Source organism: Salvia hispanica, chromosome 1 (genome assembly GCF_029641045.1).
Source record: "Salvia hispanica isolate PSC_SH4W2 chromosome 1, Shi_PSC_v1, whole genome shotgun sequence".
NCBI classification, from domain to species: Eukaryota; Viridiplantae; Streptophyta; class Magnoliopsida; order Lamiales; family Lamiaceae; genus Salvia; species Salvia hispanica.
Window position 1 is genome coordinate 16,754,493 of NC_142692.1, and position 144,179 is coordinate 16,898,671.

General features: G+C 37.1%; 6 protein-coding genes, 3 long non-coding RNA genes, 1 other non-coding gene and 1 pseudogene across 11 annotated transcripts; 4 read left to right on the top strand and 7 right to left on the bottom strand.

Annotated features, from left to right (window-relative positions):
• Positions 1–5,833: 5,833 nt before the first annotated feature.
• LOC125224352 (uncharacterized) lies at positions 5,834–6,504 on the bottom strand. The gene has a single exon (XM_048127737.2). The coding sequence runs from the start codon at positions 6,376–6,378 to the stop codon at positions 5,947–5,949; it is 432 nt and encodes a 143-aa protein (XP_047983694.1). The 5' UTR covers positions 6,379–6,504; the 3' UTR covers positions 5,834–5,946.
• A 10,109-nt stretch (positions 6,505–16,613) lies between these two features.
• On the top strand, positions 16,614–26,980 carry LOC148933342 (protein FAR1-RELATED SEQUENCE 5-like; annotated as a pseudogene).
• Positions 26,981–33,247: 6,267 nt separating this feature from the next.
• On the top strand, positions 33,248–36,813 carry LOC125221833 (calmodulin-like). Its single transcript, XM_048124113.2, has 3 exons — positions 33,248–33,413; positions 34,085–34,454; positions 36,545–36,813. The coding sequence occupies exons 1-3, from the start codon at positions 33,338–33,340 to the stop codon at positions 36,663–36,665; spliced, it is 567 nt and encodes a 188-aa protein (XP_047980070.1). The 5' UTR covers positions 33,248–33,337; the 3' UTR covers positions 36,666–36,813.
• A 2,630-nt stretch (positions 36,814–39,443) lies between these two features.
• LOC125218440 (COP9 signalosome complex subunit 2) lies at positions 39,444–44,063 on the bottom strand. Its single transcript, XM_048120109.2, has 12 exons — positions 43,908–44,063; positions 43,733–43,825; positions 43,409–43,487; positions 42,383–42,623; positions 42,209–42,283; positions 41,752–41,886; positions 41,462–41,649; positions 40,670–40,738; positions 40,452–40,542; positions 40,250–40,384; positions 39,843–39,955; positions 39,444–39,744 (listed from the first exon to the last, which is right to left on the bottom strand). The coding sequence occupies exons 1-12, from the start codon at positions 43,915–43,917 to the stop codon at positions 39,654–39,656; spliced, it is 1,320 nt and encodes a 439-aa protein (XP_047976066.1). The 5' UTR covers positions 43,918–44,063; the 3' UTR covers positions 39,444–39,653.
• Positions 44,064–52,457: 8,394 nt separating this feature from the next.
• On the top strand, positions 52,458–56,996 carry LOC125218954 (GDP-mannose transporter GONST1-like). 2 transcript variants are annotated; one of them, XM_048120775.2, is made up of 10 exons: positions 52,458–52,736; positions 53,347–53,484; positions 54,111–54,339; positions 54,471–54,610; positions 55,283–55,412; positions 55,570–55,668; positions 55,748–55,902; positions 55,984–56,100; positions 56,229–56,326; positions 56,722–56,996. In XM_048120775.2, exons 2-10 carry the CDS (start codon positions 53,387–53,389, stop codon positions 56,763–56,765), a joined length of 1,110 nt encoding a protein of 369 aa, XP_047976732.1. In that variant the 5' UTR covers positions 52,458–52,736; positions 53,347–53,386; the 3' UTR covers positions 56,766–56,996. The 2 variants fall into 2 exon arrangements, with proteins under 2 accessions (XP_047976732.1, XP_047976731.1); XM_048120774.2 differs by having other exon boundaries at positions 52,459–52,736; positions 53,306–53,484.
• Positions 56,997–58,554: 1,558 nt separating this feature from the next.
• Positions 58,555–59,826, bottom strand: LOC125218622 (uncharacterized). Its single transcript, XR_007175989.2, has 4 exons — positions 59,711–59,826; positions 59,193–59,245; positions 58,985–59,100; positions 58,555–58,736 (listed from the first exon to the last, which is right to left on the bottom strand). It is a non-coding gene; the product is annotated as an uncharacterized LOC125218622 (long non-coding RNA).
• Positions 59,827–62,237: 2,411 nt separating this feature from the next.
• On the bottom strand, positions 62,238–65,747 carry LOC125218606 (uncharacterized). Its single transcript, XM_048120303.2, has 10 exons — positions 65,371–65,747; positions 65,106–65,189; positions 64,773–64,903; positions 64,567–64,664; positions 63,801–63,889; positions 63,648–63,729; positions 63,214–63,368; positions 63,054–63,124; positions 62,789–62,903; positions 62,238–62,649 (listed from the first exon to the last, which is right to left on the bottom strand). The coding sequence occupies exons 1-10, from the start codon at positions 65,569–65,571 to the stop codon at positions 62,482–62,484; spliced, it is 1,194 nt and encodes a 397-aa protein (XP_047976260.1). The 5' UTR covers positions 65,572–65,747; the 3' UTR covers positions 62,238–62,481.
• A 6,170-nt stretch (positions 65,748–71,917) lies between these two features.
• On the bottom strand, positions 71,918–74,674 carry LOC125218743 (calcium-dependent protein kinase 34-like). Its single transcript, XM_048120480.2, has 5 exons — positions 73,697–74,674; positions 73,245–73,397; positions 72,634–73,045; positions 72,454–72,553; positions 71,918–72,235 (listed from the first exon to the last, which is right to left on the bottom strand). The coding sequence occupies exons 1-5, from the start codon at positions 74,562–74,564 to the stop codon at positions 72,125–72,127; spliced, it is 1,644 nt and encodes a 547-aa protein (XP_047976437.1). The 5' UTR covers positions 74,565–74,674; the 3' UTR covers positions 71,918–72,124.
• A 3,742-nt stretch (positions 74,675–78,416) lies between these two features.
• LOC148933343 (small nucleolar RNA R71) lies at positions 78,417–78,523 on the bottom strand. The gene has a single exon (XR_016134810.1). It is a non-coding gene; the product is annotated as a small nucleolar RNA R71 (small nucleolar RNA).
• An 8,222-nt stretch (positions 78,524–86,745) lies between these two features.
• LOC125219701 (uncharacterized) lies at positions 86,746–88,675 on the bottom strand. The gene is made up of 3 exons (XR_016134557.1): positions 88,547–88,675; positions 88,396–88,461; positions 86,746–87,256 (listed from the first exon to the last, which is right to left on the bottom strand). It is a non-coding gene; the product is annotated as an uncharacterized LOC125219701 (long non-coding RNA).
• On the top strand, positions 88,493–89,204 carry LOC148933344 (uncharacterized). The gene is made up of 2 exons (XR_016134556.1): positions 88,493–88,632; positions 88,895–89,204. It is a non-coding gene; the product is annotated as an uncharacterized LOC148933344 (long non-coding RNA).
• The last annotated feature ends 54,975 nt before the right edge of the window (positions 89,205–144,179 follow it).

Genomic DNA, 144,179 nt, shown 5'->3' on the forward strand with positions numbered 1-144,179 from the left:
TATATGAAAGAATATATTTTTATCTGTTTTGGGTGGAGGGAAGGTTGTATAATACTAGTCAATCCTTGTCTCTCAACCTCACTCTAACTTAAGGTTGGTTTTTATCTTAAAAAATTAAATTAAATAGTTAAATAAGTCTTAGAAGATTGTAATCGAAAGATAAGAGATTGAAAGCGTAAACATGTTTCTTGTGTATTGTTTAGGTTTACTGTGTGTCTTTGTATACAGAGAGCTATACATGTAACTAGGAAAATATCACCTAATCTAGGACTGAATCAATTACAAATAATTTTCTTTGACAATAATTGATTCTAGACAATTTTCCTCTGATTGTGTAGTTGTTTCCATATTCAAAAACTCCCCACAAGCTGAGCAACAGTATCTCCAATCTTCAACTTGCCCAATATCTATTTTTTTTTCTCTTCCAATATCTATTTGAAGACTCCAAGATTCACGGTCTTGATCATAAGTCAGCAAGCTGCTTCTCGGATCAAACAAATGGAAATCCTATAATCCCTATTATTACGAGTACTCTATTTTATCGGATCAAACAAATGGAAATCCTATAATCCCTATTATTACGAGTACTCTATTTTATAGGTGAAGTGAAATCAACGAAACTTGGATTTTGTCATTCAATTAAAAAAAATCCAAATGGAGCAAATTTGCAGTTAGTTGTTTGTTCATGTTTTCCCTCTTACTTGTATACATTAAGCCATCCACAACCCTGACCCGGATTCAGGCCCCAAGTCCCCTCCATGTCATCATTCCTCTATATTTAAGTCCTAGGCCACAATTATTAAATTGCGCTATTCACAACTCCAACCTATTTTACTCGTAAAATAGAATACGTTGAACAATTAAAATCTGGAAAATTCATTGTTCAGTCGAAAAAAAGAAAATTACAAATCCTAGAAAATAAAAATAGAAGTCATAAAAATTTTAAAAAAAATTAAAAAACTTCTTCTTCTTCTTCATTTGTGTGCGAAGGTAGGCGATCATCTCATGGTGCAACTCGAGCTCGAACTTCGACATTGTCGAGGTATCCCTCGATGTCAACTCCGTCAGCTGGCCCATCAGCAAGGTAATACTTATATCCGACATAGAGTCGGATATCTTATTCAGAGTAGGATTGGGCAGCGGCGGCAGCATAGTGGGGTAGCTCATAGCAGTTGCCTTCCCCTTCGCTTTCCCCTTTGCCGCCTTTGTGCCCATCGAACGGCTTTGAATACCAGGGGATGATAAGAAGACGTCGTCGTCTGTCACGTTGAGGTCGATTGGCGGATCTCCTTCGCTCGAAGAGTAGTGTCCGGCGGCGGAAACTTTGGTTCTCTTCGGCGCCCCACTTGCGCGGGTTCTGCCCCACTGGTGTACTGCGGGCTCTTCTAGACAAGCTTCCAAACGTCGAAGTACTTGAAGTGCTTCTTCCCGTTAGAGTAAAATTCCTCCTTGGCCTTCGCCACGAGGTCCATCTCGTTGTTTCCACTCGGCCACATCCGGACTACATTAGTCCACTTTCCATTCCACTTGTTCATCTCCTTCTGGATCCAATCCCAATGCTTGCGTAGCTTCACGTAGCTACGCTCGAACGACCCTCTAGGTCGACCAGCGTTGTACTTTTGGGCAATTCGCTCCCAGAACACTTTGCCGCTCTGCTGGTTGCCATGATAGGATCCCAGGAGACGTCGACGGAGTTCTTGGCCAACCACAATGTCTTCTGCGTACTATACTTCTTTGGCCCCTCATCATCCGCCACCGCAGCCTTGCCCTTGCCCCTCCCTTCAGCGGGTTCCATATCACTGATATCGTACTCATCAGTGCTAACTGGCGATGGTATTTCCAGAGGGAGTATGATATATGTAGAACTTTTTTACAATAACAAATTTTAATGTATTAGAATCAAACTAAATAGATAAATCGAAACGAACAACGCTAAATGTGTGTCAAACGAGAGTGGTGTTCACACAAGGTACTCTCTCCATTCCATAGTAATAGAGTCATTTTGCCATTTTGGTAATAGAGTTCCATAGTAATAGAGTCATTTCCATTTTTAGTAAAAGTCAACACATTTTTCCACACCTACTTTACTCTCTCTTATTTTATTCTGTCTTCATCTCTCTATCTTTTTCATTTTCCACTTTATTCTTTCTTTACTTTTCGAACTCAGAACTCAGCTGTGGAGGATGTGTAACTGAACCACTGGACTATAGAGGCTTTTTGTTGAGATCATTTCAATAAATAGTAATTAGTATTCTATTTTGAGGGTACAGTTGTACTCCCTTATTCTAAGGTGGATATACCACTGCCTTCAATGGTACATAACTACATACTGATATATACTGATTTTCGACTCCCATATAGCTGCATGCTATATTAATTTTTATCTGAGATGATACACATTTACGTAGCTGTCAGAAAATGAATGACAATATAAAAATGTTAAAAGGCTTCTAGAACTTTATTGATCTAAAGTTAAATCGAAATAGAAAATAGAGTGAACTACAAAAATAGTCCCTGGACTATGCGTTTATCTCGCCAATGAACCCTGGATTTTAAAAACATCCCCAGACAATCCTGGACTAAGCGTTTATCTCGAAAATGGTCCTTTTCACTGTTTCGTGACAAAAATACCCTTTTAGGGGGTTTTGGAGAGTTTGAGCAATTTGGTCTTTTTGCATTTTAAATCTGACATTATTTCAGTTATGTACTAAATCTGATATTATTTCAAAATTGTCATTCTTCTTCCCTTTTGTCATCCTTCACTTTGTTTCTTTATTTCAATATTATATTTAATTTTATAAAATTAAATTTTAAATTTCGATTTTTAAATATCAATAATTATTTTTAATTATTAAAATTACTATTAAATAATAAATTAATAGTTTTAATCAATATTTGATAGTGTCTAATATTTAATCAATAAGGTACGGCGACGCCTTAGTTTTAATCAATACTCCTATTTAATAGTTTTAATCATAAATAGATCATATAACACGATTTAGTCAACTTCATAATATTTTTAGTCAAATTCTCCTATATATTAGATGCATATTTATTTCGGAATAAATCGTGTTATATGATCTATTTATGATTAAAACTATTAAATATTGATTAAATCTAAGGTGCCGTCGTACCTTATTGATTAACTATTAGACACTATCAAATATTGATTAAAACTATTAATTTGTTATTTAATAGTAATTTTAATAATTAAAAAAATTTATTGATATTTAAAAAATGAAATTTAAAATTATAAATCTAATATTGAAATAAAGAAACAAAGTGAAGGATGGCAAAAGGGAAGAAGAATGATAATTTTGAAATAATATCAGATTTAGTACATAACTAAAATAATATCAGATTTAAAATGTAAAAAGACCAAATTGTCCAAACCCTCTAAAACCCCCTAAAAGGGTATTTTCGTCACGAAACAGTGAAAAAGGACCATTTTCGAGATAAACGCTTAGTCCAGGGTTGTCTGGGGATATTTTTAAAGTCCAGGGTTTATTGGCGAGATAAACGCATAGTCCAGGGACTATTTTTGTAGTTCACTCTAGAAAATAAAATAAATTAATTAAAACTGTCAACCAGAACACGAACACGACCTGCCACCTTCAAACCCGAACATGATTCGCACCCAACACGAACTAGCTAACGACATGATATAACATGGGTTGACATGGCATGATAACGACCAGAACTTGATATAATACGATTAAACTTGGTTTTCAAAACTTAACTAACACGATAAAAATCCTTGTTACTCTCTTCGTCCCTAAAAGTATGAACATTTAATTTGACATAGATTTTAATGCATAATTCGAAAAGAAGAGCGAGATAGATAGAAAGAGTTTTTTAAAGTATTGTTAGTGGAAAATGGGTTTCACCTCATTAGAGGAGAAAGAGTTTCCAAAATTAGAATGTCGATATTTTTATGGACGGACTAAAAAGGAAAGAGTTCATAATTTTTAGGAACGGAGGAAGTACTAAATTTAAACTTGATTTTAAAAAAATTAAAACAATTAAAGTAAAGCAAAACATTTTTTAAAATAATAAAATAAAGAAAATAATACTCCCTCCTAGAGATGCCACGGTTCCAGAACCGACGGTTACGGTTTTGGAAATTGTCGAACCGGAAACAAACTGCGAGGGTGTTTTGCGGTTATGGACCAGGTTCCAAAACCACGAGTTTCATATGGTTTTTTGCGGTTCCGACTTGGTTTCACGGTTTGCCATCAGTTTTTCACAGTTCCGGTTTGGAACCGCCCAAAATCGATGGTTTCCAGAATTTTGGAACCTGAACAGGCCCACGGTTCTAAAAGTGACGGTTCGATTTCTTTAAATCTCACGGTTTCGCGGTTAACCATCCGAACCGTAAACCTTGGTCATCTCTACTCCATCCTTCCCACTCTAAGTGACATTTTTACTTTTTGGGATGTTCACTCTTTCTACTTTTTCCCTCACTTTTACTTTATTCTCTCCACTTTACTTAAAAAACAACATTACATAAAATCTTGTGCCACATTAGAAATGCTCCACTTAGAGTGGGACGGAGAGAGTAATTATTTATTAATGGGTTATGCGTATCTAACCCCCATTCTACCAGAACCCAATCCGAAATGATTGGACGGGTCAACCTGATAAGAACACGAATACAATAAGGGTTGACCAAATCCCATTAATTTTGTACGAATTCATGTCGAATTATTGTATCGTGTTAAAAATTGTCAATCCCAGATAAAATGCACTGAACTTGAGATTTTATTGTCTAAAGTTAAATACTCCTTCTGTTCCCTCATAGTTGAATCATTTTTCCATTTCGAGAAGTTCATTCATAGTTGAGTCATTTCCACATATAGTAACTTTTTTTCTCTTTCCTACTTTACTCTCTACTTTATTCATTTTCTACTTTATTCTTTCTACTTTTTACTTTCTCTTACTTTTTTAATCTATTTATAACACATTCAACATCTCATTCTTAAACTCTATACCGAAAAGTTTTTCTTAGTTATGAGGGAACGGAGGGAGTACTTCTTCTTACACCCTTCTCTAAATAGAAGATAAGAAGATAAGGAGAAAAGAAAATTGACATTTGACAGGGATGAAGGTTTATAAGTGTTAATTGTTCCACCAAGAATTCACTTATCCATTTCATAATAATGCGTTAGCAAATATTTCCTCCATCTTATAAGAATATGCATACTTCTTTTTTAATCCGTTGTACTCGTTCCATTTTTGAATAAAAGTCGTGTTTTGTCATTTTTGTCCGTCCCTGAATAAGAGTCATATTTCACATTCCAACAACTTATTCAACTCACTTTTCTTTATATTTCTTAAAACCTGAAGCTTAACCAAGTAAGACTCTTATTTCGGGACTGAGGGAGTACTTTCTAATTAAAAAAAAAAAATTCTCTCTACTGCGATATGATTAATTCTCTACTAACAATACTTTAATTAATTTTTTATTTCTATCTCTTTTTTACTTTACCAAATTAAAACTTATACTCCTTCCGTCTCATTAAATATGACTTACTTTCTTTTTTGGTTTGTCTCAATCAAGATGACACATTACTAAAAATAGAGACACTTTTCTTTCTACTTTATAATTATACCCTCTCTTACTTTACTCTCGCCACTTCACACACAAAATATAATTGCATAAATTCTTGTGGCGCCTAAGGAAGAGGTCATCTTTCGAGATGGAGTGAGTACATAGTAAAAATGTATATACTCCATATGTTTGATGGAGGGAGTACATCGTTAGAGTGGGATGAAAGAGTAACTCGGAATTAGTCAGAAAATAAATAACCAAAAACAAAACGAAAATGTTAGATGAGAGTGAGGTAGAGATGTTTATTGATTTGAAATCGGAATAGATACATAAACACTACAGCTCACAGAATGTTTTCCCCGAGGAAAAAAAAAGAAAAAGAAAAAAAAAGGTAATCACCGTGTGCAGGTAATTTCAGAGCAAATCCACGCTGCGTCGCGGGGAACCAATTGGCCCTGCGCCACCACAATTGATTTGTAGATCTCAACAATCATTTTCCTATCGTACTCCTTGCTCCGCTGCATTCCGAATCCGCTCACTCCGTCGCCGGAGAATCCGCTCCCGATCATCCTCGTGCTCGCGATCTTCATCATCATTCCCATGTACGCATCCCGCAGCCCCAGCAGCAGCTTCTTAGGCGAGAATCGCAGCTTCAGCTTCAGCCGCGGCGGCGTCAGCTTAATCCTCCACGGCCTCCGCCTCGGAGCCGCACCGCCGCCGCCTAGCTCGACGACTCGCGGCTTGGCCTTGGCGTCGAGCCGCTCATAGCCCTTGCGGCGCCAGTAGCCTTTGATTCCTTTGTAGACGGTGGCGGAAACGCCTTCCATTTTGTGTGATTGGAGGCTCTCAGGAGAAGCTAGCTAGATTTAAATGGAAATCATGTTGGGGTAGAAATAGAGGGTGGTGAATTAATTGATTAAAGGGAAGGGAATTAGGTTGGAGAGTGGTGAGTAGTAAATGCAGGTTATTCAATTTGGTTGGGATGGGAAACACAATATAACTACTACGGACTACCTGCTGACCTGCATCCATCCGTATTAATGTCACACGCATATATTAATACCTCTACTATCCTTTTAATTAAATGTTATGTCTCGTGAATTATAGTACTCTCGTTCACACTTTGATCCAAAATATGAATTTTAAAAAATATAAAAAAATGTTGATTAAAGTTAATAGAATGTCAGTTCAACTTTTAAATTATAATAATATATGTAATTAAAAGAAAATTAGTGAATGTAATTCCAAAAATAAAAAAAATCATTTGAGACAATGCATAACAGATGAACTAAATTAGAAAATTGAAATACACAACGAAAGACGAAGAAAGTATTAAATACTATCATTATATTGTAAGAAATTATTCAAACCAAAACTCATTTTTATATCAAAACTAATGCCAAATTAGTCAAAAGATTAGAATGATCAACCGTCTATCTTTTTGTAGTTATGGAATACCGATGATGTTGTATATTCATTTAAATGATGTCCTTGATGCATTGTCGTGATGTTGTCATTTTCTTTTTATAATAAAAATTGCATATCACTTTTAACGACAGTTGACAATTCTTAAAAAAAATTAAAAAATTTAGATTTTTATCTCTTGATTTAAATTTTTTTTTACCAAACATATATATACTCCCTTCGTCCACTGTTAGAGGTCTCATTTCTTAGCAATACGTGTTTTAAGAAATGTTAAGAAAAATACGTGGAAAAAAATTAGTGAAATATGAGTCTCACTTGCATATATTAACTATAAATAAATTGAGAGTGCAATGAGTTAGTGGAATTTGAGATCTTATTATCATTTATAGTAAAAATGAATCGAAACTCTCCTTGACGAGATGACTAGAATGAATTAAACGAACTTCTATTTGCATATGTTCTAATAGTACGTCTTCAATAATTTGATTTTTCGCAAACAACGGATTCTATATCAAGAATACAATTGGAAATGTTTTATTATTAGTTATGAATATCTTGTATTGATTCACTTGTATTGATGTGAATGTAATGACTACTTAATCAATAAAATAATTTAGAAGTAAATCTTTAAATATAAATTATTCAAGCATAGTTTAAGTTAATTTTTTTTATAGATAATACTCCTCCGCCTCTAAAAAGTATGAACTATTTTCTTATTAATATATATCTAATATGAATTTTTTAACTTAAAAATAATTAAACAACACAATATCTCTATATATCATTTTATTTACAACTTATATCATTACACTACACTACTAACACTATTTAATTTTACTTTATTAATTATAGAATAAAACTTAGCAAACTGAATGTAGTGCTTCTTAGAGATGGAGGAAGCTAATAGTTTAAAATTAACTTTTCAAACAATTGAAACTCGAGAACAATATAAAAATATTATTTCAATTGTTTTAACATAACGGAGAAGATAATATAAATCAAAAAAATTAATTATTTAACAAATACAAAAGAAAAAAATAGTAAAGTGCATCATAAGAATCGACCTAAACTATGGACCACCGATGTTTTACCTCAAAAAATCTCAAGTATATACTTTATTCGTCCAACCAAATATTATTCACTTTCTTTTTAGCTTCACTTAAAATAAACTATTATTAAAAATAAAAGATTGAAGTCGAAATTTGGTCCTTTACATTTGCTCTAAAACAATTTTAAGTCCTTTACATTAAGTTTGTTATCTTTTGGTCCCAAAAAATATGTTTTGGTTCAAAGTAAACCTTTTCCGTTAAACTTAACCATCAAATATGATTCAACCAAATTAGTGACTTAATTATGAATCTTACTAGTCAGATTAATCTGATTAATTTAATATTAAAATTTATAAATATTTTTTTACCTATAATAAAAATAAACTTAAAATTTATAAAATATTTTATAAAAATAAAATTAGACTTTAGAAAATATTTTACCTATAATAAAAATTAAATTTGATAATATTTTATATATTTTATTTTTATTATTGATAAAAGAATAGATTATGAATTTTAATAATATTCAATTTTTGAATATTTATACATTTTAATACAATTTTATTTTTATTATAGGTAAAAAAAATAGTGTATAATAATTTTAATATTTTTTTATTATATGTAGTAAAATATTTTATGAATATTAATATAGTTTGATATAGGTCAAAAATATTTTTAAATTTTATTATTGAATTAGTTAGGCTAATCGATTAATTAGATTTATAATTAAGTCAATAATTTGGTCAAATCACGTTTGACCATTAAATTTAACTGAAAATGTTAACTTTGGACCAAAATATTTTGTTGGGGCCAAAAGGTAACAAACTTAGTGTAAAAGACCAGAAAGTTTTTTTGAGCAAATGTAAAGGACCAAATTTGGACTTTAGTCAAAATAAAACAATATTTGAAGATATGTCATACTCCTCCTCCAATGTGGATTATACTATTAATTAACCCGTCCTATTTGTTCAGAAATTATATTCTTACTTATGATGTACTCCCCCGTCTCAATTAATACGAAATATTTGGTTTTCGGCACGTGATTTTATGTAGTGTTGTTTTGTGAGTTAATGAAGAGAAAGTAAAGTAAGAGAAAGGAAAAAGTAGAGATGATATTGTTTCTATTTTAGGAAACATTTCATTTTTAACAGGACAACCAAAAAAGAAAATATTTCATTTTTAATGGGACAAATATTAATGTATAATTTTTATTATATTTTAATATGTAAATTAATGATGAAAGTGTATAATTTTTATTGTGGATGAGTATATGCTAAGTAGATTATTTGGACTATATATTGTATTTGACTTTCCAAAGCATTGGATTACTACACATGATTTTCTTGGAGTGCACACGTTTATACTCTTATGATGTACTCCACAGTCCTCCATCCCAATAAGTATGAAATATTTGGTTTTTGGCACAGTTGTTTTGTGAGTTAATAAAGAGAGAGTAAAGTAAGAGAGAAAAAAAAAATAGATATGGTACTATTTCTATTTTAGGAAACATTTTATTTATAATGGACAGCGCGAGTATTAATGTATAAATTTTTATTATATTTTAATATGTAAATTAATGATGAAAGTGTATAATTTTAATTATGGAAGAGTATATGCCAAGTAGATTATTTGGACTATATACTGTATTTGACTATACAAAACAATGGATTATTACACATGATTTTCATGCAGTGCATACGTTTTTTTAGTTCATGTGTGCATATACTGTGGAGTATCAATTGATGAGGGGTGTGATTATTTACTAACTTTCTTAAATTGTTAACTCTGTTAATTCACCAACACAGTGTATTAAAAATGTCAACATGATGATATTAAAATGTCAACACATAATATCAACACAATATATTCATCGTGTTGAAATTTTTAGTACACTGTGTTGACGAGTTAGCAAAGTTAGCATAAAAGTTAGCAATATAACACACCCCCAATTAATGATATAAGCGACATTAAATCTTATGTGCAACTGCATTTGGTAGCTTCATTGTATATAAAGCTATTTGGTGATACCAAATATTCTTAACTTTTAAATCTAATGGTTTCGCGGTTCAGAATCGATGGTTCCTACACAGTTTCGGTTCCATTTTTTCCGAACCGTAACCGGCTCGCATCCTTCAAACTCACGGTTCTGATTCTACATTCTTCTCACGGTTTTGGCACCGAACCGTAATCGGCAGTTCCGGTTCAAGGAACCTTGGGCATCTCTATTTGAGTCTTTTCGAATATAATTTCACTTGGTATAATACATATATTTGTGGCTTCTTTCTACTGGCATGCAATAAATTCGTGTGGAGTAAGGTTGGTTAGGTGAGAGTCAACAAGAATATGTCGGGGTCCTTGTTGTGCTAACTGAGGCTGATATTCAACTAGTAACTCATTTTGACATGTTCGAATAGCAGATGCAAACATATCCCTCATACGTGCTTTGCAAAGTCAAATGTCCATAAATAAATCCATTACCCAAATAAATAGTGCGCTTCCATAACAAAGTAATCTTATTCTCATTAATATTGATTACGATACAATCACAAATTTTGTTAACAAACTCATTGTATGCAACCAAGTTATCCAACAAACGGTATGCATTTGCCATAGGTGGATCATAAGAAAACCTAATTCCACCCGTCATTTCAAATAAATACGTGACATTATTGCTATAAGATGCCCATTCGCACAATTTAATTTTCACTCCTCTTCAATTATCTCTGTCTCTCACTCACACAAAACATATCATCCAATTTTCATTTTCTGTAGGCGAGAATGGCAACAGTCGGAGCATTTCGCGAGAGCGAGGGATCAACTAACAGCCTTGAAATCGATGCTCTTGCTCGTTTCGCCATCGACGATCACAACAAGAAGCAGGTATTTTTTTTCTCTCTCATCGCTCCTCTTTTGTTTTTTGGAGTGATTTTGATTGCATTTCTATTCCATTTCTCTATTTTACGGACTGTTAATCATCTCACACCAACATCTACTACTACTACTACTACTACTACCTCGCTCATTCTTCCCTAATTTTGAGAAATTCACACATCTAGGCTGTCTATCATGATTTGACATTTGTACCCTTAAAATAAGGGTGTCTTTGAATTCTCTCTCCTCTGTCCTACTTCTTGCACCGCCTGCCTCTTCTGATGATTCTCCTTGACCAATTCGGCATTTTCACTCCTTTCTGCTCAATCTGCATCTACTTGGTAAGCTAGCGACTCAGCAGCTGCCTGCACACCTAAACTCAAATTTTGCACGTTATCTCCCTAAGAGCATATAAATTTACCCAATAACCAATGCTCGAAACAAGCCATATCACATCCTAATAGAAAAAATACATACAAAATATGTATCAAATCTTGCAGTACGTACATATATTTATCTCAATATTTGAACAATTTAAAATACACCATATACAAAACCCTAAAATTAAGTAATGTTAACAACACATCAAATATACCTTAGTGTTTTGGAAGATTAGTCAAGATTTCCCTTGTTTTTTGCCAAAATAGGTAAAATTTGGAGGTATTTCTCGAAATGAGACTGTCTACCTTAAATGCGGTACGCATTTTAAGTATGCGTGTTTGGTTACACTTTCAAAGAATGTGTAACACCTTTTTTTTTAGAAGTAAAAAAATGTGTCTCATCTAGGGACATAATTTTACATACACGCCTATTTTGAGAATTTTTCCCACCGATAGGATGCCCCTGTTCACTGGAAGGAGACGCTTGCAACGCGTCTCCCCCGTACTCATCTCACCAAGACGAAACTCACTCGTAATGGCTCGCCCATTGTGGATGTTTTATTATATTGCATTGGAGGCTCAAACTTATAGAGTTAATAATTATGCACGAAGGTAGAAGATAGGCTTCATGGAGAAGAATAGTGTGTAGAAAAGTAGTCCATGTTTGGCAATGGCAGGGTCTTTTTGTGTTAGTACTGTAATGACAAACAACACCTTATTGTAATCATACTAATTGTTTTCATTTATATTGGATTCATGTGATTTACTAAAGTTCGTTGCAATAGGGATTTTAGACTAACTATTTGGAGTTACATGCATGTAGTGTCTGACCAACTCCCTACATGCAATTACCTTATTTTTTGTCCAAGAGGAAACTTAGAATAGTCGTGGGATTGGTTATAGTAACCTTTGAAGTTAATAATTGGATATTAATTAGTAAATTAAAGTAGTGAAATTTATTCTGGAATCCCTTTTTTGTCTAATTAAACTCATGTGTATTTTTGTTTTATTTTAAAATTTAGTTGTTTCTGTATTATTTTCTAAAAATCAAATTGAAGCCCCCATTTCTCCGAATAGTAAATGACACTCACTTATACTGATATAGCAGGTTTTCGGTGTTGTGTTAATGCAAAGGTGTATCCAACTGATCAGGATGAAAATTCCAACCTAGCTGAGTCGTTGGCATGATGATCGGAACCTGGTATCAATAAAATTCCTCAACCCACTTCTACTGGCTAGTATAGTGGAGATAAGGGTCGAATTCCACAGAGATGGATACGTTAGGATAATCGTGGTGATAATCTGGAAGCTTTTGGTTAGCTACCACGCTTGGGGTTGAGACTCTACCTAGACTGGAATTAAATGTGGTACTCTACTGACTGGTGGGTGTGAAAGTGATAGAAATGTAGTTGTGTATTGATACGCTCGGATTTTGCACTATTTTAAGGACATTATTTGGTCCATTATTTGCATATTTTGTCTATTTTGGTATGTTGACGTGTTTTGTGAAAAACGTGCATAATTGAGCCGAAAAAGGGAGCCAAAACACAAAGTCTGGAAATCTGGAGTCAGATGGCGACCGGCGCCCGCTGCGCATGTGTGCGGCGACCGCCGGCGCCCGGCGGGTAGATCAATGCAGCGGTCCGCCTCGGAAAAATATGCTTGGAAGAGAAGTTTCGTCCGGCGACCGCCGGAATTCGTGCGGCGGTCCGCCGCCGAGGGAACAGACTCTCTGGAGTCCAACGCGGTGACCGCCGGCCAAGGTGGGCGGCCCGCCAGAGAAAGGCGGCGACTCCGAGAAGCCCTAGATTTGCGCCCAGATTTACCATATTTTGGAGATCTTTTCCTTCTACAACAAGGATTGACTTTTCCCTATAAATAAGACCTCAAGCTTCATCAAAAGAGAGAGCTTCTACTTGCAAAATAATTCATAGAGATCAAGAGCTAGAGTACTTCACTTGTGCAAGGAGTTGGAGAAGGATTTCAAGAACATCAAGAACGACAAGGATTCAACATACGGGTTTTATTTGCTTTAGTTTTGTGTTCAAATTATCTTCCATTCAATCTATGTGTTTAGCTTATTCAATTATGTGTAACTAAACTCATAGGATTCTAGGGATGTGTTAGTAACGACTTTGGTTATACAAATTCATTTTTCTATTTAATATCTGTTTTGTTTGTACTTTGTTTCTTCCCTAAGTGGTTCTTATGCTGCATGATTGAGTGACACAATCTTGTATGATTTAATATAACTTGCGTCATAACTGTGACAGAGTTCTAGCGAGTTAGATTCACTTAGTAGACACTACAGTTAGTTTCCCTTAAAACGGCACTGTTAATTGAGAGTGGGGACTTTTCAAGGGTCTTTTGGAGTTACGTGTTAGGATTGACAACCCTAACTTTGTAATCAACGTTTGTATCGCATGAGCATAAGCTAGGTGACTCATCCTTTCAAAGTATAAACTGTGCTAGGGTATTGTAGTTGGAATTTGTATAACCATAATTGTGAACGTACATCCCTGGGATTCCCTTATCTCTATCGTCTATCTCCGTGTTTTATTTGCTCTTAGTTGTTTTATTGTTTTTATTGTTTCTAGTTTTCAAAAGGTTTCCAAAACCTACTTGCTTTTCCAGATAGTAATTGAGTCTTAGTAGAGGATAGACACTTTGTTTTTGCCTTCCCCGTGTTCGATATCCGGTACTATCCTTTAGCTATACTATATATACTCTGTATACTTGCAGGTTTATTTAGTGCTAATAAAAAATGAATCAAGTTTTTGGCGCCGTTGCCGGAGAAGACAATTCACTTTGGAGTGATATCTTCAAACGGATAATTTTGCTACTTTGGAATTTAATTGTGTTCAGTTTTTATTTTTAGTTCTTTAATTTGTTTTTGTTTTAGATTTTTGCAGGTTTTGTATGCGAACGCGCTCTGGGAAGGACAACCTAGAACCGCTCGATTTAGAACTTGAAAGAACTCGTAGGAAAATAAGAAGTGAAAAAGGATCAGGAACAATGGGTGACCGAACAGACATCGAAAAGCTACAAGAAATGGTGAAGTTGCCGATGGATGAGAGAGATGCAGAAAGGGCAGCCCGCGAGGCTTTGGAGAAGAAGAATCAGGAAATACAACCCGTGATGAACATGTTCAATCATGGGAATATGATTACCTTTCCCGAAGGACCTCGTATTGACGCTAACAATTTTGAGTTACGCATGCCCCTTATTCAAAGGGTCGAGCAAACTCCTTTTGCAGGTAGGTCTACAGAGGATACCAATCGCCATCTCTCCAAATTTGTGGAGATCTCAAACACTCTCAAGTTAAACGGTGTCGATGATGATTCCATAAGGGTAAGACTCTTCCCCTTTTCATTAACTGATTCTGCTAAAGAGTGGTTTGAATGCATGCCCAGAGAAAAGGTCTCCACATGGAAGGACATTGTAGCTGCCTTCCTCGACAAGTACTATCCGCCGGGCACAATCTTGAAGCTCAAAAGCGAAATCTTCCAGTTCATCCAAAGCCATGACGAGCCTCTCTACGAGGCGTTTGCTCGTTTCATAGCTCTTCTCCGAAAGTTCCCTAACCATGATTTCACCGTGGACCATCAGGTAGGAATTCTCTATAATTGGTTTAACGAGAAGATTTGTGCTATGCTTGATTCAGGTGCAAATGGAGGATTCTTAAGGAAGTCAGGTGAGGAAGCCATGACGGTAATAGAGGAATTCGCCACCAACAGCAGAGGGTGGTCGAAAGAAAGGCATAACGTGAAGAGGATGGCTGCAATTGAAGAGGCCAAGGAAAGTTCTTTTGCGAAGGAGTTGGCCGAGCTTAGAGTTAGGGTGGACCAAATGGATACATCAAGGAAGGAGGACCCGATTCCACCGACCTCCATCATAGCGGTCTCTAAACCCGTAGTTGCTCCCTATGCCCATTTTCAAGACTCGGGTCGCTGATCCGCCCAATTAGTGGGCCACTTCAAGTCGAGCTAACGACTAAAAACAAAAGCGCTTGTTGGGAGGCAACCCAATCTCTTTAATTTTGCTCTTTTCTTTGTTTTCGTTCTTTTTAAAAAAAAAATAATAATAATTAATGCGTGGCGGTCGCCGCACTTAACTCGGCGGTCGCCGCACGTGTTTTCACATGTGCAGGATAGGTTGGGCTTAGGACAGGCTTAGGGCGGGCCGGAGGAACCGCTGAACGGGCCACGGCGGCCCGCCAGGAATCGCTATTTTAAACGCCCCGTGCGGCGGTCCGCCGCGCGCAGTCCAGAGATGGGAATGCAGTTTTAAAAAGTAAGTTTTCCATTCTTTTTCTCATTCCTTCTCAAATTCCTTCCTTGCACACTACCTCTACCTTTATAAATCACCAATTTCACACACCCACACTATCATTCTTTCAATTCTCTCCAAGTTTAGAGTTCTTCTTCCCCAATTATCAATCAACATAAGGTATGAATCATAGCTAAATTTCTGAGGTTTTTTTTTTACTTCTTTCATTGATTTAAGCATGTTTTGGATGAATTATTCGGTGAAAACTCTTATTTTACGATGGGGGATGATTGTGTATACTTATTTGTGGATTTCCATGGTGATATTGTGTTTTGGTGATAGTTTAAAGCTTGGTGAATAGTGATTCCTTCTTGTTTATACTTGTTCATATGTTGCAATCATTTTCATAGCATTGTGAGGCTATTATTATTTCCATGAATTGCAATACTTGAGTATCCTATAGAGATTGTTGATATGTATTGATTTATTGTTGATACGTCTCTACATGGGGGATGAATTCACGTTGGGGGATGGATTTGTGTTTCCTAGCTTGGATGTTTATGTTATACATGTTTCCATGCTACCATCTAGGAAGTTTTGAACACCTAAGCTTGCACTTATATGTTGATTCTTTGGTATTGCTTTTAAGAGTGCAAGTTTGGGGGAACTTTTGATTTTTCATTGTTGGTATACTTTGTAAGTGTTGTACTTTTCGTTTGTAGGAAAATGGGATCAAAGGGAAAGCTCGAGAATGCGAAGAACTATGGCATTAGCCTTGCCTCGGACGAGCATAAGGCTATGTGGAAGAAGTTGTCGGTGCAAGAGACGGCGCCCTCGAGATACCCCCATGATTACCCTCTCCAAACTTTGGGGATCGCGAAGGACTTTTGGGCGTTGTGTGACGATGGTGACGGGAACGGCCTTCGATACATGTTCGAGAGGAAGTGACCGTCTTTTAGGAAGTATACTCTTGAGTTCCTAAGCTCGTTGAAGGTCACCAAGGACCGCCGACAAAACATCCCACTTAGCATCGATTTCCGCCTAGGCAACCTATGGCACTCGCTCACCATGGAGGATCTTTGCAGAATCTTCCATTGCTTCGACCCCAACCCCGAGACCGATAATGATTATGACTTTGATGAGGTTTGGGGTGCGATGACGAATGAGCACGAGCACGCCGAGGGCTACGCCAAGTCTTCTTCAATCCGCAACCCGGTGTTGAGGTACCTCCACCGAGCTATGACCCAATTTATGTTTGCTAGGGTCGATGGGGGAAGTGTCTCCCAAACAGAGTTGAATGTGATATGGTGCCTCCTCAACAAGAAGAGATTCGACTATGGAACCCTTTTTACAATCTATGTGGACCGTATCACGAAGAAGGATGACGGCGTTATTTGTTGTGGGGGTTTGATCACGGCGATCGACGAGCACTTGGAGGTTTCTTTTGTCGGTTTGACGGAAGATGGCGGTGAGCGCTTTATCACCTATGAGGTGCTCTTCTCAGTGGGGTTATTGAAGACCGACTATTGGGGTCAAGGATTTTTCCTACAAATGGCGGGGGATCACTTCCCGTTCCTATCCCGCAGTTGACGAAGGTCGATGTATGGGCTAACCAAGTCAATTGGAAGCTCAACACCCCGGCGCACCGAAGAGCCTTTGAGGCTAACCCCATCAACAGGGAGTTTAGGAAGAAGAACATCCCGACTCGCATACCCATCTTTGAGGCCGATGAGGACTCCGCCTTCGATGCTATCGATCACTACACCGAAGAAGGGGAGCACTCGCACACCCAAGAGAGTCAAGTGCCGCCGCCACCGCTGCCCCAAAGCCGCCAAGAAGAAGAAGAAGATGAGGAAGTAGAGGGACATCGCCGCCGGACTAGAGTAAACCGCCGCCGCGGAAGGCCGAACCCCGATGAGGAGTTTCAAGCAAACACCTCCGCCCAACTAGGAGATATCTACTCCTACATGCAAAACGTGTCCAACACTTGGGACACCCGGTGGGCGGAGCAACAAAGGGAGAACGCCTACAACCGCCAAGGATGGACGGCTCAAGGCGATTGGCGCACGGTGGAGCAACAAAGGCTTGAAGACGTGCATCGCCGTCGTGAGATTGAAGAGCTCCATCGAATGGCCACCGAGGCTCGACAAGAGCGCCAAACAATGAGTGACGACATCGCCTATCTTATTGATGCATTCGACGACCTCAACGCCCGTTTCCCTCCTCCTCCTCAAGATTGAAGAAGTAAAGCTCAATGACTTTAAATGAACATTTGTACCATGTTTTTGGACACTTTGAGATAATTTATTTTTATATGTTTGATAATTTTTGCTTTAATTTTAAGTATTTTTTGTTTTAGTTTAATTTTTGTGTGTTGAAAATTTTTCGCAGGTTCTGACCTCTTCGTGGCGACCGCCGCCTGCTCGCTGGAACAATCTGTTGTTGCGCGGCGACCGCTGGACATGTCGCGGCGGGCCGCCGCCTGGGCGCAATTTCCAGTGTGATTTTTTGAAATTTTTCGAATTTTCGCCCAGTCAAGCCTCGACGCGAAATTTTTCAAGGTACTTTTTTTCAGTAGTTTACTCACGTCCCTACGAACTCTACAAACTTATTTTACACTTTGTTGTAAATAAGTTTGGGGGGTTGAAGTGGTGGACCGTGAGTTTAGGTTTTTATTTTAGGGTTTTCTTTTTGTTTTAAAGTTTTTGCTTTTGTTTTTCAAAACCCCATAGGAGAATTTTGTGTAATAAAAAATGTTTTCTTGAATCCATGTCGTGAACTGAATATGAAGAACTTAGAAACACGCTTGCTTAGGGACACACTTTAGACTGAGTTGCCAATGATAATACATTCCATCTATGTTTAAGTGTGGCTTATCGTCTTGATTTGATGGTTTGGTGAAAAGGTGCATAATTAGTGAATTGCTTGTTCGCCTTGAATCATGCTTTATACCTTGTGAGGATTTGAGCCTAATTTCTTTCTTATGTGATTTATTTGCATTCATGTATATGTTTCTAGAACTTGCTTCTAGTCTTGCCTAAGTCTACATAGTGTTTAAGTTGATTTAGGAGGATGATTGACCATCTTTTCTAGCCTACTTTTATCCAAAAGTTTTGACCTTCTCAAAAATTTAAATAATTTTTCCAATTGGAGCCAATTTTGAGCCTTTAAGCCTTTTCTTTGGAAGCCAACGTAATGGGGACAATTCCTTGGGTTAGTTAGTTTTTACTATCTTATTTTGTAAAGGAATTGGATAGATAAGGTGAAAGTATAAAAAGTAGTGTGCTTAATGCAAAGAAAGTAAAAGTTGTGAAATTGAGAAAAATTCCAAATATGTGCTTGATTTTAGAAAAGAAAGGAAAGGATGTGTAAGAAAGAAAAAGAAAAGAAAAAAGAAAAAGAAAAAAATGTGAAAGGTTGTGAAAATAAAAGAAAATAAAAGGTTTGGAAAGTGGGTTGAAGGAGAAATTCAATAAGTTAAAAGTGTCTTGGGCCTACATTACAACCAAAGATAAAGACCTTTCGGACTTTTGATGCTTAATCACAACTAGTAGAGGAGAGATTAGACTTTGAGCAAGCCTATGGTAAACTTTGCATGATACATGATTTGAGTGCTTATATACACATTACCTTCATATACTTATACAGTGAGAGAACACTTCCCATCTTTGGAAGTTTGCCACATGTGAGGGCTTGAATTCAAGGTGTTCCACAAGTTAGTAATGAAAGTGCACTAATAAGCTTTGCTGGATTTGATTGCGTTAATACATGCTTAATCTATTCTTTCATCTATTGAGGAAATTATGACGTCTAGTCCTTATGCAATCCATGCGCCTATTCTTGTGTCTTTATTGTTTTGTTCGAGGATAAACAAAAATATAAGTTTGGGGGAGTTGATACGCTCGAATTTTGCACTATTTTAAGGCCATTATTTGATCCGTTTTTTATGTCAAAGTCACTCTACACGTCCATTATTTGCATATTTTGTCTATTTTGGTATTTTGACGTGTTTTGTGAGAAACGTGCATAATTGAGCCGAAAAAGGGAGCCAAAACGCAAAGTCTGGAAATCTGGAGTCAGACGGCGACCGGCTACCGCCGTGGATGTGTGCAGCGACCGCCGGCGCCCGGCGGGCAGATCAATGCAGCGGTCCGCCTCGGAAAAATACGCTTGGAAGAGAAGTCTCGTCCGGTGACCGCCGGAATTCGTGCGGCGGTCCGCCGCTGAGGGAACAGACTTTCTGGAGTCCAACGCGGCGACCGCCGGCCAAGGTGCGGCGGCCCGCCGGAGAAAGGCGGCGAATCCGAGAAGCCCTAGATTTGCGCCCAGATTTACCATATTTTGGAGATCTTTTCTTTCTACAACAAGGATTGGCTTCTCCCTATAAATAAGATCTCAAACTTCACCAAATGAGAGAGCTTCTACTTGCAAAATAATTCATAGAGATCAAGAGCTAGAGTACTTCTCTTTGTGCAAGGAGTTGGAGAAGGATTTCAAGAACATCAAGAACGACAAGGATTCAACATACGGGTTTTATTTTCTTTAGTTTTGTGTTCAAATTATCTTTCCTTCAATCTATGTGTTTAGCTTATTCAATTATGTGTAACTAAACTCATAGGATTCTAGGGATGTGTTAGTAACGACTTTGGTTATACAAATTCCTTTTTCTATTTAATATCTGTTTTGTTTTTACTTTGTTTCTTCCCTAAGTGGTTCTTATGCTGCATGATTGAGTGACACAATCTTGTATGATTTAATATAACTTGTTTCATAACTGTGACAGAGTTCTAGCGAGTTAGATTCACTTAGTATACACTACGGTTAGCTTTCCTTAAAACGGCACTGTTAATTGAGAGTGAGGACTTTTCAAGGGTCTTAGGAGCTTTTTGGAGTTACGCGTTAGGATTGACAACTCTAACTTTGTAATCAACGTTTGTATCGCATGAGCATAAGCTAGGTGACTCGTCCTTTCAAAGTATAAACTGTGCTAGGGTATTGTAGTTGGAATTTGTATAACCATAACTGTGAACGCACATCCCTGAGATTCCCTTATCTCTATCGTCTATCTCCGTGTTGTTGGGGTTAGGAGCCCCTTGCACAGCGGAAGACTTGTACAAAACATATAAATCAGATAAGGATCTATTTGACCGATTATGCGATTAATCAATTCACATGTTAAACAGATAATTGCATGCTAGAACGCAAATAATTCATGCTCAAAGAGAGTAAATCCTAAAACATGAATTCTACGGTTTAGAGTTACCAATTTGATTCTCCAAAGAATCGTCGATTGCTCGCGCCTTCTCCACGTGATGATCTTCAATACTAGACCACGGATCTTCTCTCTGGTTCCCGAACTATATCTCGATATCAGGGTGGGCTGATCTTATCAAAATACTAGGACTCGAATAAAGAAGATAGAAGAAATCCTTCTCCAATTAGGAGAGAAATTCGAACTCCTCTAGTATAGAGGGGACGAAATTTTTGCTATCAAAAATTATAATTTCTGTCTCCTTTATTCTCCTATTTATATTAAGTTCCTTTTGGGCCCAGACAGAGATCTATGGAAGGTTTTGGATGTGGACTCCCCCAATTAGCTTTTTACTAATTAAATTGAACCCACAATTTAATACAAGCTTATATTGGAATATCACGAGCAACCACTACAGAAGTAATATTGAACTCTCCCCATCCAAATCTGAAATTAAAAGTAATCCGAGTTTCCACTTTGTTTATTATTTATTTCCCGCGCTTAAGATATGAATGTCCATTAATTAATTAATGTCTGCTATGGACTTAATTAATTAATATCTTATTAATTCCAAGAGTGGACTTAGCAAGAAACATTTATTTATTATTCATAGAGCGATAAAACTCCAACTGGCCAGTTTTCCGAATAATAAAAGCTTGTTCGAGCTCCTCTTGAGGACATTATCAAACGAGACTCACCTCGTGCACGATTCAACATAATAGCAATCCTAGCACCGCTAGATATTAATCACCACTACCTAATATATCAGGATTATTAGGTTGCGAAAAACCCGCACCATTTGATAAGTCAAAGTAGTGCATAATCAATACCATATGCTCAATGCTAACATATGTAGATTAAGAAATAGTATTTTATCAAGACCTAGTCTTTCAGTATATAGCATAAAGACACGTCTTGCTGTTAGATCCGATCAGTGCTATACCACACTAATGTCATCTTATTTCAGTAAGGCTTAGAAATATGCGGACTGACATTGCAACCTTTCACGATAGGTAGTCTAAGCCTATCTAGGTTGTGAAATTCTTCTTTTTCTTTTGCAAAGCACTGCATAGATCTGACCGTGTTACCTTAAAGTGGACGACGCCCATAACCGGTCTACCAAGCAAAAGACTTAGACTTTGTTTACTTCTTATGCATTTAAATGTTTGTAAAACATCTTATAAATGCACAAGCAAACACAATGTAATAATAATAGTGATTCTATTCGTGCGAGACTGCTCGAATAATACTGAATCGGGTTAAAAGTGGATTGTAGAGTTTTACATATACAAGCAAGATTCTATTCGCGCGAAACTTGCTCGAAACATGCTTTTCAGTATACCAAACCTAACACGTGTTTTATATGCTCTTAGTTGTTTTATGCTTTTTATTGTTTCTAGTTTTCAAAAGTTTTCCAAAACCTACTTACTTTTCCAGATAGTAATTGAGTCTTAGTAGAGGATAGACACTTTGTGTTTGTCTTCCCCGTGTTCGATATCTGGTACTAACCTTTAGCTATACTATATATACTCTGTATACTTGCAGGTTTATTTAGAGCTAATAAAAAGTGCATCATGTATGTGAGAATTGGGCACAAGGTGTTTTGGAGACATGTGGAAAGTAAAACGGTTACTATAGGCAATATAGAATAACAGAGAATATGTGGTGGTTGAGTGGCTACTCTGACAGGTCTGGAGGGTACCAACTTTAAAGTAAAGGAGAAAAGCAAAAATAACTAAAAAGTAAAAGTGGTTCTAGAAAAAGTGGATTGTGATGTTTTCTTCTTCAACAAGTATGCATAAAATTTAAATGAACACAAACTCCATGGATGAACTCAGATTTACAGCTTTAAACATAAGATCCATAAATTAAAAGCTTAAACTCAAAGATTAACAGCTAATAAACCCATATTACTCCTACTGACTAACATGCAAGGTGGCGACAGTAACGTAAAATGAAAAACTCATGCACAAAACCTTAAACCGAAACAAAGAAACTCGAAATTCCAGTTAACAAACCCAGATTTAGCCTACTCAAATGAAAACATGTTTAAACTCTTAGAAAATAAACGCGATAACTAGATCTAAGCTACCTAGGCAGAATGAAACAAATTCAAACCAAAAGAGATGCATAAAACAAACTTCATTACTAAAAGCGTTTGGATCTCAACAAAATACTTCAAAAGATAACAAAGAGTTAAGTTATGCAACAAATCCAACGAAAGAAAGCAAGTAAAGATTTAAACTAAGAAAGCGATTAAAGATTGTGTTGCCACTCCGGGCGATGAAACTGCTACTACTACGAGATAAACTGGCTGGAACGATGGATGGTGATTCTTCGGTGGACGTCTAAAACTTCAGGTGACCATGGTTGTGGTCAGGAATGAGAAGATGTGGACAATGCTAAGGAAAATGATCTTTTCCGAGAGAGAACTCTAGCTAAGTGTAGTGGCCGAACTCCTTCTCTCTCTCCAAGTGGCTCCTTTTATAGGAGGCTTGCCCTTACTTTTAGGGTAGACTTCCTTCGCGAAATGACTCATTTGCCCTTGTTTGTGGTTGATCATCCAAGCAATCCTTCTTCTCCATCTCGAGCCTTCGTTCTGCATGCATTCTGGTCAGTATTGCACCCTTCTAGCGCTCTTTTCACCTGAGTTGTCCAAACCTTCTCCTATTGATTGGGACCCTTTTCCTACACACTTAGGCAACTTTTCTTGTGGATAATACATGTAAATCACGACATACTGACCAGTAACCAAGGCTTAGAATACGACTTATCATATACTAATAGATAGTTTGTATTGTATTCTCTGTGATTCGATACCATGTGCTTACTTTTGGCTATGCTATCCAAATCTGCCACCAAATAAAAAATGTGGATACGCTTCTTTCAATAAATCTTCTATCAATTGTCAAATATTTCTTTTTCCTCCTTTTTCTTTTTACGTACAATAGAAACAACATAATCTCTTCATCTTCTTTCTACTATGCTTGTGGGTTGTGGAGAAAATTAATCATTCTTCTCTGTTATCTATTATTTTACACGTATTAATTTTTTTTTCATGAATGTATTTCTTTTAATTCATCTAATATTTGTTATTCCTATTTCTTTTTATGAACTGATGATATCTAAATATTTGTTATTCCTAAGGCACCTTAACCCACTAATACTATTTGATTAGCATATGGAAGTAAGGATCTATCTCACATAGATGAGGCGTTTGTGAGGGTTTGTTTGCATGACACGACTTGGGTTGCTTGGCTGCTGCCACGCTTTCTAGGGGGTGGGTCAAGTTTTAACTACTAAACTTTGGAAAATAAACTAAACTTAGCAACTTAACTAAACTACTTGATAAACTAGACTGACATTACTATAAATAGACAAACGGAATAAACGGGGATTGTCAGTCCCCTGCAAAAAGCACTGAAAGTAAAAACTTTCTAACAACTTCATCTTCTTTAACAAATCAACATAGAAAATAGAACATGAAATAGATTCGGAAAGTTAAAGAAGACGAAATAGCAGAAAACACATAAAACTTAAATCTACTCCTAAGATCTGAGTTACAACTACGTAAAAACAAGAACTACGACATTTTCATGCCGGAAACGAGACAGAAACTCCTAGATCTAAACATACGAAGATGACTCAAACATAAAACATCAAATCTAAACGGAACAAAATAGAACAAAACAAATCTAAGCTAAAACTCAAGCGTAAAACACGAAAGCGAAAACAGATCTAAAGCATAAAACATAAAATAGAACAGAAAGCTGGAAAACGAAAACAGAACTTCAAATTTAACTAAAACAAAACATTAAAGAGACGATTACATCAGGAGAAAATAGGAAATGAACTAGGAAAACGGTAAATTGTTTCATCACCCCTTCTCGAGGTGGAATAACAAGAACATAAACTAAAATTGTGCGAGAAACAAACACCAAAACGAGAACTACCAGCTAATAGAATAGGACCAAGTGCGTGTGTGCAGAAATCAAGAACAATGAAGCGAAATGAGCTTTGGTTTCAGCTCTGGAAGAGAGCAGAGTCCCTAACCTACTCTAAGAAGACTGTTGAGAACCCCCCCCCCCCCCCTAAACTACAATGTAGAAAATAAAATGGGGGAACTCATCTCTCTTCGTGTGTTGGACTCCTTTATATAGGGAGGCATAGGCTCTCATCCCTAGGGTACCACCTCCCCGAAATGACAACACTGCCCTTCACACACTTAGGCGGGGTCTCCTGCTTTCTTTCCGATGCAGAACCCTGGCTGGCTCCGGTAAAATATTGACTTGATCAGCTTATTGCCGCCTTTTTCTCCTCCTTTCCTTGACTCTTGCCTTCGCCTTTCTGATTTGTGCGATCTCCAGTTTCTGGCGAATTTCACACACACCTGGCTCAAAAAGAGTCGTTAGTTCACAGATTTAGGTGCAGTTTTACTATGGAACACATGCATGATATGAGCTTCATCAGTGGTGCTACTACATAATTTTCCAACAATTTTTTCACCAATTATATGAGCTTAGATTCTGATTTCAATCCCAGAATCGATATGGAATTTGATAGCTTAGATGATGCTTTGATGTTTTGGCTTCAATATGGAGGAACAGTTGGATTCGGATTTCAGAAATATTACTTTAATAATGCAAAAGAACTGGTTAAATAACATCATATTAATATGTTTGGTGTAGAGAAGGTTTGCATAAAGAGGACAAAAGGGTTCTTTGACGCTCAATCCTCGACTTGAGACTCGAACAAATTGCCAAGTAAGGTTGGGGTGACCTATGTGAAGGGTATATATAAAGCAAATGAGTTTAAGGAAACGCATAATCATCTCCTCCACCTTCCTGAAACAGTACATATGTTATCTTCTTAATACCAGATTCAAGCACGTGAGATTGATTTAACATATGATGTTGGGCTCAATTAGAAATCATCTTTTGATTTGATGACTAGACAAGCTGGAAGAAGAGATGTAATTGGTTACACTATCTTAGACGCTAAGAATTATCTTCGATCTAAGAGACAAAGAGGCATGGTGTATGGAGAAGTCGGTTGTCTATTGAGATACTTTCAAGACCAATTATAAAAATCCATCATTTTACCTTGCGAACCAAATGGATATGAAAGAGCATATAACTAATGTTTTTTGGGCAGATGCAAGAATATTCATTGATTATGAGTACATAGGTGATGTTGTGTCTTTGAATACGACATACTGTATAATTCGTGATAGTAGACCACTTGTCGTGTTCTCGGGTTTCAATCGTCATAGAAGAGGTGTCATTTTTGGCGCAACACTTTTGTATGATGAAACAACGGCATAATTCAAATGGTTGGTTAAAACTTTTTTAGAGGCACACGAACACAAAAGGCCTCTCATTGTCTTCAGTGACCAAGATCAAGCTATGGCAAAAGACTTGCATGAGGTAATGCCGAAGACATTTCACGGGTTTGCACATGGCATTTAATGCAAAATGGAATCAAACATCTGGGAAACCTTATAAAGGAAGGATCGTGTTCTTGATAGATTTCAAGAGGTGTATGTACGGCTTTGAGGAGGAAACCATGTTTGAGGAGGCTCAGAGCAACTTCTTGACACAGTTTAATCTTCAAGATAATAAATGGTTGAAGCATATGTATAGTGTGAAGGAAAAATGGACACGATGCTACATAAAAGCTTTCACACTTGGTATAAGAAGCACACAACTTAGTGAGAGTGTCAATTCTAGTATCAAGAATCGAACGATATCCAATTTTATAAGAATTTTGAGCGAGTTGTCAACGGTACAGTCTAAAGTGTGATTTTGAGGCACATGAAAAGTTACTCAGATTGAGGTTGGAGAGCTCTCATATGTTAAGACAACTTTCTAAGATCTATACTCCATCAGTTTTTAATCTATTCCAAAATGAGTTTATCTTGTTTGTAGCTGCATACATCAACCATAAAGATCAATCGGGATCATCATTTGAGTATGTTATTGGAATAATTGATCATGATAGGGAATAGGGGGTAACATATTATCCCAATACAAAGTTGATTCATTGTAGTTGTCGAAGGTTTGAGATAGTTGGATTAATATGTTGTCATTCTGTGAAAGTGTTTGATGTGTTAGATGTGAAGTTGCTTCCTGAGAATTATATTCTTATAGGCGGACAAGAGAAACTAGAACTATGCAGTCCATGACATATTGGTAATGGAGTTGAAGAAGATTCTAAATTACAAAGTACTGAGCGGTATTAGAGACAATGTAAAATTCTTATAAGGTTGACTAATGGAAATGAAACAATGTCGGATCTATATAAAAGCCAATGGAAATGCGTTCAACAAAAAAAGACAATTTGAATACCTCTTCAACGGTCTCTTCAGTAATGGCATCGGAAGGATTCAAGAAAAAAAATGGTGCAAAAGGTCCGAAACGATTAAAGAGTTGGGTAGAACTTCAGCCAAAATGAAGAAAAACAAACCATAAAGTACATGTATATATACAAATTATACTGTTATGTATTTGGAAAATAATTATATTCAATATACATTTTTACTTTAATTGTAGGTTGTTGGAGCATGAGGTACATTGCGTGTTTCTTGTTCGGCAGTTCCAGCACCTCGTGCGTGCCCTGAAAGGACTACAGATCATTTGACTTTCACTGAATTGTTATTGGTATAACTATTTATAGTATGAAGTTTTGGTGCAATTGATGCGCTTGGATTTTGCGCTGTTTTAAGGCCATTATTTGGTCCGTTTTGAGTGTCAAAATTGCATATTTTATCTACTCCCTCCGTCCCAGAAAGATTGTCCCAGTTTATTTTTTGCACTCATTTTGCAAAAATAATAATAAATAGTTAAAGTAGAGAAAAAGTAAAGTAAAAGAGAGAATAATGTAGAGAATAGTCTTACCTACATTATTCTTTCACTTATTTTACTCTCTTTCAACTTTACCTATTTATTATTACTTTTATAAAACGAGTGTAAAAAATGAACTGGGACAATCATTCTGGGACGGAGGGAGTATTTTTTTCGCAGCGATCGCTCCAGGAGATCCAGTAGCTACGAGATGATTGCCAATGACCGCTGAAACAAAGTGCAGCGACCGCTGATCAAGAGACAGAAGCTACAGAACATTACACAGCGACTGCTGGCCAAGGTGCTTTCTCTCCAAGATTTACCATACTGTGCTGAATATTTACCATAATTATGGTACACAAAAATTGGGCTATAAATACCCCCTCACTTCATCATTAAGGATCTTCTTTTTGCTGCATAATTCCAGAGAGAGTTCTACATTGTTCATCAAGTGCAAGGGTTTGAAGAAGGATTCAAGAGAAGATCAAGGCTACAAAGATTCAACTTTTGGGTTTTATTACTTTAGTTCTTATGTTTTTATTGTTTCCCTAAAAACTACTCCCTCTGTCCCATTCAAGATGACCACATTTCCTTTTTTGTTTGTCTCAATCAAGATGGTCACTTTCCAATTTTGGAAATAACCTCCTCTCAACTCATTAAAATATTCAGCTACCTTTTTTATCTCTACTTTATTCCACCTAACAACACTTACCAAAATCTCGTGCCACTCAAGAATGTGACCATCTTGAGTGGGACAGAGGGAGTATGTCTTTAGATTATTCAATCATGTGTATCTAAATTCAACCATTGTGCCACATGGACAATACTTGTGTGACTCGTTCTAGTGAAGTATGAACTGTACTAGGGTGTTGTAGTTGGAATTTGTATAATCATAACTGTGAAAGCACATATCTCATTTGCATTTTCTCTGTGTTTTATCTGCAATCGTTGTTTACTTTTATTTTTACAAGTTTTTATTTTCAAAAACCCAAAATCTCTTGTTTTTCCAAATACTAGAAGAAGTTTAGTAGAAGATAGACAATTTCTGTGTGTTTTCCTGTGTTTGATATCCGGTACTAACATTTAGCTATACTATATATATCCTGTATACTTGTAGGATTATTTAGTGCTAATAAAAAGTGCATCAGCAATTAGTTGTGATTTATCTTTTTCTGTTTTTTTTGTGTAGGCACCATTAGATCAAACATTATATGCTCCCGATGGAACATATTTTAATGGATCAACATGCTCAACTCTGACATGGTCTTATTTTTTGTTCTATATACATTGTTTTCTCCTTCTTTGAAATGTATTTTCATCTTAGTATGCACCACTTTTGTTGATTTAACTCTTAACACTAATAACTCAAGATTTAATAATTTATGTGTGTTGATTTACATGTCTTGCAGCACTATACAGAAGCTCTGAAGGCACATCTAGTGCTAATTATCAATATCGAGATGGACATCGAGATTATTGAGATGCCATGAATGCCTTGCAACACTCTTGCAACACTTTGATTGTAGTTTCAATATAATAATACCTCATGCCTTTTTGAACAAGTATTTTCAGATTAGTCGTGTTTTAAAGCTAGTATTTTTGGATTTTTTTATCTAATTAGTTTTGCTAATGGTTTTGGAGAGCTGAGATATTCCCATAAAGTATTTTTGGATTGTTTTTATCTAATTATATTTGCTAATATTTGGATTGTTTTTATCTAATTATATTTGCTAATATTTTTATCTAATTATTTTTAGTTTGAAGAGGTATTCCTTTTATCCTTGCCATAACCAGGGCGGAGGGAGGGTGGGGCCAAGGAGGCCCATGTGCCCCCCTCCCCTCCCCCCCTAATTTTTAAAAAAACCTAGAGGTATTTTAGTAATTTCACATTAATTATAATTATAATATATAAAATTAAAGATAGATTTCAACAAAATTATACTCTATAAATCGTTTCCTCTTAATTAGTTTTCTCCTTCTGTTGCAGTTCTACTCCTTCTGCCGCGTAATCTAAAATCTAGCTAAAACTAGGTATATTTTAAAACTCAAATATAATTCAATGGATTTTTCTATATATGTTGTTTTTTTTGTTTGGCTGCCATATTTATGTAAATTGAGACCTAAATAATCACATTCAAGCTCTAAATTGGTACACATAAAATTCAAATGTGGAGAAAGAAGATAGCTTATGTAATTCAATGGCTACGGAGGTTCTGTGTTGGAATTCTTTAACCCGTTTCTTAATTTGATGTGTATGTATTAATAGTTTTACACTATTTGATTTGTGACAACAATATTTTAGATTTGAGCATATTGTATATTTTGTTTACTCTTTATTCTTTTAGTTGTGAAGCATAAGATGAATTTTATCTTTTTTGTGTATGATTTATATTTTGTAAACTTAATCAATGTTGACTATTTTTGTAGGTATATGGATCGTTATTTTAAGAAACTTTCTTCTTTTGATTCTTCATCAGTTGAATGGTTGCTTGATTCCTTATATGAAAATGATTGCATTTAACTTTTACATTTTGAACCTTATAATTTAATTTATGTAATTTATTTAAGTTTAAATTTGAACCCCCATGATGAGATTTCTGGCTCCACCACTGGCCATAACCATCGTTGTTGTTAGAGGATAAAAATTGAACTACTACTAACTATATCAACAAATATGATCTACAATGCATAATATGTCAAAGCTATTTATGCTCATAAAAAACTTATTAAAAAACTAAACTAGTGCTACGTATAACGTCAGCCATGCATAAGCTGTCAAAACTATTTTATACTCATCAAACACATTAGATACAAATTAAGCAAGATCAAAATTGGGATTTTGAATAAAGCACCAAGTTTTCAATTTCCCAACTCAATTCCAAACAAATATGTTCTCTCTTAGTTATTTCATTGAATAATTGTAGGTGTCTTTAACAAAAATTTTGGAAATGATTATTTTGATACCTTCGGTCATCCTTGTTTCTGTTTGATTCCTCCAATCATCCTTGTCTATGTCCATAAAGAGATAGAAGAAAGAAAGCGTATCCACGTTTTAAATTTGGTGGCATATTTGAATGGATTTGGAGACTAAATAAAACGCATCTTTTAATAGGAGGGGACGATGTCGTTTTTTACCACAACAGGCCCTGCTGTGTTTCAATCACAGTAGGGTTCTGCTCCCGCTGCAATTAGTTTAGTATTGATAAATTATGTTTTAATAACATATATAAGAGCAAATGTTGGAGAAGGTACTAAAACTTTTACATCTTGAGACCTTTCGCAAGGCAGAATTGAGAAATTTAAATCTAGACACAATACCAAATCATACAACCGTTTTTTTAGGGAACGGCTCAATCGACACACATAAAATTTGAGAAAACGAACGAAAAGGTCAATCAATTTTCAATAAAAGGTGTTTATACAATATGGATGAAATTGGTTTGTTTCATAGGTTAGGAGGTGATCATTCATTTACAACAAAACAACTTGGAAGGTAAAAACATGATAAGGAAATTGCTTACAGTTTTTGGATTATTGTGAAGCCACAATATTTTAAGAATATCAATATGATTATATGAACAGCCTGAATTGGATCATAAATATACATTAATTCTTTTCTTGTTACCATTACTGATAGTCTGATATAGATATGGTCAAATGCATCTTCGCATAAATTACACAATCTAATTTACGCTAAAGAAACAAAGGAGGCATAATTTAATTATTGTTCTTCAAGGCTTTAATTTTTAATACAGTATCTCACCCCTGCTATGTTAGGTTGTGATTTTTTAACCTAATTGAAAATTGAGATGCAATCTCAGCCACTCATCCATAATATTTATGAAATGTCAACCGCATGTAGTTTATGTTAATTAGGGGTATTATCGTCAATAGCCTGCAAATCAAATGTCAATAGCCTGCTCATCAAATGTCAACAACTTTATTTAATAAATACTTTTTTTAAATTTTTTTTAAATTTTTTTTTTAATTTTTTTAAACTTTTTTTAAAAAAAATTAAATTTTTTTGTCAACTACACATCAAATGTCAACAAATTTATTCAATAAATACTTTTTGACATGAATTATACATGTATTTGACATTATATTATGTAGTTGACATAAATTGTGTATGTAATTGACATGGATTGACATTATATGTGTGTAGTTGACATGAATTGTGTATGTAGTTGACATGGATTGTACACATAGTTGGTGTGTAGTTGACATGAATTGTATATTTAGTTGACATTATATGTATGTAGTTGACATGGATTGTACACATAGTTGACATGAATTGTATATGTAGTTGACATTATATGTGTGTAGTTGACATGAATTGTACATGTAGTTGAAACTTTAAAAAAAAAAAAAAAAAATTACAAAATTTTTAAAAAATTATTTTTTAAAAAAAATAAAAATAAAATAATTAATTAATTAAAATTAAAAATTTTAAAAAAAAATTATTGAATAAAATGTACCATGATATTACCATTCCTCCCTTTCATAATTAATTAATCTAAAAATATTTTTCATGTGGTAAAATCTGGACCACTCATTTAATAAAAATAAGTGGCTGATATTGCATCTCATTTCTCAATTAGCATAAAAAATCTCAATTGATCACAACCCTGATAATAATTGCATTAAATATAGAAAAGAATTTAATTAATTAAAATTTATATATATTCCAACTGTTTTATAAAAATAGTCTTCTTTTTTCATTTGAGTCCATCCTACAACAATAGTCTCTTTCTATTTTTGGCAAGTTTTTTCTTTCTTATAAGGTAGACCCAACTCATGTCACTCCCAAAGGCTTTATTTTTACGGGACAAAGGGAGTATTGATTAAAGTTTGTTAGATATTTAATTCAAGCTAAATATTTAGAAAAAATTATATTCCCTCTGTTTCAGAAGAATGTATAGTATTTTCTTTTTAGTCTGTCTATAAGAATATGTACGTTCAGTTTTAGAAACACTTCATCTCTATTAAGGTGAGACTCATTCTCCTCTAACAATACCTTAATTATTTTTTCTTTATATTTCTCTCTTACTTTATTAATTGTGCATTAAAACATGTACTCCGTCCGTCCCACTGAAGATGACCTACTTTCCTTTTTAGTTTGTCCTATTCAAGATGACTCATTACTTAAAATGGAAACCCATTTATCTCTACTTTATTCTCACTCTCTTACTTTACTCTCTGATCTAACACACAAAATAAAACCGCATAAAATCTCGTGCCGTCCAAGGAAGGGGTCATCTTCCTTGGAACGGAGGGAGTACATAATTGCGTATTCTCGTAGAATAAAGGGAGTAGTAGTTATGGATTTAATTTGTAAATGCATTATTGTATGATGAAAAAACAAATATTTTAATTAGATTATTTTAATTCAGCATCTAAACTGCAAATAACCAGGCTATAACAGCAAAATAAAGATTAGGAGAGCATCGAATATATGGAGTAGTAAAAGAAGAAAAGCATATATTCTACAATAACAAAAGCAAGAAAAGAATTTACTTTGCTGTCCAAAGAAAAATAAAAAATAAAAAATAAAAAAATTTCCTCTTCCTTTGCCGATATTATATAATAGCCCCACACTCTCCCTTCATTTTCTTCGTTGACGCTCTCTCTCTCTTCACCGATTCGACACTGATTTCTTAGTATCGCCTGACGCCAAAAAGCTTCGTGAGGATTAAGTGATGGCGGTTCAGCTCACCGACGAACAGATCTCCGAATTCAAGGAAGCCTTCTCTCTATTTGATAAGGATGGCGACGGTCAGTCATCTAAATTCATTTGCATCTCGATCTCCTATTTCCCTATTTTTCTGTGTTTTCATGTTCGATCTGTTTCCGCCTAGATCTGTTTACTTGTTTAATGCTGTTGATTCCTCGCCCTAATTTTGAATTTGTTTGCCGTTATCTGAATTGATTTTGAGCGAGAATTATAGATCGCAGTATTTTCTAATTCTAGGGCGTCGGAATGGAGGTTTACGCTCTATTGTTGCCGTTGTTGGTAGAATTTCGTGGTTGTAATTTTTGGAAATGGATTTTCGATGAGCTTAGGGTTTTCTCTCCCTCTCTCCTTTTTCGTTGAGAGATTTATAGATTATGAATGATGACCTTATCCACTGCTTTTTTGGTGTAAAAATCTATCAAATCTAATCGTGTTCTGCACTGATTAGAGTTGTATAGATTATTCAAGCCATTTATAGTACGAAAATTTGGTTGAATTTTCACATTCGATCGCTCGTTTCCTTCATGTCATTGTGATATAATCTGTCTTATGCTTTGGGTTGAACACTTTAGCTTACAAATAATGCCTTGTGATATACGCAGCATAATTATACTTGGATTCTATTATACATTTATTCGACTAAGTTGATTGGGTATTGCACTTTTGTGGCTTGCTAATTTCTTACATTTTTTCTGGAAAAATTGATTGATAGGTTGCATCACCACGAAGGAGTTGGGAACTGTGATGCGTTCTTTGGGGCAGAACCCGACTGAGGCTGAGCTCCAGGATATGATTAATGAGGTTGATGCTGATGGTAATGGGACTATTGACTTCCCTGAGTTCCTCAACCTGATGGCTCGCAAGATGAAGGACACTGATTCTGAGGAGGAACTCAAGGAAGCTTTTAGGGTCTTCGACAAGGACCAGAATGGATTCATATCTGCAGCTGAGCTCCGCCATGTGATGACAAATCTCGGGGAGAAGTTAACCGACGAGGAAGTTGATGAGATGATCCGTGAGGCTGATGTGGATGGCGATGGCCAGATCAACTACGAGGAGTTCGTCAAGGTCATGATGGCCAAGTGAGAAACTGACCAACTCCCCAAGTTATTTTTTTTTTAAGTATTTAAGATTGACAAAAAATGAAACAGGAGTTTGATAAGACTCCTGTTTCTGCTAGATGTGCTTTTGACATTATTAGCTTCGTTGTTTGGGTGCTTACCTGTTTTTCCTGTATGCATTGTTTCAAAGTGCTGTTCTTTAGTATATGCTTGTTTTTTGTGCCCCTTATTTTAGTGCTTTTGGTTAGTCTTTGCAACTATTTTCCTTCAGTATTTTGTGTCTAGAACATTTGGAGAACTTTGTGCTTTTATATTTTTTCATCAGTGAAGAATTTGTTCATATTCCAATTTCTTGACTTTGTTTTTTTTGTTTACACTTCCATTGAACACTTTGATTAGAACCCAATCCTAGAGTTAACATCATACAACCTGATTGAGACATTGTCGAATAGGTTAAAACCCCTATGTTCGTGATTGCTCTAAAGAAATTGAGATAGATTGCAAATTCTTTTGCTTCATCTTTCTCTTGTTGCTCCAGTGAAAGAACATAGACAACATAGTGCCCAAATCTTAATCTGTGTGATAGCTTCACCATAGGTAGGTTAATAATGTCTTCTCTACTGCCCCTGTAAATGACATGGGTGGACCAAAGGCATGGTTCATGGCAGACTGCTTCCAAACTGGATGTGATAAGTATCCTTACCTTATGGAGTAACAGAAGTGTTGACAATTCAAAAGAAGGTCCTGGTGAGACGAGCTGAAGCATTGAATTGATAAGGCACTCGCCATCTATTCTTTTGTTCAAATCATGTCTAAATGGAAATGACCAATTATAGGTCGTTGCATCCTGCATCTCCTTGGAGCATCGGTTAGTATGCAGTATCATATACATTCGATTAGCAGTTAGCTAAAATCTCACACCCACTCTATATCTCTTGATAATGCCAAATGCCGAAGAATTTCAAACCTACCTTGTTTTCTTTAAACCTCGATTAAATTTGGTTTTGGAACACTTTTTTTGTGCCAAGTGAGAAGATTCTGAGTTGGGTTGATGATTCCCACCTTTTGTGGTGGTGGTAGACTGGTAGTAGTATTCGCTCTCCCCCATTGCCATGACCTTGATTCATGAAACGAGTTATACTCTTTCTGTCCCGTTCAAGGTAACTCGTTTTCATTTTGGACGTACGACTACATGTTTCTTAAAATGAAAATATTATTATCTTTACCTTTTGCTCCTTTTATGGATCGCTGTCTAGCTTTCTAGAGAAGCCAAGGCTTTATCTTTACATCTTACCTCCCATGTCTTTGCCACTTCACTTTAATATCGAACAAACATGGTACTATAACCTTTTTTTTTTTTGAAGGAAACATGGTATAACTTGTTCACAATAAATTGGGATTCCGAATTTTGACAGCCGAAACTTAAATAGCATCTTGAAGCATAATCAAATATACAATCAATTTTCTTTTTCTTTTTTTCTTTTAATTCAAAGTTAATACACCATTTTTCCCCCCACCCCAGACCAAAAGATTCTTCACTCGCAAACGTTCTAGAAGCTATTCGAACAGCCTGTATTTTAAATTCCTATTTGTGCATAAACTTTTCTTTGAGATTTTAAAAGAAATTTTTGAATTAATAAACTATATCTCGCGAAATTTGTTATGTTACTTTATTCTTTATATCTCTACCCCTCTCAAATTCGTTTGAGTGGATTCTTCAATTCAAGAAATGTAATTATCAAATCTAATCCCACTTCTAAAGATACTCTTGGATAATCAAGTTCAGTTTGTAATTTTCAGATTACGAATCTCATATAAAGGAGGTGCTTAAAAATTATTCTTACACCACAAAAGAGAGAAGAGAAACTAAAGAAATAAATTCCCACTATATGATTACTTAATTATTTTTTTCATATTCCTTCCTCGCAATCTTGTATGTGTGCGACTTTCAGATGCATCATTTTTATTGGTAATTGGTAATGACTAATGCCAACTAAAGCAAAACTTATCTCTTATACCAAATAAAAATATTTTTGCAAATGTTTACGTTCCATTACTTGTATATATAAGTATATTTTTGGTGTGGAATTGTAAATGAGTGAAAAATGCAGAAAGAGGCAACAAAGGATTAAATCAAGCAAGAGAGGTATGGAGAAAGAGTATGGCAATGGGAATTCTATCAAAAACGGCGGACGCAAAAGAGGCAAACTTCGTGAATGTATGATTCTCTAAATTAAGTGAATGTTGAGAATCATGATGATGAAAGAGGTTGGAGTTTTATTGAATAATAATAATGTTGCTTTCTCTTGTAAAATATGAACTATACCACTACCACCTTGTATCTTACTACTACTAATGTTGTATTTGCCTCTATTTATTAGTTGTTGATGTCTTGTTGATCTTAGAATTTATCGTTAATAGTATAGTGAATAGTGTGCTAATTTCATACGAATTAAAATATATGCTTTCAAATAAGTAGTATATAAATATCCAATTGTTTTAGTACAATAGTTGTTTAGATTATCTAGACATTTTAGGCGCCCACCTCAACATTAATTTGGAGGTAATTGATAAGCGTATCAATCATAATTCTTGCATTTGAAAGTACTTATAATTTTTCATTAGGTAATTGTCTAATTGATACACTTTAAGTTTTAGCATTTTTCCATTTTATAGTCTCAACTTTTGACTTAGTTCTGCTTAGTTGAACTTTCAATTTTTTCATTTTATTGTCTTAAACTCTGATATAAATTTTTTGTATAACCCGAACTTTCAAAAGAAAAATCAGTTTATAACCTCATCTTTGAAAAACTTCCAATCATAGCCTGTAAAATTGCTGACTTTGGATTAATTAAAAGAGAAATTGGTCAGAAACGTCAACTTTCACAAAAATCTAGTATTTTCCTCGATCTTTAAAAGTGGTCACAAAAATCACCAATTTTTCGAATTGTGTGGATTTCACACACTAAAGTTTTTGGTATAAATTTTGCCTATGCAGAATACCAAAAAACTCATGTATAATAATCAGAGGTACATTCTATTTTATGGGGAAAACGAAATTAATGATATTATTGATACTCTAGAATTAGTATCGACATTTCATGTAGGAAAAATTTATTCAGAAACTTTAGTGTGGGAAAACATCATTCATGTCAACGTTTATGGTCATAACTTGATTTTTTTTATTGTATAACCTGAACTTTTAATTTTTTTCCAATTCTTAACCTTATCTTAAGAAAATTTCAATCATAGCCTATAAAACGGTTGAAGGTGTGGCATGGATGGTAATTAAAATGAGAAAGTTTTTTATTTTCCACCTTAATAGTAACATCCATCGGATAAAAGTGGGAGAAATATTCTTCTATAACGGAGAAATATTCTTCTATAATTATCTAGGTATTTGACGAAGAGTGAATTACAAAAATAATCCATGAACAATATAGGATGCATATTTGTTGTAATTTGTGAAAATAAATTGCACCCGATATATTTGGACAAAACTTTTAATTCATTTGAGATATTTTTCACATTTTCCCACTTTTTCTTTCTCATTTACCCTTTTTAGCCTTAAGGACACTGCTCCTTGTGATCCATTAAAATAAAATGTTTTTCTTTTTGGATTGTCTCATTAAAAATGAAACATTTTCAAAATTGGAAACAATATCATATTTTTTCATCCCTCTTACTTTATTTTATCTTCATTAACACACAAAACAATATATAAAATTTCATATCGAAAAGTAAATGTTTCCTTCTAACAGGACGGAGGGGGTATTAAATTTTTCTTTTTAGCTATCACTGGCTTATCAATGCAGCAGCTGCATGTTTGTCGATTTTTTGCAAATTTTATTTTATCCAACACGCTAATAATTTGCAGAGATAATGTAAGTGTTTGGTGATTGTATGCTTTAATTTTTTAATTTTTCTTCTTTCTATTTTCTCTCTCTCTCTTCATAGGTGGTAACTTTCATCTCCCTCTCTTATTTCATTTTACAAATTTGAACTTAGACATTTTCTATAATTTTGATCTTCATTTTAGTCGGTTGCTTCATTTTTTTTATATAGAAGGCACAATAGATTGTAAAGGTAATGAATTCAATATTGTACATCAGCCATTGAAAGAAGGCACAACCACGAACCTTCCCTTTTCTTTCACAAAAAAATACAACCTGTCACATACTGAAGTCTGAAGAAATATAAGGAATGGATCTCTTCTGTATTTAAAGAAATAGGAATGGTTCCCTTCTGTACTTATATACTATGACATCACAATTTCATTTCAAACATAATAGAGTTAGTCAAATTTTTGCAAAACTAAAATTCTAACAGCAGCCTTCCAAACAAAAATAACTATAGCAAAAGATGAATAAGTCTGCATCTTGTCGCCAAAAAGAAACAGTCAGTAGTGCATTTGAGGCTTGAAGAATGCCAATAGTGCATTTGAAGCTGGAAAAGGCAAAATAGGGAAGAAAAGGACCACAAATGAATTAAAATTTTATCAAGATGTTACAAGTACAATGTATATTTACAAAATATTGTAAATATGCATTCTACATTATCCAGAGACCATATTTGCAGCTCAATGTTTCAAGAATGAGAGTTGTATGATTTTTCACCCCCTAGAATTTTTGTTCAGTTTGAAAAGAAAAGAAGAGGGGAAGAGGAACTATCAATTTAATAACTGTGTTTGAAGATGAAGAGATGGGATTAAGCACAGTAATTGCCAAAATACAAAAATGTTCTTGAGTCAACAAAAAATGAAAGGGTAAATATGTTTTAAAAAGTTCAAAACTCCTTCCAACTACTCCATGTTACATCAAATTTCAGAGACGTGTAGGCATATTTTGAAAGAATGGGGGCCGCTTTTGATATTATGGCAAAGTTTAATGACCAAAAATGTAGTTCACTCTAATAACTACAGCATAAATCTGACAACAATCTCAATTCAAGTTTTGACTAAAATGAATTCAACTCCACTATGCAATCAATATAAGTAAAAATGAATCATCATTCAAAGAGAAAAAGAGGCAAATCACTTTTCTGATGGGATCAATGAGTGACCAAAATCAATTTCCAAAATAGCAGAGTTGAATAATGAGGATGTACTCTTCTAACATGCTTACTGATACAAATACTTTTACAGCAGCAGATCCCAAAATCAGAGACTTTAAAACTTGATCCACACCATAACTTCTCTACTTTTTTTTTTTTGTGGGGATCTCAACATACTCTGTTTCCAACAGTTTGATATAGTGATTTTAGCTGTGTGTTCCATTTGTCTATTGCAGTGTACTTCTTCATTCCTTTTGATCTGCGTCATAACATCACTCTCGATTATATACATGCTTGAAGTATAGATAATTAAACAGGTTAGTATTATTGAGGTTAAGGTCAAATTCAAAGCTCAACCTGTCACCACGCTCCAATAGCCGATTCACTTGATCAATATGCCCAGTAATCCGATTATCCAAAATAAGCGATACCAACAACTCTTCAACGTCCTTCTCTGGGACGTTAAGCTCCTGTGTGTTGCACGTTTTATTAATTTAAAAGGTATTTAATGAGAAGAACAAAAAAATGAACATTTGCCTGATAAATGCATGCTGAAGCCTATATATAAGAATCAACTTTACATGATATGTCTTCCTGCTCTCTGAAATATTATAACAATTGGATTTACTGTCTGTACTTTACCCTATTCTTTTAAACTCTTTCCAGGATGTGAAAACAAACCAAACCAAACCAAAATGATAGAGAGAGAGAGACTGGCAGAGGGATAAAGAGTTTCCTTGGCCGGCTATGAGATTTGTCTTTACCTTTGATATGAAGGGGATCCGAATCCTTGTGTAAGGCTTGATGAGTTTGAGCAGCACTTGTGTTCTCACATTCTTTAAGAGATCTTCAATGTAATTGCGAATAAAAGGATCATCCATAATTGTCCTCCTGTTACTCTGCGGTGTTTCCAACAAATCATTAAGCAATCTATGTGCGTAAGCTTACAAAGGGTCAAAAACATACCTTCAAAATTTTTTCAAACTCCAAAATCTCATTCCTTTGGTATGCTGCGATTAGGTTTGTCATTGCTAGAATCTCAGGGTCATTTTTGTATCTGCAAAGCAAAAGAGGCAAGTAGGCAACTAAGTTCAGATTCCAAATATACACTTGAGCTTAACAATTTTCTAGTACACAACACTTGAACAAAAAAATGAGATGCTAAAATTCATCGAATAACTTACGGCTTTGCCTCTTGACCATCAAAGGGATTGACTTCTGATTCCATCAGCATATTTGCTAGAACCAAGTACCTGAGATGTAACAACCACTTAATTGAATTCAATGAGCAGATTTACTGCATGAAAAAAGTCGATAAAATTATTTAAGGTCCAAACATTCATCCATATAATCTGGTAGGACTTATTCAGCAATAAGATAACTTGTGCATAATTATCGAGACATCCCAGCCCAACCAGTCTAAATCATGCAAAATCATATAGTTCACAATTATTTACGTTTGAATTGGCATAGATGACAGTTACTGAAATAGCTCATCAGTCATTCTAATAACAATCTGGGAGAGAGCTTCTTCCTCAGAACGTTCTCCAGCCTTTTGTGATTACTATATGAAGGCACATATAAATAACTTCAAAATACAAAATCTTGGATGTCAATTGGATAGGCAATCATTAGACTCAAAATGCATAGAAAATAAGTATAATTTTTTTAAGACAATACAACCACACACAACACAAACAACCTATGTCTCAAAATATGTGGTAATAATATATAGACACACAGACACAAGTCTACCCAAATATTTGAACAGGAATGCATTATATTATTCTAGATATGCAAAAGAGGCAAATAAAACTCAATTTTAGCATCACTCAGCAATATAGACTAAGTATATTCGCTTAATAACATGCAGATAGTGTTCTTAGATTAGCATGAATACGGTTAAAGAAAAAAAATAGTAGTATCATCCCTTCATCCCAAAAAGTAGCAAATGAAATAATTAAGATAATGCATACTTTAGGCATTGGATGCGCCTCTGGTTCCCAGCTTCATCATAGTTCTTGAAAGCTTCAAAGAAATCAGTGGCTGCATCCGGCCATTGTCGCTCTGCCATGTGCATTTTTCCACCACATTCTCGAATAATACCCATGATTCTTGGATGAGGGATTGCAGATTTGACAGATAGCGCCTTTTGATATAATTCCTGGAATAAATTCAAAGCAATGGTTAAACTAGAGGGAGAATATAATATGTAATATCATCCGCAGATCTCTTTTACTCCAAAAGTAAAGGTATGTTACTGTACCTTCAGTTTTTTATTGTTTTTAGTTTCAGTGTACATTTGGATTTCAATTGCATACACTTCCAACAATTGTGTGCCCTTCTTTTGATCATCAGTACCATCTTCTTTTTGACAAGATTTATGAAGTTCCTTCAAAATCTGAGAAAAGAATTCTTAATCAGTTTAAATAAAAACATACTCCCTCCGTCCCAAGGTATTAGACCAACTTTCCTTTTTGGGATGTCCCAACATATTAGACTCATTTCCTTTTTTAGCAAAAAGCATCTATCTTATTTTATTCTCCACCTACATTTTTCTCTCTTCTCTCCCCTACTTTTTCCCTCTCTCATACTTTACTCTCTCCACTTTAACTATTTAAATATCACTTCCTTAAATCATGTGCCCCAAAGAAGTGAGTCTAATACTCCGGGACGGAGGGAGTACTGAATAAAATGTATTAGTTTGCGAACTTCAGAAATACCTTACTCATCCGCCCATATTCACCTATATCAAACCATATTTTACACAACTTTAGATTCGTCTTGAACCATAACCGCTGTACCAAGAAAATAAATAACATGAGAATTATCCACAAAAGAAAAAAATGAATTAATTAAATAACTAAAACTTAAATTAAACAAATACAGCACTTAACCTCGTTCTTTGCCTCTTCAAGGGCCTTCAGGGTCGTTTGGTAAAACTCTTGCAGCAGATTGAAGTTCTGACCAGCAGATCCAGAGATAAAATCCATGATATTATTTATGCATTTTTCACTGTAATTTCGAGTGACGGCAGACTTGATGTAAGTTAACATATCCCTGTAGGCATCCATCATTTCCTTGTACCTCCCGAGCTTGTAGTAAAGTTTAACAGTTTGTTTTAAAGCTTTGAATCCCCTGAGCATAAACAAGAAACGAACAATCAAAAAAGGCAGTGATTTATTCAAGATGCAGAGTGTTAAAAACAACAGGGATCTCCTCTACCCAACCAAATAGCATGTACAAGTTACAACATATTATATTGAATAATATAACATCACTTCAGGTAAAGAACTTCAAACCTTTCAAATTGAGAAAGTTATATGGTTAAATATTTTTAAAACCCATAGACCAACAGATCTCCACTCAAGTTGAAAGAACTTAAGAACCTATTGCTGATAGAATTTCCTTCAACTAACAATGCTTGTCATCAGAAAAACATAAAAGAACAAACGAGTAGGTATGGCCTAACAAAGCACGCAAATACGTCCTCTCAATTTTTAGTTGGAAAGATGAAAGACACAGTTGTCTTCTCACCCATGATAAGCAAAAGACATTTATTCAGATGACTTGCATCGAGCTGATCCACAAAGATCAGCACGAGCCATCAAAACAGAAGCTGAATCACGAGTAGAAGATAATACCCGATTATCCATATTGCCCACTTCTACTCCAATAATGAGTCAAACAAAATTCAACTGAAGAAATCAACAGATTAAGGAGAGAGAAAAAGATGTCAATACACTCCACGAAGACCTTTCACATACGTATCCATATCGTAAAACTTGAAAACCTTTAACCAAAGTTACAATAAAGCAATGGGAATGAGAAGAAAACACTAGTTCCCATTATCAGCTTATTCAATCATTGACAAAACAGAAGACACTAAAAGCACACTATAGCTGCAACAACTGATCAATTACCATTCGGCTTTCTCTGGCTCCATACGCACCACTTCTGCAAAACCTTGAAGCGCCCCTTCAGGGTCTGTTTCGACTAACCCTATACGGAAACGAAACATTTACACATAACACAACTGGTAGCAGCGGCTTATAAAAACTAACGAATTTTACTCAGAAATGGCGATTCAAGTCCATAACCTAGTCAATCAAAACCCCCCAAATTTTACTCGGAAATGGCGATTCAAGTCCTTAACCTAGTCAATCAAAAACCCCCAAATTCCCAAATTCAAGTAATGTAGAGTAAGCAGATACAAAAGAGGGTTAATTTGAGAAACCTAATTGTACCTTTAGAGTTGTAATACTGATTTTCAATATCAACGTCCTGTTCCTCGGGCTCCTCGTCGGAGTATTCGAAGCCGTAATCCTCCATATCAGCATCTGCAACCACATTATTATACGATCAAAAACAGAAGGCATTAGTGAATGAAGAAACGATAAAAACCTAGAATCGTGGCATTACCGGAACCCATCGCGATTTAGTATCGCTTTCAACTGAAGATTTGGTGTAGAGAAGGAGAGAGCGAAAGAGGGAGATTTTAGTTTGATATGAGTAGAGAGTATAGACTGTAATTGGGTGATCCTTTACGCTGTAATTGGGATTCTAGTAGTAAGATTCACAGCATACATAACTAATTTTATATTCAAATATATTTATGCCATTTATAGATCTATAAATATTATACTATATTTATATTAAAAATATTAGTTAAATTAATTTAAAATTGAAAACATATAAAAGAATGTCTTCTTCTCAGGTTCTCTTGCTTACCTTTTTTTATTTTTTTTTATTTTTATCTATGTCTCTCTCATCATAATCCCTCAATTCCATCATTAGCTTATAAGCTTGTCTTTTACCATTGCCTAGTAAGTATTTTGCAATTTCATTAAGTTTCATTCAATTTTACCCCAAACACCATCTCAAGACAACACGCATACAAAAAAATTGTTCCACGAAACATCCATTAGTACAATGATGATGCCATGGAAATGCATTTGCACAATTGCCATTGTACGTGAAGGAAGTTGTCTTTGGTTGCAGATAGGGGTAGGCCATGGTTGGATAAGAAAAATAATCATGTGGGATTGATAGCGTTCTTGTGAACAAGGTTAGACACATAGTGTTCTAGGTATTCTTATAAAGACATTAGAGCATTAATCCAGTTTGTTTCAACTTTTTATTCTTGTTGCTTACGATAACAAGTCTTGGGCAATATATATCGAGCTTGGATTCACATCATTTTGTATCAAGGACAATAAGTTTTTGACCTTGTAAGTGATTGATTCAACTTTTCTTTTTTTCGTTTTTTGTCATCTATTTGATTCATGATCAGAAGAGGCGATTTGACTTATTTTATTTGACTTATTTATTTTGTTGTTGAATACATACTTGAATAAGTTTGTGGACAATGCCACCTCGTCACAAGTTACACAACACATCTTTCTCTACTCAAACACCATCTACGAATGTTATCTTGTATTCAAGCTAGACTGGAATCCTCGTGGACTCAAATCAGCAAATGCATTTGTGAGATTCACGAATGATGGAGTCTATGGTGATGGTGACGAGAGGACAACTATTCTCGATCACTTTAGGCCGAATAATTGATGTGAATCAAATTGTATATTTTTATTCCTATAGCTTTACATGATTTATATGGTTTGATGCTTGCAAAAGTATGTTTCATGATGTAGGAAGAGAAATGGATGGTAAAACAGGATATTGAATGAAGCTAGAATTGATAACAATGTCATTGAAAAAAAGGTCGTGCAAAATAACCAATTTGACAGACTGCCCAGTCTGCGTAGCGAGTCCAGAATGTGCTCAAAATAAGGCACCCGGCCAGGTGAATTTCATGCCTAATAATGCACCCGGCCGGGTGACATGTCCAAAAAGCCCAAATTCCAGCAAGCCTTCAAAATTAGCCACCCGGCATAATTCACCTGGTCGGGTACGAAGACGCAATAACGACCAAATTCAGTTTTCAAAATAGTTTGGAGGCAGTTTTGGGAGGATTATTCAGACATTCCAGATGAGAAAAGAGTGAGGAAAAGAGAAGGACGAAATTCCGGGCAACATTCCGACCATCCATCTCCAAATCCCTGTACGAGAGCATGCTTCCTATGGTTTTTATTGCAATATTCACCATGTGTTTATGCTAACTTTCAATGTTGCTCCAAGTTGTAATTTAGGCTTGTATGGATGTTTCTACACCATTGAATTCTTATGTTTTGATACCAAGAATGTGCTTGATGCTTATACACTATGTTTTTGGCTAACGATGTAGTGTTGTTCTTTCCTTCGTTGTTGTCTTTTTAACATAGTTTGGGAGTGCTTGATTGTTGGTATGCTATTGAATTAGAATTGTTCAGAGGATGATTTGACAGTGGATTAAGTAGGTGATTATAGTAGATGTTTATTTCCCCCGCGCTTCCGCATGATTTTATAGACATTGAAAATTGGTTCATAGGTTATGTGTGAACTACTCATCGTGTACATGTTCAGTGTATGTGATTAGGTTGACGTTTTAATCCCTTCATAAGTTTCGTTGTTAGAGGTGTAGAACAATACAAGTCTATTGAGCAACTTGGAGTGACATAATTTCTCGTTTGAAAAGTCTTTCTTTAGTTAACTTGTAGCTTTATTTTGTCAACAACTTTCAAAATCAAAAATCAAATCTTTACATGTTTTTGTAAGTGTAAACAATCTTTCACCTCCCTGTTGACACTTGAAATACTACTAGGATACTGTAATATTGCAGTGTTGTAGTATTATTATAGTTAATTAGTTAAAGTTGATATATTGTGTAAACCGGATAAGATATTTTAAAATACGCATCAGGTTTTGGCCCCGTCGCCGGGGGAAGGCAATAGGTTGTTTATTACTCCCTCCGTTCCGCGGTAGTAGAGGCGTTTCTTTTCGGCATGAGATTTTAGAAAAATTGTGTTAAGTGAGTTAAATAAAGGAAGAATAAAGTAAAAAGTCAAAAAGGTAGAGAGATGAAGAAAGAATAAATTAAGAGAGAGTAAAGTAAGAAATGTGTTGACTTTTGCTATAAAAGGAAATGAGTCAACTACTATGGAGCGTACCGAAATGGCAAAATGACTCAACTACCGCGGAACGGATGGAGTACTTAATTGTTTTATTTAGTTTGATCTTTCTTTTTATTTTGTTTTAGATGCATACTTCGTGTTTTTGGGGGTGATAGCCATCTACCACGTTCGGACTTGAAGACGAAGGAGTGTATATTTTAGGTGATATTTTTCTAACTCTTAGTTTAGTAATTAGGTAGTTTAGTTTACACTCAAGCACACACGTTTATAGGACTTAGCTCGAAGTTGTCGAGAGATCTCGCTTTCGGTACTAGTGTAATATATATTGTGTTTGTGCTTGGTTTCTTTTCTGTTGTGCAGGTTTTGTAATCTTTAAAAAAAAGAAGAGAGAATTGTGAATGCACACTAGATCAAGGGGTACACCACCGTTTAATCAGCTCACATATTAGAGAAGAGTACCGAGAGGTCTGGAAGTAGAGAACTATCCGGGTTAACAGAGTCCAATCAGAGAGAACCCCATTTTTAGTTCAAGTTCAGAAGTGAGATAGAATCAGAAGCAAAATCGATGATTGGGAATGAGTACAATGATGTCCCTTCATATGTGGGAAGGTTTGGAGATATCCTTAGATCGGGATTTGAACACCCAAGGGAATTTGCTTATGCGAATGACAATGTCAACATTCCGCCACATTATATTAATTTGGGAAATGGAGAAAATCTCTTTCACGGTCGTGATGATGAAGATCCAATGAGCCATTTGAATGCTTTCTATGAGTTGACAAACTCTCACAGACCTCCAAATTTGGAGCATCATCAGATCAAGAGAGCTTTATTCCATTCTAATTGAGAGAAAAAGCAAGGGAATGGCATGACTCACTACCGGGCTACAACATTGCAACATTTGAAGAGTTAAAATCGAAGTTCCTCTTGAAGTACAATTTTCCAATGAAGATTGGAAAGTTGAGAGAGTAAATCATTTCTTCAAACAGGCAAAAATATGATGAGTCATTTGCCGAAGCTTGGAAGAGATTATAGAATTGTTAAGGAAATGCCCAAATCATGGACTAGCTCCGAGGAATGATCTTTTAAAATTCTACAGGGGACACAATCATGAAAGAACATGCTTGGTTACTGCAGGTTCAAGTGGGAACTTGGACGATTTGACCCATGATGAAGTGAGAGCGCTATTTCAGAGATTGGCAACCAATTAGAGGAATCGGCATAATCCAAAAAAGGTAGCCGCAGGAGATACATTTGGTGCTACGAAGAATTCGGAAAGAGTGTCAGCTAGAGGCTCAAATGGCTTATTTTAGTACTCAAATATCTTCAATGACAAAAGTTGTCAAATCCTTGCAATTGACTCCTCAACCCTGAAAACTGCCCTTTTTGCACAATCACGATTCACAAGTAAAAGAAAAAAACTACAGAGCACTCAACCTGATGAAGCTGAACAACAACCTGCTCAGGTCAGACAACTACTACCGATCGTTGGATGTGAACGAGAGACGAAAAGAGCGTTCAAGACCTTAACCCATAGTACTAAGTAACTTAGTAAAGGGAAGTAAGGGTTGAATCCCTTAGAGATGGAAGCGGTTGGAGTTGAGAATGAGACATTTGAAAGGGGTCAGTTGCGGCCACGCTTTAATTTTAGGGTTAAGACTAAACTAGGGCGAACTGATCAACTGAATGGAAACATCTTCTAAACTAAGGACTCGACTGGATCAACTAAGCTAAAAAGGAAAGGAATCAAAGGTACGTGGGACCACTGACACGTCCGTGCACATACTCAGAAAAGGTGACAACGATGAAAAGGTGACAGAGACGATGGTTTTAACTAACTACCTTCTACGTCTACTCTAAGCAACTGAACGGAAAACAAAGTGTAAATCAAAACAGAACATCAGCATAAAACACGAAACATAGCAGAAATAAGTAGATCCATGAAAATTGCACGTAAACGAAAGCAGATCTAAGCTAAGGAAAGTAAATCATGCAAATGGGCGAACGAAAATGTAAATCTACCTACGGGAAAGAAGTAAAAGAGCAGATCCAAAGCGAATAAAAGTGATCAATACTGAAAACACTAGATCTAACTACGGGAAAGTGGTTTTAACTAACTACCTTCTACGTCTACTCTAAGCAACTGAACGGAAAACAAAGTGTAAATCAAAACAGAGCATCAACATAAAACACGAAACATAGCAGAAATAAGTAGATCCATGAAAATTGCACGTAAACGAAAGCAGATCTAAGCTAAGGAAAGTAAATCATGCAAATGGGCGAACGAAAATGTAAATCTACCTACGGGAAAGAAGTAAAAGAGCAGATCCAAAGCGAATAAAAGTGATCAACACTGAAAACACTAGATCTAACTAAGCTTAAACCAAAAAATCCATTTCATTCAAAGATCTCCGATGAATACAAAGGAAACAGAATTTTCGCGCAAATGAAACAACGATAAGAAAGAAACTAAGTAGCGACTAAGAGGAAAACATGTTTAAACTACAGAACTACGGAAGCGATGAAAGATAACAAAAAGTGAATTGTTCAAAATCCTCGAAAACTACACAAAGGCTGAGCTAGGTTGATTTCTACGCGGATCTGGCCTCGTCTCCCTTGATGAGGAAGAAGAGATGAGAGCTTGATGGTGGAATGGTGACTCATCGGCAGCTGACTACTTCTACTCCATAACTAGACTAAACTTGAGTGATTGAAGAAGGTGAGTGATAAGCGGTGCAGAATCCATGCAACCTTTCTATATTTATAGAGCGCATGTTGGGCCCAAATTCCTAGGGCAAGCCCATTCTGTCTTTGACAATTCTGCTCCTTCTAGAAAGGCCTTTGCTCTTTCTTTCTCCTATGACTCAGCACTTCAGATGCATGACTCCACTGGATCAGTTCAGCAATTCAATGGATTAACTTTTTTTTTTCTTCAAAAAATTAACTCCTGTACGAAGGAGTAAATTACAAATAAACTCCTAAGAAAGGAGAAAATTACAACTGATGTCGAGAGGGCTCGAACTCGGCACCTCATACATTGATGTCTAAGCTCCTTGCCGCTAGGACAAAGGCTCTGGACAATTCAACGGATTAACTTGGCTCTTTTTTTCATGCTATTTTCGCTCCTTTCTTGAGTTGATCCAGTTGATCCTGCACTCTTTAGTTCTTCGTTTCTGGCTTCTGCACACTCAAATTTGCCATTCTTTTTGCACATTATTAACCATGTTAGTGTAATAAACCCAATAAAAACATGCATGTATCGAGCCCGATCAAACCCCAAGCTGATTTTGTAATAAAGTGTGGAGTATGCCAAGGAAGACATCATACAGATTAATGTCCAAGTTTGCAAGGAGCACCACCTTCTCCAGCAAACTGCGGTTCATTCTCTCCACCACTCCATTCTAATCATTTGTCTGTTCTCAAGCACTTTAGCATGGTGCCCCTTTTCAACTTCATTTCTAGGCACCATTCTCTGCATTTTATAAAAGATTCAGACTTTTCTTTGAAAATGAAAACCTAAACCTTTATGGAAAAATCGTCTATGATAGACAGCAAATACTTTCCACCTCCCATAGTTGGTGGCTTTGCAGGCCCCCATAGATTACAATGGGCATAGTCCAAAACTGCCTTAGAGGTGTGCTTTCCAATTTTGAATGGTAGTTTCTTACTCTTTCCTAAGACACAATGCTCACATTTCTCAAGCTTCTGGGATACATCAGCAACTAAAATTACTCTCTTAACTAGTTCTCTAAAACCAGCTTCTCCAATATGGCCTAGCCTCTTGGGTCAGAATCTTTGACTGATCCATCATGCACCTTCAATCTGATGTCTCCAATACCCTCAACACTGCAGGTCTGATTATTGCCCAACATCACTGATCCTTGAGAAGCTACAAGATTCTCAAACCGACTATTGTTTGAGCAGATATGAAAAGAGCATCCTGAATCCATGATCCAAGATCTCTCGATTCTCTTTTTAGTCACATTCATGACTTGAGCATTCTAGACCTCCTCTGCAACATCAACTTGGCTTTGAGTCCATCCTTCCTCATCTTGCTTTCTTTTACACGAATACCAATCCTTCTTGAGGTGCTTGGGCTTCTTGCAATAGTGGAAGCTTCTAGTCTCTTTGGCTTCACCCCCCTTTAGCTTCTAATCCTGATACTTCTAACTACTATTTGGATTGATTTTTTTTTCTTCCCTTTGAATTTTCCAACGTTCAGAATTTGACTGTTGGATTCTTGACTCGAAGAATTCTTTCTCAAGTCCTTAGATCTCAAAGCACACTGCATCTCTTCAAGTGTAATGGTAGTTTCCCTACCATAGAGCATCGCATCTCGCATGTATCATAGGTTTTTGGCAACACACTGAGTAATATAATTGTTTTATCCTCATCTTCAAGTTTCACATCAATGTTCTCTAAGTCATCTAATGCCTTATTGAAATCAGTTAATTGTTAACTTATACTCCTATCTTCATAAAACTTGTAGGAATACAACCTTTGTTTCATGAACAAAAGGTTTTCTAGAGACTTAGTCATGTAGAGGGATTCGAGCTTTAGCCAAGTACCTGTTGCAGTTGTTTCTCTGGCTACATCGCGCAACACAATATAAGCCGGACAGAGAATGATCAAGCTATGCGCCTTCTATGCAATCTCTTATTTCTTGAGGATCGTTTTCTCGTCCTCTTCCTCCGCCTTTCCTTTCAGATCATTGCCCTTTATCGCATCACCCAAGCCTTGTTGGATAAGTATAGCGCATATCTTTATGCACCATAATCCGAAGTCATTCTTCCCCAAGAACTTCTCCGTCAATCCTTGTCATAGATATCTTCAAGAATAAATCCAATAGCCGCTCGATCAAGCTGCAAACACCTCCGCTCCGATTCCCACAGACGGCGCCACTAGGTAGTGATAAAATGCAAACTTATATATTGTACAAATTCAAAACTCCTCAACACAGATCGATAGCAAGAGCACCGCCGTGCCGAAGAGCACGCCTACGTGGCGCCTCCTGATTAGCTCGTTTTTATTTCGTTAAATATGTACATTTTAAAATAAATTCATAAAAGATCAAAAATAATTCGAAAGAAATAAAGAAAATATTTTCAGATTCCAAAAAATATAGCCGTTTTTTACAGTTTTTTTTCAATTTAATTTTTTTTATTCCTAAAAATATCTATAAATACCCACATTCATAATCCTTTTATGAATTAAACAATGTAACTTTTAATTTTTAGGATTTTAATTATGTTATTTTTAAATTTTTACTAGTAATTTGTAATAGTATTCCGGATATTTTTAATGCATTTTAATATTGTGAAAATGTTTTTAATAATTGAAGTATTTAAAATGAATAATAAAAGGGTGGGACCATTGAGCAAGCTCTTGCAGAAGAGCATGGATGTGAGTATTGTGCTCTTGAGGAAGAGCAGATAATTAAAAATGAATAAAGATGATCCGGGCCCACATCCAAGAGCATGGATGTGGATGCTCTCAATCCATACGATACATCATGAGCTAAAAACAAAACTTCAATCCTCTCATTCTTTATTCCTGTTTCTTTTACTTAATTCTCTAATTATACTTTTTTTTTTCTTTTATTTCTCTTTATATATGTCTCTCATGGGTAGTGATAAAATGCAAATTTATATATTATACAAACTCAAAGCTCCTCAACATAGCTTCAACACAGTTTCAATACAATATCAATACAGTGTAAAATTTCAAGATTTTAATGTCAACACAGTATCAACACAATATCAACACAACATCAATCATTGGCTACCATTGAAATTCTGTTGACATTTTTCTATTGATGCTTTTTATGATCCGTTGACATTTTTCAATGATCAAGATCATAGTTTTGAGTTTGTACAATATTAAAAGTTTTCATTTGATCACGTCCCCATACACTAATCTCAATACTCTCAATATTATATCATTTTCTTCGAATTATCCATTACTTCAGTAGGATGTGGAAGCTCACTTCACTCGTTATTGAAACTCCATAAATAGTCAACACTGGTGTGAATCTGATTTCCATCAATCCCGATTCCCCTAATTTAAGAAGAGGTTATTTAAATTCTTGAGAAGTACGTAGTCTCATTTTTAAATACAGTTTGACTGCACTCAACTTCAAATTCACATAAAGCTTTCGATCTTTTCCCCACCGGAAGATTCCAAATGCTGATTCACACCACTGGCTCTGCTGTGTGTTTAAGTTGTAAACGAATCCTAGGTATCTCCTTCTCTCGCTCTGCTCTGTCTACCTTCTTTCTTAGGTCAGATGGGATTGTTCCATTTGATGTTACTTATTTTGTAGATTTGTAGATTGAGAATCCGTCATTTTTTAATTTTGGGTTAATAAAAATGTGATCTTTGTATGAGATTACATTTATTTCTAGTAATTTTACCCCTTTTGTTCAAATCTTGCTGATTGACTCTGTATTTCTAGGGTCTGTGATTTTGGATTAGTTAATAAGTTGAAGATTGGGTTTTATTATAATCTGAATTGATGCTAAATTGGGACATCTTGTATGTATATATTGGTTGGAATCTGATTAGAAATTGTAGCATATACCAATCTGTATGCAATCCAAAAATGGCAATATGATAAATAGCTTAAGTTGGTTAGGGTGTTGTTAAATACAAATGATTGAGCATTCTTTATTGTGTGATCAAACTGAGATACTTTGCTTTCCAGCTGTTTAAAGTGGAGCAGTGTGCAAGATTCTGTGTGAATGAATTGGGCACTATTTGAGTGGTTATAATTTATGCTGTTCTTGCAACTCTGCATTGATCTTATAGGAAATTCCTTTGGTGTTATATTGTTCGACGACTATCTGCAGCTGATCTCGTATCGAGCATTGGATTTGCCTGATCCTCTTTATGGAATCTCCATGCGAAGAAAGAGGCATTGCAAGTCACCATTTGAATGGCTCTATGGATCAGGTGTCGAGTCCAATTAGTAGAGCAATAGCCAGCAGGTATGCAGCTTTATGTTGAAACTTGATATGATTCCCTGTGAAGGATCCTGTATAAACCACAAGAGATCTTGTTTTGAAGTAACGGTAAACAGAGGTGCTTGTATGGGTTTGTGATTGGATAATGTTTTGACGATACTTTCCTACATGTTCGAAACAAGTTTCCGGCATGCGTTAGCCTACTTTCTTAAAACTCAACCTATATAAAGGGGATCTATTGAACTGGTAAAGATAAAGAAAGTCCGTAGGAATTCGAGTTGGCCCCAAATCGCTCTTCACCAAAAGGATGTCTTTTTCTTTCCCAAGCTAGGAATATGACTGCGACTAATATGTTCATGAATGAACTCTCGAATGAGTTCTTCTTCACCGCGCTTCATAGCTCTCATAACATTCATTATTGATCTTTGTCGTGATTAGAATATGTTTCTTTTGTCATTTGATTAACCATTCTAGCATTCTTCTTTGCTGTTTAAGACATAGTTACACGGAACTTGTCATAATTTGGAAACGACACTTATTTCAACTTTCACAATATATTGACTATTGTAATTTACTTCTCAAATGAAGTTGCTATGATTGAAATGACTCCCACGACCATACTTGTTGAAATCTATGCTCCTTTTCACCAGATCTACTTTAGGGGTGAAGATAAACAATGATGAGATTGACGTGGAGAATGGGAGGTTCGAAAAGGACAGAGAACGAGGATTTCAAAGTAGAAGAAGGCCGGCATTACACAACCAAGCGTTGCTATCTGGCATCTCCTACTGCCTTTCCTCGTGCGGAATGATACTGGTTAACAAGTATGTCCTCTCCAGTTATGACTTTAATGCCGGAATATCTTTGATGCTCTACCAGGTTACCTTCCATATAAGCTTCTCCCGTCGTAAATTTTTCCATCCACAATTTTCTTACTAGACTCTACTTACGTTCTGTTGATTCAAATCATTCCCACGTTCGCTGATATATATGTTTGTTCGTGCTTGCAGAATTTTGTAGCAGTAGTTGTTGTCTCAGGTTTAAGTATCTTTGGCATAATCAAAACGGAACCGCTCACGTGGAGATTGATCAAGGTCTGGTTGCCCGTCAATGTTATATTTGTTGGGATGCTTGTTACGAGTATGTTTAGGTACAAATCTTTCATCTTGTTATCTCAGTTTTCACATTAGTTTTTACGGTTAATTGTCTGTAAATACACAAGCTATGGCCAGATTCAAGTTTTAAACTAACACAGAACTCTTGGTTGAATATACATGTTATAAGTTTCGGAATTTGGTAGGTCTCCAATTTTTGCACGCCAATAACTTAATTTCTCAGAGTCCGTTGGGAAATGCCATGTTACCGTTGGAAAGCTCTGGATGGTAGCTTTCTAATGGTACTCATAGTATTGGGTTTTGGTCATGGTCGAGGAAGAACATGAAAGTTTCTCTAATGAAACTAAATTGTTTCTTCTTTTTTTTTTTTGACGAACTTTGAAGTCTTGTACCACATGCCAATAGAAAACTATCATTGAGTGCTTTCCAATGGTACTTTAGGGTTTTTCATCGGACTCCAAAGAATCGAGTTATTCGCCAGTGATGTTTGGGTTCAGGTCAAATTTGAAAACTGAAATATGGTCATAGTTTATGTATCTTGCACTCGGACTGTTGAGGGATCTTCTTGATTAAACTCACGTCTAAATTGCTTGATTAAACTGCTTAGCTTTTTGTTCATTTATGCCACACATTAAGATATAATGTTGAGCAATAATTGCTTTCTTCATCAAACTATTTGGTGACTTGATTTCCATGCCTGATTGCAGTCTAAAATACATAAATGTGGCTATGGTTACGGTTCTGAAGAATGTGACGAACGTGATGACTGCTGTTGGAGAAATGTATCTATTTAACAAGCACCACGATAACAGAGTATGGGCAGCCCTTTTCTTAATGGTATGTTGTAGAAAAAATAGGAGCATATTTTTAAAGTCGAGTAATTTGAATCCTACTGATGGGAAGTAAATATTCGAGCTCTCAAAGTAGTTGCTACACTACATTTGAGTGTGTATGCTATCAAGTAAAGGTAATGTTGTTTGGTCCTGTTATGTAGATAATCTCAGCAATATCGGGAGGATTCACTGATCTGTCGTTTGATGCGACTGGATACACGTGGCAGTTGATCAATTGTTTGTTGACAGCTTCTTACTCCGTAAGTGATCTTGTCTAGTGTTGTTGAAGCGAGTTATGGAGTATTAGATTTAAAGTAGTGAATTGTTGTTTTGGTGAAGTTGACATTGCGTAAGGTGATGGATACAGCGAAGCAAGTGACTAAATCGGGAGAGCTGAATGAATTCTCGATGGTGATGCTAAACAATAGCCTGTCATTGCCTCTAGGAGTTATGCTTGTTTGTGGCTTCAAGGAGGTGGATTATCTTGTAGAAACGTAAGTAGTTAATAGTACGTGAGTACGGTAATGGGGTACGCATAGATTGATAAATAAAATATGTTTGGGTGTGTACGACAGGCCATTGTTGAGATCGGGTTGGTTCTGGGTTGTGATGACGTTTAGCGGATTGTTGGGTCTAGCCATCAGCTTCACCTCGATGTGGTTTCTCCATCAAACGGGAGCTACGACATACAGGTATGTTATTTATGAAAGGTTGTTGCTTATTATTATGGACTGTTGGAATTTTTCGATTAATAAATGAACAGAAGTTTTTAAAGACCGTGTCACGGTGGACTAAGTATTATCGGTTGTTTTGGTTTCAGCTTGGTGGGGTCCCTAAACAAGATACCGCTCTCCGTTGCCGGAATTCTCCTATTCAAAGTGCCTACCAGCTTGGAAAATTCTGCTAGCATTCTCTTTGGTAACTTGTTTACAACTTGAACACTTATTATGTACACATAGGATGTAATCAAATGTAAACTCTATATATTGTACAAACTCCAAACTATAATCTGGACCTTTAGACTTCAAAATTTGATGACAACAGATGGCAGCAGAAAATGTCAACACAACATCATCATTGTCAATCGATTGACGTTGTGCTGACCTATTATGTAGACGTTATTTGTTATCTATTGACATCAAATCTTGAAATCTAACGATCCAGATCATAGTTTGAAATTTGTACAATAAATAGAGTATGTATTTTATCACTACCATGGAATACTACAGTATACTTATCTCGTCTTATATTCTCTCTCTCTCTCTCATAGGTTTGTTATTTATCTTGTCTTATATTCTCTCTCTCTCTCATAGGTTTGTTGGCAGGAGTGCTTTTTGCAAGAGCCAAAATGCGTTGAATATCTCAACCACTTTTATTCTACTTTTATTTTGTTTAATATGTGGCCACCACCCTTACCTTTTCTCCCATAATCAAATACATTTCATAATGAACCCTTAAAGGTGATTTGTGTAATGGAACGACAGGAATATAGTAGTCATTACTCCTATGTACTTCCTTCATTAGTGAAATGTTGTCTACTTTTGTCATTTTATTCTGTTAGTGGAATATTGTTTATTTTGCTTTTTTATTTTATTTTTGATAAATGGAGTCTATTTTCTACTAATTCATTACACTCACATTCTATTTTAAAATTAATAGATAATTGTGGAACTCACATTCCACAAACTTTTTTCACTCACTTTTCTTCATATTTCTTAAAATTCATGACGAGTCAAACATGGACAACATTTTGCAGATGGAGAGAGTAAAAATGTAGGTATAATACATGAAGGATATAGTTTCTCTCTTTATATGTTCATTATTGTAATTGTGATTTATATGTTTCTGTTATACACTTTGTGGTCTGTTCGTTCTTTATTTCAATTCCAATAATTACATGATAACAATATCTTTATGTACTTCCAAACACTATAATCAAACCACCAACACATCACACAAGTTTTTAAGAGGTCGGATCCTTTTGTTTATGATGATAATTTCAAGTGACCATGGTGAAAATGGATGCATTATGCTACCATATGAGAAGAATATTTTCACCCATTATTTTTTTTTCAAACAAGGAACAATATTTTTTTTTGATATGTTTTGAACTAGTCATTAGTCATATAAATTCGCTGAATCAAAACTAATATTTTATATGGCACTAGTATCACACATGTCCAGATCAGTATATTTTTAATATATTAATATTCAATTTTAAATTAAATAAACAAAATTAGAATGAATATTAACAATAAATAATATGAGTAACAATTTTAGTTATATGAGAATAAAAAATCTATACAAATCAACATTGAAGCATAATAAATTTGAAACAAATCACAGAGTCTTATTCTAATGCTTATAGCACCCTAATCCAAAATCAAGACTAAATCTCCACCCTTGGATTTTAAAATGAGTGGATGAGATTAAACCTCGTAAATCTCAATAAATAGTAGATAAAATATCAACAAAAGGGTAATATCGTCATTATGTTATCATATGATAATTTTCGTGGGTGTTTTTTTATATCAACATTGTGTATTACAAATATCAACAATATGACATTAGAATATCAATACAAGGACAAGAAAATATCAACACATTTTTATTGAGATTGGACATGCATAATATTGAGATTTTGCCTACAATATATTGAGATTTTTTGTTGCATTTGTTGATTAAAGCTGTTATCAACATGTACGAAAATTGAAATATAATTTATCAAATTTCATCACCCGAACATCGTCGGAACATATGCAATTGAGATCTCGTTGGAATCCTTATTAAATTATCTTTAATTTGATATATTTTTTGCGAAAAAATAATTTAAATTGAGAGAGTTACGTAAATTTAAAGATTTGAGATGATTTTGAGAAGAGAGAAAGTAGTTAGTTATAATTACTATATATAAGATTTGACATTAATACCCTTTTAATTTAATTAATAATTATTTAATTTTAAAATATATTACACTTGGCATTATATTAATCACAAGATCTTCTAATCTAATGGTTGAAAATTGATCTCAATTTGGGATTGGTAATTAGTTAGCAATTGATTACATCCCTCAAATCACATACTATAATGTTTAAACATTAAATCATGGAGTAGAAAGATAAAAATCTATCATAATAAAGAATTAAACAAAATGGATAATTTCTCATTATTTTTAAAACTTCTTTATACTACATTAACTTTAAAACTAAAACCAATCTCATCACTATAAACTAAAACCTTCAATTCTTCACAATTCGTCACTCTTCAACAGAACTCATAGGTAAAATAACTCGTTTGTCATCTTTAAAGCCGTCCGCCTCACCTAAAACTACAATAAAATAAGGAACAAAATCAATTTGCAATACACAAAATCAATAATCAATAGCAAAGCATAAGATGAGACCCATGAAAGTACACAATCGAACAATTCACACCACATGCATTTGATGAAAGGACCAAAATATTTTTATTTAGAATTCTAATGATCAAATGTTTAAACCAAATACACGTGACATAGTAAAACTCCCCCACTCACTCCACTTAATCACACGTTTAATGATAAGAATGTGTGTGAACCTGATGGGGTCAAATAGGAGCAGGAAAAATGCAGCAACAGGTCCAAGATGAGATTTTCGTGTTGATGTGTTCTCTCGAAACTAATCCACGAAAGTTTCCAAGAAAAACATCATAACCTTCATATGAGCGGGAAAGAAAATCAATATCACAAATTATACTTGCTATATATGTTCAAGAACTGAGTTTAGCTTTTGGATATTGTACAAACCTTGATCAAAGGCTGCAAAAGCAGGAGAACCGACGACACCATTTGCCACCCAACTATAAAAATTAAATACTACTGTTAGAATATAGGTAAAATACAGCAAAATCATTTGGAGGAATAAAAATAACAACACGATTAAAATTCACAATGCATTACCAGCACACCCGATAACAATAAACCAAGTCAAGGAACGCTACTTAAAATACCTCCTATTCGTAAATTTCACATTAAACACACACACAAACACATATGTATAATTACAATAAACAATGTAAATATAGCATATGACTAAGGCCAAACCAAGTCAACAATTACTACTTAAAACTCCATTAATTCACTAATATTTCTTAAATTTCAAGCTTAATTCATTAATGGCGAACCAACTCAAATATTACTCCTTAAACTCCTTTAATTCATTAAGCTTCCTTCAATTCCATACTAAATATCTCATCTCAATCCCACAATAAACTCACACAAGAGACAACACACACGCATATATGTGAGCAACTGCACAGGCGCACCTAATTTTTACACTTCCTTCCCCAACATCCTGAGCTCTCAATCTCCAAATATCTCCAGCCATATACTCCATATCCGTCGCCGATTGAACTGCAAAAACATGAATTACTGATTTAAGTCATCATTTGCAGTCTTCTCTAACACTTTGCTACGCATAGGATCGTAAAAAATATGAGAAGACATCTATGACATCCACCACTCCACTAATCTAAAACTACTCCACTAATCTAAAACTGCTCCCATGATTCCGTGAGGTACCAATATATTATAAAATATTGAGATAATGTTCCACGTTTAATTTTTTTTTCATTAATATTATAAAAATTTCATAATGACAATCTTGTGAATATTCTCAAAACTCCTCTTTTATATATTGTATAGATTTCTAAAGATTTAAAACTTATTTCGGAAGCCATTATCTCTCCATTATATATATTAGATAGTTATCTTGCCCAAAAGTTTCGGCAGTATTTCTTCACAATCACAGCAGCTTTTTTCTAAACAATAAATTGAATATAGCTGACTCTATTTTTAATAAATCTATCTCTTGCAGCAAAAGGTGATGCGGTCACCCTGACCGCCCTCACACCCCGGCCCAATAGTTTGTGAGGGGGTTCAATCAGGGTACACAGCGGCCCGTTAGAGAGGAGGCCTTCAACCCACTGTCCTGACAGGAGCCCATCTCCCAAGGCCTCACACTTGTGCCTGAGAGATGGAAGCTCCCTCACGCTGGGATTCGAACCCAGCTCCTTGCAGCAATATCTGCTCCCCCGGAACCACGACTGCGCTAATCTCTAACTCTAGTTTTGATAGATCTATGTTTTGACTTTAAAATAAATTTCTGTAATATGTTTCAGATATAGTAACCAAACTTTTTTAAGAATTTATGATATATCCCTTCATAACATAGCTTAATGGCATTTTTGAAAATAATCCCAAAACTATCTCTTTACATTAGTATAGATATGGATTTATTTTATTTTACTTATACTTTATGCTTCTTAGTGCACTCATGATGGTCGTCCCTTATCCGTCCCGTTCCTTAGGATATTATTCTACATCCCCATGATGCCATTGGCGGGTTTATCAACGTTGTTGAAACCATCTGTTCAAAAAAATGCCATGGCGGTCGCCGTAGCTCAGAGATTTCCTCGGCGCTCTGATCTGCGTTATTGTGGCGGATTACGCCAATTTTTTTTATGTTCTTACTATTTTCAGTTTATAAATATCCTATTTTCAGCCCATTTTATCACCCTTTCACTCCAATCTATTCTATCTCATTTATCTCTCAAAAAAGCAAAAAATGAATCCAGGTGGTCCCCCAACAAATCCCGAAGGATATCCGACGGTTCCTTCTTCGGTGATCCCCTAATGTTGCCCGGTGGCAGACCCATGACTCTGGGTCTCCAAGTCGCATTCTACAACTTTTCTCAAGCCCAGGGTATTGACCCTAACTATGGCGACGAAGTGTATCCATTAATACCCGAGATTAGGGTAGTACCTCGGGAACACACGGCTCAACCATTGACCCAAACTTCAACACCAACAAGTATGAGCATTTCGATATCAAGCCTCCAAACTCCCCTTCGGAGCAGGCTCCTGCTCCCTAGGTGCGCACAAATGGGAAGGGGAAGGGCATAGCGCCGAAGACGTCTCAGCCTCCCACTCGCAAGAACGACACCCCTGAGGAGTTGATGGCCCTGGCTAGGAACTAGGTCTACATCTCCGAGGACCCGATCTTTGCGAACAGATACTTGAAGCCGTCATGGGCAAAAGAGCGCAGGGCATACCGCCTCAGAAAGCACTAGAACCAAGAAACTTATATTATTTTTGATTTTTTGCCAACTTTTTTTTGTTAAAATAGAAATGCAACGGTCAAATCAACGGCCAATTAGAAGGCGCCACATAGGCGGGGGCACACGTACCGCCAGAACGGGTTCATCCCCGCCTATAGGGGCGGCCGATGGGATGTGCCGGGAGGAAGCATCCACATCAATGACCCAATGACAACAAGTCCCGATGGGACATGCCAACACTACATCAAGCCTACCGTTGTGTATGCTCTTAAGACTCATAACGATTATATTTAAAAGAAATTTACGTTACTATTTACGTATGCACCAATATAAGATCGGATTTGCAGTAAAAAAGTTACCATGAAACAACCAAGAATTCTTAAAACTATATGATCTACTTTCTCTATCCGCGAATAGGAGTCTCGTTTTTCCATTTTGAATCCTCCGCGAATAAGAGTCCCGATTCATAATTACCATAAATGATAAAAAAGACCCACATTCCATCAACTCATTTCATTTACATATCATTTAAAACTACTACATACAAGTGAGACCATATTCCATTAACTATATTCCACCCACTTTTTTTAACATTTCTTAAAACTCGTGCTGAAAAATATTGGGAGTATCATTTAAATCTTGGAATGTGGAAGAAAACATAATTTGATCATATAAATAAAGCTATAAATAATGAATAACTTATAAATTGCATTTTCGAAAGCTATTAAACGTATTTTCTAATGTGTAAAAATAGAATAATAAATATATTCGGAACACAACAAAAAATACTAAAGGGCCCTCGAGTATCAACTTCATGTGTGTTCTCAAATAAAAAAAATACAAAAATCTACTCTGCAATAATCTAATACGACGACTTTCAACCAAAAACTAAAAAGATGATGCAACTCAATGTATTACTGACAAAAGAATATTAGCATGTTTGTGGTTTCCTAACTTTGTCTTAGCACGACTAGCATTCATTGGTGGGATATAGACTGACTAGCAAGTTGAACCCAAGCGAATTCCTCTTTGTAACTCGCACCTCCTTCACATGAGGCCTCACATGTGTAAACGGCGATGGTGGCCCAGTCGATAGAATCTCTGTCGTCTTCAACATGGAAGAAGTAGAGTATCTGGGGTAGAACCTACAAGAGACCAACAAAAGAAGCATCAGTTTAGGAATCAAATGTGGTTGTTGACGAAAGCCAGTACAGCGACGACATGATCTTAAAGAAAACCAACTCATTTCACTTTGGATGAAATGTGAATTGTAGAAGCAATAACCTGAAATTCAAAAGCACGTGTGCCGCCACAATGGTTGCACCTAGGAATATCGGCTCTTGACGGCCGGCCACTAGAAACGGGCCATAATGGCTTTGCTTGAGAGGAGCTAGAGTATCTGCTCATCAAAGAAACAGATGTGAAGTTAAGAAAACAACAGATGATCTAGAAACTCGTTTCAAAGATTTCGCTAGACATAGTAAAATGCAATGTCTATGAAAATGGAGATTGGAGACACAGTTCGTTATATTTAATTCCAACTGATCACCTTAAGACTTGTTCGGGAGCTGAAGATATTCTCTCTTGGAAAGATGCCCAACTACTGTTGTCATCAGATGCCTAAGCAATAATTAAGAAAATCAGATTTTAACTATTTATTTGAGTATTAAGGCCAGAAATAAGAGATTACAGAGATGAGAAAAAATCACCTGGAAATTATTCATAAGATTTCCATCAGAACCCTCTGTCCGGCTTCTAGAAACCAATGCATTACCAGATCCATTTTCACTGGATATTGGCTCATCAAATTCAGACTCATCCTCACATGTGATCTCATACTCGGGCCACAGGAAATTGCTTGCAGCTGTTTGGCAATAAAAATCATGATCCTTGGATACAGAAGCAAATAGTTAAGAAACTTCCACAATCCAACAATGTTTCCCTCCAGTACCCAGGACACACTCCCCCTTCGACATGGAAGATACGTACTAACCATATGCTATTGTCATCAGCATATATGACTGGAATATGCATTTGAAGTTCAGAGCAAATAGAGGAATCTTATCTTCTTGAAAATAAGCATATGAGCATGGGTCAATAAAAGCAACGTGCTATAATCATTTTTGTTGTCTAGAACTATTACCTAATTCAGACTCCATGCCAGACGGCTGCAACTGTTGGCATAGGACTCTATGACTTGAGCTACTGGATCGCCAGTGAGCAGCCTGCAAGTATTCCATTTGTTAGCTGAAGCTCAAAACCATATTTCATGCCTTGCTTAAGCTAAGTTAAGTACCTGGTGATTCCCAGAACAATAGCGCACTCTTCTACAGCTACTACAAACTTTGTCTCCTTTCCATGACTGACACCAATCACATAGCATTGCTGTGACATTCTATCAATCATCAGTGTACATGCAAATTAATATGTTACATAAAATCATAACATGCAGCCCCCTACAGCAACAACGATAGAGACCACTTCAGGAGATAAGATACAATTACGAGTACCTTAGTTGAAACATTCTGGGAAACAAACTGAAGGAACAAGGATAATGAAACATATCGTCACTCCTGCCTAGCCTCTAGACACAATTGACTAAACAGTACTTAGACATTTACTAACGTCCTTTTATCTAAATAGCTGCCATTTCCCAATCTCAGCCCGTGAAAGGTCCAATAAAAATGACTGAGAAACTAAACTAACACAAACAATATCTAAACCAATGAAAACAGATTAAGAAATAAATAAGCAGGCCCCTCCCAACTTGCAGGAGTATATCATACAGGCTTATACACAAATCTCAGTACTATAGCACTTCTCAACTTCTCTCATTCGTAGGTGCAAATGCCATATTGTGTTCTGCACAATTCCCACCGCATTAATATAAATTTCTTCCTATCCAAAGCTTTGCACCCCAAAATTTATAATATAGGTTTGGGGGGAAGAGAATGACCATTAAAGTTATCGTCATTGCAGTAGTTGAGTACTGTGACAAGAATTTTCAACCAAACCAACAACCTGTAAATAGGACATGTACATAAAAATTACCAAAATATTACCTCCAGCTGTCAATGGCTGCTGGCTCCCATCTTCAGCAGGCGCCTCACTAGAATAGAAGGGGTTCACCCGTGGCAATTGGCACCGAAAAACCTTGATACTGTTTAAGCCATTTTGTTATCAGACACATAACATAGCAAGCAATTGATCATTTCAACTTCATATGTGTTGTAACAATTTTAGGGATAACGAATGAGAAAACAGTTACCTTCTGGACTGGACTTCTGGAGATCGCCTCCACTGCTCATGCTGATCACGAAGAAGGCAGGGCATTGACGAACACATGAAAACGAACAATGTTCGGTGAAAAGTTGATTCCTCAGGCAAAGGCGCGTAAACCTACTCAAAACAAAATAATGAGAAACAGAAATTAGACAAGTTACAATTTGTAAACTATATACTCCCTCCGTCCACGAAATAAAGTCTTGTTTCTTCCATTTTTTTTCCGTCCATCAAAATTAATCTCTATCCTTTCATGATAAATTTCACTCTATAATGAGGTGAGTCAAATTTCCAGTAACAATCTACTTCATTACTACACCTGAAGCAGAAACTGCAAAGGCTCATGGCAAAAATCACAAAGACTGGATCTTCCCGAAGGCAAATTAATGGGATCCAACCATGCCTAAATCACAAAAAGTATCATAATCAGATTTCGTTATATTCATAATAATCCTTGAAACAATGATAAAATTAATGAATATAACATTTCACATCACCAGGAAACAAACACATGAGAGCACAAGTGCTACAGCTCGAAATCAAAATCTGAAAGTGAAATCACAAAATTTAACAAATTAAATTACCGGTGAACCACCAGCTTTACTCGGGAAGTATTGGCGGCGCGATGACCAAGGATTTCTAGGCTCCTCCGCAAATCCTAAAGTCATAGGAATCTGGTCCTCTTCATCGTCGTCAATTTCATCACTGTCTGCATCCTCTACGACGTTGCCCTCATCCACCTCACTGAGAGATGATATCTGCAAAGATTCGAAATCAGTGTCCATCTCTGTCGAAATACTTCGCAACTTTCAGTTTGACGAACTTCAATCGGATTTGGGAACAAATTCGACAGTTAATCGCCGGCGAGAGGCTAGGGTTTTAGTCTCATGCTTAGGCCAAAAAAATCGGTCCCACAAAATGTGAGAACGAACTTTTTTCATGTGACATTTTTGTGGGACAAATAAAAAAGGAAAGTATGATATCTTTTGTGGAACGGAGGAAGTAATACACTTTCGTCGTAGCGATATCAGTGTGTCACGCTGACTCGAATAGTCTGACAAATTTATAGGATTAGGATTGAAAATTTTAATTCGATTAATCTGCATCCGATAAACCGTAACCCATTTAAGGCCAGATCCAAAAACCTGATAAGCTGGCCCGAATAAAGAATTTTCGATTTTTTATATTTTTTCTCTTCTTTTTAATGATTATTTCATTTCTAATATTTATTAATTGACTAAATTACCTCCATAAATTTTAACACAATTTATAAAAAACCATCCAACCCTCCACCTCCATCTCCAAACTGCACGCCTCTTTCTAGTTTCCACAAACCTGCCTCAACTTGTTCTCTTCTCCATGGCAGAGTCTCTGATACTAGAATATCTCCACAAATATCTCCCATATCTCTATTATTATATTATCATATATTTTCCATATATTTGCAATCTTGTTCACTAAGTTAGGTTATTAGTAGGATTATTATATATAGGAGCTATTGTTATCTTTTGGATTCAATCAAGAAATACAATTACCTTTATCTTATTTTTATCGCTTATTTCAATTCGGTATTGATCTTGGTTTGATCGACGGGCAAAGCTCCCGCGTCTACATCGTCTACCTTTTATCCATCCGACGATCGCCTCCGCCACGCCGGAATCTTGTTAAGAGAAATCATCTCTTAACAATTGGTGCTTCCATTTTCGAACTCACCCTCCAACCATGAATTCCAACGAGGAAATCGTGTCTTCCCTATGTGACAGGATAATGGCCGTCTGCAACAGAATAAACAAGAGATTGGACGAGAATGACCAATTTCATTCGTCGTATGATGGACATCCAAATCTGGCGCTGCCCTACGTCACGTCGCAGTGTCCTCAGACTGGACATCAGCCTTGGCAGACCGGATATGATGCAACCGACCACTGCGTTGGTGAACGGCGATTGTTGCCGCCGCCCGAACCAGACCCGCCTTATGCCCTTCCGGCATTCGCCAACCACGCCGATCACCCCATGGATTGGCAGCAGCTCCAGGTTAGGGACCTCCGGCCGCCCGATGTTGCACCGCACTACGACATGACTCGTCGATTCAGCCACCACCAGGATCGACACCAGCCGCAGCCGACGCTGTTATATCAGCAACGCCACCCACCAGGAGTGAACACGGGATTTCATCCGTCGCACGCTCAACCTCCTGGTCATCTGGAACGGCAGCAGCTGTATTACGACCAGAATTTTGCAACCTCGGACTCTGGTCAGCCGCAACCTGAACTACCGTCTCTTCCTTACCAGTCAGAGAGATATCCACCGCACGAACAACCTTGGTTCGCAACGGCCCTTGGTTCACATACATATCCAAACTTGGATCCCCTCACGCTGCACCAAAGCCCTACCACTGGTTACACCAACAACGCCGTGACAGATTCATACACGCTATCGGAATGTTCGACCTTGCCCCCGATTGGATACAAACTTGATGGTCAGCGGCGAACATCTCAGTTTTATTATGATTGGCAGCCGGTTTCTCGACCCTCGGGACCACCCATTCCTGATCCGGTACCGCATCCACCGCCGGCGATGCTGCCCGTTGCTGCCCCACCTCTTGCCGATGATTCCCGACAGCCCTTGTGTCTCCATGTCACGAGCGCAATGAGAACGATAATGGTGGAGGAAGAGCACTGGGATGAACCAACAAGAGTGCCTTCAATGAACTCTGTTTTTGAGACGGAAGCAAAGGAAGTCGTAGATTGTGATGTTGCTACTTTTGATATAGGAGATGTATCGAATCCAACCATTTGCTTGCCAAGTGATACTCATGGAATTGGGGAAAGTAGAGATGGATGTCGTGAAGACCAACAAGTTTCATCAATTGAGGAAATGTTTTCGCCGTGCAGCCCCATTCTATGTGGGGAGGAAACGTCTATGTTAGACGATGAGGAGGAAAAAGGATTTTTGGTGTATTCGAGGTCCTCTCGAGTGAAAGGGGAGGAGTGCAGTTATAATGAGAAGGTTGATCAGATTGAGTCGTTGTGTGCTCCTTGTTTCAACATTGTGACATTGAACGAGTTAGTTACGCATTCACCTCCTATAGGGGGATTTTCGAAGGATGATCATCTAGACGAGAAGGAGCTCATCTCGGAGAAGATTTTCTTCGGATACTCTGACGTTGAAGGGAGGAAGATGTTGTTACTTGAGCAAGATAGAGATAACGATGGACAAGTTACCTTAAATGATCTCGAAATCGCTATCGCAATAAAAAACATGCGTACAAGGCCTGCAGAGAAGTTCTTGAAGCATAGATCTACAAAGAAGTTCTTGAAGGGTACTAGGAGTTATCACGAATTGTTATCTGTGATCGCATTTGATCCGGGAGGGAAAACCTCATGGCTTCGATTATCATTGCCTCTCGTCGTGGCTTGGTCTCAATATTTTAGTGATGAGAAAGTTGTTGGAGTGATTGTTGCTTCACCACATAAGGAAGTTAGGGAGGCGAAATCAATGGTTAATTTGAGTGAGTTGTTTGCTACTTTTGCTAATGATGTGATTTGCATAGTGGCTTTGGGAAGGAATTATGGTGAAGGCCAGGAGTTCAAGACGGTTACGAAAGAATTAGATAAAGAATTAGATGTTTTGTTGGGCAGTTTTGATGAGGGGAAGTGTGTGCCTTGGCTTTGCTGGATTAAGTTTGTGAATGGGATAAGTGGGAAAATTAGGAGAGTTGCTAGAAAAATTAAAGAGTTTTTGGAGTTTGTGGTAAGAGAGCATGTTGGTGAGAGAAACGAAGGAGAGAAGGATTACGTGGATGTTTGGCTTGAGGTGCCGAGGAATGAGAGATGTGGCTTTGTGCTTGATGATATATCTATTAAAGCTCTCATTATGGACATGTTTGCGACACTAATTGAGTGGATGTTGTCCGAGCTCATACGACACAAGAAAGCTAAGAATGAGTTATTTTTCATGGTGGATGTTTTTACACTTCATCAGCTTTGTGCAAGTCGGGAACACTATACATTTGATCCAGGTGGAGATAACTTGCCAAAGCTTCGACTTTCAACATTCTTCGTTGCTTCGTGGTTCCCACCTTGAGGACAAGGGTGGATTTTAACCGTGGGGGAGTTGATACGAGAATATCTCCACAAATATCTCCCATATCTCTATTATTATATTATCATATATTTTCCATATATTTGCAATCTTGTTCACTAAGTTAGGTTATTAGTAGGATTATTATATATAGGAGCTATTGTTATCTTTTGGATTCAATCAAGAAATACAATTACCTTTATCTTATTTTTATCGCTTATTTCAATTCGGTATTGATCTTGGTTTGATCGACGGGCAAAGCTCCCGCGACAACCTCGTCTACCTTTTATCCATCAGACGATCGCCTCCGCCACGCCGGAATCTTGTTAAGAGAAATCATCTCTTAACAGTCTCTGTGACGGACCAAAAATACATAGATATACAAACTTTTGAGAGATCAAATCGACAAAGCTTCCGCCTTTGAGAGATCTAATTTCTTCTCCTCAATCTCGCTCTAGCCAGTCTCCAGAAACTCAACCAAACTCAACTGCCACCGTTAAATCCGTCCCGATCCTCAGAAATTCTAGCCGATCTTCGGCCAAATTGAGAGCAGATTCCTCTCCAGCCTGATTGAGATGAATTTCATCTCTGGCCTCTCGGAGAATCAGTAAGATCAGCAACGGTAAAGGTACAAGTCCAAATCAAAGAAATGGGCTTTATACAAGAATTTCAAGGGAATTGTATCCAATTCTTTGAAGGGTTTCTCTAAAGAATTGATGAGTAATCACAATCAGGAATGTCACGATCATCAAAATATAGAGCCACAAAATCACATTCAATCAAGTAGTAGTAATAGTGGTAACAACAACACGATCACGACCCACGATTTGAGCACAGATATGAGCTTGATTTTGATGAAAACGAAGATGCTGGGGATGAGAGCGGAGGAGGGCGGAAGAAGGTTTGGAGAAAAGCTGATCTTTTTATAAATTGCGTCTAAAATTTATGGAGGGTAATTTAGTCAATAAATAAATGTTAGGAATGAAATAATCAATAAAAAGAAGAGAAAGTGCATAAAAATTCAAAAATCCCTTATTCCGAAAAATTTGCATGCCTCGGACTCATATTTCGAAAGGTCAACGAAATTAATCCCTCATTTCGAAAGGTCAGCGAAATTAATCCCTTATTCTGAAACTTCTCATATATTAACACTTAAATTAATCTCACTAATATGACATATCTTTTGTTTGGAAATGTACCAAAATATTGTAACATTATTAGGACTTCCTATATGGATTATTATGGAGTATCAATATATGTATCCATATATTTACACATATATTTTCGGGATAGTGATAAAATGCAAACATATATATTGTACAAACTCAAAACTTCTCAACACAGTGTAAAGTATGAAAGCATTAAACAATCTATGATATAACCCAAAGATATGGCTTTAGTCTTCTCTTCATTCTCTTGTTCCAAGAATTATATTTACTCTGTTCAATTTTGTTCTATAATGCTTCAAGTTGCATGGCACATCTTATCGATTTATTGGCATGTGGGGGAATCGAAAGAGGATCCATATATTAGATTCGGATTGAAGACACTATAGTTAATATCTCAAAAGAGGTAAACCCAAGAGTGAAAGCATTATAAGGGTCTAATTGTGCATTTAGGATCTATTAACTAAGATTGACAACCTTAATGATAGTATTCCACTTTGTTCGGTCAACTGCAGCAATTAGGTAACTTGCCTTAGTAACCCTGGCGTTGTTGTATGGATATCATAATTGTATATTGAATAAACTGAAGTAGTGAATCTTATCCCTATAATTCCCTTTGTCTCCTCTGTTTTTTCAAGTCAATTCATTCTATGCTTTAATTCACTTTGCTATTTATTTGCTTTTGTTTATTTAATTGTGTTTTCCAAACTAAACTCCGTTGTTCTAAATAGAATTTGAAACTGAGTACTTGATAGTCAATCTGTGTAACTTTTTCCCGTGTTCGATATGCTGTACTAACCTTGAGTTATACTAGAAATACTATGTATATTTGCAGAAGTTTTAGTACTAATAAAAAGTGCATTAAGTTTTTAACGCCATTGCCTGAGAATACTTTTACGTTTAGATTGATATCTTAGAAAAGTCTAGAATACTAGCAGATGGATTTTTACTGGTTTTAAATTTTTGTTTTCAATTTTCTACTAGCAGTGCATGTAAACGCGCTCTGGAAGGATATCTTAGAGCGATTAGACTTAAGATTGCAAGAACCTATAGGAAACTCAAGTGTGAAAGGATGGGAGATCATGAGTGCATCACAAGGTTGCAACAGTGGATACGCTCGTGGTAGAACTGGCAGAATAAAAGGCCGAAGGAGTAAGATTCGGTGAATGAAATTCAGGTGTTCTCAAGTAGCCTCAGCGGGATTTTTTTCACTTTATCAACGTAGAGTAATTTTTCACTTTATCAACGTAAAGTAAGAGAAAGATTAAATAGTTAAACTGGAAAAACGGGATGGATGGTGATACAGACCTAACAGGAGAACTCATCCCAAAAGACTAGCCTGCCACATTAGTTGCTCTCACAACTGATGTGGGAATTGAGTCCGTAACATTCGACCCTCCTTTAGGGCCAACGTCCTCGTTGGTCACGGCTGGTTCTTTGCCAGACCACCACTCCGACAGAAGAACTCATCCCAAAAGACTAGCCTGTTAGAAGAGAGAGTTCATTTAGCCTATATATCCCACATCAGTTGCTCTCACAACCGATGTGGGAATTGAGTCCGTAACATTCTCAAACTATTGTGTGGAATATTTGTATACTACAAAAAACACGAGCATTAGCGAGTAAAATTACCGAGCAGTGAAAGTACTCTGTAATTTACGAGCACATTGTGAGTGCAAACCCAGTCATTAACCTTTAGCTATTTTAGTTCTTTTTATGTGTTCAATGTGTGTTAAGCGACTTAGAATTAAAATGAAAACTACAAACCATTTTCGACTACAATAGATTAATTTATCACTTTATTCTTTAGTTGTTGAATGAATGAACACGTAGTGTAGCATTGAGGTAGAGAATGAGCTTAGTGTTTTGCGAATTAACTCAGTTACTAAGAGGAATAGAAGAGCAAGACTGGGCCCTTTTCTTTTTCCTCTCTTAGACATCATTATACATGTTATGTTTAGAAAAATGCTACAATACAAATCTAAATATATTTGTACATAAAGCCTATCATATTAGTATCACTTCCCTCCATCAACGACAATATATTTGCATATTCAGTTTAGAAAATACACAAAAAAATACTCATAAATTACTCTTGGGGGCCCTCAGTAAAAACACCACTTCTTCTTTTCTTTATAGCCTTATCTGGATTACCTTTCTTCATCATAGCTACAAATTCTTCGTAGTTCACCCGACCATCCTGCACAGTTTTTAAACATGTAATCCATCACTAATTTCATTATTTCTATTACAAAATACTAGTTTATTACTCCCTCCGTTCCAGTCTAAGTGACACATTTCTTTATCGCACGTGTGTTGTAAAAATGGTAATAAATAGTTAATAGTATCATTTTCTCAAAACACGTGTGAAAAGAAAACGTGTCACTTAGGCTGAGACAAAGGGAGTATTATTCTTACATTATCAGCATCAACTTCGGAGACGATTTCATTGATGTCCTTGTTAGCAGCCATGCCATATTCTTTGAGAGCGTGCTCTAGTTCTTCAACGGTAATGTAGCTGATGGTACATATAGTTTGAAAAGAAATGAGCAAGTTATAGCCATGAAAAGAGGTGTGCATGAGTGAAATGAAAATTACCCGCTGTTGTCTTTGTCGAAGAACTGAAAGGCGGTGTAAAGATGTTCTTCTCTATCCACTCTATTCATGTGCATTGTTGCTGTAATGAATTCTTCATAGTCTATGGTGCCATTTCCATCGGCATCGGCAGCTTCCAACAGTTGTTGGACTTCACTTTCGGTGAGCTTTGTTCCGGAATTCGACAATCCTTGCTTCAGCTCTTCTAGGGTTATCGTTCCGCTGTTATCCGTATCCATCCCCTTGAACATTTGTTTCAGCCCCATGATTTCTTCTTCCGACAAGCACCCCGCGACCACTCGCAACGCTACCTTCTTGAACTTATTCATAGCTCTGAATTGTTTCAACCTGCTGAGGACCCCGTTGTCTAGTGGAGTATCTGGTGCTTCTCCTTCCTCCTTAATCCAAGGATGATCTGCAATGCAATTCACAAACAAGATTATATGCAAACTCTATTATAAAAACTCCAAACTCCTCAATAGTGTCAACACAATGTCAACAAATAGTAAAGTTTCAAGATTTTGGCACATATCATGGTTTGAAATTTGTATGATATTTAGAATTTGCATTTGATTACATCCCCAAGAATATATATACTATATAGATATACTTACTGAGCACTTGGGCTGCTGTGAGCCTTTGGGTGGGGTCTGAAGCCAACATCTTACTCACTAGGTCCTTTGCCCCATTCGAAATGGTCGGCCATGGGTCCGCTGAGAAATCTACGTGTCCCTCTAGAATCGCGTTGAATATCTCCGCCTCCGATTCTACACCCAAAATTCATCACCACCTTGCCTTTATTAGATTGTATTTCTCTTGAAGTTGGAAGCAGTAAATAATTATTGTCTAATTCTAACTAGTTTGAGGATTTTTTAGAATGATAAAAAAATAAATCCATGCAGACTTGTCCAAATCAGACGATTTAAACTAATGTTAACTTACATAGAATTCAATACCACCTTGCCTCTATTAGATTGTATTTATTTCTCTTGAAGTTGGAAATATTGTTTAATGGGAATGATGCATAATTAGTCAAGACATAAAATATTAAAGTAATGTGACGTACCTGCCCAAAAAGGAGGAACCCCAGAAAGAAGAATGTAAAGCATGACACCAATACTCCAAACATCAGCTTCTGCTCCGTAGCTTCTTTTCAATACCTCAGGAGCTATGTAATACGCGCTTCCGACTACATCTTTGAATTCCTCTCCCGGTTTATAAAACACGGAGAGGCCGAAATCCGTAGCCTTGAGTGGCGAATCTTCGTCCTTATTCAACATCAAGAAGTTCTCCGGCTTGAGATCCCTATGAATGACTCCCATCATATGGCAAGTGTGCACGATCTGGACAATGGTTCTCATGAGCGTTGCGGCCTCCTTCTCAGTGTAATGGCCTTTGGCAATGATCCGATCAAAGAGCTCCCCGCCGCCACAAAGCTCCATCACGAGATGGACCGAGTGCGCGTCCTCGTAGGCCCCCTTCAAGTCCACAATGTTCTCCTGCCCCGTGAGATGGTACATGATCTGCACCTCCCTCCGTACATCCTCCACGTCCTCCTTGCTCTCCAGCTTGTGCTTCGCTATGATCTTGCACGCGAACTGCTCCCCCGTCTTCTTGTCCGTGCAAAGATGGGTCACCCCAAACTCCCCCCGCCCCACCTCTTCCCCAATCGTGTAGTGCTTGTTGACGTCCTCCATCGCCCGCCCCAGGACCGTCCCCATCATCGGCCCAGCCTTTGGTGAACCAGCCTTTGGGGGTGAACCGGCCTTTGGTGAACCGGCTTTTGGGGATTCGGATGTGGGAGGGGTGGTCATTTGGGGGGCTTCAGGAGCGGTGGTATCGGTTGCGTCATCGTTGGTGGGGACTGTGTCGTCCGCAGGAAGGGTGTCGGTGGCGGGCAGGGTGTCGTCAGGCTGGGAGCAGCAGTTGCCCATTGGTTTAGGGAGGGAGCCGGCGAGGGCGCCCTAGGAAAGAGGGCAGGGAGGAACTTTGGATTTTTTTTACTTTTTTTTTGGAGGTTGGATGTCGATGAGAGGAGAGAGAAGCATGCATGAGCGCGGTAATGAGGAGAGAGAGATGGAGGGGTAATGGAAGTCACTGCATTGGAGAGATTTTAGGAGGGAAGAGAGGAAACCCCTTGAGACGCAACTAAGTTCAATTTTCCATATTTACTTTGATAGGATTAAATGTTAATTAATATTATGAACCATGTTCTAATTTTTAGATAGTCTAAAGCTGTAATTAGGGGTGAAGCTGTAATTAGGGGTGATTAACAATATTGAAACTTCAGTACCAACTTTCCATAGGGATGAATATCTGGTTTTAATTGGATTGTCAATACCACTTTTGAAATCGTAACCAATTATCGACGGTTAAATAAAAACTAACATATCAATTCCAATAGGCTGACACATACTATATATTTTAACTTCCCATTTATAATAAACTGACACATACTATATATTTACTTAATTTTAAGCTTATGGTTGGAGAATTGTGATAACACAGAATCAATCTTCAATGCAAAACAAAGAAAAAACAGTTCATTGTAGGAGACCATTAAAGTCATTGTTATTTCATTATTAGTTCAATATAGTAATCTGATTCTTAAAATGAACTAGTTTATTTTTGGATTTTTTTGTGTATTTTAAAATGCAAATTTTCTATAATGAATTAAAAATGATCTTATAATAACCTTTTATAATGACCTATTTTATTTGGTTCTATGTTCTACATTTAAAAGGGGTTATGCGCTACCCGATGGTAAGAATATATATGTCCATAGTTAAATTAAGCTTATGGTTAAAAAAAGCATAGGAGTGTTATGGGCTTATGACATATCCCTATCCTTAATTAGCTAGCTTTATTAACTTAGTTAGGGGGCGTCTGGCAACTTGTAAATGGCGTGAAACACCAATTCCTTCACACCATTTCCGTCGTTTGGTAGCCAGAACACCAATCCACCCACCCGAGATTCATCCGTCGGGTTTCAGCCCTACGTCTACTACTATCGGCCGATTCGTGTCAAGAGTATCAATGTCACGACCGCCCTTTAGAGTTAATAATTACGGGTGGTCGCGACTTAAAGAAATTTAAAACAGACGAAGAATAAGACTAGGGTTTCATTAAAAGTTTGACCATTAATAATAATTCGAAAAGAAATGACAAAAATTTGACATTATCCAAAAATAAGTCTTAAATTCTCAAAGATAAACGGCTTCAAAGTCAAACGAGAAATGAGTAAAAGTAAATTCCAGCGGAAGCGTTCAAGAGGAGTGGCGTCGTGTATGAAGACACAACGACACCCAAAGTTTAACGATAAGCAATTAAGATTTCAAATTTTATTTGTGCTCAACACCAGCAAGTGCTCGTCGCCGCTCAACCTGCACATAAGGAAAACACATGCAGGGTTGAGTACTATAAAAATACTCAGTGGACTACGCCGAAAACAAGTTATAAAAATAATATTTATCATGCAATAAGTAACCATCGGGTTTAATTTTAAGAAGGCCCGAGGCACTAAAAATCATTTCCATTGTAAAAATTCAACTGATCAGTCATTTTTCCATAGACGTTTACCATATTTGCTCATACATGACTTGGAATGTGGCCACAAACCAAGCCACTAGACCGGCCAACCCGTACGCTTGATACGCCCGAATTTTGCACTGTTTTAAGGCCATTATTTGGTCCGTTTTTGTTATCAAAATCACTCTACATGTCCATTATTTGCATATTCTATACATTTTGGTATTTTGACGTGTTTTGTGAGAAATGTGCATATTTGAGCCGAAAAGGGGAGTAAAAACGCATAGTCTGGAAATCTGGAGTCAGACGACGACCAGCGACCGCCGCGAAGTTGTACGGCGACCGCCGGCGCCCGGCGATCAAAGCTATGTGGCAGCCCGCCTCGGAAATTTACGCTAGGAGAAGAGTCTCGCCCGGCGACCGCCGGAGGACATGTGGCGGTCCGCCACCGAAGGGTCAGAGTCTCTGGACTCCAACGCGGCGACCACCGGCCAAGGTGCGGCGGCCCGCCGGAGAAAGGCGGCGAATCCGACCAGCCCTAGATTTGCTCCAAGATTTACCAAATTTTGAAGATCTTTTCCTTCTATGATGAGGAATAATCTTCCCCTATAAATAGGACCTCAAGCTTCATCAAGAAGAGAGTTTTTTTTCCGACACACAACAAGAACACATTCATAGAGATCAAAAGCTAGAGTACTTCAATTGTGCAAGGAGTTGAAGAAGGATTTCAAGAACATCAAGAACGACAAGGATTCAACCTACGGGTTTTATTTGCTTTAGTTTTATGTTCAAATTGCTTTCCCTTCAATCTATGTTTTTAGTTTATTCAGTCATGTGTAACTAAACTCATAGGATTCTAGGGATGTGTTAGTAGCAACTTTGGTTATACAATTCCGTTTTCTATTTAATATCCGTTTTGTTTTTACTTTGTTTCTTCCCTAAGTTAATCATGATGCTTCATAATTGAGTGACACAATTATGTATGATTCAATACAACTTGCTTCATAACTGTGACAGAGTTCTAGCGAGTTAGATCCACTTAGTAGACACTACAGTTAGCTTCCTTTAATACAGCACTGTTAATTGAGAGTGAGGACTTTTCAAGGGTCTTAGGAGCTTTTTGGAGTTACGTGTTAGGATCGACAACCCTAATGTTAGTAATCAACGTTTGTATTGCATGAGCATAAGCTAGGTGACTCGTCCTTTCAAAGTATTAACTGTGCTAGGGTATTGTAGTTTGGAATTTGTATAACCATTAAAGCGAAAGCACATCCCTGGAATTCCCCTTATCTCTATACTTTTCTCTCCGTGATTTGCTTGTTTTTAGCTGTTTACTGTTTTTAATATTTACTATTTTCAAAAAGTTTCCAATAATTCTTGCTTCTCCAGATAGTAATTGAGTTCTAGTAGAAGATAGACACTTTGTGTACATCTTCCCCGTGTTCGATACCCGGTACTAACCTTTTGCTATACTATACCTACTCTGTATACTTGCAGGTATTTATAGTGCAAATAAAAAGTGCATCAAGTTTTTGGCGCCGTTGCCGGGGAAGACAATTCACTTTGGAGTGATATCTTCAAACGGATAATTTTACTACTTTGGATTTTAATCGCTTTCATTTTATTTTTATTGCTTTCTGTTTTAATTTTTTTTGTTTAATTTGTTTTTTTTCGAGTCTTGCAGGTTTTGTATGCGAACGCGTTCTGGGAAGTACATCTTAGAGCCGCTTGATTTAGAACTTGAAAGAACTCGTAGAATAATAAGAAGTGAAAAAGGATCAGGAACAATGGGTGACCGAACAGATATTGAGAAGCTGCAGGAGATGGTGAAGTTGCTGATGGATGAGAGAGATGCGGAGAGAGCAGCCCGAGAAGCCATGGAAAAGAAGAACAGAGAAACATTACCTGTGATGAACATGTTCAATCATGGGAATATGATCACTTTTCCTAACGGCCCTCGTATTGATGCTAACAATTTTGAGTTACGCATGCGCCTTATCCAAAGGGTCGAGCAAACTCCTTTTGCAGGTAGGGCGACTGAAGATGCTAACCGCCATCTCTCCAAATTCGTGGAAATCGCAAACACTCTGAAATTAAATGGTGTCGACGACGATGCCATACGGGTAAGACTTTTTCCATTCTCATTGATTGATTCTGCTAAAGAGTGGTTTGAGTGTATGCCACCAGAAAAGGTCTCCACATGGAAGGACATCGTAGCTACCTTCCTCGACAAATACTACCCGCCAGGCACTATTTTGAAGCTCAAAAGTGAGATCTTTCAGTTCACACAAGGCCATAACGAGCCCCTCTATGAGGCATTTGCTCGTTTCAAAGCTCTTCTTCGAAAGTGCCCAAACCATGGTTTTTCCATAGACCATCAGGTAGGAATCCTCTATAATGGATTTAACGAGAAAATATGTGTTATGCTTGATTCAGGGGCAAATGGAGGATTTCTAAGAAAGACAGGAGAGGATGCCATGGCGGTGATCGAGGAGTTCGCCACCAACAGTCGGGGGTGGTCTAAGGAAAGGCATGCCACGAGAAGAGTAGCAGCCATAGAAGAGGCCGAGGAAAGTTCTTTTGCTAAGGAGTTAGCAGAACTTAGAGTCAGGATTGATCAAATGGACATCTCGAGGAAGGAAGATCCAATTCCGGCAACTTCCATAGTGGCAGTCAATGCACCCGAAACTGCCATATCAACTGTGGAAGAAATAAACTACGTGCAAGGAGACGGTCCCAGAAACTACAATAACAATTATCGCTCTAATCAGGGGGGCGACAATTTCAATAATTATAATGGGAACCGTCCACACCCAAATCTTTCTTATTCTAACAATAATTACTTGCAACCCCCTGCAGGATTTAATGTTAGCAAAGGAGGAGTGGTTGAGCCGATGAAGAAGGAAGACAAGTATGAACAAGGAATCACGAAGATCTTGGAAGTAATTACGCAAGATAGGAAGATTAATGACACCAAGATCGGAGTGGTCGAAGCAAGGATAAACAACCTCGAGCAAGGAATGAACACAATCTCGGCAGCTGTAACCAATATTACCACTCAAATGGAGCAAATTCAGAAGAAGTTAGATGAGGATAGAGCAAAGGCAGCAGCAAGAGTGGATGATATTAACAAGAAATGGGTGGCAAAGCAGAAATCTGGGGACTGCCCAGATGCCGGCGGACCGCCGCGGACCACGCAGCGGCCCGCCACTGCGACGGCAGAGACACCAACCAGGCAGGACTGCCCAGTCGCCGGCGGACCGCCGCACACCCCGCAGCGGCCCGCCACTGACAAGGCAGAATCGTCCACTAAGCAGGAGCTTGTGCGGCACAACGGGATTGTACTCCCTTTTCAGCCAAAGAGGAAGTTCAAGCTTGAAGAGCAGTTCAAGCATTTCCTTAACATGTTTTGCAAGGTCCATACTAACATTCCTCTTGTTGAATCGTTGCAGGAGATACCAAAATATGCAAAGCTACTAAGGGAGGCGGTAATGAGGAAGAAAAAGCCGACTAAAGCCGACCTTAAGCTACCGCATCATTGCAGCGAGATCATCCAAAAGGAAAGGGCAGTGAAGCAAAGAGATCCGGGCCAGTTCATCATTAGGTGCCGAATTGGAGAAGGAAAAGTTGACAAAGCACTGTGCGATTTAGGATCGTCCATCAATCTCATGCCACTGAAGTATTACGAAAGGCTCAACATTGGGCCACTCAAATCTTCAGACGTAACACTCAGGTTGGCAGATAACTCGTCTATCAAGATTGTAGGTATGATTGAGGACGTCCTAGTTAAGGTTGATGATTTTATTTTTCCCGCCGACTTTATTGTGCTTGACATGAAAGTAGACAAGAACGTCCCTCTAATCTTAGGGCGAGATTTTCTTGCCACTTGCAAAGCTTTGATTGATGTAGGTCGTGGCGAGATTACAATCAGAGATAATCATAGTCAATCCACCTATAAGATCGAGCGCGAGATGCTAAAATTTGAGGAGGCAAAGCGGGCAAAAATGGAACAACAGTGCAGAGCAGTCATGGCTACCGACTTGACCAAGCCCAAAGATCCCTTTGAAGCGGAGGATCCTTCTACCTCCACTATCTACATTGTCAAAGAGGTAAGACACTCTTCTAAAAAGGGTGATGCTAATTCTTCTACATCTGCTCCACAGAAGAAGAAACAGAAGAGAAAGAAAACACCCAAAGAGGACCCCGAGATATACGTCATCAAAACTAAAGAGGGGAAGTACAAGTGGTGGAAGAAGCTAGGGACCAAGTTGCTCCCTATGCCAATTTTCAACACTCGAGTTATTGATCCGCCCAACTAGTGGGCCACTTCAAGTCGAGCTAACCACTTTAACAAAAGCGCTTATTGGGAGGCAACCCAATTTTCTTTTATCTTCTCGTTTTTTTTTTTTTTTTTTTATGTTATGTTTAAAAAAAAAAAAAATAAAAAAATTTACGGGTGGTGGTCGCCGCACTTAAAGCACGGCGGTCGCCACACGTGTGTTAACATGTGCAGGAAGGATCGGGCTTAGGGCGGGCCAGAGTAACCGCTGCACGGGCCGCGGCGGCCTGCCAGGATTGCTGTTTACGAAGGCCCGTGTGGCGGCCCGCCACGAGAGACGCGGCGGTCGCCACACTCAGTCCAGAGACGGGAGTGAGCCATAAAAGGTATGTTTTCCATTCCTTTTCACATTCCTTCTCAAATTCCTTCCTTGCACACAACCCCCACCTATATAAATCACCAAATTCACACACCCACACTATCATTCTCTCGATTCTCTCAAAGTCTAGAGCTCTTCTTCTACAAATTCTCTCCACAAAAAGGTATGAATCCTAACTCAATTTCTGAGTTTTGCTTTACTTCTTCCATGGATTGTGCTTTATTTTGGGTGAATTGTTCGGTAGAATCTCTTAATTCATGATGGGGGATGACTATGTGTATGAATTTTTGAATTCTATGGTTTAAATTTTGCTTGATTGGTGATTATTAAGTTGTGAATAATGATTCTCTCTTGGTTTATAATGTTTAAAAGTTGCAATCATGTTCATAGCATTGTGAGGCTATTATTACGTCCATGAATTGCAATATTTGTGATTTTGTAGAGATTGTTGGTTCTTATGGATATTTGGTTGATACGTCTCTGCATGGGGGATGAATTCACGTTGGGGGATGATTTTTTTGTGTCCTAATTTTGTTGATTTTGCTTAACATGTTATTATGCTAGAAATTAGGATGCTTTTTTACCCAAGCGTGCATATAAGTTCTTATCTCTTGATTTCTACTTGGTTGAATGCAAGTTTGGGGGAACTTTTGATCTCCTACTTATTGGTACTCTTCTAAGAGTGTAATTTCTTTTGTAGGATAATGGGATCAAAAGGGAAACCAGAGAATGCGAAGAACTATGGCATTAGCCTTGCCACGGAAGATCAAAAGGCTATGTGGAAGAAAGTGTCGGCCCGAGAGACGGCACCTTCTAGATATCCCCACGATTTCCCTCTCCAAACTTTGGGGATCATGGAGGATTTTTGGAAGTTGTGCGACGTGGGTGATGAGAATGGCCTCGTCTACATGTTCCAAAGGAAGTGGCCATCGTTTCGAAAGTATACTCTCGAGTTCCTAAGCTCGCTAAAGGTTACTAAGGATCGCCGCCAAAATTTTCCACTTAGTATCGATTTCCGCCTAGGGAACCGTTGGCACTCGCTCACCATGGAAGAGCTTAGTGGGATCTTCCATTGCTTCGACCCCAACCCCGAAGAGGACAATGAATATGAATTTTCAGAGGTTTGGGGGGCGATGACAAATGAGCAAGAGCATGCAGCGGGCTATGCCAAGTCTTCATCAATTCGCAACCCCGTCTTGAGGTACCTCCATCGTGCTATGACTCAGCTTATGTTTGCTCGTATCGATGGGGGAAGTGTCTCCCAAACGGAGCTCAACGTGATGTGGTGCCTACTCAACAAGAAGGGAATCGATTATGGGACCCTCTTTACTTACTATGTGGATAGGATCACGAAGAAAGACGGGGGCGTCATTTGTTGTGGGGGATTGATTACGACAATTGGCGAACATTTGGGGGTATCTTTTGCCGGTATGACGGAGGATGGTGGAGAAAAGTTCATCACCTATGAGGTGCTATTTTCGGTGGGGCTTTTGAAGACCGATGGTTGGGGTCAAGGGTATTTTATGCAAGTAGCGGGGGATCACTTTCCCGTTCTACTCCCGCAATTAACCAAGGTCGATGTTTGGGCAAACCAAGCCAATTGGAAGCTCGACACACCCGCCCACCGGAGAGCTATCGAGGCTAACCCCGTCAATGGGGAGTTTAGAAAGAGGAACATTCCCTCTCGCATTCCTCAATTTGAGCCCGATGAGGATTCCGCGTTTGATGCCATTGATAACTATGAAGAGGGTGCGGAGCATTCACAAGCTCAAGGGAATGAAGCACCGCCACCACCGCAATCCCAACCACGAAGAGAAGAGGAAGAAGAAGAAGAGGAAGTGGAAGGACATCGCCGCCGGACAAGAGCGAACCGCCGCCGCGGGAGGCCAAATCCGGAAGAGGAGTTTCAAGTCAACACCTCCGCCCAATTAGGAGAAATTTTCTCCTATATGCAAAACATGTCCAACGCTTGGGACAATCGATGGGCGGAGCAACAAGCGGAGAATGCCTACAACCGCCAAGGGTGGACGGCTCAAGGCGATTGGCGCACGGCGGAACAAGAATTTTGGGAGCAACAACGTTTGGAAGACGCTCATCGGCGTCAACAATATGAAGAGCTCCGAATGATGGCCGCCGAAGCTAGAGAGGAACGAGAGACAATGAGGAGTGATATCACGTACCTCGTTGGAGCTTTCGAGGATCTTAGCGCCCGTTTCCCTCCACCTCCTCAAGATTGAAGAAGTCAAGCTCGATGACTTTAAATGAGCATTTGTACCATGTTTTTGGATGTTTTTGAGACGTTTTATTTCCTTGATTTAACAATTTTTGCTTTATTTTTAAGTATTTTTGGTTTTGGTTTAATTTTGTGCTTTGCAAAAATTTTCGCAGGTTCTGACCTCTCCGTGGCGACCGCCGCAAGCTCTGCGGCGGTCCGCCACCTGAACGCTGGAAAGCTTCTTTGATGTGCGGCGACCGCCGAACAGCTGCGGCGGACCGCCACCTGGGCACATTTTTCCAGCGCGATTTTTCGAAATTCTTCGAAATTTCGCCCCGCTCAACCTCTACGCGAAATTTTTCAGGGTACGTTTTTGTTTTCAGTAGTTTACTCACGTCCCTACCGACTCTACAAACTTATTTTACACTTTGTTGTAAATAAGTTTGGGGGGATGAAGTGGTGGACCGTGAGTTTAGGGTTTTCTTTTTGTTTTTGTTTGTTTTTGCTTTAATTTTTCAAAAACCCGTAGGAGATTTTTGTGTTCTAAAAATGTTTTCTTGAATCCATGTCATGAACATAACATGAAGAACTTAGAAACACGCATGCTTAGGGACACATTAGACCGAGTTGCCAATGATATTATATTCCATCTATGTTTAAGTGTGGCTTAACGTTTTGAAATGATGGTTGGGTGAAAAGGTGCATAATTAGTGAATTGCTTGTTCGCCTTGAATCGTGCTTCTACCTTGTGAGATTTGAGCCTTAAATTCTTTCTTGTGTGATTTATCTGTATGCATGTATATGTTTCTAGAACTTGCTCTTAGTCTGCCTAAGTTTACATAGTGTTTAAGCTGATTTAGGAGGATGTTAGGCCGTCTTTTCTTAGCTACTTTTATATCCAAAATTTTCGACCCTCTCAATTTTTTCCTTTGGAGCCAATTTTGAGCCTTTAAGCCTTTTCTTTGGAAGCCAAAATAAATGGGGGGACAATTCCTTGGGTTAGTATAGTTTTTGTTATCTTCTTTTGTAAAGGAATTGGAGAGATAAGGAGGAAAGTATAAAAAGTAGTGTGCTTAATATTAAGAAAGTACAAGTTGCGAAATTGAGAAAAATTCCAAATATGTGCTTGATCTTAGAAAAAAAGAGAAAGGATGTGTAAGAAAGAAAAAAGAAAGAGAAAGACAAAGAAAGAAAAAATAAAAAAATATGTGTGGAAGGTTGTGAAAAAAAAAAACGAAGGATTGAAAGAAAGTTGAAGGAGAAAAATAAAGTGTTAGAAGTGCCTTAAGTTTTAGAAAAGTGGAGTCATCCTAACTCTACTTGGGATATTTTTATATTTGAGTCACTTTTTAGCCAAATATTCCTCACCTACCAAAGAGCCTACGTTACAACCGAAAAGAAAGACCTTTCGGACTTTTGATGCTTAATCACATTGAGTAGAGGAGGGATTAGACTTTGAGCAAGCCTATGGTAAACTTTGCATGATGCATGATTTGAGTGATTTACACTTTACCTTTATACACTTTGAGAGTGAGAGAAAGAACACTTCCCATCGTTGGAAGTTTGCCACATGTGAGTGCTTGAATTCAAGGTGTTCCACGAGTTAGTAATGAAAGTGCACTATTAAGCCTTGCTTGATTTGATTGTGTTAATACATGCTTAATCTATTCTTTCATCTTTTGAGGCAATTATGACGTCTAGTCCTTGTGCATTCCGTGCGTCTATTCTTGTGTCTTTAGTGTTTTGTTCGAGGACAAACAAAAATGTAAGTTTGGGGGAGTTGATACGCCCGGATTTTGCACTGTTTTAAGGCCATTATTTGGTCCGTTTTTGTTATCAAAATCACTCTACATGTCCATTATTTGCATATTCTATACATTTTGGTATTTTGACGTATTTTGTGAGAAATGTGCATATTTGAGCCGAAAAGGGGAGTAAAAACGCATAGTCTGAAAATCTGGAGTCAGACGGCGACCAGCGACCGCCGCGAAGTTGTACGGCGACCGCCGGCGCCCGGCGGTCAAAGCTATGTGGCGGCCCGCCTCGGAAATTTACGCTAGGATAAGAGTCTCGCCCGGCGACCGCCGGAGGACATGTGGCGGTCCGCCACCGAAGGGTCAGAGTCTCTGGACTCCAACGAGGCGACCGCCGGCCAAGGTGCGGCGGCCCGCCGGAGAAAGGCGGCGAATCCGACCAGCCCTAGATTTGCTCCAAGATTTACCAAATTTTGAAGATCTTTTCCTTCTATGATGAGGAATAATCTTCCCCTATAAATAGGACCTCAAGCTTCATCAAGAAGAGAGTTTTTTCGACACACAACAAGAACACATTCATAGAGATCAAAAGCTAGAGTACTTCAATTGTGCAAGGAGTTGAAGAAGGATTTCAAGAACATCAAGAACGACAAGGATTCAACCTACGGGGTTTTATTTGCTTTAGTTTTATGTTCAAATTGTTTTCCCTTCAATCTATGTTTTTAGTTTATTCAGTCATGTGTAACTAAACTCATAGGATTCTAGGGATGTGTTAGTAGCAACTTTGGTTATACAATTCCGTTTTCTATTTAATATCCGTTTTGTTTTTACTTTGTTTCTTCCCTAAGTTAATCATGATGCTTCATAATTGAGTGACACAATTATGTATGATTCAATACAACTTGCTTCATAACTGTGACAGAGTTCTAGCGAGTTAGATCCACTTAGTAGACACTACAGTTAGCTTCCTTTAATACGGCACTGTTAATTGAGAGTGAGGACTTTTCAAGGGTCTTAGGAGCTTTTTGGAGTTACGTGTTAGGATTGACAACCCTAATGTTGTAATCAACGTTTGTATCGCATGAGCATAAGCTAGGTGACTCGTCCTTTCAAAGTATTAACTGTGCTAGGGTATTGTACTTTGGAATTTGTATAACCATTAAAGCGAAAGCACATCCCTTGAATTCCCCTTATCTCTATACTTTTCTCTCCGTGATTTGCTTGTTTTTAGTTGTTTACTGTTTTTAATATTTACTGTTTTCAAAAAGTTTCCAATAATTCTTGCTTCTCCAGATAGTAATTGAGTTCTATAGAAGATAGACACTTTGTGTACATCTTCCCCGTGTTCGATACCCGGTACTAACCTTTTGCTATACTATACCTACTCTGTATACTTGCAGGTATTTATAGTGCAAATAAAAAGTGCATCAACGCTGACACACGGTCTACCATAAGTGTACACTAATCCAAGTAGGGTTCGCGGCCCTACAAGGACCCGAATTCGATTTGAATAATAAATGGCAAAAGTCATATCAGATAGGCACGTTAAAATTTAACAAGGCATGATAAACACAAATTTCATTCTCATCTATAAAAGCATTTAGGACAATGTCCTTATTTAAAGAAAGACCACCTCGAGTGCTTAATCTGAAATTATATCATTTCCCTTGCGATCACAAATCACTTGCGAGATATCACCTTTGGAATTTTAAAATAACACATAGATCAACACAAGGAATCAAGATAAAATAAGATGCATGCATCTTAAGGTTTGAATTATTTTTATCATCGATTACGAATTTTCTCCGATTAGAAACTTAATTATTTTGGTCGCCCAAAGCGTCGCGCACATCCCCAACAAAATTTGCAAAGAAAACATTCGATGCACAAATATTTTAATTAGCTCCATTAAAAGAATATAAGTAACATCCCATTAAGGGTATGTTTGATACCTTAGAAAAGCCAAGAAAATGACCCATTTTCTCATCTTTACCATTGTTTGATACTTACTGAATTATGGAAAAGAAGCTCGCGAATAACTCGGCCCGTAAAGGCCCACGAGTGTATGCCAGTGTTTCTGAGGAAACTTATCGGTGCTGCGATGGAGGTTTACTTTCCAGCCTCCATTTGTAAATCAGGAAACAAAATGTCTTCCAATTTTAGCCCTCTTCATTGAAATGAAAATGCCTTCCAATCAAGAAACGAAAATGCCTTCCAATCAAGAAACGAAAATGCCTTCTAATATCATACTCAATCATTGCTTCTCTTCCATCTTTCACTTCCCTTCTTCTCTTTGATTTCGTTTAGATCTACAACACCACAATCTTCTCTTCCTTTCTCTCTATGATAATCGGTTAGATTTGCAGCACCACTCCATCTTCTCTTCCTTTTTGCTCTTTGATTTTCCATCTGAATTGCAGCACTACTGCACCCTCTCTTCCCCGTTTCTCTCTGATTTTCGGGAATGGAGGCTGCACCACACCACACACACCAGTTTAAGACATCAATTTCAATTACCACGAATTTATTTCACTAAATTGCCTTCCTGTTTTTGTGCAGCACCACTCTAGAAGATTTATTCACACAATCGATTATTTTTCTGCATCCTTGAAGAACTCTATTTCTGTCAATTGGTGGAATTACAAACATTGTAGGTAAACCCTAATTTCAAGACTCCAATTTGTGTTTTTTGGGTTCGTTTTTTACTGGACTATCATGGTTGAACCTTGTTTCATGTTTACAAAAAATGATTGAAGGTTTGGTACAGCCCTATTCTCTGGAAGATTTATGGGCACAATTGAAGGTTTTCTGCATCGTTGAAGAACTCTAATTCTGTCCATTGGGGGAATTGTAGAGACTTGCAGAACCTGGATGTAAAAATTTCGCCTGCAGTCTTCGAGCTGTTGTTGGGGAAGAAGAAATGCAGAGAATATTTCTTGGACTAGGCATATTGTGTTATGTTGGATAAAATAAAAAAAAAATTAAAGGCAATAATGTCTACACAGTGAATATTCAATTCTTCTGGTGGTGTATCAAACATGTGGTGAATTTTAAAAACTTAAAAATCAAGAAATACATTACTACATAATTTGGTTTATTTTCTGATTTTGTTTCTTCTCTTGGATTTTCCAACTTGGGCTATCAAACATACCCTAAGAATAAAAACATACTCTCCTATCCAAAACCAAAATACACAAACCCATGGCCATAACTCCCATCAAAACTACACGTACCCAATTCATTTCCCTCAAAAGTCAAATATTTTAAAAGAATAAAACAATTTGGAATCCAAAACTCCCATTCAACAAATACCGTCGGCTCCCCTTCTCCAACAACTCTCTCTTCTTTCCAAAACAGAAATCACCCAACAAGAAATCTCGAAATTTAAACACCCAAGTTCAAAGAGCCAACTGTCTCTCCAAATCGCCGCTGTCGTCACCCCAAAATCCGGCGAAGCACCGCGCCTCCCCGAAGATGAGTTCTTAATTTGATTTCATGAATTACAGTTCAATTCTTCAATTTAGATTGTTAGAATTATCGATTTGCTTCGGTTACTGGTTCCATGAGATGCACAAGTATGGAATCGGATTTGGGTGGGGAAAGTGTATACCTTCAATTTGCGGATGGTAAATGAACAAACGATGTCCTCCTCCCTCAAGTTTGGTTTTCGATTATTCTATCACAGAGAAGCAGTTTTGAAGGTTTCAATTAGCAACAATTTGAGAATCGCAAAGTGGAACGTAGTTGGGACAAAAATTTACCGCGATTGAGGATTGAGTTGGGAAGAACAGGAATGAAATTGGCGTCTCCTTCGCTATTCCCTCCTCTGCCGAATTGTTTCACAAAGGCGAGTAGTTCAAAATTCTCAATTGTGGAGTGTGTTGTATGTGGCGCATGAGAGTGGTTAGGGTAGAGGGGTGATATAATAACCGTGACTTGCAGGAGTAATTTTTGGAGATTGATTTCAATTGATTGTGGTTGAATATTTGGAAAGATTTCCCCTGCAGATTGCAGTGAAGAATCGTGAGAGAGGGGGTGCATAATGGGTAATTGATTCCATAAATTAATTGGGATTGACTAATATTATTTCTTTGGGATTTCATTTGCAGATTAAATGGAAGAAGAGGAAAAACGCTTAAGGGAAGAGGAGGAAGATCTCTGCAAAATATTTATTTAAAAAAAAAATAATTTGTAACCAAGGGAAGTCTTGGTGATCAAGACAAGGAATAGGGATTTAATTAAAATTGATTTGGGGATCGGCACTGGTATTTTATTTAAATTGTGTAGCCCACAATTTATTCTTTGCAATAATTGATTTGTTCAGTATCTATTGTACCCAACACGGAATTGAGTCTAATAAATACTCCCTCCGTCCCACTAAATATGCAACATTTGGGAATCGGCACGGGTTTTTATATAGTGTTGTTTTGTGAGTAAATGAAGAGAGAGTAAAGTAAGAGAGATGAAAAAGTAGAGATAGAGATGTTTCCATTTTAGGAAACGTTTCATTTTTAATAGGACAAACTAAAAAGGAAAACATTTTATTTCTAATGGGACAGAGGGAGTATGTTTCATGGAAAAGAATTATTTATATATACACAAAAGTAATTTCGTCAACGCATATTTAAACCCTAAATCCAATTAGGTCACAAGAATATCAAATATTCATTTCACTCTTCATTTAATCCACAGACTACAAAGCATTAAAAGCATTAAATGCAAAAAAAATTTACGATTCGAAAATTAGGGTTCAAAAAGTGGGGCGTTACATCCTACCCACCTTAACAAAAATTTCATCCCGAAATTTGCTACGCTCAAGTGAAAAGTTCAGGGTACAATTCATTCATCACGTGGCGTCTTCGTCGCATGATTTCTCCAAAGCACTTTTACGCAAGATAGATCTATTGCTCATATGTGGTTGCAGAGATCAAGCCATAGCCTTTCCTGAGAGTCTCGTATCAAGAACTCAGAAATTAATCAAATAGTCTTACTTGGATAGAAGCGGATTTCCATATGAAAAAAACACTATTGAAAGTGTCTTTAATTTAGAAGATCTCCAAAATGACTCAAGAAAATAGAATGAGCCATTATTTTCGTAGGCAAAGGAAATAGTGATGCATCACCGGCAAAATGCGATTTAATGAAAAAGGAGGTTCATCGAAAGGAATTTCTGAGAATCCAAGTAAGTATTGTTGATTAAACTCATGATTCTAGCTACAGATGTGGCACTCCTTCGTTTGTCCCTCGCAAGCCCGAACATGGTAGAAGCATTATAGGAATTCTTAGATTCCAAGTAGAGATTCCTTGTGTCGTTACAACCGATAAATGTTTTGATGATCGTATCTTCAAAGTATTATTGGCATGTCATAACGTCATTTTCGAAATACATTGCAATCTTCCTAGTGGTATTAAGGTGTCATAAGAGTCGTCATATTTTTGCCGCGTCGCCGCTTTGGCATGTTATGCAAGACTACATAATTTTATTAGATCATAGGTACGATCTCGCCGTTGTAGGGATACACCATGGTTTGAAATATTTTTTTTTGTTTGTTCTATCACTCGGGAAAGTGATATTCAGTTGTCAACTTATCTCTGAGTTCTAACACGTTCAGTCTAGCTTACATCTTAGGCACTCTATATTTTCAAGCATAGTTTAAAGTCTCATACTTCAACATATTTCGATCAATACTTAAACGATATTCATATACCGCGTAATTAAACACGTTTATCCATATAAACAATTTGGCGTTCCATAGCATAACACCCATTGTATATTAATATATGCAAATAGTGACACTCAGTCAATCAATTATCCATGGAATCACAATTCATAAATCAGGCAGTTCATGTCCATTTGTATCATAATCACAAAATTGCAACTACGCACGCATCATACTCTACATTCCACAGATTCAGCATCATAAAATTTCAACAACATATGTATAAGGATTTTCGCCGTTCAATTAATCAACATGTATGTTTCTACAAAAATTTTTGCAGTTCAAACATGTAACAACAATTCCCTGCCTCAAGCAATACGATTCACATTCACACTTCCATATCCATCACATTCAATCACCATCATGCTTCATGATTAAACAAAAAACATTTCATATTCACATAGTGTTTCCTGTTTCATATCTCACAACATTTTCCAAAAGCCATAATATTTACTTTAAATTTCCAATAGGCCCAAAATTGCTATTTTCACAGGGATAACGTTTTCCCATTGCACTTCTAGAAATGTAGGTATTCATTCCAAAAATCACAAAAATATTTTTACCTTTTCTTCAGTGGTTGGGCATGACGAGTTGTGTTGTTTAGCCTTAGACAGAGATCTATGGAAAATTATGAAGAAAATAGAGTGTATTTTCTGTCTCCTTTATTCTTATATTTATTTTAAGTAACATATTGGGCCCAGACAGAGATCTATGAAAGGTTTTGGATATGGGCTCCCCAATTAGCTTTTTACTAATTAAATTTTGAACCCCAATTTAATATAAGCTTTTAATTGGAATATTACGAGCAGCCACTACAAAAGTAATATTGAACTCCCCATTGAAATCCGAAATTATAAGTAATCCGAGTTTCCATTGCTTGTCATTTATTTCCCGTGCTTAAGATAGAAACATCAATTAATTAATTAGTGTCTGCTATAGAGTAATCAAACTCCAACTAGCTAGGTTCCGAATAATAAAACTTTATTTCGAGCTTCTCTTGAGGATGTTATCAAACGAGACTCAGCTCACACACGATTCAATATAATAGCAATCCTAGCACCGCTAGATATAAATCACCATTACCCAATATACCAAGATTATTAGGTTGCGAAAAACCCGCACCATTTGGTAAGTCAAAGTAGTGCATAATCAATATCGTATGCTCAATGCTAACGTACATTGATTAAGAAACAATAATTATCAAGACCTCGTCTTTCAGTAGATAGCATAAAGACTTGTCTCGTTGTTAGATCCAATTCAATGCTATACCACACCAATGTCATCTTATTTCAGTAAGGTTAGAAATATACGGACTGACATTGCAACCTTTCACGATAGGTAGTCTAAGCCTATCTGGGTTGTGAAATTCTTATTTTTCTTTGTTCAGAACTGACCGTATTACCTTAAAGTAGACGACGCCCATAACCGGTCTACTAAAACAAAGACTTAGACTTTGTTAAGTTACTTATACATTCAAACATGCATTAAACATTCATTAAATGTAAAACATAAGAACAGTATGACAAAAATAAACTGTTTTATTCCTTGAAAAATAAAATAAGAGTTTTTACAGTATTCAATCACTCGAAAGGTGATTTCTATTATACAAACTCTAACATGTAAACGACACCATTGTAAGAAGAGTAAATGCCTAAAGCTGTAAGTGTTGGAAAAACAAGTCATAAAACAGCCGTCCATTACTTATTGTATTAGAGTTCCTAGAACTCTTTTATTATGGTAGATTTCCTAGTAGTGTAGAGTTCCAATATTGTATTTATTGATGTAGTTGGGGAGCCTCAAATATACCTATAAATACTAGGATAATGAGGCATCTCAACACACAAGAAACATTTACAGAAATAAGTCTCTACTTCTACTTCCATATCCAAAATGCCTTTTCAATCTTCAAATATCTCTCTCGATTACCATCTTTAAGATGGTATCAGAGCAGGAAACCAACAAAAAAACCTCCAATGGAGGTAAACCAAATATACACTCTCGAACTATTGATCGAGACAATTTCAAATCTAATTGATTTGTACAAATCCAACACAAACCAAAGCCAAAATTCCTACCTGCAGAAGAACCTCAGCGTGGGATCGAAATGCACTGCTGCAGCAACACATGCGAACAGCCGAAGGAGTAACGTGTCTGCAGCTCCACCTGTCACAGATAACAGCGTCGTCGATGTCGGCGGCAGAAACAGCAACATCAGCCGACGTCGGCAGCAGCATCCTTCACAGGCTGAAGAAGCATCGGAGGCGGCGGCGACGACTGAAGCAGCGGCGGCGGCGCCTGAATCAGCGTCGCAGGCGGCAGCGGCTGAAGCAGCGGCGTCGTCGGCGGTGGCTGAAGTAGCAGCGTCGGCGGCGGCAACGGCTGAAGCAGCGGTGTCATCGTCGTCGGTAGCGGTTGAGCAGCGGAGAAGAAAGAAATTTGGGAGAAGAAGAAAGAAATTTGGGGAAATGGCCGCTTCACGATCTTGTGTGGAGTTTTCTGAAAAAAACCCCACACTTTGTAGAAAACCCCCCAAACTTATACACTCTCCCAGATTCGACCCCACTCCAAATATTTCTCTCAAAACTCCCCCCAAAAAATTCTAAAATTGTTAAAGCCACCTAAGCAAATTCAGAAATTTGCTAACCCACCCCAGTTGTCCGAAATATTATACAAAAAAAACACATCTATCCAAAAGGCCCAAATAACACCCCCAAGTCAAAAAAAATTTGAAAACAAACCCCAAATTTTTGAATTCCAACCCTCAATTACTTGTGCAAACATTTTCCAAGCCCTTGCGTACTCTTCATCCTCCAACATAGGATCCAAAGACTATCATTGGATCTTTGACTGTGGGGCAACCGACACCATATTCTTTGATGAGTTGGATTTCCTTGAAATTACTCACCAACTCTTCGCCTCTCGAACTGACTTTATGTTCCTTCATTATCCCACAAACTTTTGTCTGTCAGTCATGTAACAAGAGATCTCAACTGCAAATTGCTAATGCAACCTCATTTTTGCATGTTACAGGATATCAAGACTGGAACGATAGTTGGGCGTGGAACTGAGCGACATGGACTGTACTACGTAGATGAGATAGCCCAACAGAGTACTGCGATGCTAACTCACGGACTGACTGACAGACAGATTTGGCTCTTGCATCGCCGGTTAGGGCACTCATCCATATCATATCTTCGGTTACTCTTTCCTGAGTTAGTTTCTTCTACGCATGTTTTAAATTGTGAAACTTGTGTTTTGGCAAAAAGTCACAAACATTCCTTCAAATTAAACAACACTAGAGAAAAATCACCTTTTGCTTTGGTTCACTCTGATGTGTGGGGCCCTGACCCAGTAGCTGGAGGACAAGGTTTTCGATATTTTTTTGCTATTGATTGATGACTTTTTGCGTATGACTTGGATTTATTTTTTGAAAACAAAATCAGAAGTTTTTGAGAAATTTACTGAGTTCTATCGTCTTGTCCAAACCCAGTAGAACTCCAAAATTCAAATCCTTAGATCTGATAACGGGAGGGAATATGTGAAATCTAGGATGTCATCTTTCTTCACTGAAAAAGGCCTTGTCCACCAAACTTCGTGTGCATATACACCAGAACAAAATGGGGTAGCCGAGCGGAAAAATTGATATATCCTAGAAATCACCCGTGCCCTCCTCATTGAATCAAACATCCCAAAATCCTTCTGGCCAGAAGCCATCGCAACTACCGTCTATCTCCTAAATCGTCTCCCCACAGGGATCCTTAACTTCAAAACTCCTCTAGAGGTCTTCTCTTCCCAAAACTCGGTACCATCCTCCCTCCATCTTGATCCAAAAATTTTTTGGTTGTACCGTGTTTGTTCACATCCACAAACAAAACCGTAACAAATTCTCACCTTGTGCGTCAAATGTGTCTTCTTGGGTTATGGGAAAAATCAAAAAGGTTATCGGTGCTATGACCCTTCGACAGATCATATGTACACCACTATGAACCGCGACTTTGTTGAAAACGAATACTTTTATAGCCAATCTAGCGGTCAGGGGGAGAGTGAGTCAGAAAACTCGAGTAGTGACGCACTAAATTGGCTACCTTTTTGGAAAGAAACCATTCAGGGGGAGGGAGAGAACAACCAAACCAGCCAGCCAGACCAAAACCCTGTTATATAAACCATTCAGGGAGAGGGAAAGAACAACCAAACCAACCAGCCAACAAAAGAAGTTAGTGATGGGGTTTGGTGCCCCTTGCACAGCGGAAGACTTGTACAAAACAAATAAATCAGACGTAGGATCTATTTGACCGATTATGCGATTAATCAATTCACATGTTAAACAGATAATTGCATGCTAGAACGCAAATAATTCATGCTCAAAGAAAGTAAATCCTAAAACATGAATTCTACGGTTTAGAGTTACCGATTTTGATTCTCCAAAGAATCGTCGATTGCTCGCGCCTTCTCCACGTGATGATCTTCAATACTAGACCACGGATCTTCTGACTGGTTCCCGAACTGTATCTCGATATCAGGGTGGGCTGATCTTATCAAAATACTAGGACTCGAATAAAGAAGACAGAAGAAATCCTTTTGGGAAAAGGAGTAGAATTCGAAAATTCCTACAGCTGATGGGGCTGATATTTTCGAAAATTTCAGTAATGAAAATTGTGATAATTCTGTCTCCTTTATTCTCCTATTTATATTAAGTTCCTTTTGGGCCCAGACAGGGATCTATGGAAGGTTTTGGATATGGGCTCGCCCAATTAGCTTTTTACTAATTAAATTGAACCCACAATTTAATACAAGCTTATATTGGAATATTACGAGCAGCCACTACAGAAGTAATATTGAACTCTCCCCATCCAAATCCGAAATTACAAGTAATCCGGGTTTCCACTTTTATTATTTATTTCCCGCGCTTAAGATATAAATGTCCATTAATTAATTAATGTCTGCTATGGACTTAATTAATTAATATCTTATTAATTCCAAGAGTGGACTTAGCAAGAATCATTTATTTATTATTCATAGAGTAATAAAACTCCAACTGGCCAGTTTTCCGAATAATAAAACCTTGTTCGAGCTCCTCTTGAGGACATTATCAAACGAGACTCACCTCGTGCACGTTTCAACATAATAGCAATCCTAGCACCGCTAGATATTAATCACCACTACCCAATATATCAGGATTATTGGGTTGCGAAAAACCCGCACCATTTGATAAGTCAAAGTAGTGCATAATCAATACCGTATGCTCAATGCTAACATATGTAGATTAAGAAATAATATTTTATCAAGACCTAGTCTTTCAGTAGATAGCATAAAGACACGTCTTGCTGTTAGATCCGTTCAGTGCTATACCACACCAATGTCAAATTATTTCAGTAAGGCTTAGAAATATGCGGACTGACATTGCAACCTTTCACGATAGGTAGCCAAAGCCTATCTAGGTTGTGAAATTCTTCTTTTTCTTTTGCAAAGCATTGCATAGATCTGACCGTGTTACCTTAAAGTGGACGACGCCCACAACCGGTCTACTAAGCAAAAGACTTAGACTTTGTTTACTTCTTATGCATTTAAATGTTTGTAAAACATCTTATAAATGCACAAGCAAACACAATGTAATAATAATAGTGATTCTATTCGTGCGAGACTGCTCGAATAATACTGAATCAGGTTAAAAGTGGATTATAGAGTTTTACGTATACAAGCAAGATTCTATTCGAGCGAAACTTGCTCGAAACATGCTTTTCAGTATACCAAACCTAACAATCTCCCACTTATACTCAAAACATGCTTTCGAGTATACCCACTGCCAAAAACTCTCCCACTTATACACAAAGCAGGTATTGATTTTAGATATATCGAACTACCATTCATTTCACCATAATATCTGCTTGGTTGTTCTCTGATAATATCTTTTTCACCATAATGTCTTTGCTGCGTACTTGATCTTTAATTAATTTCATCCCCATATGTGATTGTTTAGCTTAATAAACTCGTGTGTCCCTTGAGTTAGCCTTCACTAGAGTAATCAAAAAATAATACTCATAGGCATACTCAAACTTACGATTAAAGCTATTAGGAAGATATTCCTAAGGTAAACACATATTCAGAGGATGACTTACTCGATCACTGATTAGTCATAAAACTAAGACAGTGTAACCCCAAGGACATTACATGAATGACTGGTAAACTAGAATATAGTTACTAGTCTTTCTCAAGCACTAGGGTATATTCATTACCTCAATCAAAATCCTTTGCCATGGTTATTATGATATATACTTGCTATGCAAAAGCACAACTAATATCAAACTTAGTACACACTATAGCATACATGAGACAACTATCTCCGAAACTAGTCTCATAATTCTTGATCTCACTAAGCGTCAAATGACACTTGACTAGAGACAAGACAATTCCACCTTGAAAGGTATAAACCTTTTCATGGAATTTCTAATGCTTAAATGTTCCAAGCAATGTGTAGATATAGGATTCCTAAGAGAATCTCAACATTCTTTCTAGCAATCTTAAAAGGACTTAGATGCTAAGAATGTAATTAGTTTCTCTTAAATCATTTATCTTTAACTGGGTAGACAACCAGTTTCCTACGCTAGATGCCAATCTTAGTTGTTTGCAACTTTTGTAGATTTCATCATCGTAGAGTACCAATAATACCATACATAATGCACTTTCAACTTCCTTGTGCTTACAACACTGTTAAGGACATAAGTCAAATTCCAAATATTTGATAATTTTGATAAAACACATATACTCTGATTTAGATGCTTGCCTAAGACCACGAAGGTCTATATAAGCTTCCAATCATGCGTTTCTTGCCCTTAATTACATATCCCATTAGAATGTTCTAGTAGATGATTTCCTCAAGACTTCTATTTATAGAAGGCTGTCTTGACAATCATAATACATACATTCTAATTTATGTAAGTTCTAATAGACAATAGGATCAAATAAATCCTGGCACAACGATAGCGAGAAGATAATTCTCTTTGGGCATAACCCATTGTCATTGTCTAGCCATTTGAGATCCACATTTACACTTGCAAAGATACTTGCTCCCACTGATTGACACAGCCTGTAGGTAATATTGCAAGTCTTGTAAAACATGTTGTCTATCTTAGATTGTAATTTGAAATCTATCACCTTTTCAAAGATGAATATCCAAATGAACCAATACTACATTGTAGTTAAAGGGATTATGTTCAAGTTAATCTAAGACCGAGTCTTACGACACTCTTAGACCCAAGAACTTGTTGTGTTCCAGTGGAACGCTCCCACTACGATATGGTTCTTACAATCTTAGGTACTGAAGTTGATTTTATTAGTGCAAAAGTTTCTAATGGTATGACTTCTTGGTAATGTGGAATATCTGATATCTCTCTCTTTATTTTGAGAGTTATCACGTTGTTAGGCTTTTGTAGTTCATATCTTGATCTTCATACAAGAATTATATCTTTGAAGATTACAGAACTTATAACAATACATCATTTGGGACAAACCTTAAAACATGCCTCAGTACTCAACTCCAATTTCTTGGACACTTTTCCAACACGTGTTGGAACAACATTACACCTTGAGATGTGCTAGACTAGAGTCGCTCTAGTCCACAACTCGTGTTTTGTAGAAGGTACTGATGTTGGTAGTTTCTTTAATGTTTATCCCATCAATGATAAGATTTTAATGAGTACAACTCATCACTTAATCAAACTTGTCTTAGAAAGACTTTGATTCCTTCTTACATAACTATCCCATTCATTAGGTGAATGCTTGGATTCGTTAATGGAGATTAGACTCCCACTACTGATCATAACCCTTTGCTCGTCTCCTTATGGTGTAAACCATTAAGACTTGCTAGTCTTTCTATGTTGCACTTCTATAAGTATTCTGAATCTCTTGAAAAATCAAATGATTCTAACTCAAAGTGCATTAAACAGACTTTCTCAACTGTCAAGCTATTTAACGAAATGTTAAAATCTTGATAGTCTAGATCAGTTCGAACAATTTCTAAGTATTTTCTTGGCCTTAAGACTAAGAGCAATAAATACTTTATCATTCAATGATTAAGAAGTTGATGTGTTGTTGAATACTCAACCTTGTCGCAATTATATTATTTTAATACTATGATGCCTTAAGCATCAACCATAAAACAATAGTTGAGCATTAATAGCTCCCACTGCAACAAAAACCTAACTGGATCAAGATCTCTTATTTAGAAGTTGCATTGTCATGTAAGTCATTGTCCTTCTATAAAATAGGTCAATCCAACTCACAAAACATCTTTACTCGCTTTAAACAAACTTCGATGACAATCCAGGCTCTCCCATTTCCATATCTAGTCTTTTGTTCAAATGAACTAGGACTTAAGAAAAATGCAGCCTTTATGAATTCGTCATCTATCATGTTACTTTCCTCTAACAGTAATATAACGACTATTATTCTGAAGATTTTCTACTTTTTAGCTAAACCTTCTTATAGTCATTCTTTATTACTTTAGGCGATGACTTGTGTCAGAAACTATTTGAGGATCTGTTGATCACTCAAAACATTCTGTCACTCTAGGATATTCCAATCGAATCATCTTGACAGATTCTATTGATATCCATCTTTCATCGTCATTAACCAAGACTTGTCGAGCTACTTAAAGGAAAATAGCTTGACCTTATTCCTCAAAGAGCTTGTCAAGTACATGTATAATGCATTCTTGAACATTCTTCGTGGAATTATGTCGAGGAAATGGAGGACATGAATCATTTGAGTATAAACTTCAAGCTTTCAGCTATGAGAATCTTATCCACTTTCGTTTTCGGTCTACATAATTTAGGCATTCGAGTTTACTTTCTATAAGGATCGCAGACAAATATTAAAAGACATAATGAAGATTTGGCAAATAAACTTATTATCACATACTCATGCTCAATACATAATCACAAATAACCACAAAACAATTATGTATCTTACAACTGCAAAATTAATAAATTGTATCCTCCTCTGGAGGTTAATACGCATTAAAATTTTGACAATTTTACTAGTCACAACACCGACGCATCAATAGCTTCCTCCTCTGGAGGTTGACACGCCTAATGCTGCCTAAGCACGACCATCAGATTTAGCATTACAGAATTTTATTTCTACAACACACTCCCATAACAATGTTCATGTGTTGATAACAAAATCAAGCTATCTCATAAATTCTGATTGAACCCTGAAACTCGCAGTTCCTTAGGATTATTGTCCCCACTCTGCAGGTGGCAATAATATTGGGAACCACTTTCTAGTTCATTCTATTTATTATGTGAGAAGTCCGCCCTTATGAACTTACTGTTTTCGTAGGATTATTGTCCCTACTCTGTAGGTGGCGATAATATTAGAAAATCAGCTTCACAAAATTTTGCAGTCCAACCGATGGAGACCATATACAACGCACTTGTTGTAATCATCACTTAGATATTTTATATGGTTTTTGCATAATTATCACATAAGCAGATAAAGCAGATAATCCACTTAAAATAGAAAAACACCAAATAAACAGATAAATCCATTTAATGCATGGCATTTAAACACACAGGATAATTATCGAAAATTATTTAATCTAGTCAAGGGAGAATCAATTAAATAATTAATTTTTATATTGGATCATAATTATCCAATTACTGATAGGATTTATCAAGATAGAGTTAACTATCTAAATCCATTTAGGATTATTCAAGATTTTATTTCGATAAAATCAATCCTACAATTCAAGATAACGTTGATCTAAGATTATCATTATTTAAATCGTACTAGGATATTACTAGATAGAATCAGTTCCATCATTATCCATAAGATAAAAATAAAATCCTATCAACCAAGATTTATACAAATCTTTATTCTATTTAGAATAGACATCCAGAATATATTAAACATTTCTTAGGATTTCTTAGATAAATAAATTTATCTAAATTCAATTAAATAAGGATTTCTTATATATCATCTTTATCCTAATCTATCTAGGATATAAATCCATAAGATAAGGATAAATTGGATTAATACTTATTTTAATCCATCTAAGATTGTCTTAATAGAATTAAATCTATTCAAATCTATAGGATAAAATAAATTAATATAAATATTTATCCTAATACATCTAGGATTTATCTTAGAATAAATCTATATAAATCCATAGAATAAGATAATATTATATTATAATCATTCAAATCTATCCAAGATTTATCAAGGAACAAATCCATATAAATCTATAAGATAAGAATAAAATATTATATTATCATTATTCAAATCCATCTAGAATTTATCTATGAAAAAATTCATATAAACTCATAGGATAAGAATAAAATAATATTATATTTATCTAAATCCAACTAGGATTTGTCTAGGATATATCCACATTAATCCATAGGATATAAATAAAAATTAAATTGTCATTATCCAAATTTAACTAGGATTCATCTAGGAATTAAATCCCTACAAATCCATAAAATAAGGATAAAATCTATAATTAATCCATGATTTAATACAAAATCAAATCTTATATAATATATAAAGTCCACAAGATATATTCAAATCTTATTTCCAAATTAATCCGGAATACTTTCCAAAATTAATGCAAGGGTTAGGAAACCCTAATCAAATTTGGAAAGCGAAGTCACGGAACGAGGTAATGCGACGTCAAACTCGAGGCCGGGAAACTGCCCGCGAAGAGCTCCCACTCGAATCACAGCCGCTGTTATGCTTCACGCAAACTGTCAAGCTCGAGAGCTTGAGCTGCCGATGCAGCTTGGCCAGCCTGACTTCTCCGACGCCGGCTGCTCACGAAGGTCGCTGTCTTTCGAGCCCGGGAACTGCCCACGAAGGGCTCCTACTCAGACCGCCATCGCCGCCTGCATCAAGCTAGCCTTCCCTCTCCGTCTCACGCATCCACCGAGCCTGACGTCTCCGACGCTGCTGCGTCGACGTCGCTCCGATGGAGCTGCTGTCGCGTCTCCGGCGTCAGCGGTGCTGCTGCCTCGTGAAACCACCATTGCTGCTGCTGCGACATCTCCGACGTCGCTGCCGCCGTGTCGCAGCTGCTCCGGTGTTGCTGTTCACTGTTGCGACGCCTCTGGCGCTGCTGCTGCGTCGTCGCTTGTGCGACGTCGTCTCTGCAGCCGCCGGCGCTGCTGCCCGGTGATCTCCGACGCTGCTGCGTCGACACCTCTCCGCAGCAATTCTCCGCAGCTGTCGCGAATTCCCGACAATCTATTACCGAAGGCGGTGAACACGCAGCAGTTCTTGAATTTGCCGACTTGGAAATTTAGTTCACGTAAGGCAAATAATAAACAAAACTCATCTAATCCAAGTAATCATTGCAATATTGCAATGATTGCTTTATAAATGAATTAGATTCCACCGAATTAGTTTCTTCGATGCTTCGTGTTTTACGTTTTGTCAATTAAAACTAAACAACAAACAAACAAACACGCGGCGAAGAAATCATGCATTCAAGCAATTCACATAACATGAAATTAATTCACATAATCAGAGCCAAAAATTGGCTCTGATACCAATTGATGGGGTTTGGTGCCCCTTGCACAGCGGAAGACTTGTACAAAACAAATAAATCAGACGTAGGATCTATTTGACCGATTATGCGATTAATCAATTCACATGTTAAACAGATAATTGCATGCTAGAACGCAAATAATTCATGCTCAAAGAAAGTAAATCCTAAAACATGAATTCTACGGTTTAGAGTTACCGATTTTGATTCTCCAAAGAATCGTCGATTGCTCGCGCCTTCTCCACGTGATGATCTTCAATACTAGACCACGGATCTTCTGACTGGTTCCCGAACTGTATCTCGATATCAGGGTGGGCTGATCTTATCAAAATACTAGGACTCGAATAAAGAAGACAGAAGAAATCCTTTTGGGAAAAGGAGTAGAATTCGAAAATTCCTACAGCTGATGGGGCTGATATTTTCGAAAATTTCAGTAATGAAAATTGTGATAATTCTGTCTCCTTTATTCTCCTATTTATATTAAGTTCCTTTTGGGCCCAGACAGGGATCTATGGAAGGTTTTGGATATGGGCTCGCCCAATTAGCTTTTTACTAATTAAATTGAACCCACAATTTAATACAAGCTTATATTGGAATATTACGAGCAGCCACTACAGAAGTAATATTGAACTCTCCCCATCCAAATCCGAAATTACAAGTAATCCGGGTTTCCACTTTTATTATTTATTTCCCGCGCTTAAGATATAAATGTCCATTAATTAATTAATGTCTGCTATGGACTTAATTAATTAATATCTTATTAATTCCAAGAGTGGACTTAGCAAGAATCATTTATTTATTATTCATAGAGTAATAAAACTCCAACTGGCCAGTTTTCCGAATAATAAAACCTTGTTCGAGCTCCTCTTGAGGACATTATCAAACGAGACTCACCTCGTGCACGTTTCAACATAATAGCAATCCTAGCACCGCTAGATATTAATCACCACTACCCAATATATCAGGATTATTGGGTTGCGAAAAACCCGCACCATTTGATAAGTCAAAGTAGTGCATAATCAATACCGTATGCTCAATGCTAACATATGTAGATTAAGAAATAATATTTTATCAAGACCTAGTCTTTCAGTAGATAGCATAAAGACACGTCTTGCTGTTAGATCCGTTCAGTGCTATACCACACCAATGTCAAATTATTTCAGTAAGGCTTAGAAATATGCGGACTGACATTGCAACCTTTCACGATAGGTAGCCAAAGCCTATCTAGGTTGTGAAATTCTTCTTTTTCTTTTGCAAAGCATTGCATAGATCTGACCGTGTTACCTTAAAGTGGACGACGCCCACAACCGGTCTACTAAGCAAAAGACTTAGACTTTGTTTACTTCTTATGCATTTAAATGTTTGTAAAACATCTTATAAATGCACAAGCAAACACAATGTAATAATAATAGTGATTCTATTCGTGCGAGACTGCTCGAATAATACTGAATCAGGTTAAAAGTGGATTATAGAGTTTTACGTATACAAGCAAGATTCTATTCGAGCGAAACTTGCTCGAAACATGCTTTTCAGTATACCAAACCTAACAGTTAGCAGTACCGCCGGGCTGTCAAATCCCCAAGAACAGAATGTGCCGCCTTAGGACGCTGCTGAGCTATCCGACCAGTCTTTAAATCCCGAGGTAAATACTTTTGATACAAATATTGATAACTCACCTGAAACTACTAATAGTGATAGGAGCAATACCGAGGAACCAGTTACGAAACAAGATACAGGGCACGGTAGATTGCCTCACAGAAGTACAAGGGGCATTCCTCCTCGAAGATATTCACCTGACTGGAAAGGAAGGAAGTCTAAGTACTCTGTTGCAAATCTTACCCAGGGACACCTTACCGAAATGGCTAGGGCATTTGAAGCAGCACTTTACGAAGAAGAAGAAATTCCACAATCCTTTGAAAAGGCAATGAAACACAAACACTGGAGGGGGGCCATGAAGAAGGAGATCGATGCCTTAATAAAAAATGAGACATGGGAGAAGTGTACTCTGCCCCCGGAAAGAAACCAGTAGGATGTTGTTGGATCTTCTCCATAAAAAGACGTGCAGATGGTCCAATCGAGAGATACAAGGCAAGATTGGTTGCTAAGGGATATACTCAGGTTTATGTAGTAGACTATGAGGAGACTTTCTCCCCGGTGGCCAAACTTAACACAGTAAGAACTTTTCTTTCTGTAGCTGCATGTAAGGAATGACCATTATACCAGTTTGATGTTACAAATGCCTTCCTTCATGGAGAACTTGAGAAAAACAAGGAAGTCTACATGGAGGTTCCCCCAGATTTTTCTGAAGAATTTGGAAGAGGACAAGTGTGCAGACTAAGAAAGACCCTTTATGGGCTAAAACAATCTCCGAGAGTGTAGTTCGGAAGATTTTGCCAGGCAATGTTCAAACATGGCTTCAAACAGAGCCATTCCGATCACACACTATTCCTGAAGACGAGAAATGGGAAAATGACTTGTCTAATCATCTATGTTGACGACATGATCATAACCGGGGATGATGCCGAAGAAATCCAAAATCTAAAGGAGAATCTGTTCAAGAAATTTGAAATGAAAGACTTGGGAGCTTTGAAGTACTTCCTAGGAATAGAAGTGTTGAGATCCAAGCACGGAATATTCCTAAGACAGAAGAAGTATGTTCTTGATATGTTAGCTGAAAAAGGACTACTGGATTGCAAGCCTACTGAAACTCCAATGGTACCCAACCATGGGTTAAAGATTGTAGATGGAGCTAAGCCTATAGACCGTGAAAGATACCAACGGTTAGTAGGTAAACTTATCTATCTTTCTCATACTAGGCCCGACATCACATATGCAGTTGGAGTTGTCAGTCAATTTATGCATCAGCCTCAGGAAGATCATATGGATGCTGTCATAAGAATTGTGAGATACTTAAAGGGAACAACCAGTTATGGGGTATTCTTGGAGAAAAATGAAGATTTGGAAATTGATGGGTACACCTGGGCAAGCAACCCAGTCGATAGAAAATCTACTGGAGGATACTTCACCTTTGTTGGAGGGAACTTAGTCACTTGGAGAAGCAAAAAGCAGAAAGTTATAGCCCTCTCAAGTGCTGAAGCCGAATTTCGAGGGATTAGAAGTGGCTTGATGGAGATACTTTGGCTTAGGGGATTGTTAACAGAAATTGGCTTTCCACCTACACGGAAAAGTCAACTTTTCTGTGACAATAAAGCAACAATTAGCATTTCAGAAAACCCAGTCCAACATGACAGGACTAAACATGTCGAAGTTGATCGTCACTTCATCAAAGAGAAGCTTGAGAGTGGCATTATCGAATTCCCATTCGTCAGATCTGAAGAGCAACTTGCGGACATATTGACCAAAGCACTGAGTCCTAAAGTCTTCAAAGAATTTCTTGGCAAGTTAAGCATCGGAGATAATGTTGCTCAACTTGAGGGGGGTGTTGGAAAAACAAGTCATAAAACAGCTGTCCATTACTTATTGTATTAGAGTTCCTAGAACTCTTTTATTATGGTAGATTTCCTAGTAGTGTAAAGTTCCAATATTGTATTTATTGATGTAGTTGGGGAGCCTCAAATATCCCTATAAATACTAGGATAATGAGACATCTCAACACGCAAGAAACATTTACAGAAATAAGTCTCTACTTCTACTTCCATATCCAAAATGCCTTTTCAATCCTCAAATATCTCTCTCGATTACCATCTTTAAGAGTAAGTCTTCATTGCTCTGTGTATAGTTATTTGCAGCCACCATTACCAATTGGTAATTTGATTTCTGCAAGTATTGTGATTACTTTGCTACTGGGTTATACTGTGCGGGATCTTGTGCTTTCCAAGGGTGCTACAACAGACCCCAGTATGAGGACAAAGTTATTGAGTCACGGACGAATCCTCTTGCATTTGCGCTGAAAATTGTAAAACATGTCAGTGAGACACCTGCAAGCAGTCCTGGGGTATTAATTCAATATTGTTTGTGATTGAATACATGTAAAATAATATTTATTTCATAGGAAGATGAAACACTCGTCACACCCTCCTCGGCAAGGCATAAGAGGGGGTGCAATTGCATGAAGTCCATGTGTCTCAAGAAGTACTGTGAGTGCTATCATGTAAGTAGTTGTGCATTCATACATTAACATACAAGATCATTATATCTCAGTTTATTGTTATTGCATACGTTTGTTTATTATGGAGAAGTCAAATGTCGGTTGCTCAGATGGATGCCGATGTGAAGGATGTAAAAATGTGCACGGACGAAAAGGAGGTACTCCCTCCGTCCCATAATAGATGTCACACTTTCCTTTTTAGTTTGTCCCACAAAAGATGTCATATTTATTTTGTTGAAAAAGTTCTTTTTCACATTAATATAAATATACTATTTTCTCTCTTTATTTATAACACAAAACATCTCCTAAAATCACGTGTCATTACCCAAGTATGCCATTTTCTATGAGACGGAGGGAATACAATATTTGGACTATATAGCTATTTCATTGTGATGTAATCCTAAGCATTCACATCCATGTTTAAATCCTAAATTTCTAGTGAAGTATAAAATCTTCCCATCATTTATTTTCCTGGTCTCAAAATGAATGCTTGAGATAACTAATAATCTGGCTTGGCCACTTTTACAAAACAAAAGCAGATGCTAAGTAGTTGCTCGAAGAGTCCCTAGTACTGCCCTATCTCTACGGTCCCTTGCACAGGGGGCATTACACCATCTTAAGATGGATGGTGTATCACTTGTTTATGAAACGCACACTTGATGTACACTCATTAATATGCACCAAGCTAGCATGCATACTTGATCGGTAGAATATTTGATTATTTGTTCATTAATTTTTATTATTTTCGTTTTAATTTTTTTATGGGAGTTGGTATGATCCTTATTTCACCTATTTCAACCAAGCCCTTCGTGAATAAACTCTCACTTCTGGCCATCCATCCCCTTCTCTCACAAGTGCTGTTATATATTGATATTTTTCAATTTTATTGTCTTGCCCACCATGTTAGATTGTTATGAATATTGTTGATTGAAAGAAAAAGACGCTTTGTTCTGTTGCTCAGTGGAGCAATTTGTCCTGATACTGGGTATGCATACAGCAAAGCATCTTCTGCTTGTCTTGACTAAGCTCAGACCACACCACTGTAAGATTAATATGGATAGTTAGTAACCTTTTATATTAGTAGAATTAAGTGATCAGATTCTTGCACAATATTCAATTGCTGGAAAAGTTGAAATATGCTTAATCACTTGACCCCTTGCTTCTCTAGAATATATCTTGGGGAATGATATCTTGAGCAAGGAAGGCACTTCTGAAACACCAAATCGTACAAATGGTGGTTCAAGTCATTCTGAGCTAACTCCTCAAACACCAGCAGTACAGTTCAAGTAAGTATGATTTCCCAAAATAATATTCAGAGACATCTTAAATAACGCCACTAGTTGCCTATCTGCACCTACACGACCACAGGAAGGATGTTCGAGAAGGAAGTCTGCGTCCCAGGCGTTGTTTCCAGTCACTTGAATCTGGTGTCATCTATGTAACGCCAAATGCCATGAACTCGTCGTCGCCTGTAAACTTAGACAATAGCACCTTGATTTCAGAAGCTGCTCTGGAAGATCTGGATGTATTATCTTCCCAGGAGGAATTGTAAGTTAGTAATATCGAAACTCCGGGTGATTTCTCGACAGTCTGTCACCAAACTGGCAAGAAAGGGATTCCTCGTGAAACCGAAACCAAACTGGGTTTACCGCCATATTTGTCCCACAAATTTGGAACGAGCGACGATAATTAATAATCAGCAAGGAGAGGGTAATTTAGTCAAGGCAATTTTTGTTTCCTTCATTCATCATTTCAACCAAACGATGTAAATATGCCAAACTCCCTCTTTGGGCCGAGCCAAATATCTTACTATTCTATCCACCAAATCATGAAAGCCCATTAACCATAAACTCATGTAAAAAAAAAACAAACTACTCCCGTTGTCAGCTTCATCCAAATGAGGGGGGGTTTGGGGTTTATTTATTGCCCTTTCTAATGTTCTATAATTTTTCATTAAAATTATCTTTATTTTAATTCTAGATTATTCTATAACATGAAATAAATGTAAAGCTTTGTAGAGAGATTTCCTAGCTTTCTTCTACATAGCAATTGTATCGGGATAGTTTCTGCTTGTGGACCTCGATAGTAGCAGATTCAACCTGCAGGATTCAATCAATCGAAGAAAACAACACAACAAGTAAGATTTAGTTCCGTTGTGTTTTACATGCTCAACTTGTATTATGATTATAAATCTAGATCTGTTATTCTTGTATGCTATTTCCGTTGTGCTCATTAGATGATTACAAGAATTCTTTACATTGGAATGTCGAGAGGCATATTAGCTGCTGGCGCGGAGAGCAGCGACAGCGTGATGTTGCCGCAAACTCCGGAGGAAGTTGTGAACTAGTGCGTGTTTTCTGAACTGATAGCATGTTATGCTCATTATCTCAATTACATGTAATCAGATGCGTATTTCATGTATTATTTGGCAAAGTCATTACGTGATCATTATGACTTCATATTATAATGGTAATCTAATAATGTGAAAATGATTACACATTATGAGTTCCAATTTGTGATCAAATTCTTATGAGTGATTGCATGACAACGCGAATTACCTTTTGAGCGAATTGACAAGTCTTTGCCAAGGAGTTATTTGCGTGATTTTTGTTAACTAATGTTAACGATTATTTGCGTGTACGTGAATTGTGGATACGTGGTTTTGCCTAAGGGGATTCTATATCTCAATTTTGAAACCACTAATATGTGAACTTATTTGTATACCAATATGATTGGTTATAGCGTGAATGTGATAGCGACTCGTTGTCATGTTTGGAATTAATTTTAGAAATTTTAGATACATACCAAATGTTGTGTAAGATTAAAATTAATTTAGTATATGGAATATCATTAAATAAATTTATTATGATTTAAATAGGTTTGAATATTTAATCTATATCTTAAGGATTTTGATGGATTGTATCCTATCTAGATATATCCTAGATATATTAGATTTGGTTGTTCAAATAAATCTTATTAAATCTAGGATTCCATTTTTATGGAGTAAATAAATTGGAATTTAATGTATATTATATCCATCGGGGTGTGTTAAAATGACAACACCTCTTAAAATAACATCATACCACTATTCCTAACCAATCATTTGTACACGTGGACGAATAATCAGCTGCCATGTGACAATCATAAAAAATGCTCAAGGGTCTGAAGCAATTTCCAACATTAATGCAACTCATCTTAGTGGGAGCCTTAATCCTAAGCAACAACAAGTTCATCGGTTAGACTTCTCAAAATTAAGTTCAATTTTATCTAGACGTGATTTCCAATATTATCGCGACCCACCTTAGTGGGAACTTTAATCCTAGGAAATTGCAGAGTTCAGAAAATTAAATTGACTTGTGAGATAATTGATTTGTGGCGTGCGACCTTCCCTAAAAGGAGTATCAATACGGAAACAAAATTCTTGGTGGAAGCTTTAATCGTAGGAAATTGCAGAGTTCAGAAGATTAAATTGACTTGTGAGATAACTATAGAATTTTGTTTGTGGCGTGGACCTTCCCTAGAAGGAGTATCAATATGGAAACGAAATTCTTGGGGCGAATATCCAATGGTACAAGCTTAAGCAACGTTTGGTGGCCATGCCACCTTACTCTTCAGTGGTCTTTGGACTATTCGTCGATGGTGTGACCAAAATTTTGTTAAATATGAATCTTTTACTTGACCACCCTAGAGGCATACTTAAATTCTATTTAATTGTTGTGAGAATCTAAACTATTTTAATGGTTTTTACTCTTTAGAATCTTACATAGTTTGTAACAATAAGCTATTCTTTTTCTCAGCTAATAACTACGAGAATACAATTTTTCTTATTTTCACGAACCATAGGCAATTTAAGCAGTATAGCTGGTATTGTTGTTTAGATCCATTTGTATTATATAAAGAAATAGAAGATGAAGGAAGAAATTGGAAAAATAGATTGAGATGAATTGGAATGAAATAAATGTAACGGAAAGGAATATTTTGTTGGGTTAGGACTCCCAACTTCTTTAAAAAAAACCTATATGGTATGTCTATTTATTTACTTAAATAGGTCATTATAGAACTTATAAATACTTATCAAGAGTGTAGAACCCGTCCATATTGAGAGAAGAGAGAGAGAAATGAAAATGTATAAAAGTAAAGAAGAGAGAAAATAGTGTTCTCCAATTTTCTGCGCTGCGCAGACTTAATTTTTGCCATGATCGGAGGTCGAAACATTGTCCGTTCGCCTTGAAATTTTAATTAGAGCTATAAGACTCGTGTATAATCATTCTGACCTAAGTATATTGAATTTTAACGGTTAGATCTTCAGTTATGAATTTCTGAACGTGACTGCAGTTTGTGAGATGTTTATTTCAACTGTTTTGAAGTTGTATTGATTATCTAGTGCCTTCTTTGTGTTGTTAAGGATTAGATATTGACAAACACAGATTTTGCATGTTTTTAAGAACAAGATTTGACTTGTTTTAAATGTCAATCATGCAAATTATGTTCTTAAATTGCATATTTTATACATTTGGTATTTTTGACGTGTTTATTGATAAATGATAGAAAAAAAATTAGAAAAAGGTGAAAAAAAGGCCAAAGTGCTGCAGCATCAATTCAAGCCAATTTTTCCAGCAAATATGAAGTCCAATCAATTCTTAATGCTTACCGTTCTCTTCTTCTTCGAAAGAGCTTCGCGTGGATATCATGCACGTTTCAGTCGGAGTTCGGTGGAGAAAGGTATGACTATTCTACGAACGTTGCGCATTGCATTCAAAGCTGGTGGGAATTTAGGTGGAAATTCACGGAAGAAAAGAAATTATTATATTGTGAAGCCAAATCTCTCCCATTTCTTGAAGGCCACGAAAATTAACCTTTTTCCAACTTATAAATTTCTGTTAACCTAATTCATACTCTTCGTATCAGAGCCACCAATTCTTCTCCCTCTCTACACCTTCATCCATCTCATATTCTACACATAATCATCTATCTTCCATTGGAGTGGAGCTCTGCAGATTCAGACAAGAGAAGACTGAAGATTGAAGATTCAACCTTAGATTTTATCAATTTCTTTCATGTCTTGTACTTTAATTGGTGTATTTACTTGTCTATGAGTAAAACGTCCTTTGTAGAATTTGTGGTGAAGATATTCGATTGATTTTCCTTGTTAGCTCTCGTAGTTATTTGATTTATTCTTGTTCTTTCTATGTCCAATTGATTAGCTACCTCTTGAATACATGTTAGAGTTGATTAGAGTACTCGGGAGACGAAATAATTGACCTTGAAAAGGGATAATTCACACTTTAATTCAATAGAACTCAGGAGAGTTGAGTTTTCACGTGAGGTCATTGGTCTTAACGATCTTTTGGGAGTTAGATGTTAGAGATTTAAAGCGGACTTTGATTTCAACATCTAATCTACGGATTTCTCACCTCGGGAGGGGGTTTAATCTAGTTAAGTGACCGACTTAATAACTCTAGAGACCGTAATTCAAGGAAGTCGATTGTATTTTGGGTCTTAAAATTCAATATTCATTCGCCTGTTTTGTATCATATGCTTTTATGCTTTATTTTATTTGTTTATTTTTTTCTGTCTAGTTTAAATAATCAACCCAAAAGTCCTGTGTCTCGTGATGCTTAGTATATAATATTCAGTTGCAATTTTTATTCCCTGTGTTCGATATCCTGGTACTGCCTTAGCTATACTAGATCTACCCTGTATACTTGCAGTGCATCAAGTTTTTGGCGCCGTTGCCGGGGATATCAAATGAAAACGCATTCCCGTCTATTCTCACATAAATATATTTTGGATTCTTTCAACTTTATAATTTCATCACATTAAGTTTTCGTAATTAATAGTAAGACACAAGATTAAGTATTTTTATCATCATTATTTATTACTATAAAATATTTATCATTTGAATTAGATGTAAATAAAAATTAACTCAAATAATGAGTATTATCAATAACAACTTGATATTCCTGATTGAGTAAAGATAAATTAACAAAAATTGTATATACAATTTGCCTTATATTTTAAATCGGTTTTAATTCAAACCGATTTTCTTATTAAATATTATTTTCTTATTAAATTACCTTTTTTATAAAATATGGAAAATATGAAAATGTGGAAGCTGGATACAATAAAAAAAGGTGTCATTTATATATGGAAATTTTGTAAACTAAGGTAATTTAATGGTAGCCAAGATTGTTGCTTATGCATATGTTTTAACAAACGAATATACTAGTACTAATATCTAGCACTAAACTATCGTTGAATTCAAAATAATAAGATTACATATCTTAAAATTTTTATACTTATATAGACTTATAGTAATTTTTTGTGCATTAACAGTAAAATGATGAAAACAAAAAGAAATTACTTTACAATTTAAAAATAATGTCATATAGTACAAATTTAAGAAAAAAAAGTTTAAAAGGACTAACCTCCAACGTAGCTTTGGCTATTACATTACTATATGTCAATTTTTAATATATAAATAAATAAATAAATAAAATAGTAAAGACTAAAAAGAATGTGAATATTATTTTACTGAATGATCATATTAGAAAATTAAGTATACACATGCAGTCGTCTATGTAACATAAAATTTCAGTGATAATTTAATAACAAAATAATTGGACGTGAATGATTATTAATCTCTCTTCATCATATTAAATACTGTCACAGGATTTTAATAGTACTATTATTGTTTTTTTAAGTTAAATAAAGAAAGAATAAAGTAAAATAGAAAAAAATAGAGAAGAGAGAGATAATCCAAAAAAAAACATTTTATTTTTAATAGGACAAATGTAATAGTATTATTTTGTTAGATGATAACACTACGAACTTCTATGAAAGGAGGAAATTACAACTGATGTCAAGAGAGCTCGAACTCAGCACCTCATACATTATTGTTTTTATAACTTAGAATTTTAAGAAATATTTAAAAAGAAATGATTGCATGTGAATGACTTATTATTTCTTTTGATGACAACACTAAGAAATTATATAATAATAAAATAATTGGATGACAATGAACGTTATTATTTCTTTGAATGATATCCCATAGAAATAAAGTATATATATATATATATATAGGGATGTACTAATATGCTAACTAATTTTAAAGTGCTAACGTACATCCAATCACGTGCTGCCACGTGGCACGAAAAATGCAATATTATATATAGAAAAATGCAATATGAATTTCGACATATTGCATTTTTGTTATATGAAGATTGCATTTTTTATTGTTGAGTTTTGCATTTTTGATATTGACTGTTTAATTTGCATTTTATATCTATACGGATTGCATTTATATATGTGAAAATGCAAAACTTAACAATAAAAAATGCAATTTATGTGAAATGCAAAACTTAACAATAAAAAATGCAATTTTCCTATAACTAAAATGCAATCTGCGAAAATGCATGAACAACTTCACAAATGTGTATTGCATTTTTATATATACAATATTGCATTTTTCGTGCCACATGGCAGCACGTGGTTGGATGTACGTTAGCACTCTAATTAAGGATGCGCCCTAGTGCTCCCCTATATATATATATATATATATATATATATGGATGTACTAAGATGACAACCCTCTTTATTGTAACATTATACCACCATTTTAGGCCATTGGATCTGAAAATCGTGTGCTTGTCATGCTGCCACGTGTAAAAACACGGAGGGGTCAAATAGGAAATTTCTAATTTTACGTTACCAGATTGCAGTGCTGTTCATTGAATATTGTAGTCTTACCACAACAATATTGCAGTTTACCACGACTGCAATATCTAATACAGTAGACCGCAATATCTAATACAGTAGACTGCAAACCCGTGTTTTTTCACGAAACTTAATCCTAGTCGTCCATAGATGAGATCTAACGGACTATATTGGTGGTATAATGTTATTTTAACTATGGTGGCACCCTAGTGCACCCCTATATATATATATATATATATATATATATATATATATATATAGGGGAGCATTAAGGTCCTATTGCACCCTAAGTACCTATTTCCTTCTTAATATCAACCATTAGATTGATGGAATGGATGGACTAGATTAAAAGGGCACATCTGATCCCGCGGTGCATTATTTGTACTAATATGTGCATTATGAGGGTATAAGAGTAAAAACATGACAACTGTAACGGAAGGTCCGCTAATTAAGCGAGATTTTCATAAACCTTCCGTCTACTCACTCTCTCACACATTCAATCCCATCAACCCACAATCAACACCATTCTCCACAAATTCAAAACTGCCGAAACCCTAGCCGCCTCTCCAGTCGACGAACAAGCACCTACACGGTCGAATCTCACCGCAGAAGTCAACGTCAGTCGCCGATTCACAGGCTTAAAGTACCGATTTTTACTTTCTTTGCGCGCCGATGGAGTTGCAGAAGTTCCGATTTAGGTTTCTGAAGGTGGGTTTCTGAAGTCCCGATTTTGGGTATAAAACACTTGTAAGCGTCGATTTTTGACATTTTAGGGAATAATGCACAATTTTTTGGGAGTATTTTTCTGGAAAAAAAATGAAATTGATCTCTTTTGAACTAGGGTTCGTTCCATTAGTTGTATTTGTTAGTTTATTGCTGAGTTGTATTTGGTTTATGTTCGATTATATGTTCGATTATTGCGGATTTTGTTTGGTTTCGGGAAATTGTCGATTTTGTGTTCACTGTGTTGTTGATTCTCTTTGTTATTGATTTTTTGGTTGATTAGTGGTTATATCTCTGATTTGGGTCGAATTGGGTGCTATCATTTAACTGATTTCGTTGGTGTGTATTGCAGAACATCAATGACAAGAGAGGCAGATCCGGGAGCAGTCAACCAACACCAGCTGAAGGTTCCATAATTATTTCCCTGTTCTGTTGCATTGTTCGTTGTCTTTACTACATTATTGATCAGTAACCTTGCATTTGTACTCTGTATTCATGGATAAATTATGCATTATTATAACTGTTGTGTGTTTAATGAATTGGTGTGCATCTGAAACAATTGGGTAACAATTAGAGGAAGCATTATTTGTTGGCTGTGGGACATTATTGACCACATTCTTGCATTTACCTTTTTTGGCATACCGCAAATTTTTCATTATTCTAATTGTGGATTGATGTATGTTGTAATGTTATCGCAATCTAAGTCCATTGTTTATGTTGAATTGTTGCATTATTTGGTTGGTGTTGGACAATATTGATGTATGTGGTACTGTTGATTTTTTGATGTGTATGCATATCACATATGTACATTAATGGGTTATATTAATAATTATTTGGTTGGTATTGTCCATTATTGATAAATGTTGTCTACGAATTAGTACATTGCTTGTAGTAGGCATTGGTTAGATTTGAATTTATGAATTATTCGATTCGATATGTTGAATTTCTGGTTTGTATGCATATCATAGATTTACATTATTAAGTTCATATTATGCATTATTATATTGATGTTGTAAATTACAACTAATTATGTTGAATTTATGGTTTGTATGCATGTCATGGATGCACATTATTAGGTTGATATTATGCATTAAACAGTTGACATTGTACATTATTGAGTAATAGTGTCTATGCATCGGTTAAATTTGTTTTTATGCATTATTTACTCATTTGTTAACATGAATAAGCAAGATTCGTGCATTAGAGAATACTCATGTGATACATGTATCTGTCTTATTTTGGTCAGCAAGTAAGCAGCGTCGGGTTGATTTTGAGGAAGCAGTAGATGATGTTATTCCAATCGCATTAGCCCAGAAGCTTCGGCATAGATTAGCCGAGGACAAAGCAGAGACCAGTACATCCCATGAAGATGTTGAGCCCAGGAAAACAAGAGGAAAAAAGGCAGACCATCTGTATTGCCGTCGCACAATGACGGAGTTTCTGAATGCTTTACAAAGTCTGACTCCTAGGCAGAAAGAAGCTGTAAAGGAATTGGAAGTTATACAACAATTGGAAGTTAAAATACCGAAGTTGTTCCTTAGTTAGTTGTGAACAATATCAAGTGTTATGGATTGATAGAAATCGGGCGTCCATTTTTGTATTATGTGATTATAGGATTATATTACATCTATATAATGGATGAAAATTAACGTATAATGTATTATTTGGCATTAATAATGTATTCTAAGAATAACATAATGTATAAATGAACAAATTTGGTCATTATGCGAATGACATTAATCAACATAATTTGATCATCAAATATTCAACATAATGGCTAAAAATGAAATAATTATGTATGAAATGTAAATAATAATGTATAAAATTTAATGAATAATGCACTTTACAATACTACTCGCACTTCATTGTATGTAATGTGATCAATAATACCCTTAACAATACTAATCGCATACATTAAGTTATGTGATTCGTTTAATATAATGTACAACTATACTAATAATAATGGACAAAAACATATTAATAATGTAATATATGTAAAGAATAATGTAACTGATCTCAGAATTAAGTATAGATACTATTGCGTAAAATAATAAGTTATTGTAGCTAATAATGCAAAAAAAACATAACAATAATGCATTGTTATTGTGCATATAATGTACCAAAATGTACGACTGATGAGAATAAGTTAATGAATTAATGACAAAGTCAAATACGAAGAACAATTAAAAGGGGGGGGGGAATGAGCTTCATGAGCATCAAAAAATCGTCAACATTTCCTCTTGCCCTTGCGCAGCGCATTCTCCTTCTCCATCTCTTTAAGCATTGGACAATTCCTAGAGTCGTGATGGCCCATCTCGTATCAAAACCAACAGCCGGGCATACACGTCGTAAAAGGCGAAACCAAAATCTAGTGTTCGGAACTTCTGACCGACGACCGGCTTCAATTCCGGAGAACATTCAGGTATAACGAACACTATACATAAAATCATAACTAAAAACATATGAGAAAATCTATTAATTGTAGGACATATATCATACATAACTGATCAGAAAGAATACATTATACCTTAATATTCGCACATTACTGATCAGAAAGAATACATTATACCTTAATATTCGTACATTATATTTTCTGCAAACTCGTCGACATAACCTAATACTACACCCTAGCCACAATGATTGCTAAACCCTTGGGGAATAAATTAAACTCGGCCAATACATTCAATCACGACAAATCTAAACACAAAACCCTAAATTGAATAACAAAAATAAAAAAAATGCTCATAAATGAAATGTGGAAAGAATATTCATAGAGTTTTCTAAAAATATTACCTTCTTCCATTGTTGAAGAATAATCTTCTTCCATTGGAGACGAACAACCTTCTTGCATTGTAGAAAAAATTACGGGGACACTCCGACAAAATATAATTATCAACGACTTATCAAAATTATGCAAATTTCGTCAGATTATTTAGAACAAGAATTGTCTTCAATGGAGAATAATGGGAAATTAATATGTGAAGAAGAGAGATATATTTGAGTAGAATCGCTGCAATATTTTGAGATGGAGTGTATCAAGGACTTACCATAACAGACGTGCATGTGAATCTCCCTAAACGCCCTTTTCTCAATTTTTAATGATTAAAAATGATTAAATGAGGCTCTAATTCCGGCCCTAAGATCTTGAATATGGATGGTAGAGATTGAGAAGGAAAAAGTATAAAAGATGGGAAAAGTATATGAATACATCCCTATATAAAAGACGTGCATTGTAGGGTCTTGTTAGGTTGAGATTATTTAGCTAAATTGAGAAATAAGATGCAATATGGGCCACTAATCCACAAGATTAACAAAATGTCAACAAATACCACGTTATGTCAACAAGGGGGTATAATTGTCTTTTCATTAAATTGTGTTTGAAATCATTTTCTAAAATCTCTCTAAAACTCTAGCTGCAAAGTCTTCAAATCTTCAAATCTTCAACATTCAAATCTTCAAATCTTCAAATCTTCAACATTCATATCTTCAAATCTTCAAATCTTCAACATTCAAATCTTCAAATCTTCGAATATTCAAATCTTCAACATTCAAATCTTCAAATCTCTTCAACATTCAAATCTTCAAATCTTCAACATTCAATAAAATAACACTTATTAAAATATCAACAACTAAAAAATAACACTTATAATTCACATATCAATACCGAGAATATCGAATGTCAACAACTCGTATGAAAATGTCAACAACTAACAAATAACACTTACAATTCACATATCAATACCGAGTATCGAATGTCAACAACTCGTATGAAAATGTCAACAACTAACAAATAACACTTACTATTCACATATCAATATCGAGAATATCGAATGTCAACAACTCGTATGAAAATGTCAACAACTAACAAATAACACCTACTATTCACATATCAATACCGAGAACATCGAATGTCAACAACTCGTATTAAAATGTCAACAACTAACAAATAACACTTATAATTTACATATCAATACCAAGAATATCGAATGTCAACAACTCGTATTAAAATGTCAACAACTAACAAATAACACTTATAATCTACATATCCATCGAGAATATCAAATGTCAACAACTAAAAAATAACACTTACAATTCACATATCAATACTGAGAATATCGAATGTCAACAACTCGTATTAAAATGTCAACAACTAAAAAATAACACTTACAATTCACATATCAAGACCGAGAATATCGAATGTCAACAACTCGTATTAAAATGTCAACAACTCGTATTAAAATGTCAACAACTAAAAAATAACACTTACAATTCACATATCAATCGAGAATATCAAATGTCAACAACTAAAAAATAACACTTATAATTCACATATCAATACCGAGAATATCGAATGTCAACAACTCGTATTAAAATGTCAACAACTAACAAATAACACTTATAATTTACATATCAATACCGAGAATATCGAATGTCAACAACTCGTATTAAAATGTCAACAACTGAAAAATAACACTTACAATTCACATATCAATCGAGAATATTGAATGTCAACAACTCATATTAAAATGTCAACAACTAACAAATAACACTTACTATTCACATATCAATATCGAGAATATCGAATGTCAACAACTCGTATTAAAATGTCAACAACTAACAAATAACACTTACAATTCACATATCAATACCGAGAATATCGAATGTCAACAACTCGTATTAAAATGTCAACAACTAAAAAATAACACTTATAATTCAAATATCAATACCGAGAATATCAAATGTCAACAATGCGTATTAAATTATATATGTAGTTGTTGACATGAATTATATGTTATTGACATAAATTACATATATAGTTGACATTATATGTGTGTAGTTGACATAAAAAGTGGAAGATGACTAAATCTTAAATCTAACTCTTAGCCGTTGACATGTTAATTAAGTAATCCAAACAAACTAATCAAGATTCAAGACTCTAATTCAAGCCCCACAATCCTCTCACTATGTAACATCTGCACAAAGTCAAAAATCAAAATCAACTGCTCTCCGCATATCTTATCAACTGGATTCTAATCAACACTCGCGACTAAGATATTAGTGTGAATGATTAGTATGAGTTCAAGCCTTTGGGCCAAATACAACGACTAAAACCTAAATCTCGAAAATCTTAGATGATTAAGGAAAGTCAAAGCAGATATCGACCTAAAACGAGCTAAATCAACAATCTCCAACAGTCATAGCTTCAAACCACAACTTTAGTATAGCAAATATGATCAGTAGAACAGAAAACTAAAACTGCAAGCAATCATCAACAAAAAACAAAAAAAAAAATGGAAAGAAACATCATCTATGTAGGACTTGAGCTCAACCAGTGTAAAAGCAAACAGAAAAAAGTAAAGGCTACATATAATTAAGACTAGTGGTAGAACAAAAATAGATGATTAAGAAGTTTTCACAAAATAGATGATGAAGATTGGAATTCAAACCTTGGTAATTCAGGGCTTCAAAAGCAGTGTAGTCGTGAGAGGTTTTCTAGTTTTATCCGCCACGTCACGGTGACTCAATTCGCCGGCAACGAATCGCGTCAATCCGCTCCTGCAAACCGATCGCTTTACGAATCACAGCCTTTCGGCACGCCCTCACACCGAGATCCACGCCGCGGATCAAATCCAGCTTCAGCAGCAGAGACATCAGGCTCTCGTTCATCAGCAGCCGCTCCTTCACGTCCGTCTTCAGCAATTCCACGATTTTGTGCCTCTTCAGCCTCTGCTCGATCTGATCCACCTCGATTTTTATCTCCTTCATCTTCCGCAGCCTCTTCCTCGCCAAAAACCCCCTCAAAACCTTCTAAATCTTCACGGCCGGCTCTGTCTGATCTAATCTCTCGTATCCTGGAAATTGAACCAGAATCCGAACTACTTTCGCAGCTCCGATGACGAGCAGAGCCACGACGAAAAGCCGGATTGGCGCGGCTTTGGTCGCTGGCATGATTGATCGGAATGCTGATATTCAAAACCAGAGATTTGTGTGTGATTGTGATCTAATCAAATTTGGAGAAAGAGGCCGCCGGCGGTTTGGAAGCCGAATTCCTCCTCCGTCTGGTCGAGGAGGGCGACGAAGACCGGGAAATTGAGGAAGCGAGTTGGATTTGGGGGAGAGCAGAGGAAGCGAGTCGGATTTGGGGGAGAGCAGAGTTTGAGAGTAGTGACATGAAAATACCATTCTACCTTTTCATAATAAATTAATCTAAAAATATTTATTGTGTGGCAAAATCTGGACCACTCATTTAATAAAAATGAGTGGCTGATATTGCATCTCATTTCTCAATTACTCTAAAAAATCTCAATTGATCATGGACCTATATATATATATATATATATATAGGGTAGTGATAAAATGCAAACTTATATATTGTACAAACTCAAAACTCCTCAACACAGCTTCCTTATCAACACAGTATAAAATTTCAATATTTTGATGTCAACAAAGAATCAACACAATATCAACACATCATCAATCATTGACTACCGTTGAAATTCTGTTGACATTTTCCTGTTAATGCTTTTTTGTGATCTGTTGACATTTTTCAATGGTCCAGATCATAGTTTTGAGTTTGTACAATATTTAGAGTTTTCATTTGATCACACTCTTATATATATATAGAGTCCTATTAACCACAAATCCACCCTTAAAGATCGAACTAGAGACCAAATTAGGGCCACTCATTTTTTTTTAATCTTATGGTTATGATTAATTTACAATTAATTTAATATTTTATTAAATATAAACATTTTTTTTTAGATTTTTTTTAAAAAAAATTATTCGATAAAAACTTGCTGGAGTAAATAATGAACTATATTCACTACATAATGAACTAAATGAATGTATGCTATGAACTTATTACTTCATTCAGTCGTGATATTACTTCATCCCGTTAGTTTATTACTTCATTTATTCATGATATTACTTCATTCTATTAGTTTATTACTTCATTTAGTCATGCTATTACTTCATTCCATTAGTTTATTACTTCATAATGTGTTATGACATAATTATCTTTCAGTTGGGTTTAGGGTTATTACTTCATTCCGTTAGTTTATTACTTCATTCAGTCATGTTATTAGTTCATTCCATTAGTTTATTACTTCATTCAGTCCTGCTATTACTTCATTCCGTTAGTTTATTACTTCATTTATTCATACTATTACTTCATTCTGTTAGTTTACTACTTCATTCCGTTAGTTTATTACTTCATTTATTCATGCTATTACTTCATTCTGTTAGTTTATTACTTCATTCCGTTAGTTTATTACTCCATTAAGTCATGTTATTACTTCATTCCATTAGTTTATTACTTCATAATGTGTTATGACATAATTATCTTTCAGTTGGGTTTAGGGTTATTACTTCATTTCGTTAGTTTTATCACTTCATTCAGTCATGTTATTACTTCATTCTATTAGTTTAGTACTTCATTCCGTTAGTTTATTACTTCATTCAATCATGCTATTACTTCATTCCGTTAGTTTATTACTTCATTCAGTTATGTTATTACTTCATTTCATTAGTTTACTACTTCATTTCATTAGTTTATTACTTCATAATGTGTTATGACATAATTATCTTTCAGTTGAAGTAAATTCAGTATATAATGAATGCGAAAAATTACTTCATAACATACATTCATTTAGTTCATTATGTAGTGAATATAGTTCATTATTTACTCCAACAAGTTTTTATCGAATAAAAAAAAAATTTTAAAAAATTCCTAAAAACTTTTTTTTTAAAAAAAATTAAAAATGTTTTTATTTAATAAAATATTAAATTAATTCTAAATTAATCATAATCATAAGATAAAGAAAAATGAGTGGCCCAAATTTGGTCTCTAGTTCGGTCTTTAAGAAGGGTTCGACATTGATCACAACTATATATATATATATATATATATATATATAGGAAAATGATCAATACAAAAATGCATCTCAATACAAAATCCAGGCCAAATCCTGACCATGAGATTTTTCAATCTAATGGTCAATAATTAAAGAAAAACACAGTGGGTCATTATAAAGCAGTTTTAGGTCATATTATAAAATTTGGGTTTGAGGTCATGTTAAGATCATTTTATGTCATGCTTATTATAATGACATAAAAATAAGCTTACGATGACCTAAAAATGACATATGTATGCTTGGTTCTGGATTTTTGTATTAAGAATGAGTTTTACATAGATCAAAACTCTATATATATATATATAGGTGCATTACCCTCCTTTTCCCACCTTAGTGTAAAACATAGGACTAATATACACCATAGGATCCACTAATCAAATTGTTTAGATTAAATCCTAGACGGTACATTATGTTACTAATTTCATACGTTGCAGGGAAATTTTGGTATAACATTATTGGACGGTTCAGTTTCTAATTAGGATTTGAGCCATTCATGAGATTTTAACTCCTAGTCATTTTATTCCCCTCCCACTCTCTTCCCCCATTACCTCCCCCTCTCTCCCACTGAACCCTAGCCGCCGCCTCACTCGAATATGCTTCTACCTTCCCTCATCTCGACGAACGACATTTGTCACGGAGAATTGGTGACCATCACGACGACGGAATCCCGGTGCGTAGAAAATTCATTTTCGGCGACGGAACCATTTCAATTAATGTTAGTTTTCGACTGCGGGGTGAAAGGTATGGCCGAAAATTCATGTTTGCTTCAATTTTCGGTGGATTTAAGTTCGAGGAACTGCTGTTTGATTGTTTTGGTACATTGTGTGGATTAGGGTTTTTCGATCTTTGAGTTTCTGGGTTATGCTATAAAATTAAAGCTTTTGTCATTTGATTTTGCACTATAAATCTCCTTCCAAATGTTCTTCCTTGATTTCCTCCCTTTTTTGTGTATGCTGCCTTTAGTACATTAGCTTATTCGACAATGTTGTTTGGATGTCATACAGTACCCGAAGAACTTCATACAAAATGGTGAACAATCGAACCATGTCGAAGAGGCTTGCTAGTCAACCGACAAGTAAACTTTTGTTTTGTTTCACAGTATTGCTTAAACATTGTTAACCTCATTCTGGACATTGTTGTATGTCCTCTGTTACATTATATCATATCATTGATTCATTATTTAACAAAATCCCATTCATGTTACATTATCAATACAGTTTAGTTCATCAATGGAGTACATTATTCTATGTAAAGCATAGTACATTGTTTGTTTACAGTTTGTGGGTTAAGCTTCATTTTGGGGTAGTTTTATTACATTAATATTGTAGGACTCTTTATGGTATGTTCTGTTGCTGCATTATCGATGCATGTATGGTACATTATGTATTCAATTTTGTACATGATGTTGATGTGCTACATCATGTCTGCACATTAGTACATCATTGGATACTACATTATTACGTTATAAATATACATTTTTTCAAAACAAATCAGTAACTTCAAGCCTAGTATCAGTGAATATTGTTTTTATGGAACATTATGTACACACTTTTGTACATGAATAGCTGTTGTTGATATTAATGTTGTTGTGATACATCATATTTGGACATTAGTACATCATAGGTTACGACATTATTATATAATTAATTTATATTATGCAAATCCAAATCAGTATAGTTACTGCATTATTATGCATTCTGTCATGAATTTAGTGCATTATGTAGTGAATTTAGTACAATACTCATTTTGAGCCACATATGGGGGTTGTATTTGTACATCAATTTATCCACTCTACCACTTTGTTTGTGAATATGTACAAAAAGGTCAAGAAATCTTCACGAAGAGGATATTGGGGAGGCTATCAAGGCAGAGGCTGATGGTGTGGCCAAACCAACTCGAAAGAGTCGGATAATTCCTTCTTCCTAGCCATATCAAGGCTGTTATTGATTACCCTTTTTTACTCAAAATTGAATCTTGATAAAGTTAATGTCATTTACAGTAGCATCCTGTATCTGATTGAAATTGACAAAATGTCTATTACAATGGTACATTACTATGTTCTGATACATCATGTAGCTAGATCTGTACATCATGTAGTTATAATACATTCTTTGTTTGTTTGTGTTTTATCATTGAATCAAATTCGTACATTATTTCAGTCTGATGTTGTACATTATTATTTTTATAGGCTCTATTTTTATATGATTTCATTTTTTTATGTTTGTACAGCCTAGGCCCCATGGATTGCGAAACCCAAACGGTATGGATTCAACTACACTCACACATTAAACTACTTCTTTCGTACATTACATACATTACAAAAACGGATTCGTACATCAAATTCTATATGAAACCAAAATCAAAGAGTAAAAACATAAATTCTATGACAGTGAAGGTAATATACCCTAGTCAAATGGATTCGTAAACCCTAGGGAAAATGATTAATCTCCGCCTCAGTGAAGTTTTCTTTTAGTCAATCGATACTACAACCTAGCTCGAAGGGTTGCTGAACCCAAAGGGTATGGATTCAACTACACTAAAACATTAAACTGCTTATTTCGTACATTATGCAGAGAGAGCATGTACATTAAAAAATCATATGCGTACATTATACGATTACTTTTATACATTAGTCATGTTAGGCATGTACATTATAAGACTATATTCGTACATTATTTCATGTATAAATCCAAAATTCACATTAGAAAATGAAATTATAAGCATGTGTTGGTAATATACCCTACCCCCATGGATTGTTAAACCCTAGGGGAATGATTCTAACTCCATGCAATTGTTGATGGTTTCGTTTGTGAGTCGGTACTATAACCTAGCCCCATGGATTGAGAAACCCAAAGGGTATGGATTCAATTAGACTCACACATTAAACTACTTCTTTCTTACATTAATCAAAGAACACATATACATTACAAAAACGGATTCGTACATCAAATTCTCTATAAACCAAAACTAAAGAATAAAAACATAAATTCTATGATAGTGAAGGTAATATGCCCTAGCCAAATGGATTTATAAACCCTAGGGAAAAGGATTAATCTCCCTGGCCTTAGTGAAGTTTTCTTTAGTCAATCGGTACTACAACCTAGCCCGAAGGGTTGCTAAACCTAAAGGGTATGGATTCAACTACACCAAAACATTAAACTACTTATTTCGTATATTATGCAGAGAGAGCATGTACATTAAAAATCATATGCGTACATCATCGTTACAAGCAAAGGACGAACAGTAATTACAAATTCATAACACAAATGCAAGCAATACGAGAGATCTGAAGAGTATTCACGAATCATAAGTACAAAATACAAAACTACTAGGGGTGCTTAAACGGTTCTCCGGTTCTCGATTAACCAGAATCGGAATTGGAACCGGACAGTCAATTGAGGAACCGGAACCGGAAAAATCAGTTTCGATTCCGATACCGGTTCCAACTTTTTAAATAAATCCGGTTCCGGTTTGGAACCGAAACCGACCGGTTCCTAACCGGGAACCGGATTATAATTCAATTATATTTTTTTATAATTTAATATACTTATAAATCTAATTTAATTGAATTAATTTTGAATTAAAGTAAAATAATTTAAAACATTGAGTGATTTTTAGATTTAAACAATGTTAGATTTGCAAGCTCTATTTTGACATGTTTCTTAGTTGTATAACCATTGTTGTAGAATTCTTCATTTGGCATTATTTTTTAGGATATTAGGAAATTTGATGGAAAAACATATGATCCATGTCACGCCAAGTGAGGGAAAAAACAAATAGTACATATGTTAGAACTCTTACGACATAGGAAGAGGGATTAAAGGCTATTTCAGAATAATACGACACTTAATTGGAGAGTACTATATCTATGTCGGAACTAGAGGTCATGTAGAGACTTAAAGTCGGAATAAATATGAAACATAACATTCTGGTGCAAGTTCATTTTGTCTTGATCATTGACAATACTTTATGTTACTCTCATGTTTTTTGACATCAAATAGAAAATGTAAGTAAATTTTTGTAATAGCAATTTTTATAAAACTTTATATTTTAATATTGTAAATGCTTAATTTTTGGTCAATTATTAAAATATTTTTATACTTTTTTTTACCCAAAATACAGTATATAGAATATGAAAATACATAGTTCTCTTTTAAAAATGCATCTATAGATATTTTACTCATTTATTCTGTTCAACGTTCGTTTACCTCAACTATAGTTGTCAAATAAGCTTGGCCGATCCAGCCCCGCTACGATTCAGCTCAAGCCCATCAGTGAAATGCATTCTGTTGTGCGTCTTTCTAGATATTCAGACCCGGCCTACCACCGAAGTGGATTGGGTCGGGCCGGATTAGATTGCATAGAAAATGATTTGTTCTGACATTCTAAAAAAAAGTTACATATTTTAAAATTTTGTATTAGATATTATAAATTAAAAAAAGTAGTTACTCATTCTGTTATAAGGAAGATGACTCATTGGGCATGACATTTAATGCACTTTTATTTTTTATGTTAAGTGGAGAGAGTAAATTAAGAAAGAGAAATAAATTAGAGATAAAAATGTTACTATTTTTAGTATTGGGTCATCTTGGCTGGACAAACCAAAAAGGAAAGTGAGGCATCGTTAATAGGACATATGGGGTATTATTTTGTTCTTTCAAAAGTATTTTAAAATTATTTAATTGCCAACTAATTGATTGTTATAGTGTTTGAACTAATGAGTTTGATATCCAAATATTTTACAAGTTTTCCTACTTAGTCCTATTTAAATGTTTATACTTGAACAATAGGTGAAATAAATAGTTGTAGGAAGGTTGAAATAAGATGAAACAAATTAAAGATTTTGATTAATATCTTTCATAATTTAATTTGTGTTCATGTGTTAGTGATTTAAGGTAACTTTCCCTTCTAACACAATAATTAGTGGATATCAATCAGTTGTGATATGTTACTGGCCCAAGCTTTTAGGATCCAATAACTAAGATTTTGTTAAAGTCCTCCTACATGAGTTATGTTGCTTGTCTAAGCTGGTTTTGTTTGTAAGCTTGGTTGTCAGTGAACAAAATTGTTATGGATTTTGGATTAGGAAATTCGGTAAATTGGGTAATCATGAGAGAGAATTTGCGCTTAATCTTGAGTTTGGGAGATAATTTTGATTGTAAATGTGAAATGTGAGAAATGATATTTTCTATGATTCTTTCAAAAGAAAAGTTCAAGGAAGTTTCAACTTTTCTACATGCGATAATAATACTTCATTCGTCCCATAAAATATGTCATACTTTCCTTTTTAGTTTGTGCCACAAAAGATGTCACATTTCCCTTTTTGGAAAAAGTTCCCGCTCACATGAATATAAAAATTATATTTTTTCTCTCCATTTAACACACAAAATAAAACCTCCTAAAATCACGTGCCGTCCTATAAGTGTGACATCTTTTGTGGGACGGATAGTAATTTTCTACATTGTTTATTTGGGATATGTACTCAGCACTAGGTAAACAAAATACATAAATAAATAATATTAGAAAATACAAATAAAATGAAAAGAATAACACACAACACACTTTATAATTAGCCACCCTCTCTCATAAAATTCTTCTTCACTTTTCTCCCACAGTCCGACCTCCAGGTAGAAATACATGGACATGTTTCATCACGTTTATCAACCTCCTGCTATTTTTAATCACCTACATTTCTTCTTTTATCTCTATTTTTTTCTATTTCACTTATGAAATACTCCCTCTGTCCCGCTTTAGGAGTCCCGGTTGAGTCGAGCACATGTTTTAAGAAAAAAGTGTTTAAGTGTGTAATAAATAAATATTGTAGTAGATGTTGGGACCCACTTTTAATTGAGTGTCCAATAAATAAATATTATAGTCGATGTTGGGACCCACTTTTAACATTTTTTTATTAGTTTTAGTGGATGTTGGAACCCACTTTTAACACTTTTTTATTAGTTGTAGTGGATTGACAACCCTAATCTTGTAATCAACGTTTGTATCACATGAGCATAAGCTAGGCGACTCGTCCTATCAAAGTAATAACCGTGCTAGGGTATTGTAGTTTGGAATTTGTATAACCATAACTGTGAACGCACATCCCTGGAATTCCCTTATCTCTATCGTTTATCTTCGTGTTTTAATTGCATCCAGCTGTTATTTGCTTTCATATGTTTTTCTATTTTCAAAAGTTTCCAAAATTCTCTTGATCTTCCAGATAGTAGTTGAGTCTTAGTGGAAGACAAACACTTTGTGTTTGCCTTCCCCATGTTCGATATCCGGTACTTACCTTTGGCTATACTATTTCTATTCTTTATACTTGCAGGTATTAATAGTGCTAAAAAATAGTGCATCAAGTTTTTGGCGCCGTTGCCGGGGAAGACAATTCACTTTGGAGTGATATCTTCAAGGGATGGGTACAGCAGAAAAAGGGTAGCAAGTGCTTCAACTATTGACCAGGAGGAAAGGATGGACATGAAAATGGAGGAATTGAAGAAGGAATTGCTGACCGCAATCAAACAGAACACTCCACCACCTTCCCCGACTGGTGGCAAAGAGGCCCCAGAGCTACCATATGATCAACCAAACAACCCGCCGGATGTGGAGCAAGCAAATGCCGCAGGGTACTACAATTCTAATGGCAACTGGATTCCGGGGAAGCAGAGGGACGCACCGTGGAGGGATCACCAAAATTTCCGATGGGGGGATGGAAATCAAAATCAGAACCAAAATCAAGGTCAGAATCAACCCAACCCCCACCCGAACCAAAACTTCAACCGTAGCCCAACGAATCCTGACCACCAGTCTAACTGGGTAGGAAGAAACCAGCAACCCCAGAACCAAAACCCTCAAAACCAGAATACAAATCATGTTTATGTGCCACCCCATCAGCGGAACTACCAGAACCAGAACCAGTATAACCAAGGGCCTCAAAACAACAATCACAACCAAAACCAGAATCAATTCCAATCCTAAAACCCAAATTAGTACCAGCACAACCACGACCAGTACAACCCTCCTGCCCAATATAACCAGTACCCACCGAACCAAAACCAGCAAAATTTATCAAGCTACCAGCAAAACCCACCATCCCAGTATAACCAGCACCAAGGTTCGAACCAGTTCCATCACCCAAACAGGTCAAGGAGATCTATGGAGGACATGATGGGAGAAATGCTCACTTCGCAGCAAAGCATGAAAAGCGACTTGCAGTCCAGTAATGAAACAATGCAAGGAATGCAAAGTGCCCATAAGGAGCATAGGGCGAATATGGATATGATGAACAGACAGTTAGCCCAGCTCGCAAATTCGGTGGGCCAATGTGAGTAAAATCACGCTGTGGTCTGGAACAGTCTATAATGGACCTCAACTCAGGAACCCTAAAGGGGAGTCTAGTGGGGCAAGGGTGCTGAGTGACACCGTCTCAGTTGAAGAGCTCAAGAGGCCTCTACCTCAGATGGAGGATCCATTTTTTCTAGACGAGGAACCTACTGGGAAAGGAAAGGAGGAAGAAACACAGCATAGAAACGAGCAACCTGAAGAAACAATACCCACGTCGGGACCTCAAACCCAGGAGTCACCAAAGGAAAGTCCACAGAGGCTTGCTGAAGAGACTAAAGGGGAGAAACCGTTTCCATATCGGTTTGTGACGAAGAGGAAGAAAGAAAACCCTGTGGATTTCATGTCAATCTTCGGGAAGCTGGATGTCACCATACTATTCCTCCAAGCCGTGAGACTGCCCCCTCTGGGGAAGTTTATAAAGGAGTTCATAGCCGGAAAAGCCCACGAGGATGGAAAAATCATGGTGGATGGGATAGCATCAGCTATTGTGCAGGAGAAACTACCGCCCAAGAGAGCCGACCCAGGTATGTTTACTTTACCCATAACAATTGGAGATGTAAAAATCGAGCATACAATGTGTGATTTAGGAGCATCTATCAATGTTATGCCATTATCCATTTATAATCGGTTGAAGGGGGTAAAGTTGTCAAACACTAGGGTGTTGATCCAACTGGCTGATAGGTCATGTATAAATCCTGAGGGTGTGTTAGAAAACGTGTTGGTCAGAATATAAGATTTTACTTATCCTGCTGATTTTTATGTGATTAAGATGAGCGAGCCAGAAGCTAGGGAGTCTAGCGGGATATTGTTAGGGAGACCATTTTTAAGAACAGCTAAGACAATTGTAGATATGGCTGAGGGGACAATATGCATTGACTTTAATGGTGAAAAATTTGTTTTTGACATCAATGAAGCCATGAAAAAACCGATAGATTCTTAAAATCTATGCTATGTTGATGTTATTGACCCCTAGTCCAAGAATTTTTTGAGACCGAGTTATTTGCAGGAGAAGCTCCAAGCCTTGGATGTGTATGCACAGGCTGATTTGGAAGCAGCTGCATGGTGTGATCAGATCAATAGCCGAGGGTTAACTGACGAGAAAATCGAAAGAGCAATTACGGAATTCTTTCAGAAGTCGGAACTCGCGGGAGCCGCAGGGGCTTTACTACCAGCCAGTATGGAGGAGAACTCAGATGGTGAACATGAGCAAGAGAGGGATTCTGAAAAAAACCCTTTACCTACAGACACACTCCCCCACAAGTGGAGTTGAAGAAGTTGCCAGCAAATCATAAGTATGTCTACCTCGGGGAGGAAGACTCGTTCCTTGTAATCATCAATAGCGGGCTAACTGAAGAGCAAGAGGCAAGGCTACTGACCGTATTGAGCAAAAACAAGAAGGCTATTGGATGGAGCCTTACCGACTTGGTGGGGATAAGTCCAGATGTCTGCATGCACCATATTCGGTTGGAGGAAGGAGCCAAGGCACATAAAGATTCGCAAAGGAAGGTGAACCCGAACATGTGAGAAGAAATACTGATGGAGATCTTGAAGTTGCTCTCATTGGGCATCATATATTCGGTACCCGACAGTGAATGGGTCAGTCCGATCCATATGGTCCCCAAGAAATCCGGGATCCAGGTGGTTAAGAATGAGAGAAATGAGCTAGTGCCCACCAGACTGGTCACTGGATGGCGAATGTGTATAGATTACCGCAAGCTGAACACTACAACCAGGAAGGACCATTTCCCCCTGCCATTCATCGATCAAATGCTGTAGCGACTGTCTGGGAGGAAGTACTTCTGTTTTTTGGATGGGTACAGTGGCTACTTCTAAATTTACGTGAACCCCGAGGACCAGGATAAGACCACGTTCACCTGCCCGTTTGGAACCTATGCGTACAGACGCATGCCCTTCGGATTATGCAACGCTCCAGGTACTTTCCAACGCTGCATGATGAGCATATTCTCGGATTTGATAGAAAATTACATAGAGATCTTCATGGATGATTTCACGGTCTACGGAGACTCTTTCGACTCGTGCTTACACCATTTGGATGTCGTACTAGAGAGGTGTCAGGCAAAGAGTCTGGTTTTGAACTTCGAAAAATGTCATTCTATGGTTACAGAGGGGATAGTCTTAGGACACGTGGTGTCAGAAAGAGGGATCCAGGTGGATCAAGCCAAGGTGGATGTCATATCCAAGCTACCCTTCCCTACTGACCAGAAGGGAATAAGAGGTTTTCTGGGGCATGCTGGATTTTATCGAAGATTTATCAAGGATTTTTCCAAGATCGCCCAACCTCTTACCAGACTCCTCCAGAACGAGGTGGAGTTCGTTTTCGACGAGCATTGCAAGGCTGCCTTTAACCTTCTCAAGGAAAAGTTGATCTCTGCACCGATCATCCAAGCTCCTAACTGGGATCACCCCTTCGAGATGATGTGCGATGCTAGTGACTATGCCGTGGGGGCCGTACTGGGTCAGAAGGTCGATGGAAAGAGGTACATGATATTCTATGCATCTAAGACCTTGAATCAAGCCCAACGGAACTGTGACACTACCGAGAAGGAGATGTTGGCTATTGTTTATTCGTTCGAGAAGTTCAGGCAGTACCTATTAGGATCCAAGGTCATCGTGTATACTGACCATGCGACCATTAAGTATCTCATTGCAAAGAAGGAGTCAAAACCCCAACTTATCAGATGGGTACTTCTATTGCAAGAATTTGATTGGGAAGTAGAAGACAAGAAAGGAGTCGAAAACAAGGTAGCGAACCATTTGAGCAGAATAGTGCAAGAAGGGAACAGTGAAGACGTGCATGATCGATTCCCAGAAGAACATTTATATGAGGTTATTTTCTCCGCAAGGAAAATCGATTGAGAAGAAGTAATGAAGCTTACGGGTCAGGATATGACAACCAAGGGGAAAGAGAAAATAGGTCAGGAACCCTGGTTTGCGGACTTGGCCAACTATCTAGTGACGGGAGAGCTCCAAATGGTGCCAAACGTGACGAGGGCTCAGAGGATGAAGATTAAAAGGGAAGCGAAGTATTATTTCTGGGACGATCCATACTTATGGAAGGCAGGGGCCGACCAAGTTATAAGAAGATGTGTTCCTGACTGGGAGCAACGGGATGTTGACTCATGCTAAATTAGCAATCAATATGTCACCCACAAGTGTATGGGGTATGTAGCACGTGGCAAGTTAAAATTATCGATCCTCGAAGACTAAATGCCGGTTTGAGTACTACGATGCAATTTCGAACACTATCTAGACTAATAAAAGGGATTTTTTGGTTTTTCTACACTAAGATCAAAGAACAAGTAAGCAAGTAACAGCAAAATAGAAAATAAAGCAAGTAAAAGGAGTAGTTTTCACTCAAATTGGGAAGGTAGGGATATGGATCCGTTGGTATGGATCACGGGTGTTCACCTAGGGATCATGCTCATCTAAATAGTCCTATGTGTGGCTAGGAAGGTCGGGTTAATTGGTTAGACCCCCTCTCGGGTGCACCTAACGCGCTGATCGGCCTCTAATGTCGGAGTCTCCTCCCTACACTTCGGAACCGACTCCTACAACCTACGGACCCAAGCCCTCTCTCTAGCTATGCCTCTCTCGAGCACATACAACGCACGGAGTTGTTGGCTATTTTAACAATCTAATCAAGCATCTTTCAATGACAAAAATTAGACAAAACATATCAAATTGGTAGCTAATCAATTAGATAATGAAAAAGTACAATAACCAACAAAACCACCACAAAAGGCATAGATAAGCATAAATCAAGGTTTATCCCATGGAATCCATACAAACTTCACCAATATCCCTAAATAAGAACTTAGCTACTCATAATGGAAGCTAAAACAAAGGAAAATACAAGAACAACAAAAGAAAACATAGTATGAAAAGATAATAGAACTCCCTAAGGTGGACTTGATGTTGGGGAGGATCTTTCTTCTTCAATCTGTTGAAGATGAAGCCTCCTTGCCTTCAATCCTCTTGAATCTCTCGATTTTTCTCTCAATTTGTGGTGTGGGGAAGTTAGGGTTCGAAAATGAAGAAGAAACCCTTTTATACTTGGAGAGAAAAAGGGCAAAAACGGATACTGCGTAAAAACGCCCGATCGGGCGTTAGGCAATAGGTAAAAACGCCTGATCGGGCAACACGGAATTGTCGCGCTGCCTGCCAAAACGCTCGGTCGGGTTTTTTTCTCGGACGGGAAACGCCCGACCGGGTTTTCTCTCTGGAATCCAATGCTCTTCAAAACACCCGATCGGGCTTTTTGTCGGATGCGAAAAGCCCGATCGGGTTTTCTCTCTGGACTTCAATGCTGCGTCAAAACGCCCGATCGGGCGTTTCTTCGGATGAAAAATGCCCGATCGGGCGAAGTCTCTGGAATCGTCCATTTGCTCCATTTTGCTCCGTTTTAACCTGTTTTTACTTCAAAACTCCAACAAACTCATTATTTCATCTAATTAACGACTATATGGGTGAAAACCTATTATAAACACCTTAATTCAATAAAAACATGGGTTAAACACCTCTAAAACCATACGAAACTATGAGTTTGTCAGATGTACTAATACATTGTCACTCCTTGGCATGTGGAGGGCACTTCGGACCAAGGAAAACTGAAAGGAAGGTACTGGATAGCGGATTCTGCTGGCCGACTCTAAACAGGGATGCATACGAGTTCTGCAAAGGCTGTGACCGTTGCCAACTGACCGGTGGGATCTCCGCAAGGGATGAAATGCCGCAAGTCCCAGTGATTGTTTGTGAAGTGTTCGACATATGGGGCATGGACTTCATGGGTCATTTTCCCTCATCTTACGGGAATTCCTACATCCTGGTGGCAGTCGACTATGTATCAAAGTGGATAGAAGCCAAGGCCACGAGCACTTGTGAATCCAAGGAGGTCGCTAAGTTCCTCAAGAGTCATATATTCAGCCGATTTGGGATACCAAGGGCAATCATATCCGATCAAGGAACTCATTTTTGCAACCGTACAGTCGAAGCCTAGATGAAAAAGTACGGGGTTCATCACCGACTATCCGGTCCCTACCACCCGCAAGCCAATGGGCAAGCAGAGATCTCAAACAGAGAGATAAAAAACATCTTGGAAAAGACGGTCAACCCCTCCTGAAAGGATTGGAGCACAAGGTTGGAAGATGCTCTGTGGGCGTATCGAACAGCCTACAAAATGCCTATAGGGATGTCCCCATGCCGCATTGTTTTTGGGAAGATGTGCCACTTACCAATGGGAATTGAGCACCGAGCGTACTGGGTAGTTCAGCAAGTTAACATGGATGCTAGAGCCTGTGAGGAGGAAAGGAAGCAACAACTACAGGAGCTGGAAGAACTCAGATTGGAGTCATTTGACTCAGCCATGTGGTACAAGGAAAATACGAAGATGTGGCACGACAAAAATCTGAGGACCAAGGATCTCCAAGTTGGCCAGAAAGTACTACTCTTCCAGTCGAGACTAAAGCTAATGCCTGGGAAACTCAAGTCAAAATGGGCATGACCTTACATTATCACCGCACTACGTGCTAATAGAGCGGTCGAGATTTCAGGGAGTATCCCTAACTCAGAACCTTTCGTAAATGGGCATAGGTTGAAAATATATAGGGAAAATGCAGAGATGTGTGTAGTGGAAGAAATTCCACTACATTTTAATAGCGTCTAATGACCAGTAGGAAAGGGGTTTGGAGTTCCACCTGGCCCACTTTATATGATTTGTGCTTATTGACCAGGTAGAATTTCAAATGCCCTTAGTAATGATGTAAATATTGTGAATATTTAGTGATTTAATTTTAAGTAAGTAGGGAAATATTAAAAATACCAAAAAGATTTTTGGATCTTAAATATTAATTTGGAGTCTGTACTGACCACGATGATACCGCTTTGGTGAAACTCTGAATTGTATTTAAGGGTCCTTTTATTACTTTATTTATATTTTTAGTTAATTGAGAGGGGGATATAGAGTGAAATTTGAATTTTGGTGCGTGGTGCAGCTTTGCAGGCGAGTACAGTGACTGGGAGGGCGCGTGAAGCAGAGATGTGACAGGGGACGTCCAATCAGCAGCGAGAACACCCAACCGTCTCCCACCTGAAGCGTCGCGACCTGGTAACCATCTGCAACCGGTCAAAACCCTCAACTGCCCACCCCACTATAAAACACCCAACCGCCTACTCCTCTTCACTTTGCAAACCCTTACCTGCATTCTCTCACCCAAAACAACCGCCCGCAACAACCACCAACCCACTCCGAAAAAACCACCGTGAACCACTACCGGAAACAGAGAACCACCACCGATACGAACCATGGCAAAGAAGAAAGCAACCAGCAACCCAGCATCTACCACCGGCGACAACCCCCCGGAAGTCCGAGCGACAGCGGAGACGCGGTCGCCGAGTCCACAACGATTGCAGCCAATGCCGACGCCACAAATTCCGGCGATGGTTCCTTTAGACGCGTTGGCGGCGTATCTAAGGCAGCAAGACCCGAACAAAGATAGGATAGCGACCCTGGCCAAATTTAGCCTGGCCGGAGGAATGGCGACGATACCGAACCCTGCCCAAACTATGACCACCGTGAACCCACCCATCACCACCTCAACTACCTCAAATCCCACATCCGAAAAGACCTCTCCAACAGCAACTGCATCGTCAGAACCCTCTAACCCTTCTCCCGAACACCAACAAGCAGAGCCACTCGACGTCAGCCCGTTTTCCACCTATCAAGACCCCAACTGGGGGAAAACAGAGGAAAAGGGCAGCGAAGAGAAAGTAAGCGAAGGCAAGAAGGATAAAACAAAGGAAACAAAAGCCACCGAACCCAGAACCGAAGAGGCAGAGAGAGGGGAGATAGATCTGAACGAAATGGCCAAGAAACAAGGGCTAATGACTGATAATGAATTCCAGTCGATTTTAGATGGTGGAAATAGGATAGTTATAAATTCTGAAGGGATGGCTGAGGTTCTGGACCTCGCATCCCAGGTAGTAGGAGAAGGTGAAGCAGTCATGGTAGCAGATGAGTCAGAGGGGGTAGTCCACCAACCAGTGGATGAGATGAGGGAAGGAGAAGATGAAGAAGCGAAACAACCTAAAGAGGAGAGGCAGGAGCCACAGACATACCAGTCAGTGGAAATGAAGGAAACAGAATGAGAGACCGAAATACAAACGGAGGAACAAAAAATGGAAGCCCCAGTCAAGAGGAAACTAGTGTTGAAGGAAGACCCCAAGGCAGAAAGACAGAAGCCCAAACAAGTGTCACAGAGATGCTTAGGAAAATGGACGTCCAACAAGGTTGCAAATACAGCAGCAGATGCAGTGGAGATCTCTAGTGAAGATGAGAGGACTACTCTTACAAAACCTGGGGAGGAGCCCTCGACAACTAGCCAGAAGGACGCCCCAATGGCAACAGGGACGGTTTCATCGACGCCAATTGACTAGGAGGAAGAGGCTGACAAGGTGGCTGAGGGTCTGGACCTCGCATCAGAGTCAGTAGGTCAAGAGGAGGCGGTAAATGATGATACCAGTACCTGCGTGGTAACCGAGCCTACTGCCCAAGTGGAACCTTCATCACCAGCCGAGGAGGAAGCTAAGGCAGGCGGAAGTGAAGATAAGTACCTCCAGGAAAGGAAGAGAAAAGGAAAAGCCCCTGCCAGGAAGAAGCAGATTGCAAAGAAACAACGAACAGCTACCACCAGTATAGTGATCAGAGAGCCAGAAGAGAGAAAGAGGTTGAGCGACAGTGACTACACCGACAGTGAGGAGTCGGAGTCGGACAGCGACATCTCCCTAGAAGGTGAAGAGTACCATGAACAGCAGCTCCCCGACAACCACCAAGAACTTGTCCACCCTCCAGTGGAGAGGATTGTGTACCGACGGTGGCGGGTAGAGCTCACTGATGAGCTAATGGAGGATATGAAGCACTACAACACCAAGAAGTTTCAAGACGCATTTGACAACAAGGAAGATAGCAGCAAGCAAGTCAAATGCGGAAAGGTACTCCACATACCCTCTCTGGATGAGTTATCAGTGCGTGACTCTTTCCTGGCCAGTATGGAAACATTAGGTTTTGAGTGGCTGTTAGAAAATAGGGACCCGGAGATATCAGTAAGATTAGCCAAGGAGTTCTTCACTACGTTTAGGTTCCAAGTCACAACGAACCTAGACGAGGTGTCAATTTCCTTCGGAATATTCGGTGGAGAGCTGTCCATGAGTCTAATCGAGTGGACTGTGAGATTGGGGATGTGTAGCTTAGAGGATGCTATAGGACCAGAATGGACAAGCCGAGAGAGGGGGAGACCAAGGAGGCACGTATACTTTGAGCCCCAAGAAGCCTGGGAGGAGCTAACCCACCCTGCTGCTGGTCAATTCGCCTCCACCGTCTCCAGATCAACCCACTTTAACAACCCCATGCTCCGACTGGTACAACTCTACTTGGGCTACAACCTACTGGGTCAGACTAATTCAGCCGCCAGAACTTCGATGACTGAATTGTACATGGTGTGGTGCGCTACTCGCGGGAGGAGGCTGCATTTGGGATTCTGGGCAGCCTACCAATGCCACCTGATAGCTACCCACTCAGCCAAGAACTTGTCCCTCTGCAACATACTAGGAGCCTTCGTGCGCAACAACATAATCTTAACAGAGGCAGACGACCTATCTCCGATGTATATGGTCGACACTCCTGGATTGTTCGATATACCTTTCTTCGTCTGCACCAACGTCGTATACTACCGAGAAGGAGTCCCTCAGTTCTACCCGATGGGAGAAGCCCCTGGTGGGAGGGCACAACAAGGCCAAGAAGGGCGAGTTGAGCAGAACGAACAAGCACAAGGGCCGAGGCAAGTAAGTCTGGAAAGGGCATTAGCCGAGCTAGCAGAGGAAAACAGACAGTCACGGGCAGAGATGGCAAGGTTGACAATTCTGATGGAGAGCATACTTAAGGAGTTAGCGAGAGGAAAGGAAAGCACAGAAGCTGGACCAAGTGTCCATGGAGGCCAGGATGATGAACCAACCGAACCCAAGAAGGAAGAAAGTGATGGACCCAAGGAAGCAAAGCACAACCAACCGGACTCCACTGAAGAAGAACCAGAGGAACCACCTGCACAGACCCCTGCGCCAAGGAGGAGCAGGAGGAATGTCTGATCGACCCCCCTCCCCCTACTGACCAGTTAGTTTTCTTTTTAATTTTTCTTTTATTTTTGTTTTATTTATTACTTTATTGCGTAGGTAGAATTATATGTGTATTTGATGAGTGCAAACCTCATTCACAACACTTAGCCTATCTAATAGTCTAAGTGTGAGAAATAAAGGGTTGCTACTTTGGCGCATGTATTTATGTTTTTTTTTATGTTTTTGTCATATGCATGTTAACTCACACTTAGCCTACTGCGTAGTCTAAGGGTGAGGAGTTTATATGTTTATGTGTCATGCTTGTAATATTCTGTTTTGTTTTGTTAAGTCCATGTATATATCTAAAACTCTCTCACTTAGCCTATTGCATAGTCTAAGTGTGAGAAGTTTTAGATATAATGTATTTGTTATAATTGTGTGTTTGTCATACTAGCCATTTCCATTTTTCACTTTAGTATCTGGGTCAGACACTTGTGAAGTGAGAAGGGGGAGCAAATGGCCAGTATGACATGTGTATATGTGTTATTTGAGTCAGTTGCATGTTAGTGTTTTTAGGGTGTTTTAGGTCTTGATTTATATGTGTTTTTATGAATGGGCTTAAAACTCAACTGCCTCAAACTAACGGTGAGGGGAATTGAGGGAGTTAAGGCATGCTGGAAAACAGAAACCAACCCCCCCCCCCCAGTAGCTCCTAGTCAGTATAGATGATGCAAGTATGAAGGAAAAAACCCATCCTCTAGCTCAGACACGAAAGCCCTCTTAAAATGGTGAGTTAGAAGCCTAAAGTGGGACAACTTCTCACTAAACACAGGAAAAAAAAGAAGAGTGGCTACCACGTAATGTCTAGGGCAAGGTGACCACGTGTAGCAAACCCTGAAGGCAGTAGGAAACCCCCACCCCCCATAAAAAAAAGGGAGAAAGAAGGAATAAGGGTGGCGAAGCCACAAGAAAGCTACTGACCAGTTGGAGGCCAATATCAGAATTTGTCCAGCCGAAGAGAAGCACTAGCCAGAAGCCTAAATGCACACAATTCCCCCATATCAAATAAAGTAGTTGGTTTTTGAACCTTAGATCCTTAGGAACATCCACCCCAAACACTACAAACCAACAGCCCCATTACAAGCCTTAAAGACCTTCAGGAGCTGCGCGTGAAGAAAAAAAAAGAAAAAAACCTGGAGGTATAAGCTGGACAAAGTCCAGAGGAGGAAAATAAAAAAAGAAAAAAATCTGGAGGAATAAGCTGGACGAAGTCCAGGAAAAGAGGAGGTATAAGCTGGACGAAGTCCAGAGGAAAAGAGAGAAAATCATTAGGAAAGGAGGATAGAAGGAGAAATTCTCATAACCCGAAGCATCAGTAGCAGGAACTAACTATGAGCGATCGATCCTAACATCCCTGGTGAGGAATGAGTGATCGAGTGAATCTAACAATTAGCAAGCTAATGGCTATCTGGACGAGCTGACAAACCGACTAGGTGGAAGAAGGGAAGGGGAGAATTTGGAGAGTGTAACAATATTGGATTGACCTTAAACTTGTGGGGACAACTGCTCAAAATCTGAACTAATTCATGCCTATGTGTTTTATTTTCCTTTAGTGTTATGTTTTTTTCTTCTTTTTCGCATGTTAGTGTCTAGGTTTAGGAGTTCTCTTTGGTCAGGGAATAAACATGCATTGAAATTTGCCTTATTTCTCTTTTCTTGTCTTTATACTTGAGGACAAGTATGTTTTAAGTGTGAGCAGTTTGATAAGGCTAATTTCATGCATTGGTTATAGGGATAAATTCTGTGATTTCCCGGGTCTAACAAACTTTTTAAAGCCAGGTGTGTAGATAAAATCGCCAACCCCAGGAAGAAGATAAAGATCCCTGGTGGAGGAAGTCGGCAGGAAAAATAAGCTGAACAAGGAAGAGAGCTAGAAAAAAGAGCATCGAATCGAAGGGGAAAATGGGCATTACAAGAACAGTCTAAAAGCTCTATCCATTATAAAAAGGAGCACGCAATCAACATGAAGCATCATCACTTTCAGCTCCTAGCTTAGTTTTCCAATTTTTCTCTACACACTCACACACTTGGGGGAAATCTTAGGGGGGTCTCATTTCATCGGAAGTTTGTGGTGCAACAACGTCTCTAAGGAGGCGAAGAAACAATTGTCTTTTATCTTTCTGTCTACTTTGGGTACTCGTCGAGTCCTCGCTGTTCGAGGCTCGGCCTTGTGTTGTTGCTATCGTTGGATACTTCGTATTTTGCTATGGATATCACTGCTTTTGTTTCGTTTATCTTATCGTGTTGTTTGGGTTTGATTTGCTTATTATTGTTGGTTTATTTGAGTTTGGAGTTATTTTGTAAGAAATTTGTTGTTGATCGGTTGAATCTACATAGACTTGTGAGGATCGGAGATGGAAATGATGTTTGGTTGTTGTGGATGGCTTGGATCCGGAGTGGATTAAGCGTCCCGTGGTTGGATCTGCTTGTTCTCGTTTCATTTAGCTGTTTAAGTTCTGCATTCTCGTTTTGCCTCGTCTAGTAGTTGCAGATCTGCTTTAGTTTTAACTGTTCTTAATTTCTATCGGTTTAATTTCGTTTACTTTGCTTCGATCTTCGTTCTTGCTCTGTTTTAACTGGTTTTTTCGTGATAAATATTGGAGAAGATGATGTCGCTGTTAGTTAGTCCTTTAGTTAGTTATTTTGCAGTTTTTCAATCGTACTCTACCTTTTCAGAAAATGGTCCCCACGTCTAGTTTCTTTCCCAAGTCTAGGTTAATTTAGGAAGCTGTTCGTTCGGTCTAGCAATTGTCTCGCTCTATTTCGGTTAATATGCATGCTTTTAGGTCTCTGCCTAGATCTAGCTGTTAGAGTAGAATATTTTAATTACCAAGTCTAGGAATTAAAGCTCAACCCCAAAAATTGCGTGGCAGCGGCCAAAAAAAAAAATAGTTCCCGAGTCTTTGAACATGTTTACTTGCGCATTCATCTCTGTGGATTCGATCCCTACTTCCATGTACTAGTTTTCTTAGCTAAAGCGAGTTGAGGGTCTTGAAGGGGGAGTTAAGGTAGCGATTGTGTGCCCAACGACAGGTAGCTCAAGGTTCTCTGAGTTCCTAGACTAGTGTCTAGCGGATTTCCTAGACCGAGGGTTTTCTTCATTAATTTAGAACACTCTTTCGCTAACCATTATTAGCTTCCAAACCACTCTTCAGCATGCCAGAGAAAAGACTCGAGATGGAGAAGAAGGATAGCTGGGATGATCATAAACAAGGGCAGAAAAGTCAAATTGTGAAAGGAAGTCTACCCTAAAAGTAAGGGCAAGCTTCCCTATAAAAGAAGCCACTTGGAGAGAGAGAATGAGTTCCGAGTTCGAAAAGGTCCACCACTACACTTAGTAGAATTCTCTCTAGGGATCAGTCCTTCAGCATTGTCCAGTTTCTCGTTCCTCGCCACAGCTATGGTCACTTGACGTCCAGAAGTCTACCGGAGCAGTCATCATCCCTCCGTTCCAGCCAGTTTGTCGTAGTAGTATAGTAGTTTCACCGCCCGGAGTGGCAAAAACAATCATTACTCGCTTTCTAGTTTAATCTTTACTTGCTTTCTTCGTTGGATCTGTTGCAAACATTAATCTTTGTTGCCTTTTAAAGTACTTGGTGAGATCCAAATGTTTAAGTTATGAAGTTTCTATTTCGTATGTCTCTTTGGTTTGAATTTGCTTCATTCTGCCTAGGAAAGTTAGATCTAGTTATCGCCTTTAATTTCTAAGTGTTTGCATGTGTTTTCATTTGAGTAGGCTAGATCTGAAGTTGTTGATCGAAATTTGTAGTTATGTTTCAGTTTAAGTTTTCGTGCATGAGTTTCCTGTTCTGCGCTGTTATTACCACCTTGCATGTCAGTCAGTAGAAGTAATCTGCAGTTTCAGCTGTTCATCTTAAGTTGAGCATTTTAATTAATGGATCTTGAGTTTGAATTTATGAATCTGAGTTTAGTTATGGAGTTTGTGTTCATACGATTTCTGTCAATACTTGGTGAAGAAGAAAACGTAAAAATCAACTTTTGCCTTGGACCACTTTTACTTTTGAGTTACTTTTTACTTTTGTCTTTAACTTTTCAGTTGTACCATCTAGACCTGTCAGAAAGCCACCCAGCCACCAGATAAACCCGGCTGTCTAAGTTTCCTCATTTAGTAACTGTCTACTTTTCACATGCCTCTAAGATACTTTGTTCCCTATTTCCTCGAACACAACCACATGTCTGTCATTTTCACGCCTACTAGTCAGTAGAGTACCATCTTTATTTCTCGCCTAGGTAGAATCTCAACCCCAAAAGCGTGGTAGCTAACCAAAAACACCCAGGAATATCACCACAGTTATCTGAACGTGTCCATCCTCGTGGGATTCGACCCTTACCTCCACTATACTAACCAGTAGAAATGGGTTGAGGAAATTTATTTGATACCAGGTTCCGGTTTTCATGCCAACGACTCAGCTAGGTTGGGAATTTTATCCTGATCAGCTGGATACACACTTGCATTTAACACACCCGACCGAAAACCTGCACCTTCACATACTCCAATATTAACTTTGAAGTATCGCTTGCCCTTAGGAAATGGTTGCTTCTTACTCTTACCCATTATGCATTGCTCACAACTCTTCAAGTCTGCAGAATCATCTGACTTAAAGATTCCTTGCTTCACTAAAACTTTCATGCTTTCTGACCCAAATGCGCCAACCTTGAATGCCATAACTCGAAATCACTAACTCCACTTTCAATACTATAGCTATTCCCAGCAACAACCTCTGCATCTAGGTAGTAAAGAGTCTGTTTCTTCATAGCATTCATGACTACTGCATTTCCAAAATAGATTTCCATTTGATCATCTTGGCTCCTAAATCCATATCCCTTTGACTGTAAGACCCCCAATGAGACAAGATTCCTCTTAATTTGAGGAATGAATCTAACACCAGTAAGCAAAACAACAGAACCAGATGCAAGTTTCAATTTAATAGAGTTCATTCCTCTTATAGCACAAACCTGATTATTTCCAAGAACTACTGATCCAGATGAGGGCCTAAATTCTTGAAACCATTCATGATGAGAACAGATATGAAAGTTGCACCCTGAATCTACTATCTAACTTTAACTAATAGACCCACCCCAAACATTGAGAATGTGCATATTTTGTTCATCCTGAACTAGATCAGTGTA

Excerpts from the sequence above, each read along its gene's own strand:
- LOC125224352 (XM_048127737.2), bottom strand. The coding sequence starts at position 6,378 with ATGGAAGGCGTTTCCGCCACCGTCTACAAAGGAATCAAAGGCTACTGG.
- LOC125221833 (XM_048124113.2), top strand. The coding sequence starts at position 33,338 with ATGGCGGTTCAGCTCACCGACGAACAGATCTCCGAATTCAAGGAAGCC. Across the intron at positions 33,414-34,084 it reads ATTTGATAAGGATGGCGACG|GTTGCATCACCACGAAGGAG; the intron begins GTCAGTCATCTA and ends ATTGATTGATAG. Across the intron at positions 34,455-36,544 it reads GTCAAGGTCATGATGGCCAA|AAAGAGGCAACAAAGGATTA; the intron begins GTGAGAAACTGA and ends TGAAAAATGCAG.
- LOC125218440 (XM_048120109.2), bottom strand. Across the intron at positions 43,488-43,732 it reads TCAGTATTACAACTCTAAAG|GGTTAGTCGAAACAGACCCT; the intron begins GTACAATTAGGT and ends GTTTCCGTATAG. Across the intron at positions 39,745-39,842 it reads CTATTGGAGCGTGGTGACAG|ATCAAAAGGAATGAAGAAGT; the intron begins GTTGAGCTTTGA and ends GTTATGACGCAG.
- LOC125218954 (XM_048120775.2), top strand. The coding sequence starts at position 53,387 with ATGGAATCTCCATGCGAAGAAAGAGGCATTGCAAGTCACCATTTGAAT. Across the intron at positions 55,669-55,747 it reads TGTTGACAGCTTCTTACTCC|TTGACATTGCGTAAGGTGAT; the intron begins GTAAGTGATCTT and ends GTTTTGGTGAAG. Across the intron at positions 55,903-55,983 it reads GTGGATTATCTTGTAGAAAC|GCCATTGTTGAGATCGGGTT; the intron begins GTAAGTAGTTAA and ends TGTGTACGACAG.
- LOC125218606 (XM_048120303.2), bottom strand. The coding sequence starts at position 65,571 with ATGGACACTGATTTCGAATCTTTGCAGATATCATCTCTCAGTGAGGTG. Across the intron at positions 63,369-63,647 it reads TGGCATGGAGTCTGAATTAG|CTGCAAGCAATTTCCTGTGG; the intron begins GTAATAGTTCTA and ends ATTGCCAAACAG. Across the intron at positions 62,650-62,788 it reads CACGTGCTTTTGAATTTCAG|GTTCTACCCCAGATACTCTA; the intron begins GTTATTGCTTCT and ends GGTCTCTTGTAG.
- LOC125218743 (XM_048120480.2), bottom strand. The coding sequence starts at position 74,564 with ATGGGCAACTGCTGCTCCCAGCCTGACGACACCCTGCCCGCCACCGAC. Across the intron at positions 73,398-73,696 it reads GGTTCCTCCTTTTTGGGCAG|AATCGGAGGCGGAGATATTC; the intron begins GTACGTCACATT and ends TTTTGGGTGTAG. Across the intron at positions 73,046-73,244 it reads CACAGCAGCCCAAGTGCTCA|ATCATCCTTGGATTAAGGAG; the intron begins GTAAGTATATCT and ends ATTGCATTGCAG.